This window comes from Lonchura striata, chromosome 8 (assembly GCF_046129695.1).
Source record: "Lonchura striata isolate bLonStr1 chromosome 8, bLonStr1.mat, whole genome shotgun sequence".
NCBI classification, from domain to species: Eukaryota; Metazoa; Chordata; class Aves; order Passeriformes; family Estrildidae; genus Lonchura; species Lonchura striata.
The window spans coordinates 26,037,629-26,155,962 of NC_134610.1; the positions used below are offsets into that span (position 1 = coordinate 26,037,629).

Consider the following 118,334-nt stretch of genomic DNA (forward strand, 5'->3'; position numbering starts at 1 on the left):
AATCTTTAAGACTATTTTCACCAAACAGCTTTGGGTGAGAATGTCTAGGCTCCCTGCATGGGGTCGTGGCTGCCAGGGGAGTGTCTGTGCTGTGACAGACACTCCCCTGAGTGTGACAGTGGCAGGGCTGGCACCCCTCCTTGGTGGCCCACTGGCACAGCCCAGGATCTGCCCTGAGGCAAGCGTGCTCAAACACCCTTTTCTCCCAAGAGCTGCAGGAAAGAAACACTCTCACAGAAAGAAAAGGTAGGAGGCTCCACATTGCAATCCTGCTCAGCTTCAGGAAAGAATGCACTGTGAAACTGCTTTTCTTCCCCAGAAGATTTGGCTGTAACTCCCTGGGAGAAACTGATCCTGTAACAGCCTTGCTTTCTTAGATGTTAGTGGCAGTTTTATGAAAACATGCTTCACTGAACTGCACTTCTAGCTGGGACATACCCAGGGTGACTCTCCTGTCTGCCTGGAGTGCTGAAGGTGAGAAGGATTTCTCCACTGTCTCTAGGAACATGAGGAGGGCTGAGTCAGGAAGAACCAATGATTTTATTCTGGAGCGTGTTGATATCAGCCCAGCACCCAAATGACAACAAATCCTTTAATTCAAAAACTAATCGTTGTCTGGCTATAAATACCCAGAATGCCATTAAAATTAATCAAAAGTTCTCTAACTGAATGGTCAATGTGAGACAGCTTGTCCAAAAGTCACAATTAACTTTTAATGTACTATACTATCAGTTTGGGGTTCTTTCTTATTTTCTTGGAATGTTTAAGTCTAGAGAGTGGTATGCAAATGACCTTTGTAAAGGACATGATAATTTGTAGTGTCACATATCACCAGATTATGTTTTCAAAAATATATATTAATTTTTTAACCAACATTACTTAGCTTGCACTTGTGAAAATACCCGCTCCACACATCTTTTCAAAGTTTGTGTTAAATACATTTGCCGGGAGAAGTGCTACCTCTTCCACAAATTGATTTAAATAAGAGGCTTCAACAATGGAGCCAGTTCACACTTGTGACATGTCACCTAAATCTACGCATGGGGAAACACTCCAAATATGGCCCTGGAGACAGAGCTGCTCACATGCAACAGCTGGTGGGCATAGAGAGAGACACATTATCACAGAGAGACAAATCCAGTCTGATGGGGAGCTGCAGTTCCTCAAACCTGGCAGAAGGCCACTCTCATCATAGGCCAGAGACATGCCAGGGCATCCACAGGGCTCCAGCTCCTGGCACAGAAATACCCTGGTCTCCTGTCTGTCCCATGTCTTGTCTGCCAGCTCCATGGAAAAGTTTCAGGCCATCAGCAATAGTGTACAGCATGGAAGAATGGCATGTTTAACTACATCTTTCCACTGCTTAGAACTGCTTAAGTATTGCATCACACCCATTGGCTTTCCTGCTGGCCATTTCATCAGAGAATAGACTTAGAGGGTTGTTTAGAGCAGTGTGGGGGTCATCAAACACTTCGGAAATAGAGATTCAATCCAAAAAAACAAAAACAAAACAAAAACCCCAAAAAACCAAAACAAACAAACAAAACCCCCCAGATTTAGATATTCAAAGTTATGTATAATTTTAAAAATTAATAAAATATAGCTGCAGACTTTGCATCAAGTCTTTAATTTCAATTTTAAGGACAGTTTAATCCTCTGCTTAAAAGAGAACTGGAGAAGTTATAAATGGGAGTAGGATTCCACACTCTGCCTTTATGGATTTTGAAGAAAAATCAAGCCTCTGCCAGCTACTATGAATTTAAAGCTAACATACCTTTGGGTATCCCCCCACTCTGAGAATCACAAGTTTTGCCTTTGGTGTCACTTAGCCAGGTTTCACACAAGGCTGGAATAATTTGGAACCCAATTCAACAAAATCCAAACTTTCAGCTAAGAATATGTCTGTAAAGCATTTTTTTTTTTTTTTTTAGTAAGCCTAAAACAGATATCTTTCATCATGTGGGACATTTTAAAAAGCTTAATACTGTGTTCAGGTGTGGCTGCTTGTGGAAGTAACAGGCAAGCTGTGCATCCCATCACACGTTACTGCCTCAGGCTCAGTGCTGAACCTCTTATCTGTAAATGGTTACTTCACTCAAGCGACCATAAACCACTGCCTATTAACTTAAATGTTAATTTTAAACCATCAGAAGTTTTGCTGGGAGCAAATGCAGGAAAAAAGCAACTCTGTATATAGTTATTTATACCTTTGCTCTATTCAAAATGCAAATACCAGTGAAATGGCCTCCTACTTTTCTTACTTATCCCTTATTCCTTTATCCTGATCATTTAACCTTTTGTTTTATTTTTTAATTTTTCTGGTAGAAATAGCATCCTTTCTGTAGTGCTACATGATCTGAAACCTCTGTCTTATCTAAGAGTAAATAATCTTTGTCTCATCTCTGAGTAAATAATCAATTTTTCTTGATAAAAATATCCTGCAAATGACTCTGGATATGATCTACAGCTCATGTGAATGATGTTCATAAGATATGGAGATCCACAGAAGATATGAACACTGGCTGCCAGGGGGATATCTCATGTCCTGCCATGAAAGATTGTTGATAGCTTAAGAAGGGCACAGAAAGCTTTACTGAGGGAGTGTGTGAAACTGAATGAAATGTCCAATCCTGCTATGTTTCTTCTCCACTAGGAGGCTGAGGTGATCAATCTAATTATCAAAAACCTCTTCCGCAGAAATAGAATGTAAGTGCTCTGGTTCAGAAGGAGCAGAATGTAGTAGGCTCAGGAAGTATTTGCAGAGCCAACTATTTTATCTGCAGCAGTATTTCCCTTGAGCAGCAACTCTCATTTCTGTGAGAGCCCCTGGTTTAATACCCTTGGGTCTGCCAGGATTCTGAGTGGAATGAAACCAATGTTGTTCTTGATCCAAAACCAGATAAAGTGCATCCCAGAAGGGGACTCAAACTCACTTCTTAACAATTAATCCACAAAGGCTGCAGGTTGACAGAAATTTATCAACTCACAAGAAACATTTTATCATTTCCGTTCCATTTGGCTCTACCCTTAACAACATGGAGGACAGTCCTTAGACTGACACACCACAGATAGAGATAAGCAGCAAAAACCACTTCTGTGGCATTTTAATCTTGCTCAGCTCTGGCCTCTGCAGCCAAGCCAACCATGAACACAAGCAGCCCCACAGCCTTTTCTACCCAGGAACTGCCTAGAGGTTCCATCACAACACTCAGATCTTACCTGCACACTTTCCTTCTCTCCTTTGCCTGGTTCAACCCCCAGATACAGAGGCAAGAAGTACACTGGCTACCCACTTGCCAAGGGGGCTCCAGATTGCACATGGGTCCAGAATCAGGTACAGAACAGACTTTAAAAGGAAACAAATCAAGCAAAAAGCTGATCCTTAAGGATCATTTCAGCCCTAGAACCTAGGAGAAGAAAGTCCACTGGAATAGCCTATATCTGATAGCACGGAGAAGTATTTGAGATCCTGCATAAGAGAGGTCCTCCACCACATTGCAAGGGTCCCTTGCAAGGTATTACACCCTTTATTTCATCCTGAAGTCTGTTTCAGCAGTTGGTGACCACTATTCCCAAACACAAACTTCTAGCCAAAAAAATGGAACATTTGCAAGTTGGCCAAAGCCCTACCATACAGTTTTTACAAGGGTTCTAGCCAGTGTTCTCTCATCCACAAAAAGTCCCTCGCACTTTTGTTAAACAGTAGCATTATTTAAACAAAATACAATTTGACAGGGATTGCTTATTGAGGAGATAAAGCATCAGAAGAAAAGCAGTGTTTATTGTCAGAAGCATGTAGCAAGACCAAGGGTTTGGAAAGGAAGTTGCTTCTCCATTTACATGGACTGGATGCACAGAAAGAATGCAAACTATGAAGGTATTGATGAACATCAGAGAAATCAGAGTCTCAAGCCAACTTTCCAGCTGATGTGAACCAGTGCAGCCCCACTGTCTTCAACTAAGATAAGCCTTATGCTACTGAAACACAGTTGTTTTCTGGAGGAGGGATTATGATTCCACATGCAGAGATAAAAGGGAGCTGCCAGGGAGAGCCTTGGAAAAGAAAATAATTTGCTGCCCAGCTGGTATGGACAGGTGCAGCTGCACTGGCTTCAGACATGCAGCAAGGTGCTACATGGTTTGGCCTAGAAACTACAGAGAGAGGAAAAAAAGAATGGTCTCACCTGCCTATTGCTTCAAATAGCTGGTGTTAAAGTTCTGCCCAACACTGGTTATCAGCATGGTCACAGAGCCCCAGCTCTTTGAGTAGTATGTTTTCTGTATGCAAGGGATCACAGCAGGCACAGTGAGCACAGGCAGAGTTGTCAGTTGTAGTTGTGCTCAGGCTTTTCTCTCCATACTGCACATAACAGGAGACAGCCTTTTCATCAGTGCTTTCCTTCCTTACTAGCTTAACTCATTTCTCCAACACATAGAGGTTTTCCAGCTGCTACACAGAAGTCATAATTCAGCTGAGAACCTCACAGAGAGAAAATGCAACAAGAGTAGACCACATTCTTATTCTTGGGAGGGAAAATGGAACCAGACCATCCTCCTCCACTGGAGAAAGTACAGCCCTCCAAGTTAGTTGTATAAATTGAGCTGCAGTGGGCAGCTCAGCCCAACTACTTCAACTAATGCCTTTAAGCAGAGCCCTTCGGTGGCTCTTCTCTGGGTCTCTGCTTCAAATTCCATGAGATGCAGCACGTGGGCTGAGCCGTAGCCAGCAAATAGCTCTAGTGCCACACAGATTCCTGCTCTGGGGTGGAGGGATCTGCAACAGCCAAGCACGTGAAGCAAGATTCCTGAGGTTTGAGCAAGCTCTGGACAACATGAGCTCCAAGGGCAGAGGGCCGCAGCTTTTCCAGTTCTGTCACTGTTCCACCGCTCTGTGCACCCCTTCCCCTCGGCCAGAGGCAGCGCGGCCACCGGGCTGCCCGGGAGGGCCGGGGTCCGCAGGCAGAGGAGGACAGGCGGGACGGAGAAGCGGAGCAGACTTGCAGCGAGGACAGCTCCGCACAGAGAAAGCGGGAGCTCCGGGTGCCCGGGAGCAGCGGCCAGGCCCAGGGGGTGGGGGCTGCTCTCGAGCCCTGACGTAAAAACTAAGCGGGGCTGCTCGCTCCGGCTTCTTAAGGAGCGCGGCGGCGGCAGCGGCTCGGAGAGCCCTGCCCTGGCCGGAGCGCCGAGGTAAGCGCCGAGAGCTGCGGGCGGCGCCGGGGCGGGAGCGGAGCGGGGCGGGCGGGAGCGGCGGCGCGGGACTGCCCGGGGATGCTGCACCGGCCCGGGACCGGCTGCGGCAGCCGCACGGCCGAGGGACTGCCGGAACGGGAGCTCCGAGTTAGGCGATAATAATAAGTTAACCGATTAACTTTTAAATTATTATTGTAAGGCATTATTCATGCCGGAGAGTGGAGCAGGAGACTACACCGCAAGGAGAAGCAGGGATAGGGGGGAGAGTGGGAAAAGTCAGAACCAGGAAGTGTAAATAGCATTCACACACACGCAAACTTCAGTGTAAGGACAGAAAGATCAACAGACTGAAGGGCGTAGGGGAAGAATTGCACGGAAGCATTCACCACATGCACAGGTAGGAGATTAACGAAATCTGGCGTTTCCCGGGCATCCCCTCCAGCTCTCAACTCTCTAAAAAAAAAATCAAACAATCTTGAACATTGTGGACGACTAACAGCACAGTGCTGCCTGAGTATGACCAAACCATAGGGACTAGTGGCCTTTGCAACTGGCCCTTACTAATCCCATGCACATCATACATTCAAGGGCACCGATTCTCATATTAATGCCCTACCAACTCCTTGCCAGGGCTGTCCCCTTGTTTTGAAAAATCCAGAACCCTTGTCTTACCCAGTTTTGTAACTTGTAAAGTCCAGAATAAGTGCTGGGGAGTAGAAAATGCAAAGAAACCAGTTCAGTTTTTAACCTGTACAAATGAGATGGGTTCTGTCAAAATCACAAAACCATCATTTAAAGGATTTTAGTATTTTTAGCTTCTTTTAGTATTATTCCTTTGTTTGAACAATCTGTTGTTGTTGGGGTGCCCCGCCCACTGTCCTGTGTCTGTCTCATCACCCTCATGATCACATTTGAGACTGCTAAATTGCTTTGAAAACCAGAAATTTGATAAAGTTAACTATGTCCCTTGAAAAAGTCTCAGTAAACAGACATATGTGCATAGTGCATGGCACACAGGTGTCTATGCCCAGTGGAAGGGCTCTGATGCACAAACAAGAATGAAGTAGTGACTCACAGCATGTTTTTGGCTTGCTTCTGAGAAAGCAATCAAAGCCTGCCTTGTGGAGTAGGGTACAGAAGAATGATGTTTCTTGGGGATCTTGGAAGCAGCAGGAGGACAGCCCTATTACTACCACCACTGTCATAAGTGACATCCACTAGGTAGAGCAGTGTGGGAAGAGCAAGCTGTCCCTCTTTTGTTGCTTAAATGCAATGTTCAGGTGCAGGGCTGCCAAGCCAGCTCTTCTCACAACACCCAAACTCAGATTAAAAAGTGACTGTAGGCAGCTGAGGAGTAAAGTCTGAATACCTCAAAAATATTCCCAGAACCTGACCAGGTAGCCAGACAGGGGTCTAGGTAAGAATAACATTGCTAGGACTGAAGTCTCTGAAGAGTCCTTTAGCTCTACAATGAAATATATTTCACAAAGCAGACTATTCTTCTCTAGTCTCACACACAGGCTGTGCCTGGGCTATTTTTCATGTACAGTCCCTCTGCACATCAATGTCCTGCCTTTGGCATTTTTTTTCACGTAGCAAAGGAACACTTCTTCAGGATCACTCACAGAAGAGACCCTCTACACAAAAAGCCAGTTGCTTATCTAGCTCATTAAGAGAAGTAGCTTCCCACCCCCAACAACCAAACTGAAAATGTACAAGCATGAATACTCAGCAGATCAGCACACACATTAAATAGAATTTTGTCCTAAATGCTGATCTCAGATGTAGCTGATTTCCACAAATGGGTTCTCCATATGCCATGACCTACACTAAAAACAGCCCCTCAAACTTGTTCAATATCAGAAATGCTAGAAATATGCTAGAAAATACAACAGAGAACTATGTACTAGAAATGAAATTTGATGGAGAAAACAGGGCCTTTCTGTCCACAAAAGGTAATCATTCTCAGAATTTCTACCTATCCATTACAGATACTACTTAGCAAACTTCACAGTTTTAACAGTCAATTCTCAGTGATTTGCAATACACATCTATACTTTTACATATACATAAATACATCTCAGCACAGGAAAGTGAGCAAGTCCAGAGAAGGGCCACAAAAACGATGAGGAAGGTGAAGCAGCTGTTCTGAAAAGACAGATTGAGAAAGTTGGGGCTGTTCCACCAGGAGAAGAGCAGGCTCCAAGGAGACCTCGCTGCAGCCTTCCAGTACTTACAGAGGGCCTATAAGAAAGATGAGGACAGGCTTTTTAGCAGGGCCTGTCTCAAGAGGACAAAGAGTGATGGTTTCAAACTGAAGGAGGATCAATTTAGATTAGATATAAAGAAAAAAAATCTTTTACAATGAGAGTGGGTGAGACACTGGAACAGGTTGTTCAGAGAAGTCGAAGATGCCCTATCCCTGAAAACAGTTCAAAGTCATGTTGGACAGGACTCTGGGCAATCTGATGTGGTTGAAGTCCCTGCCAAAGGCAGAAGGTTGGACTAGAGACCTTTAAAGGTCCCTTACACCTGAACTGTTCTAAGCTTCTGTATGCATGGGTACATGTTGTACAATACAGCTGCTATGGGATGGCTTTGCTATACCCTCTTTTCAGAACTCTTTTGCCCTTTAGCATCTAAGCCACTCCTGGTCAGTGGATTAATCTGAAACCTGCAATAATTAGAACCATTAAAACACATTTTCAACAAAATTTTTCCACCTGCTGTCCCCTAATCCTTGTGATTCTGAAGACTATTTTAAAGGGCTCATATAATTTTGAGAAAAGCAAGACTGCCAAAAAACTTAAATTATGTAAAAAGGAATGGATTTTTACTGAAATACATTTGGGATCTGTAAAGCAAAAATGGCAAAAAAACTGCCAATGTTAAGTATTTCCAGATAAGAAAGTTCATAATTCAGATCTGAGGATGATTAAAAATTTTTACATATGCTTCTACTGCACAGATCATTGTTACTCCTGTAGTATTTATATACATGCAAAAAGCATACACAAATCTTTAAGGAACAGAGAAACAATATTTAAGTGCCTTGCATATCATGTAAAGTAAAAGGATTTTATTCCTGCATCTAAGAGTGAGACTTTTTCAGCTTCTCTTGGTTTTCTTATATTTCAGTGACATAATGGATCTTGGAAGCAGAGGAAGAATCCACTGCACCATGAGACTCACCTGCTCTCTCTTACTCATGGCAGTGTTCTGTGTGACACCTTTCCTCTGCCATAGTCAAATTGATCCACTGGCCCTTGGGCGGGCAGATCCCCAGTGCTGGGAATCCTCCTCGGCTGTTTTACTGGAGATGAGGAAGCCTCACATTTCTGACTCTGTCAGTGGCTTTTGGGACTTCATGATCTTTCTGAAATCCTCAGAGAACCTGAAACACGGGGCTTTGTTCTGGGACCTGGCTCAGCTCTTCTGGGATATCTATGTGGACTGTGTGCTCTCCAGAACCCATGGGCTGGGGAGAAGGCAGCTGTCAGAAGCTGCCAGAAGCCAGAAGATGGCTACTCTACGTTCTCAGTTCACAGGGAGAAACCAAGGTCACTAGTCCTTTAATATGCATCTAATGGGCGATAATTAGAGTCTAGTGGGAAAGAAAAGAGATTGAAGCCTATTGTGCTATGTGGTAATAATACAGCAACAGAGGACAGTGCTGTGCAAAAACCCCATACTCCTCCCAGTCAAGTGTAGAGCTGTGTTTATGTTCAATGTGATCTCAGTAAAAATTTTACCTCTAAACAACTTGAACTAACAACAGCTTTTAAGTTTCAGTTTGATAGGGCAGGAAAAGCAACAGAAAGTGTAATACAGGAGGATTCAAAAAAGAAGGCAGCTCAGCAACTGAATATACCAATATATTCTTCCACACCAGCCTTTTTACCACAGTTGTGCTAGGAAGAGGCTAGTTCTGAATTCCCCATTCTGAGAGGAATGCATTGCACTGTGCTGTTGGGGAGAGTGGCATCCTTTTGGCAGAAGGGTAAAGGTGTGTGTGCTTGCCATCTAGCAGTCAGCCACTAGCTACTTTTCATTTCCATAATGGCAACTTTACCCAACACACAATGGAAACAGACCTCAGATTTAGATGCATACAGGCTTTCAGGCACACTACAGCTTCAGGAAGAACACCACTACCTGTGATACTAAATGCTGCAATTCCTAGTCTCCAGGTTCCCAGTACCCTCCCCTTCCCTCCTCCATATGCATATCAATTACCATCCTCATTCCCAAAAGGGAGACACAGTATAGCTTTTCCTAAATCTCAGTCCCTTCCAAGGATTCAGTTCTGATCCTGCTACCAACAGATATATCCTTGCCCAGAGAATATCCACTTTCAGATAGAGGCAGGTGCTATAATTTGATGGAGAGGTAGAAGTGCTGTTTCCATCACTGACAGCGTAGTGCATGAGCCCACAGTGAGAAGGCAGAACTGCCTTTACACTTCGATGGATTGAGACCCTTATCTCCACTTCCTAGAGCAGTGCCTCAGTTATTAAGATATTTGGGGGGAATGTTCATGGAATAACAAAGAGCCTCTCTGAGCAAGCACCCATTAGAGTGTCTCTAAAAAATGGGCTTGAACTCGGGGTTCTTGCACCCCAGGGACAACACCACACTGGACCACCCCACTCTTGCCCACAAACCTTAAACATTTTTGAGTATTGAAAGCTAGAATCTGGGACAGGAAGGACTGAGAGGTCCTTACCCTATTACCTACAGGCAGTATCCTGAACTTTGAGATAGGAGTTGAATTTGAATCAATCATCTCAGACTGAAAAACTCAAACACAAACAGGGTCAATTTCTAATCTATGAGCCAAACAACTACTACCTGCCATTTAAAAGCAAGGACTGGATCCTACTCTGCTCTGGGAAGAATCTGAGCTCTGACTGGATCTTTACTGTGTTGGCATGCAGCACAGAACTCACTTCTAGTTTCCAAGTGGTCTTAGACATCACACAGGCAACAAGTTGCTCAATCCTTACCAGACTGATACACTTTTGGATGCAAACAGAATCCAGCTTTAGACACACAAGGCAGTAGTATTGTCAAAAACAGATAACCCCCCGGGTTAAAGCATTCAATTATTTTTTGTTTGGGATTGCAGCTTTGAATATCACTGTCTAAACTTCCACTAAGCCTCTGCAGAGCTTACATCTGGCTCTACATATCTATATCACGCTGTGATTTTCCTATACAAAGAGTTTTTGTTCTAGTCAAGATTAAAGAATAACAGTCTGATGTATTTTGAAGAATCAAGTTAAAGGTTTTATGATAAATTCTGACTACTCTTCACTCTAATACAAAGAGATTTTAAGTACTACTAAGTATTCACACCCTCTTTGTTTTGTGACTTTTAATCAGTTAATCTGGTTTCTCTGTACAACTAATTAACATCAGTCTTTTGCAGGTAGCTTATAGCAGTGACAGCTTAATTTTTTTTTTAGAGGAACTATCTAACTTCTCATCCAAGTCTCCCAGTTTCTTAACAAAGCAAAATGTTTTAATCTTTGTAACCTGTGGTCCAACTGCCTTATTTCACCAGTGAAGGTAGAAATCAATTGGTAATAATCACAGATAGAAATAGCATAGCAAATGATGAGGAATAGATTTTGCATTTCTTATGCACAGAGGTACAAGCCTATTTTCTCAGCCCCATGACCTTGTATAGTTCACATCTGCATGGGCAGGTATAAATAGTAGGCTTGTTCCAGAAATCCAAAAATAAAGCAAATTTTCTTGTTTTATACTATTGCTTTTGCAACAGTTGATAACTTTATTGCTTCATACCCAAGTTTGTAATCTTACTCCTCTTAAATAGTTAAAATTTCAATATGTTTGGGGCTTGTTTTGTTGTTTTCATTGCAAACAGGATCATAAATCAGGAATGAGGAGCAATCTGCATTCCCTGTAGTTCCTTAAATATATCACTGAATTGAAAAAGCAAGACAGATAGTTGAACTTGGCACAGAAATACTGATGTTAAGGTATTAGTAGTATTACATTTCAGAACTAATGGATAGTCTTTCCGGTGAAGATTAAGAATCAGGAACTTTTCTAAGGAGAAAAAAAAAAGTCCTCCAAGCAAAAAACCCCAAACAAAACTACTTTGTCACATCTTAGAGGCACTTTCACAGTTACCCATACTTGGTCCTCCTGGGAAACAATTCTCTTCAAGTGTGCACTAAGCAGTGGGAGAAGTAGCCCAGTTCCAGACTTACAGATTCAAACACTGTTTTCTGGACAAGTCTAGTCCCTTCAGGCTTTTGACTGTATTCACAGTCTGAAGATACTCTTAAACTCCACACAATCCATGAAAAAGACTTCAATATCAGAACAGTTGAATACAAGTAATCTGACAAACTGTCTCAATCTACCTAAAATAACAACTCAGCAGCATTTCAACTTCCCTAGATACTCTTCAGAGAATTCTTAATCATCTCTAAGTAGAGACAAGTAGGGAGTGTTTTTCAGATACCTAGCCAAGCTATCTTTAGTAAGTCATCCCTTTTCCCTAAAAACACCCAAACACTATGAAAAAGCAGGTTTCATAAATGCATTACCAATCTATTACAACACTGTAGTTACATTACAGTTACAACAACTCTAACCAAAATAAGACTTTAGAACCATAAAGAAAACATAGCTTTTGTACTCACAGCAATCTTCCTGAAGAGCAGCTGTACAAGAAGATCCTCCTCAAGAAACCACATAGCACGTCCTCCCTACAAACATCTGAATACTACAGATATAAACCTTCTGTCTCTTTTCTCCTTGCCCAGCAGTCCCACTGCCCCTCACCACTCAGTGGCCTCAGCTGAGCACACCTCCCTCACAGGTGCAGGTGATTAAGCTCAAACCACCCTTTGCACCTGGCCCAAGAGAGACATAATATCCTGTCCCAGCTCTGCAGGGCGTCAGGATGGGTAGTGGAGCAAAGGCTATTGTACAATTGAGGTCTGGTAAATAAGCAGGTATTGTGTTAATAAGTGACTTTTTCAGAAGACAAATATATCTAAAAGAAAGAAAACCAACCAGCTGCCTTTTAGAGATCGTTGCATAGACAACACCCCAAAGTTCCTCAAGGAAATAGCAAATGTGCTACTAGACAGTGTGAGAGATCTCACCCACTGTGCAGAGAGGTTGATAACCTCTGGCCAGTGGGGTAGTCGGATTCTGAGTAGACTTAAGCACTTTGATTCTGCTAATTACAGGTAGAAGAGTTTTACAGGAAGACTAAAGAAAAAGGTTCATACTGGGAAAAGATCAAAGTGACTTGACACTGAAAGGCAACATGCAAATGGAGGGATATGGCTATCACCAGAGCAAGAGGCTTGGGGGCAATGCTGATAAAATAGGACTAGCAGCAGCTAAAGGCAGAGGAAACATGGATGTGGGAAACTGAGTATTCAGCTGCTCTTTGCTATTTGGAAATTATTTACTTATATGCATTTTTATGTCACTTTTCAGGAACATTTTCTCATATTCAGAGGTCACCAGTTCTGAAGAACAAAGAGTCATTTGAAGATTTAATAAATATCCATATACATAAGAGTAGATCTATATTACTTGGAAGAATCATTGGAGAGCTAGGAAAAAAGAGGAAATTACATGTTTAGTCTAAGTTTTTGATTTGTAGATAATTTTTAACTATTTCTCTTTATGTTTTGTATTTTAATTCCCATTGATGTCAATTTATGTGGTGGAAGAACGCATGAACCTCAAGCGCTACATCTCTGATTAACTTGGACTTATGGGTTTTCTTAATCACCTATTAATTAAGTCGCCTTACTAAACTGCATGATTTAAAAGCAGTTGTCTGCTTTAATCTATGTGTATATCAGGCTTTTTGTAATACATGTGATCTGTTCAAACTATTGTCTTTTGGGTGCCAAAACAGGAAATAACTGATCCTTCAATAAAACATAGATGAGCAGAGAAGGAAGTTGTCAAAAAACCTCCACTGGCTCCAAGACAGGATTAGAGGAGATGGTGATGTTTGCTTGTATGCAGAGCTGTACACTTGTACAGAGCAGCCTCTGCTCAGAGACATCATCCTACTAAAGAAAAATGGTACATATTTCTACATGAAAGGTACCTTCCAAGAGTGTTTCAGCTTTCCAATAAGAGGGTTAACAGATTTTACCAGCTCCTCTGCTTTCACACTTAAAATGTTTAATCACAAAAATTCTCATACATAACTTGAATTTACTTCTTTTTTAGTTTACAAGTTCTTTGTAGAAAGATCAGTTTCTTCTGACTCTTATTGATAACTGTAGTAGGCAATTTGACATTAAACTAATGCAAAACAACTTATGGCAGGTAACATTTGATTGCTTTTATGGGATAAATTATTTCTATTGCCTGACTGGTACATTTAGTTGTTCACTCAAAGTTTCTTTCCTTGAGCATGTAGCAATATTTGGTGGTTTTTTTTTTCTTTTTCCCAAATGCCTACAGAAAAATGGGCTTCCTCGTTGTTCATCAACTTGCAGAAATAGGTTCAAGTAACAAAACATGTAAAGAAATCTTGAAATGGTTACTGGCATGAACAAAATAAGGCTTAATCACAGTCCCATTGAGGGAAATCCTGACTTAAGGAAGCAAATAAAAAACTGTATGAGGGCTAGCAGCTTCATTGGTACTGAATTTGTGCTTCAAGTTAAGCATGCAGTAAATTATTTAAATGTTTAAGAGAGAATACTAAAGCAGGATAAACACAGGAACACACAGTTTGTTTTATTCAGCAACAGACCTCCAGTTGCAGCCACAGCCTATGAGAATGCTTTCCTGCCACATGGGAGGGCAGCAAGAGCATTGTTACAACAGATCTGCTCTCTCCTCTACTGATGTTGTTCATTAATTATATTATTGTAATATATCCAAAAGCCTTATTTTTGCAACTTTGTATCAATATAAGAGAGTCTTCACTCACAGTCCCTACAGCTAGCAAGACCAGCACCTGACAGAGTGTGAAGGGCTGGATGCCTCAGCCCAGGAGGATTGGTATTGGAATAGAGCAGATGTTCCCTGTTCCCATACACTCCCAAGCTCTAGCAAATGTGAAACCAGGCAGATTATCTGAACAGGTTCTCTTTAACTGATGTGCTTTTCCACAGGGCCTTTTGAGCAGTTGTTACTGCTTCCACTTTAGATAGGTCCCACCTGCAACAACAGGATCCCTTAGGAAATGGCTCATGGCAGCTTTCTTCAGACAGAAGTACCACTCTGGGCCAAGATGATATTTAGCTTAAATGAACTCAAAATGCTTCTCTGCTTCAGCAAGCTTCTTAATTAATAAGCTGTAGCAAAATTCAGCCTTTGAAGCAATGGGCAGGAAAGGGAGTGGAGCTGGAGCCAAGACTGATGAAACAGATCAGTCTCTAGGATAGATCACTCTATTGAAAATATTTGGAAATTGCTGATGTAAAGAGGCAATCTGTATTATTAATTGTACTGAAATAAGAAAGGGGATGCAACTAACTACATGTAAACCTGCAAGTGACAGAGTGCAAGTGATAAAAGAGTGTCTATATTAAAAAAAAAAAAAAAAAAAAGCAAGGGCTCTCAGTTTGAGATGAAATGTGATCTGCTATACAGGAACATTTACAAATGTCACTGTGTTTAAAGACAGGATATTGCCTACCACTCTTCCTTATCAAATTCATGACAGATTTTTGTGTGAATAGGATTGTTAGTCCTGGCTTACTGTCTCTCAGTCAGAGTGTGTCAGAAGAAGGATGGGATGAACATGTCTGACTGAAATTCCCTCACTGTCAGCTAAACTGAATAACAACAAAATAAAGACCTTGTGATTTAGTCCATTTCATCTTACAGGGATCAGTGAGCTAGACAACTGCTTCTTAGCATGAAAAACAAATCTTTAACCTTTACATAATGACATGAAAAAACAATCCATGGTAATTCAGGAATATCTATGTGTAAGAATTTGTGTTCCAGTTCTGTTGAATGTTGTTTTAGACCAAACTAGCATTTGTCAGTTATTACTGTTTCCAGACAAGTTTAATTCAGATGCCCACACTAGAAGGAGATTGAAAGTCTCATCAGAAGCTGATGGGTATCTTCCCATAATCAACAAGTAGGTTCCTTGGATTGTTGTGTGTGTCTCTTGGCACTGGCTTATTGCAAAAGCTTACTACTAAGCTTTTGTCTCACAGTGTATTTATTTATGTTGTGATATGGGTATATCCACCTTCTAATTACCTTTTTTACTATTTGTTCTCTGGGACTCTCCTTCCTCCCTCAATAAGTTTCTTTTTTTTTTAATTTTCACCCTCTTTACTCTTCCTTTGCTAGAGACAAACCACTTGTTAGCTTCCAGTAGCATACCATTATTTCTTGCTGTAAATTCTTGAGTGTTTGCAGTATGTGTAATTCGGGCCCCCTTTGACCAAAACTAGCAGAAAGAATGAGGAATGTTCATTAATCTCAATACTACAGTGAAAGGTCTTTCAAGAAGATGGCTGAGGTGCTACAAATGGAAAATAAGATTTCTAGCCTCTTTAATGAGTCAGGCAGTTCCCTTTATCTTAGTGACTATAACTCATTCTGAAAAATACAACACAAGGAAAATCTGTGTGGAAAATCTGTGTGGAGTTTTGCTAAGCAGCTTATCTTAAGCCGTATGCTTTTTATTAGCCTTTTCAATCACATCAGCCTAAACACTGTTTGATTAGATATGAAACAGAGCTTCAGAAAATTTAACTTTTCTCCCAGAACTTTCAAAAATATTTTGTTTTCATGCAAATGAATTTTCTTTGTAAGCACAGAAAAAAATCTTGTAAAAACTCAGACTATTTTTTTTCTTGGAAAGCTGATATTATTAGTGACATAACTGAAATCCTTAAAATTCTGCAAATTTTCTTGAACCATAACTGGTTTTGAGCACATACAAACAGTTATTTACTATTTTTATGCACTTCCTGCCAAAGAATGATAGTAAATAACTGCCTGTATGTTTTTTTTCTCTCTGAAGTGGTACTGAATAATTTCAATTTCTCAGGTCTTTAAAATCATTCTATACATTACAGGAAAAAGCATTTTCCTTGTTGCTGGCATCAACAAGAAATACAGCACCATTCCAAAGAAGCAACTTGGCCATGGGAAATTAACAGCTAAAGAGAGAGAAATGGGCAATCGTTTGCACTGCTGAGGAAGTCACAGCATGGGAGCTGGAAATCATGAACAGAAAAGGAATATAGCGCTCCAGAATGTTCCAGGTGAAGTCAGTAAATGCAGAAATCTGTCATGCTATGTTATTACAGGCAACCTCTGAGACACTTTAAAGAGTCTCTTTTAAGAGACATGGCATCAATTACCTTAAGTAGTTCAGTGAAGTTGTAAGGTGAATGATAGTTTCCATCATTTACAAGCTGGTGAAATTATTTCGTTGATGAGGTCAGAAAAGGACCTGCAAACTTGCTCAGCTGTAGAGAAGAACTCCTGGTGCAAAGTAGTTTGTTGGGCTGAAAAGTAGAATAAATTTTAAGTCTTTCCAAGCTTTTGGATGCTGCCAGAGCACTAGAAAACTCTTAATGAATCTCTAAGATAGCTCTGTAGAAGCACCAGCTTTTTCTGTCATATTCCATATTACATCCTCATTATCAAAAGTGAGGCATCCTGAATGTTGAACAAAGCTCTGCTTTGATCACAAAGGGATTTTGTACTGCTGGAAGTCTCTTAGGACTAGAGTTATAGTTACAGTGTCACAGAAGTGGCAAGAGCAAAAACCTCTCATACCCTCACCAGTTTAAATTTGTTCTTTAATTGACTGCCAAGACTCATTATCTCTTAGGAGCTTTGACTCATCCAGTTCCAAATCAGTCCAACATTAGGGGCTATCTTTGGAATATGCTCTACCTTACTATATAGAATAATACTACAAAAGCTAAAGCAAGATTCTGAGTTTCCTCTAAGGGTTACATGATTATGAACAATATTATGGAATAAACAGGATGAAGGTAAGAAGACAGTGACAAGATGACTGGAGAACTTATACCTGGTTGGGTTTGGAGAGACAATGTATCGTTCAGTTTCATCATTAGCAGTTCCAATTCCTCTCTCACTTCCTTCTCATCAGGTGGTACCTGCATTGCAGTGGGAATAAGAATTGTATTCCCCATTCCACCAAGAGAGTTTTCTGTCAGTTTAGGCCGATATGTTTGTTTCTCTTTTGCTTGTTTATGCTGTCCCATAAAGGGTTTGTCACTCTGCAGAGACACTGACTCCAGTGGGTCATCTGAAAACATGAATTCCACTGCAGTGGGAACCTCAGGTGTCTGTAAAAGCTGCATTCTATTTAAAGAGTTTGGGGGATTCAAAGATTTCCATTCTGCACATGTTTTGGAAGTAGGCCTTATTTGGGCAGGATTTAATTCACTCTGCATTCTCCTTTCCAGCAGAACATGTGAATTTCTTGGCATTGTATTATGACACTGTGCAAAAGGACACTCTGATGACTGCAACATGGTCTACAATAGACAAAACAAAGAAAATACATTGTAAAAATAAGGTTTCAGTTTGCCAGTAGTACTAAAACAGTATTGCAGAAAATGCTATTAAAAAGCTGTAGGGGGAAAATATGTAAACATTTTCTGTGAAACAAGGGCTTTTTAAGAATCTCAGAAATAATTGTAATGATAAGAATCACTATTATTGAAAACAAATAAAATATTTCCTATAAGATGTCTGTATTACATCCCAGTAAAAGGCAGCAATTAGGAATGACATTTATTCACTTTGACTCTTCTCTGAAGAAGAAACTGCAGTGAAGTATGTTGGAAACTCTTACTGGAATATTCATTATTTTCATTGCTGTAGTATTTAAATGTGCTGACGTGGATATCTGTGCTAGATGCCAGATATGCACAGAATGACAAGAAAATCCTTACTGCAAAGACCTTATCTGCTTTCTCTAAAGAGAAAAAATTAAGATGACTGAAAATACAAGTGGAAGTGCATGAAATTGTATTAAAAGTGCTGGTGTACAAGAAAAGCAATTGTTAGTGTTCCTAGTGAACCCTAATGGTTCATAGCTGTGACAATTCTTGATATATATATATCACTATACCTTTACTTCTTCCTTCATGTGCTGCAGCATCATTTGTAGGTTTTCATGGCTTACTCTCAGTCTTTGGAGTTTTGCCTCTATTTTGCAGCTTTTTTCTTCCTGGCAGTTATGAAGAAATTGCATTTTGTCCTTCCATTTGTTGAACTGCTTCTTCATGTACCTACCAGAGATACAGGAGGGTGGGATTTTTGCTAGACCAGACATACACAAATATATACATTCATGAAAATGAGCAAACACTTTAGCACAAACTTTATCCCCTTTACTAGTTCTGGAAATTTTTTTCAGCTTCGGGGTTAGAGGCCCATTTTCTGGAGCTGGGCTGTACCCATGGAATTAGCAAGAACATGAGTATTCCAGGCGAGGAAATACGAGAGCTAAATAGAACTGTGGCCAGGAGTGAACCTTGCATCATGGGGTTTTACCTTTCCCACAAATGTGGCTGCAACATAAGAGACAATAGCAGTCCCTCTGTATAAAAGCAAACTACTTATAGCAACCCCCTGACCTGCAAAAATTTCCCATTACATGCCTGGGCAACAATGAAGTAAAAGCAGGTTCTGCCTCCTTGATAGAATTTCTTCTTGCTCATGGTATTCTCTGCAGTTTCTTCAATGATACCAATAGCTTCTGCACTGACCAATTGTCCTTGAAAAAACACTCTGATTTCTGCAATCAGAAGTGCCACCCTCCCGTGTACAACAGAGATTTAGAAATTACCTACTCAGAGCACAGTATGCCAGAAATACCACCCATAATTCTATTCTAGTTGTGATTTCTCTAAGAAGTCAGGGTAGAAATAGTTTTGCTTTCCTCACAGCTGAGGTGCAGACAGGAGAGTTTATTAACACTACAGTAATAAACTGACTCCTTCATATCACGGATCTGAAATAGTTATCTACCATGCTTAGTTACATACAGAAGTACACTTGATCCACTTTCTTGTGGTAATGCTTTGGCTTAGAGACAACACCCCACTTGAACTATGCAAGATTTGTCTGAATAGGACAGCAAGTCAAACCATTTAAAATTAAAATTAATATTACAGTGATCCCTCCCTTATATTTAAGGGCTCCTTAAAATTCTGTCCTCCTTCAACTAACTCAGTGTCCAGTTCTGAGAATAGACGGTGAATGCTGGAAGTCAGTCCTAAACAAGAATAAAGAGCTTCCCATGAGTAATGTGATTCATTCACCCAGTTCTATGATAAGCTCTGGGTCAGAGCAGCATTATAGGAGCAGGCATCCCATATATCCTCTCAACGATTGCTAATCTAAAAGAAAGCTGAAGATCTTTGTCATATCTCTTTATTTTCCCAAGTGAGAACAGACCCACAATGAAACTGAAATTGTTTAGCTCTAATCTTGGAGTGCCCTTTTGTGAACTTGGAGCAGCAATTGCTCTTGGAATGAAACAGAACAGGAACAGAGGGAATTGAACATGCTGAAAGAAATAAAGGGAGTAGATTCAGGATCGAATTCTACACTTCACCGTAATTCCATCATTTTCAGTGGTCATAGGCATGGTTATATAGAGCACATTTATATACAACTATAAAAAAGGGGGGAAGGCAAAAATCCAAGTAAAAGGTAAGCATTGTAGCTCACACACCAACTTCCCTCCTGCCATGTCACCCAAGCAAACAAGCCTCCCAAGAGATTTTTAATTACAGAATTAATATTTTACAGTGTCAAATATTTGACTATCAGGAGGAACTTCTGTGATAAACTATTATACCAATAGTTACTGTATTCATCCTATTAATCTCTATTTGATGTACAGCAATTTTTTAGAAATAAATTGTACTTCGATTTAAAAGCTTCATGCAAATTATGAAATTTGTTTTGATTAGGCCTTATTGAGAGAAAAATTTGAAAAAGTGTGCTATTCTGACATTTTTATCTGGATGAACATCTTTTTTTTCTAAAAATTCATTTTAGAAATATGAACTAGCAATTGCAGAAATGCTGATGAAAGCAAACCACAGTGGTTTGCTTTGCCATTGTTTTTCCAGTGATCTTAATCTAAAATTTTTGTTGCTGAGTTTTTATTATTCATCCTCATTTGATAGGATTTTTTTAAAATCTAAAAATATCCAAAGTATGGAAAAATCATCTGTCTTCTAGCCCTCCAGCTGGAGGAGCACTGCCCACCAGTCTTCAGTGAGTTTACTACTGCATTTACCTACCTGCTGTCACTGTGAATGCTTTTAATGGATTCATGCATTTTCAATACATCTGCTTCAAAAGAGGCTATTGCCTACAAAAAAAAGAAGTATCTGTTCATAACTTTATCAGCAATAGCATTTCATTTTTATATGCAAGTTTTATTATAGGAGTGTATGAAAAGTTTTGGATCTGGTGAATCTACAGAATTACTGGTTAACCTTGTTAATTTAATATATTACAATGAACTGATGCATTAAAGTATTTCTAATGGCTAAGAAATTTATTCTATAAAACAAATTCTTTGTTCTATGACAAATTTAAGTGTATAAGAATTTGTTCAAAGTTAAAACAAAATCCATATTCCCAAGAATTTCTGCAAAATGGAATATTCTGATTTGGGAACAATCTCTCTCAAGTCCCACAACTGCTTTGAGACAAGGAGATGGAGAGAGAGACTGTATGTAGAAGAGAGAAGAGAAACTCCTGGTCTTTAAATTCTCTGGACCATGCAGAGAACAGTAGCCCAGAAGTCAAGTAGACAAACACCACCTAAGCTACTTTTGAGGCATGATATAAGTTGGGCAGAAATCAGAGCTGCCAGGAAATTATGAGACTAAGAGCTGGATCACTCAGGACCTCTGTATTCCCAGATTCTATTAAAAGCAATCATTGGACTTACTGTCCATGTCTCTTCAATCAAAGTGGAAATAATCTGCACTGTAAGATCTTAGAAATTAATATAAAACTGCTCAAAAGGAACTCTCAGCCCAGATATAAAATAAACAAGAGAGCAATGCACCTGACAGAATCCCAGCACAGGGATGCTAGTCCTGTCCTGCTGTTTTCTAAAATGACAAATGCCAACTGTCAAAATTCTATATTTAAGCAATGTCTGCCCACAACATCTCCTGCAGATATCTGCTGGCTGGCACTGAACCTTGAGCTGGGCAACAGAGTTCTAAAAGACAGGTCTTCCAAAGGGCAGCACAGGAGTAGCAGCCAAAGGATACCTGATACCTGATACACAGAGGCTAGTATTGTGTTACTGCACCCCTTGGCTCCTGGGAAGAACAAGATGAGTGGATGAGTGGATGACAGAAACTGGCTTGAACACAACCCAGTGTTCCCTGTATTCTAAGTAACTGCAGAGCTACTAATCTCTCAAAAAGTATAGAAACAGAAAACTGCTATGTACTTTTTTTTAGCTACACTGTCCTACCCACTCCTTTGTTTCTTTGGAGGCAAGTTAGGAATGGATTAATAGAGACCTTTTGTGCATTAGCTATTTTAGTTGGAGTGGACACTGCTCTGGGTTTATCCTAAGAGGGCCCACTCTGTCCTCTTGCTATTTCCATGGTAACAAAAATGGCCTGAGTCTAATAAGAACTCAGGCATTCTTCTTCGACATTTACTTGCAGTAGGAAGACATGATGGCTTTTTTTACTGTCAGAATAGCAAGAGGACTCCAGACTCATTTAGACTTTAGCATGCTACTCTATGACATCTCAAAAAACCCCAAAGCAAATATTCTTACAGGTGCTTCTGAAGGTCATGAAAGTTGAAGGAGTTAGTCACTAATCTTGGGAAGATAACAAATTCAAACTTCACTAAGTTTTCAGATTCCACAGTTTTCACCATAAGTGAGGAATTAACAGAAAGGTGAAGCTGCCCATTACATTTTCATTGTAATTAGAAGGCGAGCAGATAATTAACTTGCTAGATCTTCTTCACAGCTTTAGCACTATTACTGTTTTGTGTTTTGCTCACCTGAGCTATTGTCTTGCCTTGCTCTGGTGTCTTGTTGTTATTCGCACTCTTCTGCATTACAGTTCTGTTTTCAGGTATGAATCTGGATGATTCTGGGACACAATTGTCCACTTGGAAAGACACATTTTCAGGACCAGGTCGTGATGAAGCACTGAATTCCACAGGAGAACTATATACCAACAGAGAAGTAATGAGTAGGGAAAGGATCAGGACTCACATGTTTTTTCTACCCAGGAAGATCCAAATGCAAAAAAACTAATGCAGTATAAATAGACAGACAAACATTACCTCCAATGCTCATTATCAACTACTGTGATGAGTGGAAATACAGTAATGACTTTAAATATTAACCAAAGCACACAGAACAACTGGTCAGAAAGAAAAGGAATGGTGAGATCATCTACTTGCTATTGTGAGTGATTCCACAGATCTGCAATTTAGTGGGACTTGAGTAGAATCCCTGCCAGTGAATGTACTGTGGGTCACATGTGGAAAGTAGTCACAGTTAATTTCCAATAGATTTGTCACAGAGGAGGTGCTTAAGAACCCATTCAGTTGTAAAGGTAGTAAATATATGCAATGCTTAGCCCTAGACTGAGTATAAGAAATAGAACAGAGTGAAAAATACAACATAAGGAAGGAGGGAAGCAAAACACAATCCTGTTGTATTTTATAAGACAACTGATCATTAGGTTGTCAGCATGGTAACCATAGTTAAGCTACAGAACAATGTGCAGCAACTTCTCAGTTATTCTTTCCCTTTTTAATAGAAAAATCATGACATCTGTCATAACAAAATCCCTTACTCAAAGGACATAAGCAAATGATATTCCACAGCCTGACATTCAGAGATTATAAATTCATCTGACACTGAAACTCACAAAGTCTTTTTGTGAGCAGGGAAGTGCCTCTTCTCCACTGACTCCAGAGCTGTCCTTCTCTGAGCCTCTTTTCTTCTGCAGCGCTCTTGAAACAGGTTGTTCCTGATGGTGCGGAGAAAGTGCTTTGCGTTCGCCTTTGCTGACATCTATTGGAACAAGGGATAATAAAGAAGAGAGTGACTTTTCAAGCAGGTACTGCCCAGAAACAGACATATTCCAAAGCAAAGGTCCATCTGCTCATCATCTGATGAGGCTCATGGCTGCTATCTGAGCCCTAGAAGGGGAGCCCAAGTGGGTAATGCTGCAGGAACACAGGCAAGAGCAGCTTCAATTCTTTTTAGGCAAAATACTGACTGGATCAAAGTCAGGAAGCCTGGAAATGCCTAAACACAAGATTTTGGCAGTTCCAATGATTAAGCTCACAGTCACAACAATAATTCTGCTGACTAGTATCTAAGGAAGAAATACTTTTATATTTGTATAAAGCATTTGTAGATATAAGTCTTCCATGCCTCACATCCTCCTCTCACAGAATACAGTAAAATACACATCCATTATCACAGGAGTGTCAGGCTCATGTACAACAACTAAGCTCAGTAGCTGTATTATTGGAGGACACCAACCAATTCTGCCCTAGGTGACTGCTGCAGAACATGGGCAGACTGAACAGGAAAACAGGAAAACACAAGTCTCCTAGTGCTTCTCAACATGGTAGTAATGTTACCACAAGGTGTCAGCACGGTAAGAAAAAACTGCTGATATTTCAAACCCCCACTCAACAGCTCAATCCCTAATAAAGACAGTGTGAATACTTACCCAGACAAGGACAGCATCTGCTAAGAGTGGAAGGTATGGGGATAGCAACTTACTATTGATTATTTTATGTCCCACACAACAGATACAAAAATGGTATCTGTCATAGTGAGTAGCTTATCTTTTAAATTTTGGTATAGATTTTGGCCTGTATTGTAATATTTGGCCTATAAAGTAATATTTACAGAGTTTGTGTTAGAGTAAGGTTTCATAAAGGAAAGCTAAGTCAAATGATTCGGTTGCAATTCTGCAGCAACAATGTGGGTGCAATCCAGGCTGCAACATCTCTTGCCTTGGTTTTGCTGTTGTCCTTCCTTTTGGTGCTTCTACAAACACACATTCCCATTCACTCTCCATTCACACTAATTTTAAGGTCTCTACTTAGAAATCTCTTAATGAAGAGTTTAGTTAACATTTGATTTTCCTACTTTGTCACAGATGGAGTAGGAGAAAGAATATTTAGAGGACTGAACTGTTATTTTCAATGCAGATATTGAGCATCCAGATACAATTTCTCACAATGTTAGCAGTATGATTTTCTTTTCAGGAAGACAGCAATGAAATGGCAAGAGTTTAATGCTCTTAAAGGGTGACTACAAGAGCAGTCTAAGAGTCTTTAGTTTTAGTGCAGACACTGGCTGCCCAGGTATCTTTCACATTAAGTGCAGAGGATTGGGAAGGAGACCAGGAAGTACAGGTTTCTAAGGAAACTTTCCTAAGTGCTTTTCAGCAGATTTACTGGAACAGAAGGATACTGTTATACAGATCCACAAAAAGCCCATCTGCTGCTGTGTGCAAGATCTGGAATCTCCTGCTCAAAGGAGAAGCTGGTCTTCCAAATACCAATTCCCAGTGTTGTATTTTGCCACTAGTGTGATGATAGCACACGTTGGCCTGTAACAGAGTCCAGGTATGTGATCTTAGTTGGGCACATGTTGCCTCTTTGTGCTGTATCCCTAACTGACAGAGACAAATGAGTCAGAAAGGTTTACAATAAAGTGGAAAAACTGAAGACATTCAGAAAAGAGAGAAAGACATTTCATGCAGGAGTTTGTATAACTTTAGGATTAATGAATTTCTGGATGAGGCTGCATTCTGATTGAGATGAAGGAACATTGGGACATTGAGGGGACTTTTCGCAGGTTTAAGGATTGTCTGCCAACAGAAAATTTGCCATAAAACTCCTTAAGAAGACTTGCACTGGGATATTTCATAGCTCTATTCAGTTACTTCAAAACAAAACACTAATTCTAAAGTTAGAAGCCTGCTTTGGTCCTTTTCCTGTCTCCCTGTTCCCAGACTAATAATGCTGATATGTCATGGCCATTATGATTAATACACACATAACTTTATAATGCTTGTAGTTTAAGAATCTACTGCCTACTTGCCTCCATGAAGAGCCTCAACAGGGAAACGAATCAGTACAATAGGACTCTACCTGCACACAGTGTTCCACAACAGGATGTGATCTCTTATGTGGTTTGCAGAGACGACCAGTGAAAAAGCAGGCTTGGCAAAGGTCAAAATTGAGGCACTTTAAACAGCGATACCTGTGAGGGAAAACAAAAAGATTTCTTTACTTCCCCACAAGTAAGAACTTGGTGTAAGTCAGCTTAATTACTGGAAACCCAGATCCCTGGGCTCTGAAATTCAAAGAAACATCATCATTAGAACAATCACTTTTCTCAGCATTCTCTGAATTCAAGTTATTTTGCCCAATTGATTAAGGACTTTTCTCCAAACCCTTGATCTTATTTATTTGCTGCTTTGAAATGCAGTCCACGGAAGAAAACATTGTTCTAGCACCATTTCCCATTTTTCAGAATGCAGTTACAATTTCATGTGCTTCTTATACACCAGCTTACCTCTATTTGTTGCTTCCATGGAACTGTAATATTGACATAGGAAGCATAAACAAAAAAACTAAAAATGCAAGAAATTAAATCTATAAACTTACAAATAGTGAGAATATAGTAACAGTAAAATGCTTTTTTGAGCTTTCTGGTCCAATGGTAATGCATAGTGTTCTTTTTATACCACTATGCCATTTTATAACATTACTTAGATGACTAAGATGCTAAGATGGAAAATTAACAAGCCAGTAATACAACTGTTTACAGGAAAAATAACTAAGAAATGAGATACACGGGTTTAATTGACTTTGACTTTGAACTGCCACTTTACCTTTGGCAAGTTTTCATGTTTGTGCTAGTGAGCTAAAGAGAAGTAGGATGAAGGCTTGAGCAATGGACTGCAGTGGTTCTCTCTATCCCTCTTTTCCTGGTTAAATTAGATTACATCCAAAGCTTGTTACTTAGTACATCAGTTACAGCCTGTAAGGTATGCAAACAGTGGTAAGAACTAACTGGGTGGATGCTAAAGACCACTGACACACCTGATGCCTGTAATGGGGAAAACTTTGCAGACTCTGCATCTAGCTTGGTGAGAAACCATTTCCATGGCTGATAATCTGTAACATGTAGGGAGCCACAGGAGAACAGCAGGCTCTGATCTCAGCCAAGACAGGAATTTTTCTTCAACAATAGCTGCATTCAGAACCTAGAAAAAATACATGTCTCAAGCTCATACATTCACTTGAAAAAAACTGGTGGTTTATCTACAATCTCTAATAAAAGCTCTGATACTGGATTTTGCTAGCATAAGTTTTCCATCCATGTAAAATGTTACTGGGTTCCAAAGGTTTTGGAATAAACATGGGAATCCTCAGTAGTACCTTACTGAGCATTTTTTCTATAGATACAAATCCTCTCATACTGTGAGACTGATCATCAGCCCTGCTTCTTAAAAGTAGATACTTGGGGATGTTATGTGGTAATACACTTGAAGTTTTAATCAAACTGCAACATTCAGAATAATTTCCCAGGACATCAGAATTTCACTCACCCCATGGAAACAGTCATGAATCGCAATTTCCACACAAGACAGAGTGCAGCCTTCTCCCACAATGCCTGGGATCTACATCAAGAAGAAAGGCTCAGAAACACCTCAATAAAAAACAGATGTTCCCATCATGCTCTGCTGCAATGGTGACAGCACACAGATGGTGAAGTATCTATAGCAATGCCATTTTAAACACTATTCTGAAGAAAGCCCATTCATATTCATGCCATCAGTATGCAGTTTCACAGTTCAGGGTGAATGATTTGTTTCCTACTCACTTACTGTAATGGATAAACATACTATATTTCCACAATATACTACTGAAGAACACTGAGTTTAAGTCCCAGAGGTCATTTTCAAATCCCATTTTCAGCACCAGTTCAGCTGGAAATACCTGTGTGTTAAGGCAACATGCTCCAACTGCAACCTATTCTATTGAGTACAGACATCTGCTTTAGGAGCAGTTGTATCCAGCTGTTTCCAGGACCTATAAGCTCAGGCAACATGAATACACAGAGGCAGTCACTAATGAAAGTGGTTATTTTGAGTGAAAGGACAGAATTTGATTCTTTTACCTATTTTGCATGATAGCTCCCTATGTCCACAGCATCCTATTAACTTTAGTCCCATAAGGTAATCAAACATAAAAGGTATCAACCATGAAGGTTTTTCTTGTGCTAGGTTAGTACAATCCTACAAAATCTGTTGAGTAACAGCACTGCACTGACATTACCTGATTTAAATCTGTTAGAAGGCTTCTCAGGGCACTACAGGTGATTAATGTCTCCTTCCCATCATGGACAGCATAAAACTGGAAAAAAGCTGAAAACAAGGAAAAAAAATCTGGAATCTTAGCAGAGCCTGAACTGTCTTCAAGCTATCTTTAAACTGCTATGGTAATTGCAGTCTAACAAATAAATCCCTCCAGAAAGTTTCACTATATTATGTACCTAACAGCCTCTCAGTGACTGCTGTGACCATAGATCTCCCTATAGCGAGGGAAAGAGAAGGAAAGCAAGGAAGAAAGCAATGAACTCATTATTAGAACATTGGGAAAATATTTAAATATGTTTAGACAAGAAGTGCTCTATTTAAATTGTGAATTGCTAATTTAAAACTATGGGGTTTCTGTTCTTTTCTGCTAGGCAAATAGAAGCTCTACTTAAATGTCACTATAACCTATTCTGAAGGTCTCTATTGCAAAGATGGCTACAGATACTGGTTGGAAAGGATTATTCTGCATCAGCCTTTGTCTACAACTAAGCAGTCAACATAATTTATTTTTTTCATGGCAGAGCTGACTTTTATTTAAAAAAAAAAAAATTACAATGGAGATTTTCCCCAGTATTCAGTATTTCAGGTAGTGTATAAAAATCATACATTTCCCACCTCTGTATTTAGCCAGTAGAGTATCTCCTGAAAGGGAAATTAGGGCAGCTGCAGCAGATCTAGTTTTGACATACCCTGTTCCAGATCTAGGAAAATTAAATAAGTTACACTATATTCACTGAGAATACAAAGACTGAAACATCTAAAGAACAGAATACTACTATGTAGGAAGAAAACTTCAAAACAAATATTCTTTTATAAGTATAAATGCAACCAAAGTAATATTTCAGTGATATTTTATGTCTAGAACCCTTTGTCACTGAACATATCTGCAGAATTAACTGTTCCAAGATACCATGCAATCATAAAACAAAAAGAAAACATCTCCTTCAGAGACTTCACATTCCAAGTAAAATGTCATTTTACATTTACAATGTAAAAATGTCCTAAAAATTCTGCTCTTTTAATCATGGAAAGCCTTCCCAAATACATTAGTGAATAAAGGATACAATCTACATTTTGCATGACTCCACTGTGGCCCCAGATCTGCACTAAGCTTCTCTTGGGCTGATTACACTTAATTTCACTGAAACTCAATTTAAACAAAAGGATATATGCAGGAGCAGGACATTTAGTTTTGACCGTTAGATAATAAATAATATAGATTAATGTAGAACCCAATTTTGTGACATAGGCACCTAATGGAAAGCACCAATTTTTTTTTTTTTTGTGAAGACAATGCAGACATTAATCAGAAACCACAAATCAGGGAATCCCAGAATATTAATATTAATATATTAATATTTAAGATATTACTTTTGCAAAGCTTCAAAATATCATTACATAGAATTTTCTCCAAGAGTCTTTAGATAAACCCACACTGTGTAATACTGCAATATATTCTCTAAAGTATGAGCTGCATGGGAAAATGTCGCTTTTCCAGAAATTCAAAGAAAAAACTCCAAGACTAAAACTAAAGTGCACAGTCAAACACCCTTCAGATGTTTATGCAAATTTATTAAGTAAATACCACAGAACCATAGAAAATTCTTATGTGCTCCTAGTGTTAATAGTAGAGAATAGCCTTCTACAGAGAAAATACTATGAGAAAATTATACAAAGCTTTTTCTAGCTTATATACATGTCAAGAAACTTGTGAAATTCTTTTTAAAAAAGAAATAGCATCAAAAAGAAAATTACACTCCTAACTCAGTCCTAAGAAAAAAGACTAAAAGACTAAGATAGTACTGTTAAGAAGATTCTTCTAAATAATTTCCCTACAGCACACAAAAATTACAAGATACTCTTGATGTTGCTAGCTTTGTTTCTTAATACAGAATTTATTCTAAGCCTTAACTGATTTTTTACCAAAAACATATTATAAAGTGGGACCTTAAGCAGTAGTGATCATATGAGTAATGAATAATGATTCGAGAAAAAGTCCTGCAGACCACTTACATCTCATTGCTTTCAGTAAAAACTTTGCTATGATATAGAAGGGAAAAATTTCACCCGTGGCAAATAACTTGTACAATGAACTTAGTCTTTGTCTTTTAAATCTGATACAATCACAAACCAATCCTGCCTTTAGTGAATAAACTCATTATTTACAAATAATATATAAGAAAAATACACTCTGCAAGGTGTTTCCTTATTATTTTCAGAAACTTTGCTATTCACAAAGCTGCTCAGCTGCTCATCAATTTTGCTTCATAATTGGTAGATGAACTTTTTAAGCTTGAGGAAAATGAGTAACAAAAAGTGACTGGCAAATTCCTAACCTGTGCATGGGTACTATTCTCCAGAGGCAAATATGGATTCATTTTTAGAAGTGTATCAAAATATCTCAGAAGTTAGAAGAAGACCTACTCTGTAAAGCTTTTCAGAGAAAAAGTCAGCACGGACTGGCAAAAGTCTGGGTTTCCAAATAGTTTTGGGAACACTTGAGCACTGTGTTTCTGATGCAGTTTTGTGCCTTATATTCCCACAGCTGAACTACTCCTAGTTTTTATACAAAGCAAAACCAATCAAAATGGGAGAGTTTCACACAGAAATGGTGTTAGAGTGGTTGGGTGGGAGCTATATGATCTTTAAGGTCCTGTCCAAAAACAAATTCTTCGACTCTATGGTACTTCACAATGGATCAACATTTCTTCTTCTCACCTGTCATACATGGCAATCAGTAGGCCCAATGTGAATTCAGCAGCTCTTGGATCTACCTGGCCTGGTTTTTCTAATCTTGCCCTTTGGAACAGTTTCATCAGCATTCTAGAGATTTGCTGCATGTTCAGAGAAATCTGCTCTTGTCTCTGCCTTTGTTCACTTGATAGGATGTGCTGAATCAGAGAAACATCAATCAAATCCACTGTGAGAAAATTAAGGAAGAAATTAATAAGGATCTCTGCCTTTTCATGAATGGAAGCATGACTATTTTTTATCAGAAATGCTTAGCTAAGACATGTCTGTAAAAGGAAACCTAAAACAGTACACCACATAAAAAGAAAACTAGTACCTGTGGTACTTCCACATTGACACATAGCATCAGGCAGATAAACCATATCAGGGCTGAGACCAGACTAAATATATTCATAGAAGAGCATCCCCAAATGAAAGAAATATGTCCAAGGTCAACAAACTAGTCACTTTCTCTGTCCTACCCTGAAGACCTCACTGGCAATACTGTGCATTCTTAGCAACAGACCATTTCAAATAGAAAATTCAAGATTTCCATGAAATTTAGCTCAATATGGAATTTACATCCAGTAATTTCAAAGTGAGCTAGGTGACCAGGACTTTGTTGCATAACTCTCTGCTGGCACTGATTTCTCCCTCACTTCAAAGACAAGGAGAATGAATACTAACCAGGAGTTTTCTGGTTTATCATATTCTATTTTGCTCTCATTAATTCTTATAGTCCAGTCAATACATTTTCAATAAGCCGTGATTATTTCCAATAAATCAGCTCCTAAGAAACACATTAGAATTTGACTTTTCATGAGCATAATACATAGAAAAGTATCAATAATTGTCAGTGATGTCTACATAGCAGTGTTGCAGACTGTAAAAATAATTTGATTCTGTAATAATTTTAGAATTTCACTAATGTATTTCCATTGACATTCAAAAGGAAAAAAAATCAATTAGTATATGAAGCACTATCTAGATCTTAAGTGTTCGTAATCCATTCTGAAACTCCAAGGTGGAAAATGAGAGAGCAAAGTAGCATAATAACTCATGGTGACAGCAATGCAGACTTTATACAGACTCTCCTCCCTGTAAAAGTATAGGATTCTCTTTGGCTACTAACACTGGCAAAGCCTTTGTACTGAGCGTAGTTTTAGGGCTGTTCGGTATACGGAGCTCTCAACATCACTGAAGGCCTCTGTGAAAGAAAACAAACACACGTTACAATAGAGTGGTTCATTCAAAACTAACTAAAAATCAACCAAATTTGGAGTTTCGAGTTGATCAACACTCTGAAAGAAAATTTTGGGTAAAAAAAAAACAAACAAAAAGATAACATTTTCTTTTTTATCTAAATAACTTTGTGGGGTGAACAGTCTTCTTGTAAACAACAACATGATCTCTTGTAAAATCAGAATTTAACATAGAGAGCACATCTTTTTTTTGGGAATCAAGTTTATTCATATATTAGAACAAGGCCTATTAGGGTTATGCATTGTACAAACTTTTAGCCAAGATCATAATGAAATAATATTTCTTCATGCAAACAAGTTTTTTTATCAGAGATGCTCTTCTTCAAGGGACAGTTTGTCAGTTTGCACAGCAGGGTTATTATTTTGGATGCCATTTATTTCAAGCACCAAACAAATCTGTCAAGATCAACATGTGGGACTCTTGCAGAAGAAGACAAGCCCTTTACCAGAGCAAATTATTTTTGACATCTCTGTTTAGAAAACCCACTCAATCTGCTTTACTAAATCTCAAATCTCATACCCTTAAATGATTTCAGCTTATTTCTTTCACATCAATAAAGGATGTTTTTCTGAGTGGAAAGTAAGAGATGCTGACTGTGACCTATACCCAATACATTACATATACCTAGAACTTCAACACCAAAAACCAAGGCTTGTTCACTAAACTTCAGAAACTAGAAAGGGATTTATCAGTTATACTTCTGTCCTCAGAGACTATTTTCTCCCTGCACTTCAGAGACGGTTATACATAGTTGATTAAGTTTAAAGATAAGCAATAAATATGCATAAATTAGTAGAAATAACTCACAAAACAATTCACCTGTTCAGTCTGGAAAGAAGCCAATCTGTGTGCAATGGTTTCCAAGAAATACACCAGATTAATATTAATAGTCAGAAAATTATGGGCTCTTCTGGTTCCCAGATGCTGCCTAAGCTATAGAAAGATGCCAATAACTGCTATACCATCTGTTTAGTCCTGCTCTTGTCATACTATGTTTTGTGATATTATTTGGAGATGCAGTGTAGCATATCATACAATGTGAAAAATAAGTTTTGACTTCCACGCATCATCAGTTCTCTTTCCTCAATAAACTGATCCAAAGCCCTTTTGAAAGCAACAGAACAACTCCCACAGTTTTCATTAGGCTATGGCTTAAGTTCCAAATACTTATTCTCAAATACAAATGCTACAAATATACACATGATTCAACTCAAACACCTTCCATGCACAAGATGATTTTCATATTGAAGGGAATCTGTTTTAGTAGCCATCTGCTACTTAATTATAGTCCACCCTTACAAACAAAATGTGGCCCTCAAAGTAGGGCATTCTGTGCCTGTCAGGCACAGTTCCAGAATTAACTTGTGAGGACACATAAGTAAAATAGCAAATCATTTTAGAATTATTACTGATGAGAGGCTATTTAGGGACATTAAAATCTTTCATTTCTCATAGGAAGGGGGCTTCCCCTCTGGACAGAAAACCATCATGTAATCATTCTGCCGTGGGTCAAATTTCACCTCAAGAAATATAAATGCCCTTTGTTGAGAAGCTGACAAAGGAGTTCCTACACACTTAGAAGTGTGCTGATTCCTGACATCTTCAGTGGTTACCTGCTATTCTGCATTTTGAGGTATTTGCTCTGTGGCAGATGAGGTGTCTGCTGAGACTTTACACTCAAAATGGGAGTGTATGGCCATCTTCATGCCTATTCCAAAGTATGGAAAAAACCTTAGCATTTATTATAAATTAGGGATTATTGCACAGTGTGCCTGACCATTCCATAACCCACTGTGATAGTGACAAGGAAGATGCCTGGACAGATCCAACAATAAAGGTAGGTCATCACACCTGTGAGAATCTCTGTGCTGTAGCACGTAAATGGCAAATTACAAAGTGGCACGATTTCATTAAAATTCAGTAGTTTCTGATTGAAAAGACACATAAATACCTTCTGAGAAAAGTTGGGAAAAAATAAGAAAAATCCTTACCCTGCAAGTCTGGATCCATTTGAAATTAACAGATGGTATTACACATTCTATAACAAAACAAACCAAAGTGTAAAACCACATATTCTAGACAGAGACATATTGAACCATTCAAATTAAATCTTTTAATCTGAACAATTCACTGGATGCATTTCAGAAATTAATTTAAACAGAATTACATTAAACAAAATAGTTTTGGTGCCACGTACAGAGAAATGCCAGCAAATGGCAAGCTCTCTGCTCAGCATAAAATAGGAGTAATTCAAGTAACTGCAAAGCTGTAGCAGGGCAAAACCAATCCTCAAAACAGTTTTAAGTACAGGAAGTGAGATTTTCACTATTAAGAGCCCAGTGTTTACATGCGGTATTACTACATGGTCCATAGTTTACAATTTCAGGTTGCAAAGGGCATATCTACACCAGATTCTTCCTCAGATTCACTGATTGCAATTACTCAAAAGTATTACCTAAAATTTTCAAGCAAAACTAAAGTTTTAGGCTGAGCTGACATTGTTTCTTATTGAGCTGATATGGAAAGCGAAAAGGAAGCTTAACCATGAACCTACTTATATCAACAACTGTGAAAGCAAAAGTAGTTATGTCCCTGTAATAATGGAAACTGAATGCCTCCCCTCAGGATTTATTTCACTAATGCTCTAAAACTGCATTATATTTTCAATCACAGAAATAAAAATATTAATTACCTGTAGTAACTATCTTTCAGGTAACACAGCAGTTGCAAAACACTAGGTGTAATGGATCTAAGTCACACAAGGTTCCAAAGGCCACCTATATGGCTTATTGTGCAGAGCAAAGGGAAAGTTTGCTAAAATAAATAAAAATTAAATAGTTTTAAATTATTTAAAACTTAAATAATAAATATGGTGTTAAATCTGAATTTAAACAAATGGTCACTTCTTACATTTTTTGAGATAGAATCATTGATCATTTTTCATAAACATGACAGAATACTGGCCATTTATGAAGCATAGTCAATGATCTAAAATCATTGAGTCTACCATAAATATGCTCCTCACCATTTTAACTGGTGAAAGCTGCAACGTTGTGTTTCAGTCCCTAGATTTGTCATTACCTAAATTTAGATACTTAAAATACTGAGATACAGATTTGCTTTAATTTGCTTTAATAGTCTTTTTCATTTAAGACTATAATGCCACAGTTTTCACTGTAGTCCTTCTTTGAAAAAAATACCACTCTGTTTCTTTTCCACTATTTTATTTTCTTTCTTACTAAGAGTTACATACTGCAAAACTACAGCTCTGCCCAGAATTTATACAGGCACATAAGTTTGCCTACAGATATATATTCATATGCAATATATATGAAAATATTTCACAACTGTCCCTAAAATAGCTGCAGTAGTAGGAGCCTCTGCATAACTTGACAAAAAAGTTCATGTACAGAAATCAGCGGAAGAAGACACAGAGCAATGATTAAACATAAGTGTTTTGGTGAAAGCTACATGTAGCAGTCTAGAAGGTAGACTTAGAAATACACAGCTTGCCTCCTTTATTTTCTCTGTACCAGAGGTACATAAAATAAAGAAAGTGGATGGGATGAATGTAAAAATATCCAGGTTAAACTCACTTAAATTAGAACTCATTAGAATTTGCCCACTCAAATAAGAACACATCCACTGACTTAATGAGTTATATAGCATGCATAATCTATGAGTGCTTGATACTTACTGTAAGATGACCAGATCTCTGTCCATAAAACATAATGTCTAACATTTAAATTACCATATGGAAAAACACTCTATAGTCTTGTACTAGGGAATTCATAGTCTCAAAGTCAACCACGTGTTTCTGTGTTTTACAAACTGGCCATTATTGTACAACATCATATCTATAAACCCTCCTTCTAAAAAGCTACAGAAGACATTATTAATGTATGTACAGTCTACATTTGCATATACAAAACTCTGTGGACAGTCCAGATCTTGACTGTGTGGGTGAAACAAAGAGAATCTACTTTAGTGTTAGCACATGAACACAATGTGAAAGCGGAAGCAGTATCTGCTGCCCATATAATCTGAAGTAACTTTGCCCATTGATACACTATTTCAGCCTGTGTGTTATATTTCAGTCCCCTTTGTGCTTTAATAGTGAAAAACATTTAAGAAAACAAAAAAAAAATTAAAATTATGTACAAATATTCAGGAAATAAATTGTTGCAGTTAACAGTCCTGGCCCATTAAAATGAATACTCTTATGTGCAAAACAAGGACAGCTTTTTCCTTGACTCTTAAGTGGAATGTGAAAGAAAAGTAACACTTGATTACTTATATGTACTTTGTTTGATTTACAGGTTCTCAGAATATGTACTTTAGCAAATCAAATGCATTTTGAAGCATGCTACATAATTAAAGTACAGAGAAAGACGAGCCACATGAAATAAGGCAGAAACCTCCAAGCAGATCAATCATCTTGATCACAGAGACTTTTCTTTTGAAATCAGACAACATATGATCAACATCTTAAATATGCATAAAAGAACCTACAATTACTTTTGTTTCCTGTGAAGGGTGAAGACATTTTATGTTTTATTCAAATGCCAAAATTATTGTCTCCTCTTAAATACAGCAGCTGCGCTTACCTTCCTGTCATTACTTACTGAAGGTTCAGAAGTCAGATGATACTGCCAGAGAAGTCCAGTAGTTTTACAGCACTTAAAAGTTGACTTCAAGATACAGTTCTAAAGGTTTTGCTTTTAAATTAAAGCTGCTCACAACAAATGCCTAGCGAAGGCCTAGATCAAAGTATCAGGTAATTGTCTAAGCAGTCAAAACAGAGAACACTAATTAATTAGTAATAAATATCCTGAATTATTAAAGATAAAACTTCTTTGATCTTTGTTTCAAAGCTTTTTTTTTTTTTAGTTGGAGTGCAGTGTTTCTAAATTGAGAGGCCTTTACTAAGCATCTCCCAGTTGCTGAGAAACTGTTGCTATAGAGACTGAAAAAGAGGTAGAAACTGACACAGTAATATAGAAAGCACAGTGTGCTATAACAAAGAGCTGGGACAGCTATACAAAGAAGAAAAATAGTAAGCCCTAGTGGTAGTGTCCTAGAACAAGAATTGTTCAGACCAACCAAAAAGCTCTTCAGTACACCCAAAGGCTAGGGTTTATGAGGAATCTATATATAACATTTGTAAGACATATACAACTGAAAGCCCTTTTCCATAAATTTTTCAACAGTTACCATAACACCCTGGTAGTAGGAGTCATCAATACCATGAATATCCTGCATACATAACATAACTTAGAAACTTGTGAAAAAAATGTGTCCCAGATATTCCTTATAGCTTATACAAAACCCAAATTTACTGATGACTAAGTCAATTGCTGTTTTACAGCTGTAATCAGCTTTGAATATGTTACCATATTTTAAATTTTCTAATATTTTTTTCTTTCTTTTTCTCCTAAACAAAAGCTAGGAAAAAAAGCTTTTCTATTCATTTATGCTTTGATGAGGAAATACCTGAATTTCCCTGCACACCACAAGACAAATCCAGTTAGAATAATTTAGGCTACATGAGACATCCCAAGCAGCTTTTTCTTTCTGCTCCCAGCTTCTGAGAAGAGAGGTTTTCAGCTGGTGACTCAGAAGTCAGATAAGTCTACTTATATATTGCAGGAAGAGTTATTTTCCCTCTCATTAACAGCTGTGCAGTGTTGGTGCTTGAACTGCAGGTTGTTTGAACTATCTCCACAGGCAGAATAAAAGAATTCAAGGAATAAGATTGCTAAAGCCTATTCATATAGAAAAAGCCCAAATGTAAATACACATTAAAGAAGCTAACTTTTCTATCTTGGAAAAGGAACTATAGAAAAAACAGGTAGTTTGTAGAGACTACTGGTAGTGTCCCTCCCTGCTATTTTCTCCTGAGACATATGCCTCCAGATGCTCCTCAGAAACTCAGCCAATCTTCTGTGTATATACTACTGAAAACTAATTCCCTGGAGACCACTTCTCATGAAACAAATGGTTCCTGACCCCTCTCTTCAAGACTTTTTACAACCCCTACCTCTACAATTTCCATATGAACTCTTCCATGAATATACTTATAATAATATCTCAGTTCCTCTAAATGTTGCTTCTCTCATATACACTTTACATAGAACCCCACACTTCCAGATCCCTTGTGATACTCCAGCTTTCTGAGCTCCTCTTTCTAAGACCAGCGAGACACCCCTCCCAGTCCTGTCCTAATCAGCCAGTAACTGCTCTTGGTTTCCTCATATAAGAAGTCTACTGCTATTCAGAGCTTGAACCTCCATTTGAACAGAAATAATGAATTTATTGCAACTATATGTAACTGATTCAAAGAACAGAAAGCTTTCTATTTTGCTTTAAATATATCTGATAAAAAATTAGCAAATACAGGAATGTGTCATTAACACAATCTCCAGCATTTAAGACACCAAAGATGCAAGTAAAAGTGATTCCTCAACAATTCTGTCTAAGTCATAATTTAATTAGGTTTGACTTAAAACATGAGTATTCTCTTGAAACTCATTAAGTAAATAAGAAAAACCTAGAAATAAAGATGAACTTGTCACTAAGGAGATGTATAAACATCTTTATCTGTTAAAAATCAAATTTGCCTAGGAAGATATTTTATTACAAAAATACTGTGGTTCAGTACTTCTGAAAAAAACCCCTTGGATTTACAAACTTCTACTCTGTATGTGACAGTCCTCAAAATTTTCATATGAATATTTCAGGCATTAAATTATGTTTTTCCAATAGTTTATTGGTCTGAAGAAATAAGTGGTTACATGCAAATGAAATCGTAGACTCATTAAAATCAGTAGAAATTTTACTTTGGTCTACAGGTTAAAAATGTTACATTCACACTGGTTTTGAATTTTTTTTCCATCTAGAGATTTACCAGAATTTTTTTAATGAGGAAAATACTGCAAAAGCTACAGCAATGCTTAGACTTTCTTTCTAGTTTGCTCTTCTGGGCAATGGAAAGTTTATTTAATATGGGAATTTTCAGTATTTTCTCTTCCAGACAGCTCTAGCTAAATTGACCCAGTAGTCAAGGTTTTCATTTTGGTGAAAAGAAAGCAAAACATGAGCTATTTTTGCTAGCCTCCTAAAATGCTTCAACGTGCAAGGAGATAATGCAGGGCACTTTGGGAATACTTGGTAACCTGATACTGATGTCACAAGAGAAGGCCACAACTAAGCAGATTGCTGCCAGCAGTGGGATGGCCTCTGCTTACATTTAACGCTGACACAAGAGGAATGGAACAGCAGTGCCATACTGTAGAGAGCAGAAGGGAAGGACACTCTTATCTAATTGGGAATTCCCTGTCTGGGTTAAACAAGGTCATGGTTAGCTAAATAATTAAATTCTGCATCCATCAAGAATATCTTACAGTGTCTTTAGTCCTTTCTCAAAAAACAAGCAAGAATAACCAAAAGGCTTTGTGCTTAGTAAAGGCACTGGGCATCTAACTCTGAATAGTTTCCCCATTCTTCAGCCCATCCTTAATGGCAAACAACAGCTCATAGTAAAGAATAGGCTGATATAAAAGTACTGGAAAGAACTGAAGGAAAGGAGAAATAAAACAAATTAGGGAAAAGGTCTGTAGTAATGAAAATTAGAAAGAAATGGTGAGAACATTGGAAAAATGCAGGAATTTCACAACCTGAAAATAGAGAAAAGGTGAAAAAACAAAACTAAAATACGCTTTAGTGTTCCTCTGTTCTTATTTTGATGAATGAAGACAGAACTTGAAAAGCAAAATAACAGGAAAAGCAGCAGAGAAACACTTGGGAGAAGATGTGGAGTTTTTATTCTGCTTCATATGGATGCATTTCATTTATTTCCTTTAGTGCAACGAGCTTTTCCTAAATGGAAGAAAAAGCATATTTTAATACCACCCATTATTTTAATCTGCTCTAATTTCTAGCACAAACTTAAAAAATGTTAAAACAAAATAATTCTTATACATTACTAGTATGACTGAAGTTCACAAGACCTTATTAAAGCTGGGATGTAGAGTTTGGAACCAGTCTTTTTAAATATTTCAATAGTACAAATAAATTCTTTTTGTCTCACTAAGAGACAAAAATAACTAAGAGCTTCATTATGAAAATAGTGCTCAATGATTTTGTATTTTCTGAAAAGTCCCTAATTCTAGTAAGGCCTGACCTTCATTCATGCAAAGTCATAGTCATAAAAATGCCAAAAGATATGTCTTCTAGCCTAGAAATACTCTGAATACCATATAAACAAAATCAACATGGAATGTAGAACATTAAATGAAAGGCAGTATTTCTGTTTGCACAAAGTCTGCAGAACTTTGGTAAACTTATTTTATAGGTAAACTTATTTTATCATCTCCTTTTGGGCAGAACAGTTGTCTGTTCATTTCGATACACAAATACTACCTTACACTTATAAATACCTGGTCTTTACCATGCATAAGTGTATGTATGTAGTTTGTACATCTAACACTTAAAGGTCTGCGCTCAAAGCTGTATCACAACGTGCCCATAGGTGGCAGAATGGGCATACACGAGACTCAAGAAACCCTCACCTGAACCAGCTCGTGGGATAAACGTCCTAGAACTTTTTGGGTCGTTTCATTAATTTCTAATTCTGTCACGACTTCCCAGTTACCATTCCGGAACCTCACTGGCATAGAGAAGACAATTCCTTCAGGAATGCAAAACTGACCTGAAGAGGAGGGGGGAAAAAATGGCAAAACACATTACTTCTGATTACATCCTCACCATTGTCATTCTTCAGTCCTACAGACTTGCAAAAGTCTACAACTGTAAGATCTCATTATAAATGGACACTGTATTTTTCAATCTACAGTTCAAAAAAGAATGTTCCTTTTACTGTAACTTTTGCTTTAGTTAGATGTGAATGAATCATAACATCAGATGGGTTTGGGCTGGAAGGGACCTTTAAAGGTCTCTAGTTCAACCCTCTTGCTATGGGCAGACATCTTCAAATGTATCTGAGCCCCATCCAACTTGACCTTGAATGTTTCCAGGATTGAGGTGTCTCCCAACCCTCTGGGCAGCCTGTTCCAGTGTTTTACCACATTCATTAAAAAACTTAATTATATCTGATTTAAATTGACCCTCCTTCACTTTAGATCCACTGTCCCTTGTCCTATTGCAACAGGTCCTACTAAAACATTTGTGCCCATCTTCCTAATAAAAACTTTTAAGCACTGAAAGATGCTATAAGGTCTCTCCAGAGCCTTTTCTTCTCCAGGCTGAACAACCTCAACTTTCTCAGCCTGTTTTCATAAGAGAGGTGTTCATCCCTGTGATCATTTTGTGTGGCACTCCTTTGGACCATCTTCAACAGGTGTCTTTCCTGTGTTGTAGTAACACAATTGTGTATTGGTTGTACATCTTAAAAGGGGAGGGGGGAAATATTGATTTCATAAGGGTTAAATGGCTGCAGTGAAATATTCTACTCATTGGTTTACATAACCACACAAGAAGAACACACTTCCATAGCCCAGGCTCTAACTATAAAGAGTTATTGCACAAAACACATACATCAGAAAAGCATTTAACTAAAAGACTAAGATAATCATCCGCAGAAAGACAATATTAACCTAAGAGATGCCTGTAAAAAGTGAGCATTATTCCAAGCTTTGTTAGATCTGAAAGTTCTTATGATGAAACAAACTCTTAGTCTCGTATGATTTGTTTTACAAGATTTTATTAAATGAAAAATATTGATAAAAATAACATTATAGATGGGGGAAAGCTAGTATGTGCAGGGCAAATCTACAAGAGAACATGTGAAGCAAAACCAGCCTTACCTTCACTAAGTACTCCCAGAGAAATGATCTCCTCAGAAGGAGAGCTGTGGTACCAGTACCGCAGTAGCGTGGCGATCGCATGAGCAGGTAACATTCCTGTACAACGGGACACCCGGGAACTCAGCGTACTCTGTGCAGACAGGAGCTCTGAATGCATCCATTCACTGCCAACAAAAAACAGAGACAAAAGGCATGAAAAACTAAGATGACTGCAGGAAGAGTAGCTTCCTGGAGAAAAAAAGAACTAAACTCAAGGAAAGAAAATAGTCAAAATTTCCTCAAACTTCACTGCTAAAAGCAAGGCATTTTTACAGAGAAAAAAAAAGTCTAAAAAAAGTGACTTAAAAAGTAACAAGTCCTACTTTCTATGAAAGTTAGGTCATTTGCTCTATTATTACTGTAATTTAATATTTTATATGTAATTTATATATTACTGTTTTCTGTAAGAACCCAGCCATGAACCAGTCTGCCTGTGTGAGGCTCAGTACAAACCTAGAAATGTCTGCTCTCCAGTAAATTCTACGTCTAGACCAGAGTAGGAGATTCAGACAACCAGGCGTGGGTTTATGTAACATCTGCTGCCCTCTCACTGCTCCCACCCTTTCTCTGCTACTGTTCTTTCCACAGGAAGCTATCTAGCTGCTAGGTATCATCTTCACACATATATTACCAAATCATCTGTTTTGGGAAACTGACAATATTAGTATGCTCAGGCCTATTCCATGTAATTCAGGTTCAGATATCTGTTTAATACTATTTCAAAGCTCCTTCATGCAAACTAGACATCTAAATCACTATCCGGACTTCCATCAGTTCTTATAAACTGCTCATGATATAAGAGAAACCCATTTAAAATGTAGGAAAAATATAGTTCTAAACAGAGTTGGCATAATAGTGCAATAGCACAGCACTAGGAATTACCCAACTTCTTTTCAGATGGAGAACCTCAAATTGTGTTTTTCTTTATGTACAGTACCCATCAGTAAAGACAAATCTTGACAACAAAAACCTTTATTGATGCTTTATTACACAATTTAGATAAACGTGGATTAAAAGCAGTTATTTAATTTTACTTGAAAGAAATAAATCTGTACTGTACCTATCATAAATCATATTCAACAAAGGACGTTGAAAATTAGGAGGGCCCCGAATAGCACAGTCATATCCATAAAGTTTTGCATGTGACAAATCAATGTAGGTAGACCCAGTAATATTGCCCCAAACAATCACATCTTTAACTCCTGTAACAAAGGAAAGTGAAAAGACAAATACTTTCAGAAAAATGGGATTCATAAATTATTTTCAAAATAATTTAAATGTGTGCCCTGCCTTGCTAGCAGTAATTATTTGATCTGAAAAATGCATCCAAGTTCTCCCTAAGATATGAAACCTCATCACAAGCTGAAAAAGAAGCTTTCACTTATATCATGTTACTGTAAATAAGAGACAAAATCTAGTAAACATTTAACTCTTAAAACAATAATAAATTATATTGCAAACATACAGCTACATTCCTTTTAAAATCCTCTAAAAACAAATATATAACCAGTAAAAACAATCATTTAAATAAACCTACCTGCTTTGGTGCAAAAGGATTTTCTCAAATAACCTGCTGATAGACTATTCAGTCTATTAACTTGCTTTGCTATTTTATTAGGCTCCAAAATATCTAGACTTGTCATCAACGACCAGTTCTAGCTATGCAACACTTAGACAATCCTGATGCTGAGCAGATTGTCAGAGCACCCTTTTGCTATGCAGTGCAGAACTGTGCAAATATAACGAAGCTATAACAATTGACCTGAAAATTAAAGTTAATTAACCTCAAAATAATACTACAACACAGTTCTACTTTACTCTCATTATCTGCACAGCAGTATGTTGTAATGTTTATTCACAGCTCCAAAACAACAATACACTAAAGAGTGCAAATGCAATCTTGAAGTTCTAGTTCTCAATCTGCAAAACATTTGTCTTCCTTAGCATATTTCCAGTATGAAATACACACCAGAATGGCAGGGCTGCATCTCAGAGAAAGCAGACTCTGGCATTCTGTACAGCCAGGAAATTTAGTGGGTGCACTGCTGTGCATTTCTGCATGCACATCAACTATGTCCTGGAATGAAATATATACTCTCAAAGGTGCACTGAATTCCCCAAACTCTACATAAATATTCACCTGCTGTGTTCATATTCAGCTTCCTGGCCAGCATGGCTTTAGCTGCACTTTCCCAGGATGTCGAAATGGCAATGATATTTTCAGGCCGAATGGATGGGCCATATGTCCTTAACATTGTTGCCTTAAGGTTTGCAAAGGTTTTTCCTGATGAAATTACTTTGACCTCACTCTTGGCATTCTTCTCAATCAAGGGAGCATACACTTGGCAGATCTCACTCACTTCTCTGATGTAGTTCTCAAGGGATTGGACTTCCAGGTTTAAGAGGACATAATCAAGAACAATGATAATATCAGCATCAATAAAAGCCTGATCTGTTTCTGTGTGCTCTGAAATACTGCGAAGAAGTGGGAATGCCATGTCTTCAGCTTCCATTACAATACCACAAAGTATTTCCTTAAACTGCTCAGTGTCAAGCAAATGGATGCTGATTTCTGTGGTCATCCCAAACACTTCTCCATTTGCCAACAGCGGGATCAGATGATAACAGATTGGAACTGATGCACTGGTAAGAGAGGATGTAGAAAAGTTACAGTTAACAATGAACCACTGCTTGTTTGGAAGTATTATATAAGCACAAAGGTGTTTATTTTGTACTTGATTACATTTAAAGATACCATTCGCTTGTATCTTTTGCTGCTGTTTTTGTCATTTGAACAGGGTGAGAATGAAAAGAGTTAGGTCCTTTCATTTCAGAAGCCTTTCATCTGAAGGCTTCTCCATCCTATGCATTTCAGTCAATGCCACCCCTTAAAATGTATGTCTTTATAGAATCACAATTTTTTGAGGTGCTTTATTAGGACTACTAGAAATACAGGAATTTCTATAAGTAATGACCTACTCTTTACCTACTCTAATATTTCCAACAAAATTTAATGCAAGATAGTTGCACTACAAAATTTCTAGCTTATTTTGTAAATACTTGCTTTTCCCCAAACTGATCTGAGGTCTATATGATGCCTGTTCATACCCCTTATTTGAACTGGTGTAAAATGTAAAAAAACCATAAATTATTTCTAAGCTATATACTAATTGCTAAGCTAAATACTAATAGTGAGGGTGCAGAACCAAGTCAAATCATGAAATTACAGGGATTTGTGATTAACTTCAGATGCTTACACCTGTTATATGTGATAGGAAAAAGTGCATTCTTCTGAACAGAGTAGAATTCACAGATACTCTCTTCACTCTCACCTGGTAATCCAGATCTGTATAGGCTTGATAAGACTTTTAATCTCTTCATCCTCTTTTACAATTTCAAGGTGTGCCTGCAGGTTCTCCTCAGCAATGTCTAACATTTCCTCACTCAGCATCATTGAAGTGATGCCATAATATCGCTAAGAACAAAAAGGATGATCTCTAAGCAAATCCAGTCCAAATCCATCAAGGTAACATTAACAATAGCTTTATTTTACATTTGAAGGAGGAAAAAGGAACAACAATGTTGTAAAACATGGGCTTACAGTATTAAAGGCAGCTTATTACCTGAGCATATTCCAGAAAATCATTAAGTCCTCCCAGAAGCTGACCCTTCCCTCCACGGTCCAACAGTTCTCTCCAAATTATAGGACACTGCCTGTGTTCCCATCCATTTGTTTCACAAATGTCATGAAGCCACTGCTGATGCAAACATCCCCACCAGATGTTTTAATACACCACATACAGTAACATTTAAACATTACAACTACAAGTATTCTTACTATTTCCACTCAATATATAATTACAAGCTACTTCAGAATTTAAGTACCAGTGGGTACAAAATGCGGGAATAACACAAAGCAAGGTACGGTGATACACTGGAATAGCTCACCTCAAGGTCTTGATTTCACTTAGTTGTCTTAGTGGTACGGAAGACAGCAATGGGCAGAGAGCAATCTGAGGATTCTTACTTAGCCATGGAAGGTAAGTAAGGTGAAGAGGTTAATTGCTTTTCACTTAACTGTTGAAGTTACTTGGTGGAGGTGTAAAGCAAAATACATGAGGTAGTAAATACCATAGTACTGTCTATCTCATGGAGTAAGACTGCAGTATTTTCAGAGCCTTATAGGCAGCATGTCTACAGCATAAGTACTCAGACAGGCCCATCCACACTGTAAACAAATATGTGATATTTAACTACTTACTTCCACAGTAATTCAGAACTCTTGAATGCCACAAAGGCTCTTGACAACTAACAACCCTGAAGATATATGTAATCACAGTGAGCAAAAGATTTACAGGCTGAGCAGCCATTTATACTTTAGAAAATACCCCAGGAAACCAAGCAACCAAGCAAAACCACCTAAAACTTTTTATTGACATAATACAGCTTGAGCCTGGTCCACACTTCGTGCCCATCTTCTGTGATAAAACTCAGAGATGTCAGTTGCTCAAAACATTGCAACCTTTCTTCAGGCTGGCTGTCACAGCCAGAGCTGCTTCTGCAGCACCTCTATCTACACAGCAAACCACTAATACAAGAGAAGAAGAAACATTCTGCAGATAAGTACATTTCTTGGTTTGTAGAGCACTGGGGCACCTACCAGCAACTTGACTTACAATCTCTTACCTCCCACTTGTCAGGGTGCTGAGTAATCTTGTGAACCCTGAAGTTGGGCAAGTTAGTCTGGAGATAGTCAGCCAGGAGTTCAGCTTTGGCATAGTGAGGGCAGTTAGCCTTCCCTGTGAACAAAGCAACAGCAGCACAATTGGATGATTTTGACATTCACTGCTAAGGGCTTAAAAGACCAAACATTGTTTATTGTGAGCCAGCTAAGGAAGAGTAATTCTGCAGGTGAAAAAGAATCCCGAGCCAGCGTCCAAGGGGCCGAGGAGGCCACTCTTGTGGGTACAGCAGCAGAGATGCTGACGCCTCACCGGCGGCATGAGGGGGAACGCTGACCCGGGACCGCCCGAGGCTGCGCGCCGTGCGGACACGGCTCCCGGGGAGCCGCAAAGACGGGCACGGGGCTGAGCCCGCACACAGGGGCGACTGCTGCAAGCCCGGCGGGCTGCCCCGCCCGGCTCCCGGTACAAGTGCCGCCGCCGGGGCTGCCCCGCCGGCTCCCGGTACAAGTGCCGCCGCCGGGGCTGCCCCGCCGGCTCCCGGTACGAGGTGCCGCCGCCGGGGCTGCCCCGCCCGGCTCCCGGTACGAGGTGCCGCCGCCGGGGCTGCCCCGCCGGCTCCCGGTACAAGGTGCCGCCGCCGCCGGGGCTCCCTCACCCGCCACCACGAACTTGGCCATGCGCGCGCCGCCCTCCAACGGCCGCTCTGGCGTTGCCCAGCAACGCGCCGCGCGCCGCGGCGGTTTGTCCCTCGGCCCGCGCCGTCCGTCTCGCGCGGCGCGCCGGGAGCTCGCGGCGCGCCGGGCCCGGTGTGGCGGCGGCGCGCGTGCGAGGTAACGGCGGCCGCGGGACCCCGGCCCGGCCCGGCCCGGCCCGCGCCATCCGCGCCGTTCCGCCCGCGAGCTCCGAGCCGCTGCAGAGCCGCCGAAAGCCCTCTGTCCCCGTGTACTGTCCCGCCCTGCTGGGCAGCGCTCCCGGGGCCAGCGGGAAGTGATCCGGAAACCCAGCGGCTTCTCCCCGGCACCGGGAGCGCCCGCGGGTGTACCGGGAAGGGGGCTATCCCGTGGGATGGCAGGCAGGCTGGGACAGGCTGGCGGGTGGGATCCCGTTACCCGCAGCTGAAGGTCTGCAGGGACCCTCCAGAGCCCTGTCTGGACGCGTGTGCCTGGGGAAACGGCCCGTAGGAAAAGACTCTGCTTCCCGGCAGAGCCGGCAGCTAGAGCAGCAAGGAGGAAGCAAGAGCTGATGCCCGGGCTGTCCTTGTGCTGAGCTGTTTGACTGAAATGTAGGAGACCAAATAAAACCTCTCTGCAAACCGTTTTTCAGAGATCTTTTACCAAATCTTGTCCCTTCCTGTAAAAGTGTGCAGATTTGGCAATTAAAACTGTGGGAGAGTTTTGGAACTAATCTACAATTTTCAATTGTTTTTACAGATGGCTGATCTTGTGCAGTTTCTCCAGAACTGTTTCCATTGGTAGAATGTCATCGGATCCCTTACTTTGAGTTGGCATTTCAAATCTGTTCATGAGGCATTAGCAGAAATGAATAATAAAATAAGTTATTTGTTAAATACTGTCAGATGCGTGCACAGGTACAGTTCCGTGCTCACTCCCAAATCTTCAGCCACAAGAAGAAAACACATTTTATGGATTGGCAGATACAAGGATCCCTTAGGAAATGAGAACTTCAGGAAATTACTTTTAAATATTTTGCCTTCTCTTCATGGATCGTCTCTTCGATTTGTATCTCAAAAGGCAGATGTTTATAGCACAGGTGCAGAGGCTTTGGTGAGTGAGAAGGCTTCCCAGAGCTCCTTGGAAGTTGAAAAGGTGGATGATTCTGGGAGCTTCAAAGCGAAGCATGTAGTGGACTACAGTGACCCATTCTTTACCAGCCTCCAGAAATGTGCCTGTCCCTGCGATGCGCTGGACTTGGCTGCAGAGGCAGCTGTTTCCATGAAGCACTACACAAACTCTTTAACCACGGCCTGGAGGCTCGTCAAAAACCTGTCAGAAGAGCAGCAGCGCTACGAGAAGCGGCTGATCTTTGAGCACCCGGCTTTTGCGAAGCTGTGCCAGCAGCTGCTGCGCCACGCGCGCAGGATGATGCGCGGGGACCTGGTGTTCAGCCTGCACGCCCTGGTGAGCCTCGGCGTGCCGCAGAACACGCTCCTGGTACAGACCTTGGTGAGAGTGTGCCAAGTAAGTGAAAATCCTTCTCCTGAATTTGGGCTGAACTACCAGTGCGTAATTCTGGGAAGCTATGCAGTATCAGAGAGAGTTGGATTACATCCCTGGTTTAGTCTGATAATCCATGGAAACAGTTCCCATAATTCATTTGTATGTGCTTCTAATTTCCTTAACTTTTGGAATCACTGTCTGATTTCAGATTTAAAAGAGAGGAGAAATCTCAAAAATCATTACCCCTTCCAAATCAACTAAGTTTGACTGATGTGAAACTTTGTGGGCTCTGCAGAAATAAAGCTTGTAATTTGACTTTTGAGGGGGAAAATCAAAATGGCAGGTACAGGTTAAGAGTGGTAATTTTTTCTTTCCTGAGACTTTTACTGGTTTGAAGTAATCTGACATTGTCAAAACTTCTAACAGGAGAAGCTCAATCAACTTGATAACCGATGTATCTCAGTTTTGGCAACTACTTTAGCAGGGATGGATAAAGACAAGAATGTGAGAGCTCTTCAAGCTGGATTACAGTGAGAAAAATATATATTTCATGTGTCCTTCATATTGAAATGTTCTTTGATTGCATGTCTGTTAGAAATCATTAAGGGTATATCTGCACATAAAATACATTCTGTGGTTTTAAGATTTAAATGATCATATGAGATAACAGTTGTGTTAGACAGTGAATTTTGGGCAGTGTCTTTGCAGTTTCAAGGAGGAGGGCTCCCAGTGGTAAAGGGTGCTAGGCTGGTCCACAGGGAATTGTGTTCTAACTGCAGCTCCACCAGTGTCGTTTTTTTGTGACATTGATCAAGTCCCTTCACATATCTATTCCTTTGTCTTCCGTATGCATACAGGAAGTAATGAGACTATCTTACTTAGGGATCTGTCTGATTTTTTGTAATGAAAAGCATTGTTTAACAGCCTGGGAATATTTTCTTGCAGTTTAGTAAGTGAAAATTCAGATGAAGACTAGTTGTGTCCAGCAAATCCCTCTGCTTAGTGATTTATCAGAATAACTTCTTTGGCTTTTCTTCTGGGCCCAAGGGATTTGTGTGTAACCAATCTGCTCATTCCCATGAGATTGATTTTACTGAGACTATCACAAAACTTGCCATGGATTAGTACTTTTGACCCTGTATCATGTTCTGCTTTGAGAAAGTGGATATGATACCCAAAAACCAGGTTCTCCTGGAAGTGCAGGTACACAGTTCTTAAAAGTTGGTGGAAAGCAGGAGTCCCGTCTACATTTTTCTGTCCTGATGTCTGGAGCTCTGGCCCATTTGCGGGGATGAGTCTCAGACCAGTGCTTTGCTTTAGAAAGTGACACTTAATATTTTTGTGGGTATGTTTACCTGTGGCAGGTATATTTAAGGGTGGTTCACACATAACAATTACAATGCCACTCACGGAGCCAGAAGAGGAGGTGCTAGGAGTGCATCTTCATCTTGTGCAGATGATCTCCGTGTTACCTCCTGTTCAGCCCACAGCACTGTTTTGTTTTTTCCTCACTTGCATCTAGTTGTCTGTGTCCATTCCTGAGTTTCTTGTCTGTTTCAGAACTTGCCTGTGCATCAATGATTTAAAGATAAAAATGTGCAATTTTCTTTTTCTGCAGAAAGGTGTTAATTCATTGAGGCTTAACAGCACTCATATTTGCACTGTCACATGTGCAGTCTGCTCAGGTGTATCAGCAGATACTTAAGCAGTGTATCAGCAGCAACAATTCATCTATCAGGATTAACACTAAGAAAGCATTTATAATTGTTTCCATGTGTAAAATATCTGTGCTGCAGCTATGTCATGTAGACTTATGTCAGCATTTCAAAAAAAGGAAGATGGGAGAGGAGCAAGAAATTACAGCTTTCACTTGAGGGCTACATCAGTGAAGAAGAGTGGGGGTACTTACCTGTTTCTGCTGAAATGAGGAGAGTTCTTGTGTGTGTTTCTCCATCAGGTTACTAGTGGAGCAGCGTATTTCAAGTATCAGAGACATCTTTATTCTGCAGAACCTGATGAAATGCCTGGGAAAAGATGCTCCAGTTTTTCTGAAAAAGAAATTAGAGGTAAAGTTGGTTGGAGGCTCATTTTTACTCCCACAAAGCCTGTGCTCCTGCATTGTTTATAAATTGTGTATGGTTCTTTGCAGACACTGAAAGAGAAAATGTAATAGAAAAGTAACTGTATTTGCTATGTGCATCAGAGTCCAGCTGTATCTGTAAGAACTTCTTTTGGAGGCTGGTAACAAAACTAATTGAGGCAGTAAAACAGCAGTGCCCTCACCTGTTTGGGTTGGCCACATGGTGTTTCATAGAAGTGTTTACAGGCTGTTTCCTGATTCCTTTGCCCAGCCTGTGGCTGAAGATGAGGTGACAAAAAACTGGTCTGCGATGGGGCTGTGTCCAGTAACTACAGGGCAGGAGGATTGGTGGGACTGAGATGCCAAAGCTCCCCAAGGCCATGGTCTTGCTTTTCTATGTATATCATAGGTCTCCTGGGAAATACAGTGGCTGGGAGCAGCAAGTTTTATGGCAGGGTGTACTGGGTTTTGTCACCTGATTGAAAAACCCTTTTGGAAACCTTCTTTCAAACAGGGCTTACTGGTATTTTCATCACATGACTGTAGGGCTCTGATGTCGGATGTTTTAATAGCATTTATGAAACATCATAAAACTGAGAGGAAAATAACATTTGCACTTGCTAACGAAAGGGAGCACTTCTTTTTCTTAGCCCACAGGGTGCTATTTTTTTTTACAGGTCAATTTCTTATAGATGCATTTTGTATTTAACCTCTGATACACATACAGTAAAAATACTGTATTTTAACAGTCAATATAATTTGTAGTTTCATTTTTACTGTCATTTATATCAGTTAATGATGGCTTTGATGAATGAAATCTCCTTTCTGGCATCAGAGCTGACTCTCTGCCTCAGTCCACATTCATAGCTGGGTGTTTGTATAAAATACAGTCCACTCATATACTGTTGAATCACTTTGGAGGCTTATAGTTTTTATGCACATGCAAAACCATAATTGGACTACTGTGAACTTTTAAGTTAACTGTATCTGTTTTATTTCTGCTTCTTTGTTAAGAGCTGCTAGAAGATGTGTATTCACAGTATTTGGAAATGACCTTACTGAGGCTTTTTTCTTTTAATATAACCATATAAAGGCAAATTGCTGGAAACTTGTTTAGTGACACATTTCTAGAGCACTTGACCTGCTATAATTGTGTATTAAGAAATTGACAGTAGTTATTATATCCTTTTACTGTTTTTTGCTTCTTTTTCTTTCATATAATCTGAACTAAGGACTTTGGGAAAGTTTTGGTGATAATGTCTTCACCAGAAAGCAATGGTAAAATTGAAGAATGAAAAATTACCTGAAGAATGAAAGATTTAATAAACTCTGGTTCACTTTAGATGGCAGTTGTGAGAGAAATAGACGGTTTGACTTTCCTGCTTGCACTGCGTATGTTTTCGGCTCTTGCTGCAATGAATTATTGCTCCCTTCCAATCCTGAATCCCTGCAGTAAAAAGATCCAGGGTAAGAAAAAAATATGTTAATTAAATTTCCCTTCCTTATACCAAATTCTTCCTAATTATTGTCTCATCTCACTTTTCTGATTTCCTTTAAAACTCAGGAAACATCTTTGTTTTACAGGATATTATAGTTATGTGGAGCCATTTGACAAGCAGCAGGACAGAAAATTACTGATCAATAATAAAAACAAATAGCTGTTGTCATCTGTGCTCTTCTACATTTATCTGAATTACATATTTTTCTTTAAATTTTTCTGTACACAGGATTTAAGAAAAAGAATTTAATTTTAGCAAGGAAAAGAGATTTCAAATAAAATTTTATAACAAATCTGAATTGGAAATTGGCAACTTACAGGATGTATTGGTGACTTAGTGTGATTAGTTGGTGAACTAAAGGGAAAATAGTGTTTCCTTGATTACTTGATTTCCTTGATTTAATTGTTGACTACTGCTTAATAACCTCATGCTGTAGCCCGTAAAAATATTAAATGAAGGCTTGTGCTTTCACCTCTCTCTATACCTTTCCAATATATTACTTATGTATATGTGGTCAGTATGTGTTGATTCATGCTTAAAATACATAAGAATTTGTGTCTCAAAAAGCATGAAGGTAGCAAAATAGCATTCTTAATAGAAATTACCCAGAAGCGTTGAAGCTGCTTATACAGTTTTTATTTGTCCTGGTTGTTCATATATGTAAGGACACAATGTTTAATTGCACAGCCTGCCTTCTCCCATAGGACTCTCACCACACTCAGCACACAGGCCAGGTGGCATACAAAGAGGGAGCAGTGACTTTCTTCAGCATTTTTTTGGTGCATGCTGAAAATCAAAAATCCCGGAACAGAAGATGTCCTGGGAACACAATCTTCTTACTTATTTTGTTAATTTGTCCCCTTTTGCTGATTAATGTAGCTTGATTCTGGTTCAGTTTGGTTTCTTCTGTTTTGCAGTTTCTTTATGTGTTTTAGCTCAGTTGACCTGTGCCTAGCTAGTCATAGTCTTCCACAGTTTCTTCATATTTCTCCCCTCCTCCATCCTTTAACCAAATTGTTCCTATAATGTCTCCAACCTACAGCTTCTGTTGCTTTTTATCATTTGTCCTTCTTTGATCTGTTACAGAAAATGTCCATGATGTTCCATTTCGGCAGTTAATTCTCATTCTGGAAGCTTGTCACAGTCTCCAGTACCATAATGTGAAACTGTTTTCAGCATTAGCAGACTATGTTAGTTCTACTGCCTACCTCTGGGACAAAAGACAGGTAAATTTTTTGAGACCAAATAATTTATAGTGGTACTAATAGGTAAGATGGAAGCATCAAATACTCTTTCTTCATGATTGTGCTTGATCTTTGGAGACCAAATGTTTATGAATACCCATCTGATTAAGCTGTTACATTTTTAAAAAGCTGTTCTATTTATTGATAAGTAAAGAAACAAAAGTTTTGAAAAATCTACTTTCATTCAAAATGTCTTATATGAAATCAACAGGTAGGATCAACTTCACTGCTTTTTTTTTTTTTTTTTACTTATAAAACTATCTTTTCTTTTAGATTGTCCTTTTTCTCTCTGCCTGTGAGACACTTGGCTTTCAGCCTACTGAGTTGCTGGATATTTTTGCTGAGAAGGTGACAGAAGACCCTGATTTCCTTAACTTGAAAAACCTTTTGATTGTTCTTCGAGTGTATTCACGACTCAACCATGTTCCCAGAGTCCAAAAGCATCTGTAGGTTTTCATTTAGAGTGCCTGATAATATGTTACATAGTCATTACAGAGTAATGTATGGCAACTGGTATTTAATTTTATTTGTGAATGAGCTCATAATTCTATTTCATTCATCTGTAAGGTGAATTGCTGTGTCTTTTCATATTTTTTCTAAATATGATTTTTTTTCTCTAACTGAAAGATTAAACAGGTTCTAGACTGACCAGACTATTGAATCTGTTGATAGGTAGCTGTATCCTGAAAGTAAGAATCAAAAACTTCTGTGTTAGATAACACAAAGTACAAGATAATAAAGATTTCTAAGTTGTACTTTTGTTAGAAATATGTATTTTATGTAGGCTTATTTGTGTGCTTAGATATTTTTCTTCTCCTTTTGGAAAAGGTTTTTTGAGACTCTTCATAGCTGCTTGAATAAGTGCTTGCCTCAGATTTCCAACACAGAGCTGCTGAAGGCAGTGTATTCACTTGGCATCTTAGGATATCTTCCCCACCGTGCACTTGATGAGCTGCTGCAAAAGGACAGCAAGGATGAACTTACACTGCCAGGTGAGACCTTACTTTGTCATGTTCTTGTTTTAAACAGGATGTCTGGCTACGTATGTAATTTGTTGTAATTGTGTTAGCAGATCAGAAATTAAAGAACCCAAGTATGATTAATATTAAATTTGAAGTCCTCAAGACAAGGCTATGTAGTGATGGGTGATCTGAGTGATCTGGGTCTGCACTAGGGAATCAGGCTTATTGTCTTGGTCCCATGGTGGCAACAGTTTAACAATAGGTATGCACTTAAACACAGGCAGTCATAACCATTGCAGACTAACTTTATTACCTGGAGTCATGAGTAAAAGTGGGATTTAGAATGCTCTCAGTTACAATTAGGTCCTTGGAATGGTTTGTAGAAGGATTTAGTTTCCACATTACAATTTTGTACCGCTAGTAGAGTAGTCATATGGATTTTGCTCTGCTAGAACAGACTATAAATGATAATGAAATTAAAGATTCTGTGGGATAATATATTGGCTATGATATTTTTTGTATCCTTTTTCAGATGATCTTAAAGAACAAAACACAGTGATGCTTCGCTCTGTGAAAACATGTATGGAACTTGACAGCCCTTCTTTCACAAAGCCTGCTTTTGTGCTGACAGAGAATTTGTCCTCATTAGTATCTCTTAATCTCAGAAAGGCTCAGGAGGCACTGATTGAGCTTCTGGGAGATGAGAACATGTTTCGGCAAAATGTTCGGCTGCCATACAGATATCATATTGGTATGAAGTGATATTACTGTCATATTATTTTTAATACACATTTATAACCCCCCAAATGATAAGATGGAAATAAATTTGAATAGGGTGCAAGTGATTAAAAGTTAACACTTTAAAGATACAATAATTTAACAAATTATGTCATTGATTGGTGAATCTACTTTTAATGGTGCTTCTATTAAAGTTTTTAAGTCAATTTACTAAAATGTTTATGATTTCTTTTGTTTACAAAGCTGCTTTGGACTTTTTTTCAGGTATCAGCAAGCAGATGTTAATTATACATAAATCCAATGTGGCCAGCTTTGGCAGAGTTGACATGTTAGTACCAAATCATGTTAGAAACAAAACCAAACAGTAGCTGCTCTTTTTCCCCTCTTATTCTCTTTTGTTCTCTTGTCTTCTCTGGAGTTCTGGCTAAGATTTAGGCTCTACTTTCATTTATGAAATGGGATATGACTACTTTTGATTTCTACATTTTGATTTTTACATTTTGATAATGCTTTTTTTGTTGTTGTTGTTGTTATTTATTTGTTGTTGTTTTTTTTTTTTTTTTTTGCCAGCCACCCAGTTTACCAGTTTTTTCTGTACTAGTAATAATTTTATTCATAAATATTTCTAATGAGGAATTGGATTGCAGGAAAATCCTAGTAGGCATGACACACTGCGATCAAGAGTCTGTCAAGAGTTTCTTTAAATGATGATTTCACTCCATGAGCATAAATCTACAGTTTCCAGAAAAAAAAAAAAAAATTCCTGGAATGGGCAAGCTATAACTTTATATTCATTGCAGGGAGGGAAAGCTATTGGTAATAATTCAATTATTAGAGAACAGCAATTAGAAACAGACCATTGATGGTGTCTATTAACTTTTTTAAATGAGCTGTTCATTTGAAAACAATTTGAACAATTAATGGGTTCAAATGATAACATTAATTTTAACCTCTTACAGAGTTAAATGTTTTGTTGTTTTCTTTTCAGATTTTGAAATCAGAATGGATTCAGACAGAAAGAAGGTGCTCCCCATAGTTGCAACAGATGATCATCCTGACTCACGTGTTCAGAGGTGGGTTTTTTGACTGCATATGTTTTCTAGCATGCTAGTTTTATTTGCATGTATCCCATCCAGTTACTACTTTGGTTCACTGATTTGCAGAAGCAAAGTAGGTGACTCAGTTATGGAATATCTGTAAGTTCCAGCTTACTGGAATATCCAAAAGTTGCCATGCCAGTACAGAGCAACAATTCATCCAGCTCTATACCTTCTTCTAACAGAGGCTAACACTTAACATTTCAGAGAGAGACAGGATCTGATATCATCAGATCACATCACAGTGATCTGATACTCCTGTAATGAATGCAGATAGCAATTTTTTTAAAAGTATTTGTCTGATTAAACATTCAGTTATTCTCTCAAGTCTCAAAAATTTGCATGTCAGTGATATATTATGTCAGTTAATTCAGCTACTGAAATATAATATGAATAAAAAGGATCATGATATCCATATTTTAGGTGATTCATTTAATCTTGTGTAGATGACTGACCTCTCAGTAAGTGAAGCAGGACATACATCATTTAAGTAATGCTTAAGCAGAATTGGGTAACGCTTAACATTTATGTGCTGGATCACTGCACAGCAATGTATTTTGTACAGTTTGCTTTTCAATAAAAGGAGAGCTAGTGAATTGTGTAACAGAAACTCAGTGTTCCAAAGCATTCAGCTTTCTTCACCCTTCCAAATAGGTTATTATGGCAGGAAGTGACTGATCATGAATATCATTAGCAAAGGATCAAAGTAAATGAAGAATCTGTCAAATTAATGGAGAAGGTTGAATGATCTATTTCTTTCTCATTGTGGGAGAAGTGGAGATCTAAGTACCTAATTCTGCTGTAGGTATTTGGGTAGATGCTGGTACTTGTATGAAGCTCATGGAAGAAAAGAGTCTACATTACTTAAACCTGAAGAAGAGGATAATGAAATTTGTGCAGTCCTAATACTTTGCCTACCAGAATGACACATTCTGCAGTGCTAACAGACATCATTGAATCATAGTCTTATAAATTATTATTTTGCATTTGCACAGTGAAGTCTTCCCTACTTTCCTTGGTTGCAGGTTGGCTTTTCTGTTTGCTCCTGTGTCTGCCTTCTGTCTGGGTACAACACACCCCCAGGGGAAGCTGGCAATGAAGAAGCGGCATCTAAAGAAACTGGGCTATCATGTGATTCTGGTGAGAAGAGCCCGGCTCCTGTCTCTTTTCAGTCCTCTTAGCAGCAGGATGAGTATGTTTGGTAGATCAGGCCTTGTTCTACAAAGCATGAAGGTTTACCAGGAATGGTGGGCTTTCTCCAGAGTGGTAATTATGTATAATTTCTAGTCAGAGGGCAGTGGTGCTGTCACTAGGGAGAAAAAAGAGGAACTCTAAAAGACAAGCTACTACTTGCCATTAGTAAATTATTAATTGAGGGGAAGAAAAACCAAGCCACTATTTGCTTTGTACCTGAGAAACTTATGTGTCTCTGGTTTTTCTGGTTTTTCTTATTTGCCTGATTTTTATAGACACGATGATTGAAGTAAACTTTTTTTCAGAATACAACAACTTCCTGGGGCCTTCTCATTGCTGACACTTAGTTTGTAGGATAGGGTAATTTGGACAATAGAAATAATGTACCCTGTCCTTTTACTTTCTTACAGATCCAAAATAAGAAGTTTCAGGAAATGAAAAATGAAGATGCAGTTGAGTTTTTGAAAAGAAAAATTTATTCAGAAGATGCTTTCTCTTTTCCTGAAGCAACAGGATAATAATTAAAATAAACTAAGTTTTGGGTCTCCTGATTTCTCTTTTTCTTGTGTAATTTCTGTAAGGATTTTAAAAGAAATAAATAGTTTTATATACAACTACCTGCTCCACCATATTACTTACATATTACTAAGTATTAAATGTTCATTAAATGAACACTGCCTGCTGATAGTGGGGGCTTTCTTTTGTGAAGTGAGAGATTTTCTTTAATGGAAGGAAATAATTGATCCAGAAAGCACCCTGAGATCTATTGCTGTTACAATGTCCTGCATGCCCCTAGTTAAATTTCCCTCTTCTCTAGAGCTGGGTCTGGGAAAAGATGTAACTTTAACTGTTTCAAGTGCTGTTGGAACCCGGCTGCAATGGGGCACTAGGAGGATTTCCTTTCAACTATATAGTTCTTTATGCAGAACTATATATGGTAAATCAGTAAATAACTAAGCCTAAGTGGTTTATTAAAAGATCCAGTAATGTGGAAACTTTCTGAAAAAATCAATCTCACTCAATTTTTCAGAACTTTAGGCCAGTAATTGTCCTGTTTGCTGTGTGCTTTTTCTTTTGAACCCTTTGCTTCACTGCTACTGTAATAGATTTTGATGCTTCTCACTGCAAGAACATAGATTTGCTGTGTCTTTATAAGCTGACTCCTTCTCTTTGTTTCTGATATAAGTAGCTCCAGAATTATTCATAGAGGTGTTGCAATACTCAGATTTGTTCATTACACCCTGTGATGCATCTCCACTGACCTGTTATGTATTGGTGCAATTGATGATGTTGGCAGGTCCAGAACTGCAGAGCAGCTTTGGACCTTTGATAGGAAGGAGCAGGGAGAACTGATACAACTTTTCTGTTCTTGATAGCATGTAACTGATAAAACACATTTTGTTCTGCTGGAGTTGCTCAAGTTGCTAACAGCTTGCTTATTTCTGCCCTGTAATCAGACCTTCATTCAAAATTTTGCTGTAGCACAGCCACAGGCGCATGGGCATGAAGGGAAAGCAGGGAAATAGCAATACTTGCTACAGTGACTGTATGCTGCCTAACTGTGGTGCCCTTGCTTCACTTGCTAAGCTACAAGCACTGTTCTTTGTCTTTCTGAAGTAGCATGGATACATGGTTAAGGTACTACAATGATGATATAAAAAAGGTATTACAGTAATGAGATAATGTGGAAAGAAACACTATGTTAGAAAACTTTACTGCCCAACTTTTTGTGGAACATGTAGATAGAATATAGTGCGTATTTATACAGGAAGCAGTGTAATCAAAGCAGCATGGTTGCCTCTCTCTGGCATAAAAAAGCAGTGAGCTGTTCAGCATTTCAGTCTCTGAAATGCAGCACATGCAGAAAAACAGATTTGAGGCAATTGTAAAATTTAACAGCCAGAGCAGAGTTTATTTGCTTGACTCAATGCAAAGTTTGTTATGCTCCCTTTTCGGATCTTCTGCTTTAAGGAAGCACTGTCTGTGAAGCAGGCTGGTCAGTGCCATTCTGTTGTTCTGAGCTGGACTTATGGTCCCAGCCTGCACTGAACGATGTCTGAAACACTCTGTGCTGGGGGGCCAGGTAGCACAGAGCTGTGTTTGAGACAGTACTCAGTGCTGTTCAGGCTGGAAACCTGCAAACAATGCTGTGGTGTCAGCCGTGGCTCTTGGGTGGGCTGGGGAGCTGCTTCCTCCAGCTGCTCTGAGATTTCCAGTCAGATCCTCAGTCATGGGTGTGTAAATTCAGGGACAGAACACAGGCAGCGGTGCCAGAAGCCTGGGCAGAACTAACCACCAGTGGGCACAAAATGTTATTAAATTAGCTAATCACTATATATCCTTTCTTACATGCCCTGTGAATAGGTAGAAACTTATACAACAGTGTGGAAGTGTAGTAGTCTTCCATATGGATCGCCTTGCATACTGAAGGTTCTTGCTCTATGTTCTCTCAATAATTTATGTCATATACACTGATTCAGAGTTCCAAGCAATATGTAGCTGCTGCCAGAGACTTCAGAGCTGTGGGTTTCTTGGATCTTTACATATGCTAAAAAGCTAGTCTGCTGAAAATAAATCCAGATTTTTCAGGTGTCCAATTCATGTAGTAAGGAAAATCTAATCCCTTGTTCTGTGCACTACAATCTATATTTAGAATACCATTCACCTCTCATGAATCAGTCTTAAAATTAGTGGGAGACTCACAATGAAGATCAACAATAATTCTTTTGCTTCTGTAATTATGGGGTTTGTCACTGCATGGAGTGCTTGGTGTGAAAGGTGCAAAATCCCCTTTTAAAGCCAAACAGGTACAAAATGGATTATTTTAGCTGACCTGCCAGTGAGTCTAACTGGAGATGTAAGCTGCATCTTTTTCTACCATTTTACAGTCTGCCTGCAGATTCAGGAACATGTGTGTCTAACCTTTATTCACACTTGGAACACTTTGTAAGTGCAGTGGCTGGAAACTGTTTCTCAATGAGAAGTAAGAAAAAAGGAAGCTGTATACAGCTTTATTTTGTACAGCCCATGGGTGTATCTTATGAATGGATGGAACCCAAACATTTGCTGTGATATTTGACTGACTAAAGGTATTTCAAGGGTGTATTGAATCTGTAGCAAGCCAAGGTTCTCAAATTCATGTGAAATGAAAATAAGTAATTAATTAAGTAAACTAAATAGCTGAAGCAGGGGAGGGTTTTCAATGAATTGAAGACTTGTTAAAGAAAAGAGCTTAGAGTAATTACATCTCTATGACTTAAAGACAGAGGACTCAGCTGCACTAAGCAACCATCTATTTAACCAGACTCTCATAGGAAGGTACTATATTTTATTCCTGGGCTACAAAGTCAGAGAAGTAGAAGCATATCTTTCCTTCATTCTGAGCTATGAAATATTGGACTCCAGTGTTTGTCCTGCCAATCTCAAAAAAACAGATACTGCCTTTTATGATTCCTGGTTTTTACATGCTGCTTACTGTTAGACATGATTTCATTCATAAATCTTGTCTTATTACAAAACAGTAAAATGCCATGATAAATCTGGATTATCTGGTAATTTTTTCCTTGAGAATAATTCATACACTGTTCATTCTGTGAAATCTCCACATCATCAGAAGACTATATATACAAAAGGGTGACAAGGTTAGACCATTGTCATATATCACACAATCAAAAAGAAAACATTGAGAAAAGTATTTACAAATATAAGTTATATAGCAAATTTCACAGGGCCAAGGATCCATGTTAAGAATTGCAGGATGTGTGAACAGATCTAAGATGAAAGCAAGAAACAGGCAGAAGATGTGGGCTGCAAAGGTTAGGAAGGTTCTTGCATTAACAAAAAATAAACTGGTATCATCTGAGTAAAAATGAAACCAATTTTGTGAAGTAATGCAAAATGAGAACAGCGAGTGTTTGGAAAAACAAATTTTCTCCATAAACAGCTGGATTTGCATACCCTGATGATCTGTAGTTCTCTCCAATTTGGATTTCTTCATGTTTAAAACTACTTTTGAACCCTAACTCCAGTCTTCTCAGGGTATTAAGTATTCTGGCTACATATTTCACAAGAAACATACAGGAACTCTCTTTAAAATTTCCACCTTGGTTTCAAAATGATAAAGGTATTCGTAAGTGTCTGGGAAAGAGGGACTAAATGTTCATTGCAAGAGTGTGCTTTTTGTTAAGAAATCAGAATCAAAATAAACTGGATCTTAATTTAAAGACAGTTTCTCAGGTATTGCAACAGTTTCTGCATAGACCAGAGGTTAAATAATGCTTTGTAGGCAGAGACCTAGAGATGAAGTGGCTCTGGTTAATTGGTAAAGTGAAGAAAGTACTAAGACTTCCCTCTAATTGGTTCCTTCTCACCCCCTTTCTGGTCATTGCAGTAAGTATTATTGTACATTGCCATTTATTAATATTGAGCTATTCTCTTTGCACACAAATATCAGTGCATGTAAGCTTCCATGAACAAGGTTCCAGTTTTCAGTATCTCTTACTGACACTAGAATATTGGAATTAAAATAGAACTGCAGGTGTTTTGCAGAGCTCAAAAAAGGTGGAACATTCACTCCTAGGTGAAATGTGCTGAAATTAGTTATTTCAGAACTGATGGTTATGATGGTTATGACATGCATAATTTTAAAGGGACTATGGTGCATAGGTTTTACTGAACATGTAAATCTTGTGGTATTGGGTTTTTTGCTATAGTAGCCACAGTGGCTTTAGTAGTTCTTCATCTCTTTTAACTGATGCAAATATAATTGAATTCTGAACTATGTTTAAAATTAGTCCTTCTAGTTGTAGCAGGTTTTCCCCCTTTTTGCAGTATTTCTGGGCAACAATGGTATAAAGTGAAAATATAGGAATGTGGTGGCAATTGCAAATAGCCACCCAGAAATAACAAGAAGGAGAATTTGTATTTGTCTGCAGCAGGTCCTTATGTCCACAGATAACCAGTGAGGGTTTTTTTTGTTTCATCCTGTTTCCTCTCTCCAAAAATGTTTCTATGAGTATTCAGTAACACTGTTGCCATGGCATCTATTGAAACCTAGATAAACTCTTGCTTTATGAAGCAAGATGAATTTTTTCTTTATAAACAGAATTTATTTTCACTTTTCACTGCTATACATAAGGGACTCTATCCATGCTTACAGACAGGGGCATTTTTTACTGAACATTCCTGATTCTTGAGTGGGTGCCATAGTTTACTCTTACCAGTTCAATCCACAAAGGGCACTTCTGAAATCTTCTGTATTTCCCTGTTTGATTTTCATGGTACAGATTCTGCTGCACATAAGATGTCACCTGTACTCAATCAGGGTTTAGAAAGGTGGGGAAGTATGTGGGGATGGATTATGGGGAAAGGGAGAGTGGCTCCTGAGCTGGTTTAGATTAAAGTCAGGGCGCTACAGCAAATATACACCAGTTGAGGGAGTGGCTCTACAACTTCAAAAAAACTTCCAAGTGTTAAATGAGCACAGTTTTCTCCTTCTGCAGTAGGGAGCAGCTGGTGAATTGGTCTCTGGCTGCACAGATGCTGGTGTAAATAGCAACAATTTTCCCTAAAGTCTTGATTTGTGCTGACACAGATGAGATATGATTCAGGAAATATACAATGACCTGTTGTGGAGTATAACTCAGTATTTGAAGGGGAAAAAAGAGAACAATGAATGTATCAAAACCACTCTCTCTGAACAGAGATAAAATGATCTGACATAGTAGCCAGAGACCTAGGGAATCTGACTTCAGCTCCCTGCTTGCCACTGCTTATATGTCTTCTTACAGGAAAGGCACTGAGAAGGTCCTTGGGGGACACCCAGATTCCTGCAGTTCTGCACCCATCTCATTAGTGCATGATTCCAAGGAATGCCTTGTTTGGCAGCAGAGGCACAGTTCCAGCACAATCAGGTGTCTCTGTTCCATATCTGTATATTGGGGATGCCCCCATGTTGAGTTGCTTGGATTTATAAGCTCTCCCAGGCAGAGCTGGCTGATGTTTCAGATCCATTCCTCATACAAAGAGTAGGAGCAGTCCAGACATGAGAGTGGAGAAAGTCTTGGCTGCATTTGCTGAAGAACCCCAAAGCTTGTGACCCAATGCAAGCCATGTCAACAGCTTTACTGCAAACCCACCCAGTCATGTCACACAAGCACTTTAAAGCTACGCTACCCAGTCTCTTACTCAGATACTATTAGCAGCAACTATTTTTAACAATATCACTCATCAAAATACAAGCTGTTTCTACTACATGTCACACCAATACATATACACTTCAAACCTGTCTTACAAATTCTTTAATGCTCATTTGCAAAAATATGCTGGAAATTCTACTGACTGTAAGTTATGCAGAATGGACTTGTTTGACTCAGGCAAGATCCACGTTGAGATCATGTACCAGGTACTATTGACCTCAATAATGATCTCTGAGATTCCTCAAGAACATCATAAGCATTTTTTACAGTTTCTCACAGTGGTTGAGGGGTCTGGAGCATTAGTCCCCTTGCATGGCCACACATATGTGACTACATGCACTCAAAAAATACATTTACACTCAGTGGTGCTGGCATTGCATAGAAAGCACAGTGTGTCTGTCATTGTTGATAGAATGAAGGACAAAGGTTAATACGAACATGTTTTATAGCTGCAAAAGCTAATTACTTACTATATAGTGTGTGGTGTTTGAGTTTAAGAAATCATATGCAAGCATATTCACATCTAATCATAAAGTATTTTAGGGCTTGTAACAGAACTCATTAAAAATAATCTTGGCTATCCTAGGATACAGTGCAGTAAGCTCGTTGTTTCACCATTAAGCAATAATGGAGACTTATGTGCTGTCCTTTACAGTTATGTTAGTAGGAATAATATAATACTAATTTATTTACTTACAAAGGTAATTATTTTATTTAAAAATATAAGCCAGATTTTTAAAGTTACATGGTAACTTCTGTTAAAAGGCCTAATTAAAACAGATAATGCATTACTTTGACAGCTAAAGCTTTACAAGAAGTTTTGTTTCTTCACAAAATAGAGGCTTTTTGCCTTATTCTTGCCTACTCAGAACAACAACACAGGATCAAACACCTCTGCAAATTCTTTCCCCCTTGAGCAATACCTTTGAAATCATGAGTTCTAATCATGTCATCAGAAAGTATTCTTATAAAGGAAAATTTTTAGAACTGGAGAAGGTGAGTTAAAAAAAAAACAAACCAAACTTCTTTTCCTGACAGTTGATTCATGCACATTAAAATTGTTGAGCAAATTGAATCTTTGATCAAACTGCAAGAACAATATTCCGCAGCCAGCCTTGTATATGTGGACTTGGGGTTTAGTGATTTACCACTGCACCTGAAATACACTGTTAATACTTCTTAAAGTTTAATTGCACAGTCCTTATGTAAAATAATTTCCCATAGGAATTAAGTTTACATAAGGATTATAGGGTTTTGTGCACAACTCCTTGTAAACATGATCACCCTTAACCCCTAGAACAGAACCAAAAGAGTTTTTTCCCTTTGAGTAACACATGGTAAATATCATCTTGAATTCAGACTGTATGTTAGAGCTCAACATCCTTAAGCAGTGATATTTTGCTGTCTAAAGGATGAAGTACAAATAAACATTCAGACCACCTGTTGTTAAGGAAAGACAATTCAGTACTAACATTTTTCTTTCCTGGCTAAAGAAAATGGTGTCTGAGGAAGCTGGTCTGCCAGGCTAATTAGACCAGTACAGGTTTTGTCAGGCCGGTGTCATCCATTTCCTAAGGAGCTGCTTGCTGAATGGGTACTTGAAGCTCCTCTCTGATAGGAAAGCTGGCTGAAAGCTGCATCACAGGGCTTGTGGAGAAAAGGCATTGTGTAATTTCCCACACTGACACAACACGCTGGTTTTTATCATTGTGCTCAAATATGCGAGTAAGCATGTACACAAATGCTGTACAATCTATTGAGACAGACTTGAAAGTGTCTGTAAATGTGTATTTCTTGAAATTGCTAGATCATGTGCCAATAGTCAAATTAGTTCCGCTAAGATAAAGCTTATGCATCCTGTGTTGCCTGATGATCTGCAGGACATTTAAGGTTGGCTTAATGGAACTAATTTTAAGGTTTACTAGTAATGTCCTTCTAATCTAGTGTATGTTGGCTGAAATTCTTCCTGGTTTGTGATTATTTTAAAGTCCCAAATGTAAGGTTAATGGTGTGTTTTCACGATAATAGCAGAGACAGACAGAGAACAAGGAAATATCAGCAAGATGACTAGAACAAAATTGTTGTAACTCAGCATAGTTTCCAGTATATTCCCATTTATCCTAAGATTTTTGCTGGAACTAATGAGGTTGGAGAACACTTCACACTGTCAAAACACAGTGGAGTCCAGAGACTTTCAGAATTCTTTCTATAATACCTGTGGAAGCTGAAGGCTTGGAATACTGAGGGGAACAATGATTCAAACTGCAGACCACATGACATATTGCTGAATACATAAATGCCACAGAATTACATATATATATATATATATATATATATGTTATCTTGTAGAATTAATTAGAATGTTTTGAGCATTGCTCACATAAAACCAGAAATCTTTTGGTAATCATAGGAAAAAAAAATACCTATAGAACATTCTATCTCCTCTGAGAAGACAGTGGAAAACAGAACTGTCAATTCCTTGTGTGCTTACCCCAAGTAAAATTACAGTGATAACCAGAGGATATTTTAGTAAAACAGCTGAATTATCTACTCCCCTCTTCAGTGGAGTACAAACCTATGATTTAAGGCACACTAGTCTGCTACTGTTTTGACCCTGCTGAGTGCTGATTCTGTTTTGGCCATATACAGTGAGTTTTCTACAGCTATGAGAGAGAGAGAGAAGAAAATGTAATGGAGGATGATTTTCTCTGAATCCAAATTATGATTTAAAAAAACGTTGATCATCTTGAACTCCATCTAGTTTAGTTAGGCTTTTAGTTTCAGTGTGGGATTTAGCTGTGAAGTGAAAAAGCTTAGCATGCTGAACTGATGTCTGTGGAGACACACAAGTGTGTACATTTTGTTGTCTTTTTAACAAGCTCTTTGTCCTTGAAAGTAACATGTAGCTCAGTAGGAAATCTGGGTGCAGGAAGCTACCAGGATCAAACGCCCTGCTATATGATAGTTGATTAAAACATGTGGTATGCTTCAGTATGCAATCTTTAAACAAAGCAGTTCTAGCTTGTGGCTGTTGCTACACAGACTGTATGCAGATAAGTCACAAATAGCTGAGCATATGTGTGGTGCAAGGTTAAAACAATAACAAGCAGGTCGAATCGTTCAAACACTGGAAATCACTTTGACTCCAGGCCAAAAGCTTAGCTGGAGATGATATCAGTATGGGATAAAAAGAGGATAAACTAACAGGCTTAGCAGCCAGCTTGTTGGAGTCAGCATATAGTATCTATACTTCCAGCAGTAGAGCAGATGGTCATATATTTTTAAGGAAGCACCAGACAGGGAGTCAGGAGATCTGAATGCTATTCCTGGCTCTGCAGCAATGTTCCTATGTCACCTTGGGGAGTCACTTTCCTCCCGCTTTTTTCTTAATCTTTTAAGTAGTGGAAATAATATTTGCTTGTCTAACAGGGCAGCTGAGAGGCTAAGCTGATGCTTAAAAAAAATGCTCTGAAGCTCTGAGAAGAATGTATGGAAGATGTGCAAAGTAAACTTGTTTGGAAAAAAGGACACTATGTGGTTTCATGTGGCATGTTTTTGCCACATACTTATGACTCTTCCTCACCCCAGAAAGTCCTATGTCTTTTTGCCCACTATTTCCAAGGAGGGAATAAATGGATTAAGCTGCCTCCCACATCTACTAGAAAGATTAGCAGCTGCCAGTAAGAACCTGACCAAAGAACAGACTTCATTACTGAAAGACACATTATTTATGCCCAAGAGGGCAATAGGCTTATTGAAGTTTACTGTTCATCCCAAGATATTTTTTTGTATCGGTCATGGAATAATGTCTCTAATGGCTTTTATTCTGAATTCAGAAGTGCTGCTTGCCAGTGGAACACAAGTAAAAAATGAAGTATTGTCTTTTATGAACAAATCTTCTGCTGAATTCCCCAAAACAAGTCCATTTCTTAAACTGGAGAAATGTCCATAATTATTTGCACAGGACTTTCATCTAAAGCCCATTAAAATCAACTTGACATCAAAAGAATCTGAATGAAAGACGTAGCAAGCAACTGTAATTCCTTCTGAATCCTTTATTCATTAAGCAAATTTTATTTATTAAGCTCTATCTATCTATCTATCTATCTATCTACCTACCTACCTACCTACCTACCTAGGTCTGTCTATCTACCTTCCTAACTATTTGGCATTATAGGAGTGATGTTTTCACCACAGAATAAACAGCTTCTGTTTTCAACATGAAGGTGGAAAGTTTGGGTTGGAGTTGAATTTTAGCTGAATTTATCGTAATTTTCTCCATTTCTCTTTATGCCTCCATTTTAATTTCTTTGGTTTGGTTTGGTTTTTTGGTGGTGTTTTTGTTGTTGTTGTTGTTGTTTTTTTCCTAGATTCTGAGTCCCTTTCAAGGGACTGAACACCAGTTCAAAGCCAAGTCTGTTAAAAGGGCACAGACAACACTGCAGAAGTCTTAAAATCATTAGTCTGCCTCTTAACAAAAACACTCTTTATGACAGTGTAGAGTTGTAAGTCTGTGGCAAGAGACTGACCTGGACCAACTGAGAGTGGTTTAGATGAAGCTCTAATGTCCCAATACTTCCTTTTACAGAGCATTGGTTGCTCTTTCATGCCCTCTTTTAAGTTAGGTAACTGATAGAACTGCACTTAAGAGGTCACAGTAGTGTTCCATAAAGCACAAACACAAAAAGAAAGAGAGTAAGGATAGAGCTTGTTTTACTACCTGTTCTTCCCTATCTCTATGATTGTTATAAGCTAACCATCATGATTTGCTGCAGATCTTGCAGGTAACACTTTCTCTAAATACTACCAAGTTTTTTCACAAAACACTTTCAAAGATAGAAAGGTGACAGGAAGAAAAATGTTCTTAGAGAAAGTGTTTCAATAAGAATGTTGCTAATTGTGTTTGTGTTTTGGGGTGTGTAAGAAACTTTTAAGAATTAAGAAAAAGTAGAACTATCTACAAATGAAGTTAATGATTCATCTAGAACTATTTACAAGTTCTACAAGTGAAACTAATGATTTGTAAAGGGCAGGTTGCCTTCCAGGATAAGTCTAGTTGGATATTATAATTGTATAAATCATGTGTTCAGCCCAGATCTATCTTCCTCCTTTTTAGTGCTGCACTGTCAGTGCTGGGCTCCTTGCACAAAGATGACCCACTTGTGGCTTTCTCTTGGGATTATCTTTTCTCTGGGGATACTAATTCCTGGAAAATTCAGCTTGAAATTGCAATATGACAGGTGAGTGTGAAAAGGGTTTAATGAAGATTTGTGCATGCAGTGAAAGTCCCAGAAACTACATAAGCATAATAACAATTATGAGCTGGAAAACTGGACACAGGGTTACTAAACTGTAAGCTTTGTAAGATTGGGAAAGAAAACGTGAAGATGGGAAATGACAAGTGAGTGAATCTAATCCAAGCCAAAAAAGACATAGCTACAGCTCTAGGAGCCACAGAATGGCCCTCAAATGCATCTCAGAATGTCTTGTTTCCATTAGTTGAAATTCATTTGGGTTAGCCTCTTTCATAATGAACTTTAAAACCAGATGCTGGAGTAAAATGCCTTTTCTGAGTATAAAGCAAGGGGTATGACTGAGCAAAATTATATCTATTAATAAAAGACAGATTAGGTTATGTGAAAAAGATAGTGAAGACCTTCTTGTTGGAAATCTGTAACAATTACAAAAAAAAAAAAAAAAAGCTAAGGGAGTTATTCCAGACAACCTTCACTCCAAGGTGTTCAGAGAATGAGATTATCACATTTTTATTGCTGATTAATGTTTTGAAAAGTATGAAATCTCTAGTTATGCTTTATTTTCCTTTCACAGTTGCACTTCAGGAAATGAGTGATGTAAAGTTATTCTGTTTGCGTAGCTAAACTGTTTTTGTTTCATTCACACTCAACTTTTAAGGAGCTAGGTAGCTGCCATTGTGGCAGCTGGGATTTGCAGGGTGGGCATGAGCATAGTGTGGAGGCCACCTATTCACATACAAGTTTGCATATGGAATTTTCTAAAGCAAATGGAGAAAGTAGCCTGGTGCTGAATGCCTCTAGATGAATTATATCCCTAAAATATAGTAATGAAAAGTTCAGAAAACCAAACAATACTTACAACAGGTAAGTTCCCATTCAGCAGCTCTCCTGGAAAATCTCCTAGCAGAGCATACAGAGTCACTACTTCAAATGTATTGTTGCCTTGGATAATATTTAATCTTTTGATTTGTACCAGAGATGCAGTTAGAGCCTGATTTCAGTGAATAGAATTCAGCAGATCCCTGGTAATGTATTTTTCATTTTTGTTTCTAATTACTGTCCAGAATTGAACCTGTCTAATACTTGCATGGAATTTAGAAACAGGTACTGAATGGTCAGTGTGATTTTGGGTGGGCAGCACCTGCTCAAAGACCAAATTATAAGTAAAGCCCATTTTCATTGTCCTCTGCTCTGTTTAACAATGAAATGAAATATCCAATCTATGAGCATCCAAAGACACACAGCTTGTGCTGAGAACAGTCCTTTAATTTGTTAAGAAAGCTTAACTGTATAATTTTTAAAACTGTAGTTCGCATGGGGTCACTTGGGCTGACTTTGCACTTCTCCACTGAGAAACTTAGTCCATAATCATAAACAAATATATGCTTTCTAATCTTAATTTATTATTAAAAAGGGTTTGTCTCCACACTGGCTATTGTGAAAGGTTTATCAGTAAATAAGAGCTGGCCATCTGGCAGCAATCTGACTGTCTGGAATTTCTCTGATTTGGTGTAATTAAGACATAATGTCAGTGAGGATAGAAAGATATTACAGGATATTGTTTCCCTTCCTGATAGACAAAGAACATAGCAAGCCTAGGCATTTAGAGAGAATAAACTCTGAACTGCAGCTGAGATGTTTATTTTGCTAGCAAAGATGTTTATCCTGCATCTACAAGGTTCATTAAAGACATCATGACTGTTGTACCAATCTGTACAATATGACTGTTGTACCATTCCTGTGAGCAATACAAGTGTAATCATTTTCCCCCACAGATATGGGGCTATTGGCATCTCATAAAGCAGTAGTAAACTGCCTGTTCAAATATCAAGTTCTCACTCAGAAAAGGTGGTATTTTCAAGAGAGATGTAAGAAACCTCCATATCCTCCTATTTCTCTGGGGATAAAGTGAATGAATAGTGAATTCTATTTGTATGTATATTAAGCTGATAATTGTACATTCCTGCATGGAAGCACAAAAGATGGCAGTTGCAGTTCAGATGATGAGAACATATTATGTTGATGACTATAATGACCAAGGCATGCTTTTGCTACAAGAATTTCTGTTACAAAAGCTTTAAAATGTAAAATGTTAATTTTTTATACTTATCTGCTAAAGATTCCATTGAAATCACTAAAAGAGACTGTGAAGCAGTTTTTGGCTGTGAGCAAATAGGAAAGATTCTAGTGTTGCCCATTCTATTCTGTTCTCAGTAGTGGATAATTGGTCTCCCACCTTTGAGTAATGCAGTGTAGTCATCAACATCCACTCCTCACTCTGAAACCCTTTCACCAGAAACATCACACTTACTGTCAATCCTGGAAAGCTAAACTGAATGGACACTGAAAAAAAAATACAAAAAAATGTAAAAGGGTATTTTTAACAGAACATGCTGATTTTCTTTTTCTGCATTTCCACCCATTTTACTTTGTTCTTTGCAAACTTTAAATATTTTCATCAGATTAAGCCTGTAGTAGATGAAAGTTTCATGGGATCTCATGAAAACATACTAAGGCAGTGGATTCTGTGGGTCATTTATAGAAATATAAAATAGAAATTCTGTACTAGAAATGTTTTATTTCTTGTGAATTGAGTAAGAATATGCAGTTCTGGAGACCATAATAGTTGCTAATTTGGAATAAACTGGCTATTCTCATGAAAAGCAGTTTGTGGGCATCTCAAGTTCTTAGTAATGTTCATTTATCATGACTACCAAAAGTTTCTGCATGCTGAAATAGACCAGACAAACACAAAGTTAATCTGGAATAATTGAATAAATCCTAAATATCAGGGGGGAAAACTGACAACTTATCAAATAAACAGTTTATCATGTATTACCAATGCCCTCATTCTGGCCCTGGTCCTGCAATGGCAGGAATACACATCAGGTCTCATGCAAGCAGTTGGCTTCTGTGAAGCTGGTATGGTGAATAAAGCACTGCTACTGGCAAGGAAGCAGAGTGGCTAATGCTCTAGCAACAGAAAAGTCACAACACTTAGTCCTGTTTGCAGCCGAAACATTCCACAAATTCATAATTCAGAGGTGTTTTTGTTGGAACAGTGCTCTTACATGCTCTGTCTTCCTTCTACATAACAAAATAAGTCCTTTTGACTTCTGAAATCATGGACACTTTAACAGATCTTAAAACTGATCTTGTTTCTCTACTGAATTTCCAGGGATAAGGTTTTGCATATTGTGCCAGAAACATTTCAGCAAGTCCAGCATCTTCAACTTCTTTGCAGTACTTTCATGGTAAGTAAAAATAACCACACGTACCAAAAAAGAAGAGTGGGATCTTGGGCTGTAAAACAGATATGCATGTAGCTTATGATAGGAATGAAGGTTAAAGTAAACTTTTTTTTTTGTCTTAGTGTAGTGTGGAATTGCCCTTCTGAAGGAATTTAAGTGAAGATGTTAGTTTCTTTGCATGGCTCTGTGAAAATAGTTTGTGCTGTGTGCTCCATGAACAGATGACTGGAGCATTACCAGGACAATTTGAAGGAAAACTTCTTTCATTTGTTGATATGCAACTACTCTACTATAGTTCTCATTCTGAAAGCAGAAGTTCATTTGTGCATTTCTTTCTTCTCTGCATAGCTGGATTTGTGGAAACCCCTGCTGCCTGAAGACATCAGGGCTGGTGAAGACCTGCACATAAGGGTTCCAGCCTCTTTGGTGCAGGAGGTGAAAGACAGCTTAGATCAGCACATGATCTCTTACAGGTACAATCTAATACCTTGATGGGGAAGGCTGGCTGTGATAATCTTCCTTGCTATCAGAAAAGGACCAAACCCTATCTGATAAACAGTCAGCTAGTACTGGCAATAGGACCCAACCCTTGTTCCAAATGCCTCCAACTTACCTTGACCAGCCAAACACAGAGATGCTGTATGAACCTTTAAAAGCCCCTCTGCCCTCTGTATTTACCTTCCACCTAGCCTGGACTGTGCTTCTGGAGCCCAGTCTGTCTTGTTTCCTGCTGTGGCCTTCTCAGCAGTCACTGAGAGGGTGGCACTTGGATATATGACTCAATTTTTTAGTCTGAGCTCAAGAGGCCAAACTTGTGTAACCACTACTTATAAGAGCACACTTTGCCCTTGGAAAGCATGGATATCTGAATGGAGGGTCCTTCTACTTCTGGAGAGCCCAAAGGTTTAATTGGTGTCACTGGAGGGAAACAGCTCTCCTTTTCCCTTTCCTGTCTCTTGTTACTCCTCTGGTTTGGAGAAGAGGTCTTTCAAAGTGAATATCCAGCCACTTCCTTCAAAAGCTTCATTTTTCTACCCCTATCCCCTTCAGCAGGCTGATGAGAATTTCCTGGCACCATCCAGCCAAAGAGAAACATCCCAGCTTGGGACAAAGATCCCAGTGGCAGGTGGACACTGTGCACACAACTGGGAGTCACAACCTGCAAATGTCCCACAATGTTTTATCTCACCTATGCAGCCATGTTTTCCCTTACTTACAACCAGAAGATCTAATCCAGATACAAAGAGTGTTTATAAAGGAAAACGGGATTAAATAAGATCTATTCCTCACACAGTCTTGTTCCCATTTGGAACTGACTTTTTCAGGTAACCAGTAGCTAATTTAATTTAGTTGTATTTAATATAAATAACCTTGTAGTCATTCAGGGCTGATGATAAATGGCCTATGGACATACACTGACATTTATCAATCAAAGATGAGTTTAAGGAGGATTGGTGTCACTTCAAAGCTGTTTTGAGTTAAAGCTGATCTTGACATCCTGCACCTTGCCTGACAAGCTCCTTTAGTGAGTATGATGCCCTGACAACCAGAGATGAAGAGATACGAGGTCGGAGCCAGTACAAATTATCTCACATGAGGTTTAGATGTTCAGTACTTAGACAACATTCCAGAAGATATTTAACCACTATTTTTGTGTCAAGACTCTTCATTTTCTAATGGTTTCAACTGATTCTAGTTTAATACTAAACTGAAATTAGCATCTCAACTTTGTTTTCCCTTGGCCAGAACTGTATCTACTTTATATAGGGTTCTAAAGAAAGAGAGGAGTCATTATTAGTCATGATGAAAATTTTGGGTATGTATTGCAAAAAGGCTGAGATGAGTACAACAATAATAGAGTCAAAGTTCCTATAACAGATTCAAAGCAGGAACCACCCTTTAGAAGGCAGTTGGCATGCAGGAAGGTAACATGACAGTCAGGTATATAATGATAGAGACATAAATGACAAGCTATAATAAGGACATCAATATTCCAACTGTGTCAGACTCTGTGGTTTCGATTCTCCAGAGCACTGATAAGGTATTTTGTGTGTGTGGTTTCACTTCATGGAAATTTTCACTGCCTGAATTTTAGTTTGAAGTTTAGATGTGAATAAACATCAAAGCTCAGACTGAAAGTCAGCTGTAACTATTATTATAAGTTTCTTACATGCAGTTTCCAGAAATGCTTATAAGTGCCACTGTCAGCAGAAAAGCCTGTTAGCACTTCCAGCATTTGAGATCAACAGTGTTGGAGCTACCTTTGCAATTGTCTTATCGCAAACGTTTACAATGAGCACAGATTTGCAGCCGTTACAAGGGGCTGATTGCAGTGAGAAAGAACAGCCTCTCATCCAAAGTCCACTAAAGCCAAGGAAAAGGTTTTATTGACTCCCTGGGTCATGGAATCATGCCTGTGTTATACTAGTTTCTGAGCTATTTTTGTAGCTAAAAAGCAAAAAGAGATATTTGAAGTAAATAAAGGATTTATTCTGATTTTTGCAAATTGCAATGAACATTTCTGTGAAATCTTTGCAAATTCAAAATGTCTCAATAAAATACAATAAAACCTAATCTTAAATTTTTCTCTTTCACTTCTTTTTCCCAAAGGTGGTATTTTTGGATTTTGCTCAAAAACAGTGAAGAAAATAAAATCTTAAACTTTTTTCCTTGGTATAAAATTGACAACTTAAAAAAATTGGTAAAAATTATTATTGCTAAAACCCTGTGTACTTTGAACAGTACTTTGAACTTTGCTTTACATGAAAGTAACTGTAATGCTGATGGTGATGATCTTGCCAGGCAAATTGCAACAGAGGAGGTTAAATCTTTTTGTTTGCTGATGTAAACAATGAGCCCACCATTAAGAGCTCTGCAGCAACTGTTTGGGATTGTTTTCTATCTCCCCTTTCCCCATCCTTCAGAGTCCTAATACCTGATGTGCAGAAACTTGTGGATCAGAGCATGCCAAGGGAGAGGAGAAGCCACAGACAGGTCTCAGGAGGTTATGTCTACACCGAATACCATCCAATGGAAGAGGTAAAGAAGAAACTAAGTCTGCTTATGTACTTTGTTGTTTTCTCTTCTGTAAATGCCACAGCAGGCAGCTCTGTGTTTGCAGAAATCTCAGATGAAGTCAGTGGACCTCATTCTGACTTTCTTCTTTAAAGAATCAGTCTGTACTCCTTGTCTAGAATCCTAGCCTGGTTGAATTAAATATGGATTTGCCATTGATTTTGATTAAATCTGCAATTCTTCACTGAAAATAATATAAATGCTCTGTGCAAAGCAGCTGCACTGTTTTGCAGATAATATTCTGGTTCATTTGGCTGGTTTGCTACCTTTCTATCCTGTCATTCTTTATCTCTAGTATTTATTAATTTAAGTCCCAGTTTGTTTGGTGCTGAGCCAATTGTGAAGTGCAATTACTATTGTGGTGTCTGGAATCCCCGTGGGGAAGAAGAGGTGAACAGTGGGAGATCTGTAGAAAGAAGTAATTTAAGGGCAGGGTTTTGACACTTTAAGGGAAAACAATGTCTTAGGGGTGGGCATTGATGACTTCTTGGTGCCATATTTCAAACATCAGTTAGCAAACCTGGACAAAAGCAAGGTATGGTGGCAATTCTTTCTCCTAGCTGCATAATAAAAATGAGAGAACAAAGTCAACTCTCAACGTAGGTTGTGCTTGAGCTACCCATTGAGGATGACTGCTGCTGACTCAGATGTGAAAAATCAGTGCTGACAGGGAAGAGGCTGTAATACTGTTTTGAAGAGTTGACAGTGTGGCTTTATGTCTGGTGAGCTCAACAGGAAGATGCCCAATAGGATGGGCATGCTGAATGAGATCCTGAATGCAGTATCCATGTCACATTGCAGCAATGTTCTCTTTTAACACCCACTGAGATACAACCATGCCTTTGCACAGAAGCATGTGAAACACTTTTCATGCTTGTAAGGAACATCACAGACTGAAATAAACTCTGAGGAAATTGTTGCTTTTCTAAACAAAAGAAAATACTTTCATCTGGCAATAGAAGTGGGAAAGAGAAGGAAACTCCCACTTTGGACAAGAATTCTTTGCAACTATTTCAGATTTATCAATGGATGACTCAGATCCAGAAGAACAACAGTGAACTGGTGACTCAGCACATCCTGGGGAAGACATTTGAGAATCGAACAATGTATTACCTACAGGTAAGGGAGGAAATTTACCTTAATAGTAAAACATATCTTAACAAAAAAAAGAGAAAAGTACTCAGGAGAAGACAGGATTCAGATGTTTCCTAAGATAGAGTTCATCCCAATTCACTAAAATAACAGGAGACGGTTTTACTCCTCTGCATTATGGTAAGATTTGCCAACTTTCACAGACACTATCATTATGAGCTTGCTATTGCTATTATGTACTGAAAACAACAAATTTAACTGGAGCCTTGTTTAGAAATACAAATCAAGCTGAGACTAGCTTGGCAACAGCTGTGTGTGAGGATAAAGACTTTTAATTTGTTATTTTTATTGCTTTTTACAGCAGATAGCCTTTTTTGCTAGCAGTATTCCATGACTTTTTTATTGGACACACTAGCAAAAACCATAGTCTTAATATTTGGGTTAGTTATTGCCTAATCTGTTCCTATCACTCCTCTTCTAAAAACAAAAAATTAAAAAATCTTCAACTAAGAGCAACCACTCCCGTGAATGATGAATACAAATGAAAAAGGTAAAAAAGAAACTGTTCTATTAACTGTTCTATTGACACTTCTGCTTAATAGACACTTTAAAACTCATGCCTGGTAATGCTATAAAGATGGGCTTATAGGGAAAAGGAGCTTGTCCTAAAGATGTCTGTAATAATAATAATAATAATAATCTCAGATGGCTCAACAGCATATCATGGCACATCCTTTACTTTCTTGTATTACATTAAGCTATTTTATTGTAATATAACAGTTTTTAAATTATCACATTTACATTCTCTTAGATCAGCCAACCATCAAATAAAACCAAAAAGATAATTTGGATGGATTGTGGGATTCATGCCAGAGAATGGATCTCTCCAGCCTTCTGTCAGTGGTTTGTGAAAGAAGTGAGTCCTTACTCTTCCATTTAGATAATAAGTAAACCATATCACTTTGGATGCTTCAGTTATCTTTCCTATTGTGGTACCAAGTATTATGCTTTTCTGTTAAAATATTATTTGCAAAATTAGTGTATAGCACAGATATCTGTGGAGACCAAAGTCCAAATCATGGCTTGAGATATGGGATGATATTATTTAGTGTGCCAGTTCCTCTGCCTGAATATTTCCAAAGCCTTCCAAAACTTGGTATCAACCTCTCCTTTTCTCACAGTGGCTGTTGGATCAAGCCTCTCTCTATCAAAAGGTCACAGTCCTCCTGAAATAAAGAAACCCTAATCTATGATATAGCAATGTTCCATGTGTATAGAAAAAGTACCTGGCATGCTGGGGATCAAGTAGATGTTGGGTACCATGGTGATATCCGAGAGTGAGTAATCACCTGATGATAGTTCTAAACTTGCTCTTTGCAGTGATTAACACTAAATTCTCTGCTCAGGGCTCTGTATTTTTTCTTTTCAGATTCTTCAAAATTACAAAACTGACCCAAAGATAAGCAGATTTCTGCAGAATTTGGACCTTTATGTCTTGCCAGTCCTTAATATTGATGGCTACATCTATTCCTGGGAAGAAGTAAGTAGTGAAAATCCAAGAACTAGACTGAAAGTTAGATGTGCCCAGCATGTTTTGTTACTTGTAGACAGGGTCATAGCAATTATACTTAAACAGAAAGCAGTGATACTCACATAAATCCTCTCATGGCAGAGAGATTTTGTTTCTTCTGGCAAATCAGTGATCACTTGAGATTGCAGAGCTAAATATTACTAGCAATTGTCATGAGACTTGGGAAGACAAAACCACAATATCAATTGGTTTTGGGTTTCTGGGGATGGGATTACTTCTTTAATAATGGTTCAAGGCTTGGCTGATGGACTTAAGTATGTCTGGAAGAGTTATTTGCTCTTTATAAAAGATGTCAAGTAGCAGATGAGTCTTAGAAACTTTGCACAGCACAGGAAGAGGTGTGCCCTCACAAATAATCTTCCTTTTCTGACATGGAGAATAATGCAAAATGTTGATCTTCAGCCATTCTCACCATGCTTTTAAGCCCCTGTGCCCAGTTGAAGCACCTTTTAATGCAGGACCTTTAGATGGCCTGTGGCTACCACCATGTGGATCAGGCTGTCTCCCAGCTTGCTCCCTGGCAGGGCAGTTGTGGGTCATACCAAACACTGTACTTGGATGCACAGGTAATTCAGCTGGGAAGATCATACAGGCAGTGCAGTGATGTCTGCACAGAACCTGTATAGCCATGACTATAGCAGGGAACCAGGGAGCAGTAGCAAGATTAGCTGACAAAAAATAATTAATCTTCATGAATCTGAAACATACTATTGTCTCTTTTCTCTCACAATGCCAAGTCTTGCTTAGGAGTACCATACTGCACAGAAGCAGTTGAGTACTACAGAAAAAGCATACTCGGGGAAAAAAAAGGGTCAGGAGGCTTATTTCAGTTTGCTCACAGGTGTGTGGCTGATGACAGCCTGGCTAGTAGTAGATGAATTGTTCTGTCACTGAGCTTTATTACCCTTGCACATGGAGTTGTGCTCTTACAATACCAGGGTTAGTTAGAATGCAGAGGTCAAAAAAAAAAAAAGGGTGTTTACACCATATAATCACTGGTCCATATGGATCACTGAGTTTTTATTATGTAACAGAAGTTACTTTTCTTCAGGATCGTTTGTGGAGGAAAAGCCGTTCTCCATTTGAGAATGGCACCTGCTATGGCACAGATCTGAACCGAAACTTCAATTCATCCTGGGGCAGTAAGTTTGAAGTATTTCAGATCATGAACACAAAAGTCAAGCAAGAGTAATAACAAGTCTCTGAAATAAAATGTAGTCCTATAAGAAAGGAATATTCACCTTGTTGTCATCAAGGCATATGTAAAAATAAAATCCTGGTTTGTCAAAATATTAACTCGCTAACTTTCAACCAGCATTTATTTTTGTGAGCAGAAAATTTCTCTTATGCAACTATGCCTCTAACTCGCTGCAGGAGCAAGCATCAGCTCTAGGCAGGAATGCTAAGAGTTAGTCACTTAACAGCCAGTATTTACATTTGCCATGAATTTCAAGGAGCCTCCAAAGCTTCCCTGGTGTGTGGTACACTGTGGTGGTGTCAGAGTGTTTTCATTGCAGCCATCCTGTAAATGTCCAATAAATATTTCAGTCTCACAGCAAATTTTAGTTGCTACCTACTGAGTGTAATGCTAAAGTCCCACTGAGCTGTCTAGTCCCCTGCCCACATAAACACATGCCTTAATACTCCAAGGTAAATTTCCCAGCTCCCTCAGAACTGGTGTTCTACATTTCTCCATTGATTCAGTGTTTGTATTCCTCCCCAGGTGTTGGTGTATCCTTTAACTGCAGCAGTGATGTCTTCTGTGGATCTGGACCAGAATCAGAGCCTGAGACAAGAGCTGTGGCTCAGTTTATCCAAAGCAAGAAGAGTGACATTTTGTGCTATTTAACAATTCACTCCTATGGACAGCTCATCCTCACCCCATATGGTTCCACAACTAAACCTCCAAGTAACAATGAAGAACTGGTAGGGCAAAACATTTATCTTCTGCCTTTGTAGAGAGAAAGTACAGGCAGTAGCACATGGTGCAACTTTACTTGCACTTTTGCCTTTACTTCAGAGGAGCTGGGTTTGTTCAGGGACTTGGCTTGAACAGAGTTACTGCTTCTCTGTTCAGCATCAGTAGGGTTTATTTGCCTCAGAAATCCTAATTCTTCATCTTAAATCAGGAAAACTGAACTACTACAGATAGGGTTAATGCAAAGCAAGGTAAGTGGAGAAGAGCACCAACTTTCACTGCATACAAGAATGAATTTACATTTTAGGATGCCAGCATATAGTTATCATTATTGTATCCTGAAAGGGTATTGCAAACATGCTCAGAAAAATGGGAGTAAAGTAACTATATCTTGGTTACTTCTTTCCTCAGTTTCTGAGTGTTTTAAGTTCACTTTTGTGCGTATTTATGAAGAGTCCAGTAGATGAAACACTAGTCAAGAGCATGAGGGATTTGAGTTTGGACTTCATATGAGTCATTGGAGAAGTCATTTATTTTGTCTATGGATCAGTTTCTAAGGATGGTGGGATAAAGAGTCTATGGCAATAAAACAAGTAAGAGGTCAATCACTGCTGTAGTCAGTACCAGTGTGTTATATAGCATAGACTCTAAATTCTCCAAAATACAGGCTCTAGTTACAGTAAAGCAAATAGGATCTCTACCTAGTACCAGAGTAATCTTTAAAATTTAAACTCAAATCTTTAAAATTTAAACTCAATATGCATTAAAAAGTATCAAGAACATTTTGTTCAAATGTTTCTAATGGATTCCTTAAAGATCTTAAAGCTGATAATATGTAAATGTAAAGCTGAAAGAGACAAAAATTTTGGTCCACTCAAAATAATTACCAAAAGTACTTCTACTGATGCCAAGGCTGTTCCTATTTTGAATTTCCAGATGCAAGTTGCAAAGGAAGCAGCTGCTGCATTGACAGGAAAGTATGGGACCAGCTACAGAGTAGGATCAACTGCTTTAATTTTATGTAAGTTTTTTTATGTTTCCCTTTGACTGCTCTGTGTTTCAAATAATTGTGTCACATGCATCAGCAAGTACTGTTTTGCTGAGTTTCTACTGTGAGTAATATTTAAAGGGCCGGTTTGGTGCAACACGTCAGCAGCAGCCATTTGAATACAAGATAACTCTGTAAGTTATAAAGCTGACTGCAGGAACGGATGAAGCATTGATCAGAAGTTGGTTCCTACATGGATTCCTCACAGATCCATCACAGGGGACAGAAGGAGATTGGTGATAAATCATCCTGGCCCTGCTGAAGTCAGCAGCAAAACTCCTATTTGTCTTCACAGGAATGAAGCAAAAATTAAAATCCCAATCAGGTCTACAGTTACTTCATCAGACATTATCACATGGCAGCTGCTTGCAATTCTGTGTGAAATATATTGGTTTCAGGCCTGTTCCTAATAGACTGGATGGCCACATCATGAACATATCATAGCTAATATGAGTTGACAGCCTTTACAAAGAGGATTGAGGGCCCTAGAGACTGCCTAGTAAACCCAATATTTTCCCAGTAAGCAATAAGTCACGCTAGTCAGTGAGAACAGTAAGTAGTTGGCTCCAGAACCCATGTGGTTTGCATATTCCAGTGGCTGTCTCTACCAGTCCCCAAGTGCCAGTCCCAGAGGCACAGACTGAATGAGCAATACAGTATAAGTGTAATGCAACTTGCCTAGGGCTGCATTTTGCCAGGGTTTGTACTTACTCTGAATAGGTAAGAAAACAATCCACAAGGAAGATGAACAGAGATACAGGGAGAAGCCAGAAATGTTTTCAGATGTGACCAAAATTATGCTTTTTAATATATATATATATAAATTCTAGTCAGTATCCATGCAGGAAATAAAGTACAAGAACATGTAAATGTCCAATCCATCTTGTACCCCACACTAGTCACAGTAAAATGCTAAAAACACAGAATCCCTGAAACACATCTCTTGTTATTGTACAGTAACATCTTATGAAGAACTGTGTCACTTAGGAAACTCCATATACTTTTAGTATAGCTAAGAATTACAGCACCTAGAAACTCTTCTCTGTGTCACAGTGATATATGGTTACTGCTTAGTTCAGGGATTCTGGTATAAACTTGTATTAACTCTAACAAGAAGTATTTTTAAAGAACCATGCTTAATACAAATATCTCCTCTCTATTTTTAAATTCACAGACAGTAACTCAGGCTCCTCACGGGACTGGGCCCACACAATTGGCATTCCACTCTCCTACACATTTGAACTGCGAGACACGGGCACTCATGGATTCGTTCTCCCCGCTAACCAAATCCAGCCCACGTGTGAGGAGACTATGCTGGCTGTAACAACAATCATAGACTATGTTGATAAGAAGTACTTCCCAAATGGACATGTGGTGCTGACCTCCAGCAGCTTGGGCCTGAGCCTTTGTCTGAGTATTGTACTTACATGGCTTGTTTCTTAAAAACAGCTTAGAGAACGCAGCAAGAGACTCACATGAAAATATAATGCCCCCTCAAAAATAAAAAGTTACATCAGCAAAGAAATTTAATGTCAAGTATTTCAATAAAGGTTCATTCCATAAAATAAAAGCATTTGTGGTTTGATAGCTATGTTTTTGGGAAGAAGGAAAAGATAAAGAGCTGCGGCAATTTCCCAAGGTTCACTTGCTGGTTCTGCTTAGTCTTTAAGTGACCTTAAAACATCAACTCATGACAACTACCCATAGGGACAGAGCTCTATCACTCCCTGGCTCTTTGGAGCATGTTTTTAGGGGCTCACCTGGGCCTGTGTAGCCCTTCTGTCAGCCACAGTCCTGATCTGTCACAATTTTCTTCACTGCCTGAACCCACCGAATTCTGTGTGTTGCTGGCCTCAACAGGATACCTGTGACACTTAAAAGTCCTCAAATCCCACTACAAAAAATTGGATGGCTTTCTTGTCCTCCACTTTTCTTCCCTAATCTGCCACATTGGGATTCGCTAGAAAATACAGGGCCTCAAAAACTGATGAAATGTCATGACCAGGAAACCACCTACAACAGCCTGAAGCAAGTTGAAGAGTTGAATTGGTGCAAGCATGTAGCGACAGAGAAGAGGTGTGGCCCTGTCACTTAGATGTGGTCAGATTACTGAAAATATAAAGTGCCCAGATCCTCCAAAAATTTGAAAGTAAAAGGGAAAAGAAAGATAAGGATGGGCTGCTATTCCTACAGAGCAGACCAGAGAGTTATTTGTTTGCATTTTCAACTTCCAAAATTGACTGGTGGTGAAAATTATCTTCTTTAATTTAGACTCCTAAGGGATTTTATTAAAGATTTTACATAAAGGAAGTCTATTTACAAAGAGGTTTCTTTCTTACCAACCACCTTAATCCTTTGGAGCTGACTGTACAGAAGGGGGTCCCATTGTCAGCTCTCCATCATTTGGGAGAGCTTGCAACCTTCAGGGATTTGCCTGGGATCCTCATGCAAAACTGGAAGCTCAGTGGAGTGCCAGAGGAAAGGAAATATCTCAGCCCATTGAGTAGAGACTCTCCAATTGAGCCAGTCAAAAGGGAATACCAAGGTAAGAGTTCCTGTGTTGTTACAGCCTTACAGCCAACGCCAGAGGGTGCAGGGCATTCACTGAAATAGGGAAGGCCTATTTTAACCTGTACTCTACTTTTGAATCCAGGAGTTCCACATTCTAGAAATATGTCCACCAGGCCTGGCTACTACAGATAACAGATGGGGGGTTTTGTAGTGATAGAAAATGAAGAATCCAGGGAATAGGAAAGAAAAAAAACCCACAAATGTCTGATTTTCTTAGAAAATGTCAAGAGATTGTGCTTGAAAATTGAAAGTGTGCTAACCAGAGATTTTTCAACAAAATATTTCCAGCTTTGGGGAAGAGAATGCTGTCCAATTCTCTTCCAATGTTGCCAAGAGAAGAATGTGTATCACTTCACCATGGTACAATAAAAAAAAAAATACAACTTTTCAGTCATTTTTTCCAAAAGCACATCCTATTGTCATTTTGTGTGCATTATTACTTGACAAGTCAGCTCCTGTGTTCATCATCCACAGATTATTACCAATTGGTGTAACTAAATCTGCCTAACTCCTGCAGGTTCCCCAGAGCATTGTCCTTCCACACCCACCACTCATTCACAGTAAGACCCGTCTGTTGCTGGATGCTGGAGCAGGTGTCACTAATTAGCACCTCTCTCCACAGAAGCTGCATTTCCCAAACTTCTGTTTAGTTTAGGATGTGACTTGTAAGTCTTTATATTTGTATTTGTATGTTCTGTCTTTGGAACTGTAAGAAACCAAACAAGTCCATCTGGCCCATGACTGTGAGCTATCTTTAAGCAAGTGAGGTTTGACCACAGGTGTTCCGTAGCCATTTGCTGGTGAGCTGCAGTGAAGCTCCCCGGTGCCACCAGCAGCAGATGGCAGTGCCCTCTGGGAAACAATGCCCACGTGCTGGCCTTACCACAGCCAACCCAAGCCTGGGTTGCCACCAAATGCTTTCCAAACCTAACTCACAACCACACTGGTAAACAATGCCACCAATCAGGGCTTCTTTTCTGGATTCAGAGACATTGCACAGCTTCTATGCCTAGTGCCAGAGAGGAAGTGAGATAGTTTTGCTGATTGTGGGTGTCTTTTGATAGAAATATTTATCACTAGAAGATACAACCAGGTGTGTCCTAAAGTTAATTGGCAGGCTTTTGTGGAATGGCTCAGTCACTCTCTAGCTCTTCTTGTAGTAACATCCATTAGGCACGGGAAGATAACCCTTGAGCATGCACTGAGGCAAGAGGATATGAGGGGGATTTTACCTCCAGCAGCACCAGCATTCAAGAATTATAGAAGCAGAAGGGAAGCCTTTGCCAGAAAAAAAAAAAAGGCAATAATCATTACCTAAAAGAATGTCTGCTGATTATGCCTGGGTGTACATCTCCTTGGATCTGTTGGAAATGGTTCACCCCCTTTGCACAGGGAAACCACAAATTAATTGTGTTGTGTGGAAGCAGCACCTTGTCCCCAGTGCCACCGCAGAACAGATGTCCTGCAGGAGTGCTCACAGCCCCTCTTAGGAGCTATCATTGCACAAGCAAGGCACAATCACTAAAAGGCCAAAGCTGCAGCAAACAGAGCTTTAAAAATCTTACACAGGCTCTATATTTCACATAACCTCCCAATTTGCTGACTTCTCTATCTGTTGAGCTTGTACAAGAGTGACACATATGGCTGACAAAAATCACTGCAGAGATGGTGCATTTTAGCAACCATGTTTTTCAATTGAAAATTTTAAAGAAAAATGTAGTGTGAATGTCTCTGATGAAACTCCCCTTCCTTCACAAATCCTGGCTTTCTCTCTCCTGCGTTCCTTTGTTGCCTTCTCTGGCCCTTGAGAGTTTTGCTTTATGATGAAATATGGAAAGAGCTGCATTCTGGTTTCTTGTATATTAGCAGAAGCACAGCATTATTCTATTGAGACTATAGTGGGACTTTAGATTCACTCATGTAAACACACGTGAAACAAGAAGTTGTCATGAAAAACTAGAAAATTTGTCAATTCATTGTCATTTCTCCCCAGTGACTTTACCAAGATCCATGCTCCTCCTTCCCTTTCTTTCTCACAGTTAAACACCTGTGTTGTGCCTGATTTATTATATAATCGGTACTGTGCTGGTTTAATTACTTTTGGTCATTCAGGTTATTGTTAAAAAAACAAGGATATCCCAGTTATGAGTAATAGTGTTCTATATTATCCTTGTTAACATTTTGTCTGTAGTACAAAAATAAAGATTGACAAAAGGACCATCAGTGATCTCATTCAATTTCACACAAGGAGTTCCTCTCTCTGCTAATTTTTCCTCCATGCTATGTTAATTTGATACAGTCCTCAGGCTCTAACAAGTTTGCAACACTGCCCTCATTAAGGAAAGTGAACGTATCACAAGGGAACTATATTATTAAATGAATGTGTGTAGCCTCATTTCTTAGAGCATCACATGATAGAAGAGCAAAAACCTACAGTTTTGAGAGGATGGTAGAAAACACCTCTGGCAAATCACCTTCTGGGGAAGCATTTGCAATTCAAGTTGTTATTTCCTGATAAGCTTCTTATGTTCCAAATATCATTCTTTCGTGCAGATTCTATTCCAAGTGAAAAACCCTCAGACTCAAATATCTTACACTGCGTATGAAAACTGGGAAAAGTCTTAACCAGAACAAACCTGCTCAGAAACACAGGATGTTCTCAGTGTATTCCAGACAATTTTCCAAACATACTTTGGGGGCCTACTTCAGACAGAAAGGTCAGGTCTGAAAGGTCTGATTGAAAATCAAAATATACTGAGCTGGTTTAGGGTTTCCTTCAGCCATCAAGCTGTATGTACGTGTGGTCTTGAAAACCTTTATCTCATTGCCCATGTCTTCTTTTGGCTTCATCTAGAGCTGGGTTTCCTTGACTGGGAATGTCTGGGATGTCCAGTTTTATCATACACAAAAACAACAGCAGAGCCCATTGCTTTATTGAGATATGCTGTTCTATTTCCTTCCTCATAAATGGATGGCCAAGGCTGCTTTGTTTTCATTACCACTAAATTGAGAGAGGACAAATAATAAGAGAAAATTACCAGGGGTTATGATTGGGCATCAGGATTAGTAAATTTGGGTACTGTTGATGAAGATGTTGTCTAGAATATTTTTTGTATTTCCTGTATCTGTCTTCCAACAAATCCGTATGATCCTTGTTGGTATAAAATATAAAGGAATAATTTGATAACAACCTGTCATCACTTGTTCCTGCCTGCCAAATCTCACGGGGTCTGTTTATGTGCATGGTAGGCATTCATAAAACCCACTTACTTTCTGCAAGCTGACAAATAATATGAGTGCACTATTCAGAAGTGGCCAGCAGAAAGAGTAAGTGCAATGTCATCATCACACCTTTTCATTCACCTCAGTACTCTGACCTAAAGCACATCCCATCACAGCTGCACTCTGTTGTGTGGGAATGCCTCAAATGAAGGCAATGTAATTTAGGGAGAGGTGGTTAAGATTGCATAGTATCAACTGCAACAGAAAATCTCTAGAAGAGGGATAGTATTTGTGGAAATGTTGGTTTATTTATTGTCTTGACAAAGATGTAAATGGGAATGAGGAAATGGATAGGTCACAGATGGACTAATCATGCCATTTTCCTAGCTTTAACTTCTTCTGCATGAGGGTCTAGAAAAGACAGTCCTTGTTTTTGAAATGCAAACTCTTCCTGTTCTCAAATACCCATACAGCTTTACCTGGGAGAGTTCTGAGAAGGAAAAGGATTACTGATGAATGTTACTTATCTCTGATTAGGGAGGCACAGGACAGAAGAAGGATAAAATTAATGAGGGAGATACTGAGCACAAGCAATAACCAGACAGCAAGGAACACTCAAGTAGGTAACACACTCTGTGATAATTAGGTGTAAAAGTCTATTTGCCAGAGACAGATAACAGAAGTTCCCATCCTAAAACTGCAGTGCAGGTCTTCATGTAATTTACTTCTTGTGCCAGGGCAGGCCAATCAACTGACTGCAGCAAGTATTCCCCATCCACTGCCATTGCCTAACACACAAAAAATAAATGCTTGTGTTTTATGTCTGCGTTCCTAGTTTCTAAACACAAAAGATAAATGCATGAATCTATGAAAAGGCCACTTTACTCCAATTTTCATCTTCTCATTTCAGTCACTGTTTCTGCAAAGTCTTTAGATTTGCCTCTTGGGACTACTTTTTCCCCTGAACTACCCAGCTAAAAACAAATGAAAGAGATTTTTTTTTTTTTTTTTTCACTCAGGTTTTGTGGGGGCTTATATTTTAGCTTCCATTTGAAAAATGAATCTTCACTTGGATTAACAATATCCCTTGTGGCTGACCACTTGTGATACTGGAATTGTTTGTGAATTTGTTGGTGTTTTCTTCACCAGTTACTTGTGACATTTCTCTGAACCAATCACAGTGTGATTGTGAAAACACATCATTATCTAGATGTAAAATCTGGGAAAGCCAGGTGGTGCCAGACAGTTGGCTAGGAAATATTATTAAAGGGTCATACACAGGGAGAACAAACCATCCCACAGCAGAAGAATATAATTCTACTGGGGACATGATTGCATAAGACTGCACAGCCAAAATGCATTACTTGGCATTGCTCCCATCTCAGAGACAGGTATTAAGCTACTTGTGCATGGAAAAATCTATCCTGATGTATTTTGTCTGCTATCCAGAAAATCCCATTCATTTCAGAAACTTGTTAGTGTCTTAAACTCCCAAAATATTATCCAAGGATATTCTTAGCATCCAAGCAACTGACAATCAATACCAGTCTTGAAGAGCAAATGAAGAATAAAGTTTAATAGCAGTTATTCATGGAAAGCAATTGAAACCATTTCTTCATATAATTTAGAGTGTCAAATTTACAGGATTCTTGAACACTAAGGCCATCTCCATCATGATGATCCTGTGTCTTATTGAGTAGGACCAGAGTATTACTCACTTTCTGTGACTTTTTGAGTTATCAAGGACATGCTGGGCAAACAGCCAAGGTAATACAAGTTCCATAACAATAATCCATACTGAAAGTTAACATGATGGCTACTACATGACAGCTACGCCAGTTGGAGAAAGGCAAGACCTTCCAGCTCTGGTAACTGCTTGACTTAGTTTTTTTTTTTTAGTGCATAAAACTTTATTAAGTAAAACATATATCTTGCAAGTGGGAGAGAAGTCATGCAAGGCAATCAGCAAAGAAATGGGAAGAAGTAGCAAAATGATGAGGTGGAGAAGCAGTGAATCCAAAAGCAGTTTGGACACATTTTTTAAGAGGGAAAAAAGTCAGTAAAACCCTTATGGCTTCATCTGCACATAGGACTGTCATTATGTGTGCCAGCAGAACAGATCAAGAGATTGATAGGAGTCCTGTTCTATTTAAAGGACACAGAAATGTGTGCAATCAAAGAAGTTAGAAATAGAAAATGGAAGACTATCTCCTAGGATTGCTCTTTGGGGTGCATTCCTGGGCACAGTTGTCTACTTGAGTCAATAAAGTCTCAAGCTTTCCTCCTCTGTGTTCTCCTTCAAACTGTGGAGTTGTAGGTTTGCCCTTCAGTCTTCAACCTTTTCCAATGTGTCTGACTCCATTCAGCAGATACCATTTTCATATATATACTTGTTTTGTTCATTCTGCAAGGTTTACTTGTCTTAGTTGCTTCTGTGAATCTCATGGACTTCCAAAGATGCAGGACAGCCACTGGCTTCACCTATTGATTATCTTGTGACACAGTGTCCCATGGATTAAAAATGAGTAAGTTCAAGGAACTGTCACTTCCATTAGTCTGCATGGATAAGATGGATCATGAAGGTTTTTTTCAGTAGTAATACATAGGTTTTGTCCAGCCTACTAACAATCTGATATTTATCTACTGTATGCTTTCTTTATAATATCAGCAGAAGACTAAGCTCTTCAACTATCTGCCAAGGAAAATCGGGAACTCCATTTGAGTTCTCTAACTAAGCTAGCTTTTGAGACAATGCTTATTCTAACCCTACACCTACTGGTATAGGATCACTCAAATTGGGCAGTCTTGTCAGTCCCACTGATGTTATTCTTCACTCCAGGTGAAGGTTTTCTTAGAGGATCTATGTTGATGCAAAAGTGACCAGAAAATAACAAGTTAATTATTTTCTGAATCAGCTAACATGGCACTTCCCTGTGCTGTAAACTTTCAGGGATAGAACCATTTATTTTACCTCCCTGTGCATCAAATATAACAACACCTACTGCAGCACTATTTTTGGGTTCTATTTAAACAGTAAAATATTCTTTTTATGGGACTTCAGTATCTCCACCAGTGAGGCCAGCACAGTGAAGCCCACATGGCTACTGGAAGTGTTACTCTTAGTAGAAAGTGAGACTGCTCAACAAGTACACGTGAACTGAAGGGAAAAAGATCCCACTTACACAAGGTACCTGGCAAGATAGACCATGGAGCACAGAACAGGCCTGGCTCACAGCCCTGTATCAAACTGAGACACAAAGCTTTAAAATGAAAAAGGGTTTCAAAGGAAAAGAAATTGTTTTCAAACTCAGATCTACTCTGAAAATACATAGCATCCTAGAGCTAATCAATATTTTCTGCCTATCACAAGTATTTTCAGTAATGTAGTGCAAATTTCTCATTCTGCTTTCCTAGAGAAAAACATGAAAAGTATTTAATAGAATGTTTTACAGGTATTCCAGTGAAATACACTCTACTTAAAAATCACTTGTTTTTTGAGAGACCTTCAATTTCTATATGCAGTGCAGCAGGTTTTACTTAAAGGACTAAATCCAAATGTTGACATGGTACCATAGCATTCTTTGAAATTACTGACTCCATCTCTTTCTCAGTTTAAAACACACAAATACTTGAGAGAAAACCACTAGGAGCATTACTATGATGCTGTGTCAGGAGGAGGCTGCAGTGAGCTGGAGGAGTTTTGATCTCACAGAAAGCCAGAGTGTCTCAGAGGACTTTTCACTAAAGAACAAGAACATTTTCTATACCAGAAGTGGAAACAGAAGATGCTTAAGAAGAAATCATGAAATCATCTTCTTTGTTGAGTAGTCATTTTTCTAGATGCAAGGGGAGATAATTTGTAAAACCACAATGTACCCCCAAGGTGTAAATATTGTAAATAAGTATTGTATAATATGTTCAAGAAGAAAAGATAGCTGACTATAATTTAAAAGGCAATGTTAAATTTGCTGTACTGATTATTCCAAATTTAAGCTTGAAATTAGTCCAGCACGCCAACAGTGTCTAAGAAATTTCTAAGAATTCTGTCACCATGGTAGCTAAGTGACAATGGGCTTAATCCTGCACTCATTGAGTCCATAGTCAGACTTCTCCTGGCCTTAGCAATGCTGGATCTGACCCTGTAAATCCTAACATACTTGAGACCACATCTTGATTTCTAAAACCTTTTTTACCCACTTTCCCACGGCAAATTGGGTAGGGAATTCTGTGGAAGACATTCATTTGAAAGATGTCCGGGGGAGATTTCTTTCATTCAGCAACAAATCCCTGACTGATTAAAAGAACTATGTTGACAGCCCTACAGGAAGCCATGCCATCCACTCCTTGGGCAGCAGGCACTTTTGGCAACATGTGCCAATTTTGAGGACAGGGAACAGTAAGGGAGGGGAATCAGGAGTCAGACAAGGTCCCTGGAAACTTCCAAGCTGTTTTAGAAAGAAGGGAATTGTTGCCTTGGTTAGTTGCAATTCCCAGTCTCTCACAGCCAACTAGACAAATCAACCATTATACTAAAACCATTTATTGTCCTTAGTGGATGATGATAAAATGTAATTATTAGATAATATGCAGGAGTATACATAATAACTCCTCAACAAAATCACCAGGTCTATGGTATAAAGATGCCTCTAAAAGCCCAGGGCCATAGACATAAACACTTAGACTCTAATCACCTTCTGGTTTTATCCTCTTTTCCTCAAGAAATAAGGCCGGAGAGATCATGCTGTCTATTTCTCAGCCTCTCCTTAATAACTCCTGAACCAGCTGGCTGCTTTCAGCCAAACTGGCAATGTGAAAAAGGTCACAAGGGCAAGGAGTCCTTGCAAGCTCCATAAGAAAGATGGCTGCATGAAGCACAAACCCCATGTTTGTGCCTTTAAGAGGGGAAAGGGGTGCACGCTGAGGTCAGTAATTAGGATTTGTTTGAAAAGAGTTGGTGGGGGGGGGGGGGCACTCTTCAAGAGAAGAGCAGAGGAAATTGTGGGTGCCTTTTGGCACGCTTCTGATGGAGATTGAAGAGAAGTGGGTTACAGACTGTGTGTGGGCAGGGACACAATTTCTGAGAAAACTAGACTTAATTAATTCTGCTGCTTGGTTGTATTATTGTTTTCTATAAAAATGATGAGGATTATTAGACATAGCTGGTAATTGCATTACCAACATGAAAAGGCCTTTAACAAAGCCACAAGGGGATGATGAGAAAAGAAGTTCCAATACTGAGAAACTGTGCAAAATGTCATACAGAAGAAGAGCCAAGATCAACGTATGACTTACACTGCATGTTGACTAAAGTAATGTATATGCTGAAAGCCCTCAAAAATAGGAAAGAGCCTGCAGGGCATTTAGAGCAAGGGTGGCACCTTAATAAATAGGTATATGTTTTTGGACATACCTGAATTCGGCCAAAGGTTGTTCTGAGAGTTTTTAGATCCCTTGGGAAGTTGGCCAAACTGAAAGACCTTATGCATTGCACTGTGGCTTCCTGTGGAATTGTTAACTCAGCTGACCATTGCATGCTGTAGAAAAACACTGTAACAAGTTTAAGTTTTGCAAGAATATGCTTAGAGCATCAGGATAAATGCTAAGAGGTAAAGCAAGCATCAGCCCTAAGAAACCACATCCTTCAGACATATCTGAGATGAGGCCTGTGAGAAATGAGGAAGCTACAAGCTATGCAGGAGCTGCCCTTAAGGAAATGACTGAAGAGTCAGATTCTGCTCCCATTTGTGGTTTGAAAAGAAAGAGCAAGCCTGTAGAAATGATGGGCTTTTTTCCAATTTAAAGGCAATCTGGGATTAAAACCCAGTTTTTACAAGTTTAGCTCCTGCTGAAAAGACTGTCTCATTCTTCAATTGTTAAACTATGACATTTTAAAAAGCAAATAGAAAACAAGGTGAGGGAATAATACAATAAGGAATATCTGTTAAACATATATCCCATCTCTTCATCAGATGACAGGATGATAATTTGAACAACTTTTTCTGTTGTATAAGTGCCACAAGGCACAAGGGGACTACTGATTCTCTTTCCTACAATGACTCAGGCAAGGATTTCCCTTCTTGTTATTAGCCTAGTTGCTATTTTTCCTCCTACCCATTTTGTTGCTTAGGAGACTGCTAGTCATGAAAAAAGTCCACAAAGAAAACAAAACTTAAAAACAAACTACAAAAACCCAAAAACAAATAAACAAAACCCAAAACAAAACCCCAAAACAAACCAAAACACAACAAAACCCAAACAAACCAAAAACCAGCAAGGCTCAGTCCTGCCACTGCTACCCCAATTTATAGAATGCTGAATGCTCATGCCTCCTAGGATCTGCCTGCACAGAAGGGACATGCTGTATTAGTATAAATAGTTACCAAGGAAGTAATTTTTCAGGCACAGATAGAGTTTGCTCTCCAAAATTCAGGCACAGATTTCTTTTTTGTGTCTTTGGAGCAGTAACAGAAGTTTCTCCAGCTGAATCATGTAACTGGGCAGTGACTTCTGTGATAGAGGGTTGGTTGGAAGACAGAATCATAAAACAGAGCAGCAATTTCCCTGTCAATACATTAGAACTGTGAAGTTCTATAATAATTATACTTGCTTCACTACATAAATATAAGAACAAATTATTTTCCCAGGGAGGTTGTTTAGTACACATTCTAGTTCAGTATGATTATGAATCCCCACAATAACTTTTCTGCCATGTTTTCACCAGGAGATTTCAACTTGGTTTCTAAGACTGGTCATAATAATTTCCTTCTGAAACTACAGCCATGAACTCTGGTCAACAATAAGAGATGCTGAAAATTCCTGGATTCTGGTCCAGACTTCTAATGACTAGAGTCATGACTATCACTCTAAAGAGAGATCAGTGTAAAATGCTGTATAACACTTCACATATGGTAGAATATGAATCCTGCATTACAAGCCCTGTCTTTTGTTATTTTCTCATTTTTTAAAAGGACCAAATACATAATATCTTGATAATGGGTTGAAGCTCTTTAGATTTCAAATCTCTTGAAAACTCTGGCTCAAATTTTAGGTTTAAGAAATCAATGTCAGGCTCCTGTTCTTGACATGCTAAAAGTGTGGGTTTCTGGCACATGCATTTAAAAAAGGATGTATTATAAATTGGCTTCCTAGGGCCTGAGGACTTTGGAAAAAGACTTATTAAAAGTTATGCAGTATTAGGAAGCAGAACACGTTCAAAAACTTCTGCTGTACAAGATGACTCATAAGGTTATACCACCGATTTCACTAGTAACACCAGAGGAAAATTATGTCCTAGATCAAAAACACTCAGATGTTGTGAACTTGTTCCTGGGGAAGGCATATGACACATTTTACCATGATTATTTCCTTAGCTGAATGAAGTGACTGAGAAAGTAGATAATATCAGCATATCCAATACAAGCAGCAGGCAATGAGGGGATAAGTTCTTATGTCTTGATCTTGCTCTTATTTGTAGATGCTGACACATCTCCCTTGGACTTCAGGAAAGCAGGACTGACACCAATATATCTGTTCTTAATTTCCTGCTTTCTTTTCCAAAGCATTCTTCCTATCTGTAACTCCCTGTGACTTGTCTTTTTAGATTCCCTCTCCAGGAAGCTTGTTCATGCCTTCCTATCTGTTTGACTAAGCCAGTGTAGCTCTTCTCCTTTATATAGCATTTGCTTATAATTCAGGGGTATCTTTGGAAGAGCTGACACTTTCAGTGATCTATCTGAAGCATGGACAAAATCATAAGACTGTTAATGCCCTTTCAAAATTACTGTCCTCCCATTGGCAGGGGAAAGGACATAGATGGGTTGTATGTGAACCAAAATATATGATCAAGAAAAAAAGCAAAGAGACAAAAGCACTTTCCCAAAAGAAAGCAGATGAGGTTACATTCAAAATGGGTGGAGTGACAACCTATGGCTGGAGCACACAGGGTCACCAGCCCTCCCTTTATTGTTAAGTGGAAGAATTGATGTATTAATTTCTATTTCTGTAGCTTTTAAGACCAATACCAAGAGGTCAGGGCTATGCTATAAAAGGTATAGTGACATTTAAAACAAAGACAGTTCCTCTTCCCTATAGGTAGCACATACCTTGCAATCTAGACAGGATGCAGCACAAGGAGAGTGACACATTTCAAGTGGGAGACATATGGGGGGCAAAGCAAGAGCCAAGCCAGGGACACTAGAGCAGGTTTATTGCTCAGTCACAGGCAGTGGCAAACATCCTGATTGATGTCTGCTGCAAGCTAACTGGGTCATGCTGGTGGAGGGTGTGAAGATTTCATTTTCATTGCCATCCTGCTTTGCTACAGGCAGCAGGAATAGCACAATGTAAATTCAGGAGCCCACAGATAGTTCCAGTCCATACTGCCTGGAACTGACAGTACAACTTCCTTGCCCTCATCACAGGGAGGGAACTTTCCTCAAGTATGGTTGCCTTAATTTCCCCCTCATTTTAATGTAAATAAGAATAGCTGAGTCAGATTTGAAAGTCAAGTCTTCTGGCTCCAGCTCCTGGACTTTGAGCTCTCATCTCTCAGTTACCTCCCTCAGCTGGGAGCTGCTCAGCTCCGCTGGGAACACTTCACATCCATTTCCTTAGCTGATTTCCTTTGTAAACCTGTTGTGCCTCAGTTCTTTAGATAATAAGTTCTTTGGTATCCTCACTGTAGTCTGTGTGTACAGCAGTAAGCATGACCACTTCTTGGGGTGTCCATAATCTGGTAAAATCCAAACAGAGCTATAGGAAGTGTAGAGGAAAGAAAAACAACTCCAAGAGGCTATGGGGAGCATAAAAAGGAAAACAAATTATCAGTGTTCCATTACCTTCTGCCATGAGGAAAGGGGCAACACAGCTGTGGCAGCAGCTACCAGGAATGTCCCTAGTGAGGGTGGGGGAGACAGTAGTTGTGGTTGGTGGTAAACAACAGGAATCTGTGTATCCCACAACACCATTCCTTTTTAAATTCATTTAACCATCTATTTTGACAGCCTCTACCTTTTCCCCCATTATTTTAATCAAATAGAAGTGGTTGGAAGTATGGCTGCTCCTGAGTGCCCAATGCTTTGTTTTGGGAAGCTGGAGAAATATAGTGCCACTTCCACCTTGTCTGAAAGGGACAGAAAACATCTCAGACCTTACACAGACTACTGCTTCCTTGTGGATTGTTATTGTGAGGTTAAGCCCTGTTTTTTAAAATGGAGGAAAACTTGTATGAAAAGTGCCTGGAGGTTTTCAAACTATTTTATAAAAGTAGCTGCCTGAAGGAAAAAACAAAAAAAGGAGAAAAATAGACATGAAAAACAAACTCAACACCAGATAGTTTCTAGTGTATCCATCTATTGCAACTAGTCTGATATTAATAGAACACACACCAGCAGGGAGTGGGAAAATAAACATATTTTTACTCACATAAAGGGACTGCCTAAATGACTCACATATGCAAAAATAAATAAATGGATCCCCATGATAATCTGAAACTATATTTTATCCACATAAACAACTCAGCTTCTTAACTGTAACCTAACTTGTTAAACTCACTTGGTTTTATTTGAGGGCATGGACAGATTGAGTGATCAATCTCTATTACACTGAGCTTTTTTTTTTTTATCCCTTCCTTACAGTGCCATTTTTCTTCCTACTAGACATTTTAGTTCATTTCCCTGAGCCTTCTTCAGCTTAATAGCTGCATTTCAGACTTAGAGAAAAAAAGCTATCAAACTTCCAGAGGGGAATGAATGTAAGTGAATGTTGTGCATGAGAGGGAGAAATACAGCAAATAAAAATGGAGTAAAAGGACAATTGTTAGCATTGCATGTGCTGTACTTAGAGGATAACAGTTATATATATTCCAGTTTCATAATGGCAATGTTCAGGGTCAACCAGGTGCTGGCTTCAGATGCCGTTAAATCAAGAGGCAGAGGGTTTTTTGCCTTGGAGAACTGGCAAACAGGTATTCCCCTAGAGAAATGGAATGAGGACACAGCAATTAACTCTCCCATTCCTGCAATCGGAGTGCTAATCACATCCTTAGCAACTGCATGGTCACTATGGTACCGACCATATCTTTTGCTCAAATCCTTTCTGACTCATTCTCCCGGTAACTTTGGCCATGGTCAGAGCAGTTGCTGACACTGTGCTGAATGGCTCCATCAGTCTCCACTCTGCAGTACTGGACGCTATTGCCAGTGAGGATGAGCTCCAAGGATAGAAAGGAAGCCACTAAGTGTCCAGAGAATCGGTGCTGTTTCCTTTTCAGAATCATTGTGCAAATGACAAACACAGCCTCTCTGCTCTAATGGTCTTAAATGTGAGGCTAATGAACTTTAGCTTTAAATACCATTGAACCTCATTATACTGTAAATACCCTTCTTTTTGTGACTCGGATACCAAAACCAATAATGACTCTATCAGAAAACAAGGAAAGAAAAAGACTACAACCTTAAAAAAAAAAGAAAAGCCAGTCAGATTAGTCTTTCCACAGCAGGTATTTGTCCTGGGGGAAGCAGTGAAATATTATAAAGGTTGTGCTGGGAAAATACTGGATATTGAGACATTTATGGATGCTAACAGAATCAGAAAATAGCATACAGGAAATAGACTGTCCTTGATGGAGTTGCTTTAGAGCGGTTGCTGAATCTCTCCTGTAGGAGGCTCTAAACCCCATGCACTGCAGAACAAACTGGAACCAGCTTTCATTCACTGAGCAGGAGGGCTCACAGCCCTAGTCTGTAACTGCTCCGAGTTCTCCAGTGACACAAAAGAACTGGAAGCCCAGCCCTCACTGTCTGGAGAGTGCTGCTGACTCCCTGCTCTCCCCGGCAGTATAAAGCGGAGAAGGAGAATTTACACAAGACTGTAGCCCTTTATTTTCAAATCTCAACATTTTGGTACACAGGAAGACAAATCTTACTATCAGTCAAGCACAGAGAAGAAAACAAGTGTTTTCAGGAAGAAAATGGATGTAATGTAATCAAAGTATTTTAAGTCTATATCAGGATACCATGCAATTAAAAGGAATGGGAGGAAACATTCCATGGCAGCATATTTTCAATATCTCCCCAGATGCAGGACTATGTCCTGTGATAAGACTCATACTGGTCATTTTTGGAGGCAGAAGCAGCACATGATTTGTGGACCTAGGGTGACAAACATCTATTTTCACATGTGGGAGATAACATTAAAATTGAAGGTATGGATACTACAAATCAACTGGAGTAGGAGTAGTACTGACTGAGAATAAGATTAATGCATAACTTAAGAAGGATTCACAAAGTAGACATTTTCTAAGTCATTTATTATATACTCCTAATTGGAGAACCTCAGTTCTCCATTTTCCTAATAGATACCTGGAACAAAGATGTCCTGAATGATGTATATACCACTCACTGATTGCTGGGCAAACATTATTGGAGTGTCAATATTTGCTTTTTTTCTAGAGCTGCCATTGTTTGAGAGGGTAAAAGTAATTTTGGTTAATGCTCTACTTGAGATGTATTAACTAACTCACAGACAAAAATCATCTTGTATGCCTACTTTGTGCTATTTTCATTGCATTTTACTTTGCAGTGAAAACAACTTCTAGTCATGTGATAAATCCAGAACCTGAGCAATAATTAGTGGTAGTGGAGCTGGAGATAAACCCGTAATTGCAAGTTTGGTCAGCTTAACCAAAGCCTTCACCACAAACTTCATGAAAAACCCTGTTCACTATTTGCATGAAGTTGCAGTACCCAGAGTTTGGTAATTTGACAGGGTGACTGAGCTGCAGAGCTGTGCAATGATACTTTGGTTCCTCCTATATATATATATATATATATATATATATATATATATATATATGTAACTGTATTTCATATAACAGTCCCCCAAGGCAGATGGAAGTTCACTATGATTTTGGTAATAAAATGCCTGGGGAGTCTCCTGCTGCTCTTGGAAAGAAGACAGAGGAAAAGTGGATTGCAAAATCAAAATACTATGATACTGGCTCCCTGACATAGGTCAAGAATATGCTGTTTTGAAGTTGAACCCATATCTCAGATCTAGAAATCCACAGCACAGCACCAGAAGTTTTGAAAGGACAGCATTGTTACCCATGGTTGTTTTGCTCACTTCAATGTTTTTCCTCTACCCTGCTCGATAATCAGGATACAGTTTGACCTTGCATACTAAAAATTGTGCCTTTCAGTAGATGTTTAAATTAATGATTATTCCTATGAAAGTCAGTTGGGAAGGTGTTTAAGTCCACAATATGTCTTTTTACATGTGCAGAAATTTGGTTTCATGAACAGGAACTTCAAGCATCTGAAGCAGACAAAAATCTGTTAAGGCCCTGACAAGAAACTTTTGTGTGTTTTATTCTACAGCTTACACTTCTGTGAAACATTACCAAGATCCTGCCATACAGGAATTTGTCTTGTCATTAAACTGTTTGGTAGCTGCATGTCAGTGTAAGTCATGTTTTTCTTTGCGAGTAGTCTGAAGAGAACAAGAACCTCTCACTGCTCCAGTTACACAGGATAGCTCAAATGTTAAAGCCTCCATGTTCAGCTCTCTGTACATTCTTGGGACATTTCCCAAAGGATCAGATAATTCAGTAACACCACAAAGTTCCTTTCATCCTCATTTTTCACTTCTGATGAAACTTCCTCTATCAAAGACCAGAGCTAATGATCCAGATTTAATCAACAAAAGTATTTACATTTCAAAATAATGAGACCCTCTCAGCTGGTAACTTGTTAATTAGTTCCCAAGCATTCTCTTTTTATCCTCTTGTGCTGCAGTGGTGCAACTGACAGTCCTTCCAATATTAGGGGAAGTTATTTGAGAAGTGTTATCTCAGAGTCCTATCTTGCTCCAGGATCAATTTGCACCAATGTGTTGATTACAGGAGAACTACTGATTTACCTACAGGTAAATGTCTTCATGTATCAGACTGTCTTAGCCTTCCTAACGAGTTTTTGCCTTGTATTTTTGCATGCTTAATGTCAGCAAAGCAATTAGGTATATGAATTTAAGCCTCTCTGTCCTGTTATCTTTTAACAATGCTATTCTTTCACTCTGGACCTCCTAATACTTGAGGTCAGATTCACATTTATGGAAAAGCTATTTATATCACTTTTTAATACCGTGCCTTTTTTTCCCCCTTAATTCTACATAAGGCTCTACTACCCAGCTATACAAAGGTACTAGAATGTAAATAAGAATCTGTCCATTCTGTCCATAAATACTTTTTCTACCACTCTTATTTTTGCAAGTATGGGTGGACATAAAGAATAAAGATCTGTTCCCAATTTCTGTCCCAGTACTAGCATGGTCTAAAATATATGTGCTGGGTTTCAGTCTTCTCCAGCAGCTCCCTCAGCAATTGGAAAACTCCATCAATTAGTCCTCAGTGCAGGATATGCTTCAGCTGACTTGCTGGTAATCAGTTGCTCCAGAGCCTAGATTGATTTTGCCCTATGATTATCAATTCTCCCATCAGACAGAACAGTCGATCTCAAAAACAAGAAGACATTTCAAGAAATAAGATCAGGATGTTTACTCAGTGCACAATTTCTTCCTATAACCCAACTTTGCAAGGCACATGTATGCTTATCTTCAAAAACAATTAATCACCTCTTTAGCAACTTTAGAAAGTTTTTTTTCTTTGGAACTGGAGATTACTTCTTCTCTTCTGCAGTTCCATACTTGTGTGGTTGTGTGTTCTTTTTCCTTTTCATTTTATTTCTTTTTATATTTTTTTTAATTAACATTTCCTCTATTCTTTTTTACCTGTCATATGTAATGCAACTGTGCAAAGTTTTCTTTCCAAAGTTCTCTCTTTGGCAAGGAGAAAATTATTTAAATTATATGGTGGGAGAATAAGCTATAAAAATAGCAGCATATTCCTAACTTTTTAACAAGAATTTTTATTTGTGAGACATTAACAATTCTCTGGAGGCCTGAGGACTAAGTACACATAAAATTGAACCCAGCTTTTTAATTAATTGTTTATCTTCTATAAATGAATTACATAGCTTTCTGAAAACCACAAATTAGCACCAAGAACCTGCAAAAAGTGAGAGTAAAAATAAAAAAAAAGAAATAAAAATGCCATGAAAAACTTTATCCTTCCCAAGTCTCTGGGACATCTTTTGAATAGCCATCTAATTTTAAATGTTTGTGATCATGGCAAAAATGCTGCCACATGTTGCAAATGTGGAAAATATTACTAATATTTTTAAAATATTTGAATAGAAAACCCTCATCTCTTAATCAGACATTTAGAGCCTGCATGTGTTGCCTGTAAACCAATGCAATTATTCTGATCTCCACAAAAACTGTGATTCAGCCCTAGCATTGGCTGTAGTGGTGCTTTTTGGATCTGAGTTCTAGGAAACAAAATTCTAGAAATATAATTCATGAACTGGAGGATTCAGTTTGGGTGTATTTCACTTGCAATACTTGAAAGGAATCTAGTCACTTCCATAAAGATAATCTCATGTTTTTTGTAAGGGTTACTCATGAAGATTCATTTTATCACAAGGCTTCCAGCTTGTTTGTCCATAGGAAGAATAAATCTTGAAGACTATCAAGATTTGATAGCTAAATTTCTGACAAGCAGTGAACTAAGTGCCTATGTATGCAAAAATCACTCATCTGATGAACACACCCTGACTAAATAGATGGTTCACTAGAACAAAGAAGAAGTAAGAACTGGGAAGGGGGATTAATGAATCAAGTGTTTTTTCAAGCTACTACTTTTCTTCCCAAGTCCTTCTCCTGCACTTTAAAAAAACTTCATCCTAGAAGAGTCTATCAATAGCATGAGCATTCACAACAGAGTGGACTTGATCCACTTTCACTGTTAAGATAAATCTTCCATTGACATCAGTGAGTTTGACCCTGAAATACACTTTTCTCATTGACTGGTCAGAGACCAGCTTTGCTGTCCACTTCACGTGATGCACACCATCTGGGTCCTATTTATTTAGGATCCAGAATGAGAAGTGAGAGTTGCAGAAAATCTGTTCTGAACTACTGTAGTTTAATTTGGATATTTGTGGATTCAGTGGAGAGCCAGCAAGAGTAATCTAGTTATGGAATAAGAATGTTAGCCATTGTCCATTAGGCCCTGGCCACATAATTTTCCAAATACAAATAATCTGTTGTGACTACGAAAAAATAGGGATGGGCTTTGGTTTGCCATTTTTTTAAAAAAAAAACCCCTTTTACATGTCATTTGGACATCCGTTCCTACAAAGAACTTGTCCAATATTTGACCTTAAACTTTGTGGAGTAGCCTTCTACAACTCCCAGATTTAATTCCTTCCTTTCAGTATGTGCAAGGTATGAGATTAAGCAGCTCAAGGATGTTTAATCATGGCATTCTGGTCTATCACCCACAGAGTGGTGTGGGATTCTTCTGCAGATATCCACAGCAGCAAGAAAACAGCTGGATTACTGTCATAATAGTTTGTGTGAGGAAGATAAAAAGAGCACTAGCAGAAAGAAGACTAGATGGCAGAGAAGCCGTCATTAGAGTTTAAAACCTACTGTATTTGTGACCACTATAAGTTACTCAGAAAAAACTTCCTTACTCAGCCTATGGCTCTGAATATTTTCATTTGCAGTTCTATAGCTTGTTCACTAGCTTCTCCATTTGATTTTGTACTTTTCATTAGAAAATTCTTCCTTTATGAATTTGAATATTTGCAAGTTATTCTTTGGCATGCTGCTTACACAGAGGAGGTTGCTCAGTAATGCTGTGGTCCCTTTTATTTACTCCTAAATTCAATTGTTTCTGGTCAGCTATTAATAGATAAATATTTTACTATCTGGTTTTCTTCATCTACTACATAGAAGGGTCTGGCAGCTGCAGAGTCCTCGTCCTACCCTTCACTCCATGACCTAATGTGCCCTCACCCCAGAGATTATAGTGTTACAATATTCCCTTGTATTTTAACACTCCCTCATTCTAAAGGAACACCTATTACATCAAGTTCTCCTTTCATGGTCATACACTCTGCCCTCACCTGTTATTTTAAGTTTGTGGTATGCAGACATTGATATTACTTATTTTTGGCCATCTACCTATTTTTAAACAACTCCTCTGCTTAGTTCCCTTCTTTGGAATATACCACTATGATTTCAGTTTAGTTATCCTCAGTGTCATCCATCATCCCTGTTCCCACCTTGTAGAACTGGATACAGAGTTAAGATGCTAATGGGGGGGAAGATGTGTGGAAATGGAGGCACTCTTTTACCCAAAGACATGACTACCCACATCCTACCCAGTGCAGACAATTCATTGCCTGATCCTGAATGCTGCAATGAGATCAGAGCTCTGCGGCCACAAACTCCTTTCCATAATTAGATAAGGGCAGCATTTTCCCTTGGAAATGTCCCTATTTATCACCAAGACATTTCAAAGCTCAAAAGCTCCCTTTTCTTTCTTTCTCCCCGCCCCCCCACCTTTTGTTTAAGCAACGGGACAGCTGATTTTTCTTAGCAATTCTTTCCCTGTCAGGAAAATGATAATGAAAAACAATTTCTACTTTGATTTTTTTTCAGCTATTCCATTACTGAACCTTCCATTGGCTCACTGGAAACTGCAAGAGAGGGTTTGATTCTTTTCTGTGGAAAGAACATGGAAAAAGCCTTACTAGGCTTTTTGTAGCACAAGAACAATTTTTCTTTCATCCAGGATTTTGCTTCAGTTTTGTATAACATTTCTTTGAAAATACATGTCCCAATTTCCTTTTAAACTTCTTGATTCTGTTCTGCTACTGAAAAGGCTGCAGATGGAAGGGGAGAACCAGGAACCCCCCATGTCAATCAGCTCTATTCATTCAGTGGCTGTATTTATTAGTTTCATTAAAAACATATTGAGCAGGCCCGGTTCCTCACTTCTGCACGCCTACACAATCCTGACTCCCTTGCCATCCCCCTGTCAGTAAGGGCTCTATCCTGAGGCCTCTCTCAGCTTGAGATTCCACATGAAACATGAATTCAAGAGGATATCACATGCTTTAAAGGTCTTGTTGGAAAGACTTCACACAGCTTAATGGGTGCAGAGGGGGAGTGGGACAGTTAGATGAGGAAAAAATAAGTACTTGAAATGAACAGATAATTCATTTTTTTAAAGAGAAATGGAAAGAAAAACTCTGTATAAAGCTTGGAAAGTGTCTCCATTGCTACTGCCATCACTGAAATGAATGAACATGTAACATCTCACCAACACATTGCTCATAAACTATGGTTTTGTAGGAAATAAAGCACTTTGGGCTGCCATCAGACAAGGAAGCTGTTCTTGGACAAGGCTGTTAATTTGCTACATTTGTAACGCTGAGGCATGGACTGGTCCCCTGCAGAAAATACTACGTTCTCTATATACCGCCTCCTGTTATTAAAATCAGAACTATGTGGAAGAGCAGAACCACAACAGGAGACTGCTACTTATGGGGCAAAAAGAATGGGTGCCAACACAAGTACTAAAACTATACTGGTTGTCTTTTAGTGCTTTTGTTGGTGTCCTTTAAAAAAAAAAAATTGTTGTATGGCAAAATACAAAACGTTTTGTAGGAATCAAAATATATCCATACCCACAACTGAGAATTAAGGTTGCAGTTTAAGTGCTACTTAAGTTGAAAACTTCCTTAGTAACTTTAGTGGTCTTTAGTTCAGACATCAGGCTAGAGATGACTTTTCAGAAAACAAAATTTCTTTCTGTATTCAGCCCTGAAGAGTGAGCTATAAAATCTATCTGCTCAGCCACATTGGAACTTAACATCTTCATCTCGTTGGAAATGATCTCTCTTTCCATAACCATCAGGTTAGATAACTGCTACCTAAAAACCCTAGTGTCACTTTTGTTAAATACATATGGACCACAAAAATCAACACCTGCACCCTTACAAATCTTTAACAAAGGAAGAGACTGGAGGTTACACTAATGCCCTTAAAGCACCCCAAAGACATAACACATACAATCTCTTTCATACATACCTTTTTTTCTTAAGTGGGTCATAGTGTATTAATCCACAGTGTGTTACATAACCATGGTACTTTTTTGTCTTTTAAAGCAATAGAGATTCAAAGATATAGCAAAAAAATATATACTTTCTACCAAACAAACAAAAAAAAAATCTTAGTATTACTTGCCCTGTCCTCAAAATGTTTGATCTGCACATCCACTGTTGACAGAGAATCCTTAGCACTGCTTCCTTTCCAGATGATTGAGCAGAGGTGTAATGGCATCACAAAATACATATCAGTATCACATCAGCATGGCCTCAGCCAAGATTGAATATACATGCATCCTGATATTTACATGCCTTTGTGTGACAAAAAGTTAGCCCTATTGAGACAGGGAGCTCATCCCAGTTCACAAGCACATGCTTGGCCCTTCCCAGGTTACACACAGCCCCTGAGTGATGCATCACACAATTCCAATGAAGAACACAGCAGAGGATGGGGGGGGGGGGGGGGGGGGGGGGGGAGGTGGGCAGAGGGAAAGAACCACAGCAAGCTATGCTTTCACCTGCAGTATTGGTAGTCCACCATAGCACATGCCACGTTCAAGAATGCAGAGGGCATCACCATAACATTTCAGAAGGCTTCAGGCATCTGCCCAAAGTAGCATCAATTCAGGAGGCTGCAAGCATCTGCCCTTCTTGTTCCTTAGCCCAGCCCTTTATCCCCTCATGTTCATGCATTGCACCTGTGTGCTCTCTGTTCCTGTGGTGATTGGTCAGTGCACCTGGGCACTCCATGGCTCATTGCTGTCAGTGCTGCTCACCTGACCTACACAGCTGTAGCCTGTTAGGGATGAGGCTCAGTTCAGCCCTATTCCCAATAACCACAAACTGTGTACCTACACAGTTCACTTACCTGGTGCTGCTACTGAAGGTATCACTTCGGCACTTCAGCAGTCAACTAAGGAGAACTTGATGTTTAACAGGATATAACTTGATTGAAGGCAATACAAACCAGGAATCACATGGTGTTGTAAACAGGTTAGCAGACAGGTCAGACCAGGGAAATCAGTCTGTAGCCGCTGTGTCTTTGGAATCTGAAAATTTCTTTAATGCAGGTACCTCTGTCTGGTAGAAGAATGCTCATCCCTGGTTTAGGAAATTAATGGGAGGCTAAAGACTCCAAATACCAATAATTGGTATATAATAGGTATTGAGTTCTACAATGAATTTGGACTAAAGTGACAGGTTTACAGAGGCACAGGAGTATCTGGCTTGACACACAAGGTTTCTTAGCACCACACTTGTATTACACTCAGAAGAGCTTTGTTGCTCTCCTCTCTGATATTGCTTACCTATAGGAGTGGGGTAGGAGAATGTTAGGGATTGTACTACCATCATAAAGGTAAGGAGGGAACATAAAAATTCTCATATCCCTAAGTACCTGTGTCTGTACACATGTATAAATACATATGCACATATGTGGGTTCACACAGAAAGCAGTGATGATGCTGATGGGGACTAGCTGCTCACTCTGACAGTTGCCAGCACACAGAATACATATCAGTCTGGTTCCTAATAGGTTTGTATCCCCTTGCACAGCTGGAGATGCTTGGCATAGCTAAGAGCAGCTACAATCAATAAGCCTTAAATTTAAGTGGTACAGAAAGTGGTTCAAATAGTTCAAGTAGTTCTTCTGGGTCAGCTGTGGGGCATAAGGCATGTAAAGGAAGAAACATAAACATCCTTGACCTATCAAGTGTTTTCACCAGCCATAGTTTTTCACCAAGCAAAGCAAAACAAAAAACTTCATAAGTATAAAGTGATTTTGGCATCTGACTCTCCTTGTTTGCAGTCCGATCACACTCTAAGACAATTGGCATCATAATCAATTGAATAAAAATTATGGTACAGTCTGAGGGTGACATCCTTTTACTGGATTTTTCTGAAACCAGTTACAAGTTCTTTTCAGAAAAATCAACACAAAGAAAAAGTAAATTTCTCTGGGCCTTACTGAAAAATTAGTTGCTGTACTTATAACAAAGTGTATTGTACCTATGGCCAGAGTTACATGAAATTGGTTTTGGTCAAGGAGAGATGCTGTTCCCAACTTGGTGTCAAAGTCAACTCAAGTCCCCTGCAGACTAGGCTGTAAATGCCTAGAAACTGAATTTAGCATTCAATTCAGCAATTAACAAATGACAGTTCAAACCATCCCCTTAAGCTTGGCTACTGTCAGTAGAAACGCTTTCCCCACTGCTTATTGTTAATGCCTGAACTTCTGTTAAGTGTCTCTTAGACTCATCTCTAGTCTCCCCATGGAAACCAGCATTAGGCTTTCACAGCAAAATCACCCAGGCAAAATGTCTACACAGATATTAACACCTTTTTGTGTGTCTGCTAGAGCCATGGAGCAAGTGAATTCCACGGGCATTCTGTATTTATGCTATTTATATTTACCTAAAATGGCTGCAGTGGCATGGGTACAATCTGGCTCTTCCACATCCTCCTACAGTTCCTGACCATACAGCTCCTCATAACATCTTGCTCTAATCAGTATCAAACTTGAGCAGAGATTTTCTTTGAATGTTTTGTCTTCATTGTCCTCTTCCTCCCTTTCTCTTCTGTTAAAAAAATATTTTAAAAGCAATAAGGCGCTTAAATCTGAGTGGATATTTATCTATTAAATTGACACAAACATACAAGCAATTTTCTCAGAGCTGTTGACTACTTTTCATCTGTTTAAGCAACTTCCAAGAAAGTCTTTCCCTGTGTGGGATGTAGGGCACATCTGAAAAGTGAAAATCAAAAATCAAAACCCTTTTGACACAGTGACTCACTGAGAGTGATTTCTAATTAGGGGCACATTCTCCTCTTGATCCCTACCTATATAATGTAACTCCACTAACGTCAAAGAGAAAGCTGCCCTCCCGAAGTTTGTCAGGCAGCACCAGGGGCTGGTCTTTTGCTCAGGGGCTGAACAGAATTTCTCAGCCTCTGGATGTTTCTTTCACTGCTGTGGGTCAGCTTCCTTCCGGAGCATGTGAGTAGCTCTTGCTGCCAGCAGCAGCCAGTGCAGGAGGTGGCAGGGGAAGGAGGAGGCCTGCCTGGGCTGGCAGCCATCCCGGCCGCTGCTGGCACAGCTGGCATCTGGAAGCACTGTGTTGGACATCTGACACACCAAGCTCAGGTGGCCCAGCTGTGGAGGGCTGCATTCAGAAAGCAGGGCAGCTACTTCTCACACTGCAGATCAGTAAATTTTGGTCAATACCTGGTCACAGTGACACAGTTCCTGTGATCTCCTGGCGCTCCCCTCAGACAGCTGCGGTCATCAGGAGAGCCTGAGAGCAGCTGCTGGAGGGAATGGCACCGTGTGGCAGAGCTGGCAGTGCTCATGTGGACACGGAAACACACCTGGAGCCTCCTGGGGCTGCCTGCTCAGCACAGCTTACAAACGACACCACTGAAATCTCTTATCTTTGCCCACACAATCTCCTAAAACAGCACCCACGTCTCTGCCTTTGAGCACCCACTGGCCCTCAGTCCCACAAAGGCAGGGCTGCAACAGGCGTCTGACAGGGCCATACCAACAATTTAACAGTAGGGACAACCAGACTATGGCTCTGTGTTGAGTTTACTAATGAAAACATGACCTGTGGATGCCTAGATGGCTGAGTTCAATCCATACCACAGCTCAGGAAAGCAGGCACCCAGCATCAGGAATGCTGATAAAAAACAGGCAAGGAGGTAATAGCAATGCCCACCACGAAGAACATGGCAGCATGTTATAATTCTTTGACTATATTTTATACTTCTTTGGTGCAAATAAACCCCCTCCTGGCTCTACAGAAAGCCTGGACAGCTTTGCAATGAGCGACCCCAAAAGAGTGAGGCGGGGGTGGCAGAAGAGGTGTGACAGGACCACCGCGCCGGGGTCGTCCTGCGCCTCCCTTCCGCCTCAGGGCTCCTGCTGCTGCGGGCACCACTGCCAGCTGCCGAGGCCGGAGCAGGGCTGGCTCCGCGCTGCCGAAAGGGGCCGGCCGGACAGGGCAGTGCCGGGACTCCTGAGGGAGCCACCTGAGGGAGCAAGGCGCCGCCGCAGCCCCCGGCTCCGCAGGGCTCGCTGTGAGGCGCCGGAGGGGCCCCGCCGGCCCTGCTCCCCGCCGCGCAGCAGGGGCAGCTGTCATCCGGCAGCACGGAAATATGGAAAAGGAGGGAAACGAGGGCTGGGCCGAGACGATTTGGGGAAATGTTTGCAAAATAAGCATCAGGAAATAAAAGCAGATTGGAAACAATTACGGTTTATTAATTACCATCACTTGGGGTTGCAGGGTGTTTGAGGTGATGCCTGCGTGCTCCTTATGTGACTTTCCATGGAGGCAAAGATCTGTAGCTGAGTCCTTCTGCTCTGTGCCACAGCCCATGAACCGTATTTAGGTTACACACTGGCAGCTTTCACTGTTTCCCAGAGCATCAGGTGTTGTTCTTGATCATGAGGGCTGTGCCCTGCTTCCTATTCCAAATTACCTTCTTTCTAGTAGCTCCTTCTGCACCTAAGCCAGCCACACTATTTCAGGGTCACATAAAAGAGGTGGAAAGTAATATTTATTTTTGGGACCAAATTATTCACCTAAGAAGGCCAAGGTTCTCATTGCTGATTTTTAGGTACTTGTATTTTTTTTTGCAAGGGTAAGAAGCTATTGTTGAAGGGCAGGAAAATTCCCATTTCTCAAAGATACTTCCTGAATATTCCAATACACTTTAAAAATGGTATTGTCATTCAACTACGCTTCACTTTATTTTTGGGCTTAGGACTAGGTTTCATGACATCAGCTAGACCGAATCCTGAGAGGAGAAGGGCCTCCTGATTACTTCAGTAAATTAAAAACACTAGATAAGATCTCCAAACCAGAAGGCAAACATTTGCTTGGCGTGGGACTCTATTTCCCAGTTCCCATACTCTATGTTACTTTGGAATCCCAAGTTGAATTCTTGTTCTACCTTTTTGAGATACTTTTGTTGAGTCTGCACCTCCAAAAAGCTCAGCAGAAATTCAGCAGATAAAGGTAAATTTGACTGAGTTTGGAAGAGTATTCAAAGCCCTGAAGAATTTTAACCTCAAGATTAATTAGCTGCAGCATCTTTGTCTTGTTCATTTTTATTGCCTCTCATCAGTGAACATTAACCTGACAGAACAGAAGCAGACAATTAATCTGAAACCATGCACAGGGGTACATGAGGAAGGCTCTGTGAAAATAGGATGTGGCTGTTATGATTTCAGACAAGAGATTTCCAGAAAATGAAGTCCATGGACAAGCCATGGACACAGAAGGCCCCTGGAAGTAATTGTTCCAATGACCTTCGTTAGCTCTCAGTACCACAGAGGCACATGATGAGGCACTGGAGCTCTTAGTCAGTGGATATGGCTTGTGACTAGGCCTTTGGAAAGACTTCCAGCCAGCTGGTCACTAACTGTTAATGAAAAACTGCTTTTCATATCAAACCCAGCATCTTAAAAAACCAATTAAACTCAGAAGTGTTACAAATATTTGTAAAAAGTAAAATAACATCATTTTGGTGGCAAACTTTTGCTTTCATTCACATTTAATATTTCTCGCCTTGTTTACTCTCGTTAGAAAAAGGTGAGTAAAGCCAAAAATAAAAATCACAATTTAAAAAAAAAGAAAAAAAAAAAAAAACCAAAAAAAAAAACCTGAGAGAGCTGGGGTTGTTCAGCATATAAAAGAAAAGGCTTTGGGAGAGACCTCACTGCAGCCTTTTAGTACCTTAACAGGCCTCATAAAAAGCATGGTGGAGCTTTTCATACGGGCAGATAGTGACAGGTCAAGGAGTAATGGTTTTAAACTAAAATTGAGCAGGCTTAGATTAGGTACTAGCAAGAAATTCTTTGCTCAGAGGGTGGTGAAGCACTGGAACAGGTTGCCCTGGGAGGTGTGGATGCTCCATCTCTGGCAGTGTTCAAGACAGGCTGGATGGGGCTCTGCGTAACTTGACCTAGTGGGTGACATCCTTTCCCATGGCAGGGGGATTGGAACCAGATGAACTTTAAGATCCCTTTCAACCCAACTTATTCTATGATTCTATGTCTTAAAAGTTGTACTAACTTTGCACATGGTGAGTTTGTATCGGATAAGCTCAACAGAAGGCTCATATACAGTTTAACCCTAGAAGTAAATAAATTATCCTTTCTTCAGCAAACTCTGTATCCAATAGCAGGAGTTTCCCAAGGTGTGTGACTGTGTACTACTGAAAAATTTCAAAGAGGAGGAGTTAATTAATTTTCTGTCCTTTCCCTGGCCTCCAGCCCAGGGAAGTGTCTGACAGCTACTCTTGCAGACTAATAACCTACTTGCTCCTAAGAGGACGTGTTTGATAGCAAAGCATTGTATTTTCTGAAACTTCCTGGAAAACAACCAGGTTAAATGCTTACCTGTAATTGCTAATCATCTCTCCAGTTGGGTTTCACACTGTGCTGCTCTTCAAAAGGTCCTTGGCTGTCCCTTTCACAGGTGGAGAGCACAGGACTAAATTACACAAGAAGTACCTTTGTCTAGATGTACAGACATATGCAACTGTCAGACACATCAAGGTAGGTGAGATGCTAAAAGCTTCCAGAAATTTTCAAGGCAAAGAGAAAGTAAAGGAACCTAGACCTTTTCTTTACAAGGAAAAAAGCTACAATGTGAAAATTCTATTTGCAGAAATCATTCTGTCAAACATAACTCCATTCATACCTACATACTAATTAATCCACAACAAAGAGACCATTTTTTTCAGCTATGACAACTGTCTCAATCACTCAAACTCTGTGACACCAGGATACTACTGTCACACTGAAGCAGACAGAACATGATCCAATTCTGACCATTTGTATCACAAGCTCAAAATCTGGAGCTGTGCTGAGCCTTTTTCCAGTGCTCAAGAGCTGTTTCTTAACATACACCCAAACACTACAAATTACATCCATCATTAAATACCTGGGTACAACCCGAGCAACCAAAGCAGCCATGAGCATAATTTCTTCACTGTCTTCCAACTTGACCATATGGTTTTTCAGAAATGCTTAACAACATCCCAGTTCCTTTTGCCTTCAACTCATCCCCTGGAGTGAGTTACCTCTGGGTACGTCTCTCTTCATTAGCTACAGAGGGAGTATAAATGGGCAGACTAGAGTGATCATCTGACTTCTAGATGCCGACGTCAGGAGGGGAATCCTACCCTCTGTCTGACATAATCCTAGCAGGTTCTCCAATAGCACAAGTGAGGCATGTTGTTCCAGAAATGAAACTCAGCCAGCTGGCATCAGATGGGCCCTATAGAATGTCCTGCTGCAATGCCCACTGTGGTTGCTGCAGTGTATGAGCACAAGGCAGCATAAACCTAAAGGGATATTGGCCTGTCTTGAAAAAGTAATTTCATTTTATGTCATGACACTGCAAAGTAATTGTGCTCAAAATAACTGGTTTAACTGCCTAAATACGTTTTTAGTACTTGAGCATCCAGGTGGATTCAATTGTGCTTGCAATTTTGCAGACATTAACGAGGGAGACTAAATGACTGAGGCGGGGAAAGAGAACAATGCTGCACTCCTGTGAGACAGCCTGACACACGGACTAGAGCACAGCACAAGCTCTCAGGAGCCTCCAAGTCTAGACCCATTTTGACCACTGACTGACATATGTTGTAAAGCTAAGCATGGAAAATAAAACACAACTGTTCTCTGTGTCTTTTACAAAAATAATACTGGCTGAAATCTTCAACAAGTGTAAACTATCAAATAACAGAAATAACTGACTCCAAAAGAAGCAGGATTACAAGCCAAATTCAGTCAGCTTTTAAGAATAAGAATTTCCTTCCTGAGCATCTTTTCCAAAAGCAACATGTGACACAGCATGAATATAAGCAACACTTGAACTGTTACAAAATACATTAAAAATAAATTACTTAAATCCAGAAATATTATTCTGATGGGCTAAAGCAGACTTATAAGTTGTATTTTTATGTCAATAACTGTTTACAGAACACTAGCCTTAACTCCAAAAGCCATTTAACTCTTCACAGTTTTCATAAGGAAATAATGTACAAGGCACACTAAACACTGTTGGGCCAAACACATTCTACAGTTTATTACACATATTACATTCTTAAATAAAAATGCGTCACATAACATTTTTGCATAGATATCTTACAATATACCAATTTAAAAAAGAATTATGAAACAGACCAGTAACAAAAATAAATTTTTTCTTCATTAATAATTTTGTAACATTAACATACCACCATCATATAATACAAATAATATTTTTAAATCTTAAGACTTTTTGTACAGCAAAAAAACTGACAAAGTAATATATTTTTATATATATATATATATATATATAAAAAGCTTAAAAAAAATAAAATGTCAAAAAAAGGCAGAACTGAGGGCTACAAGATTGGGTACTTCTGTGATATATTAGAAATACCAGAGTAGGCCTGAGAGAACGTGACCGAGGGCATCTCCGAAATGCACTTGTCAGACACATCTGGTAAAAGAAAAATTATAGTGCAAAATGAAAGTCCTTCAAGCAATGTTGTTTGTTTTTTTTTTTTTTTTGTTGATTTTTTGTTTTTTTTTTTTTATTAGGGAGCATTCATACATTTTGTTGATGTTATTGTTTTTGTTGTTAAACAAAAATTCCCCAAACAAAAATCTCATGTGTTGTAGAGAGCAAGTTTCAAAGAACAAAAGGGAAAACAGGTCATTTTGAAAAGAAAAAAAAAAAAAAAACAAAACCAAAAAACTCAGCCTGCATTATTATTTTTTCAACTAGATGAGCAGACATGCCAAACTAAGGCCTTGTTTCTAAGAGAAAAGCTCTTATGGTTTATATGCAGTGATTTCAAAACCAGATACTTAAATGGTGCAAAAACCTTCCTGTAGAGGTATCTGAATTAGTTGAAGCATTTCTTACACTTCAGCTTAACTGCATAGGATGCCAATGCAAACTTGATCCTGGCAATCACATAACAGGTGCAGCTACAAAGTGATTTAGCTAGACTGATTTTAACGTAGGACAGCTTCCCTGGTAGAGACATGGCCTTGGTAACAAAGTAGTGTTTAAACCAGTGTTTTGATCTACTTCCAGAATCTGACAGGTCTGGAGATTTAAATACAGAGTGATGGGTAAAACATACGTTGCAAAACATAAAGATCAGCCCTTCAGCCATCAGGCCTTCCAGGGACTACATGTTAGCTTTTAATTTCCCCGAGAGCCCAACAATAAAGGCTAAAATTCCCATGTTTCTGTCCATTCTAGTTCCCTTTAGTGTGTACATGCGAAGCCCTCATCCCTCTCCCTTCCCACCTCCCCTCCCAATCCCCAAATTTGCAGCCTACTCATTCACAGTACACAGCAACATGTATTTCCCAGCACTGTTGAAAACTTTCCTACAGAAGCTGACATGATACCTAAAATGCAGTGGCAACAGCAAGTGCCCTCCTTAAATGAAAGCAATAGGCACAGTTGGCTACTACAAACTGTAAGTCAGTAGCTCAGTTTGCTCTTCTGTGTAGATATATACAGTATACTGTTGTACATCCAGACCCACACAGAGACAGGGTGGAGAACCTGTTTTCTGGCAGTATATAGAAGTTAGGACCAAAGCACTTTAAAAAAAGGTCATCAAAGCTTTCATTTTGAAAATCGTAGATTCCAACTTCAATTATTACACCAAAAATGCCATCAACAAGCATTAAGGAAAACTATAAAACCCTGTTTCTAAAATGACGCCTGCATTTGAAAGTTTTCAGGTAGGGAAACTCATTCTTGAGGTGATAAAGGCAGTCTACTCCCCATCTCAACATTTCTAGGTATATAATTTATATATACAACTGTATCATTATATATATAACTTATATAGCACAAGTATTCTCAAGACTTCTTCCTCTAAGGGAGGAGGAAATTCTCAGCTTTACAACACAGATCTTAGTACCTGGTAGGCCAGATCCTACAGTCCTTACAATGCTAAATCTTGCCACTGAAGCCTGTGCAGAGCTGTGGAGGAGAAAGACTGCAGTAGTCATCCCTCAACAATTAATAAAAAGAGACACAAGTGTGAGAAAAGGAAGAAAAGTATCCAAGCTTGATCTGGAAAAGATCATTCATGAAGGTGTAGTTTAAAAGCTAATGAAAGACAGGAAAGACTTGCCAATGTTGTAGTATCTTGTGAGAAAAATATTTCTGTCTTTTCAAGACAAAGTTAAATAGTTATTGTCAAGCATTGTTTTGTTTTTTATTTTTTTCTTGGTATGTAGATATCTTTACAAGTGCAATTCTATCTGAAATCAGCAAAAAGTAGTTTAGAAGTTCTAGGTTAGAGCATCGCCCAGGATATGAAAGCTCAAAAACAATCTTACTGGATGGAATGACAGAATGTGCCAAGTCCTGAATGAAATCAAGAGTAAAAGCCCTTGATCCACTGTGTGCTGGCCTTATAACTTTAAATTATTTACAAAATTTTCCTCTTTTTTTTTCTAATTTAAAGATTTTGACATACATTAAGAGAAGAGGAAGGGAAACACTTTAGGAAGTTGGACTTCATCAGCTTTGCCAAAAGTACCAATTACCACCTCTTTTCTATACAGACAAATAAAGTGTGTTAAATAGGAGGAGCAACCTTTATATTAGATACAAACCCCAAATTGTCTAGGGTCAGATAAAAATGATGGGAAAAGCCTGATTCTGTAGATATCAGAAAGGTCACAGCTGAGATTTACTCAGTCATGCAACAATCATATTGATCAACTCCATTTTAGCTAAACACCCTAGTGATTAGTTAATTTTTTATGCCTGAAGTTAAAACAATTCTGAAAGCAAGGATTGAGGGATCCTCTTTCATTGAGATTCTTCTTCCCATCTGTGTTTGGTGAGTGTTTCTCATGCATTAAGTGAAAATGTGCTACCCCAAGAAAAATAGTAGTTTCAAAAAGTCTGAGGAAAATAAGAATGAATGAAAAAAATGTTCACCTTTGTAGAAATATGTTGGCTTAGATTTCAGGTCCTGGAAACCATTTCTGAGACATCACATGGGTCTTCCAGTCTAGCAAACTTGTTTCCATAATATCTGGCTAGTCCCTGCCGCTGTGACACATATCAAGGTATGATATTGCTTCAAACTGGTTTGCTAAGGGTTTGGGTTCTTTTAAGATTTCTTCCTCTCTAAGTCTCCCTCATGAAGAAACCTTATAAAGTTTAACAAGGATGAAACTCTCAGAATTCAAGAAAAAACCTACAGATCTGCCCTACAGTCTGTTTCATCAGCACAAGACTATGAAGAAATAGAACCAGTACACATTTAATAAGTAAGAGCTGTGAAATTAATCATAGAAACACAGAAAATTAGTACTGGAAGGTTCTTCTGGAGGTCACCTAATCCAACATTCAACCCTTTGTTTAGTGAGATCAGACAGCTCAGGGCCTCATCCAAGATATTGAAAGAATCTAGAATTTCACTTCAGTTGCTAGTTTAGCCAGGTAATACAATTGTCTAGACTGAGTACTAGCTACTGAAAAAGAACTCAGAGATAATGAAAAATACTCTGGATTCTGCCATCCACTTTTAGACCAATCTCTATAAAATATGTCTGATATTTTATGTTGCTCTTTATCTCCTAAGGGGAAAACGAAACAGAATAAAGAGGCATCAAAGTGCTGTTTTAGTGTAAGAAGTGACTAAAATACAGTATAATGTGTCTTCATGTTTGATACGGTACAAATGAAACAATATATCCTTTAGTTCAAAGTGAACCATCAATGATCAAGTCGAGAAAAACCGAATTTTGCTAGCCAGGCCTCAAGCTGGTAGTAGTACAGGATATTTTTATAAGCATATTTTTATGCACAGATTTGGCAAATTTGATTAGAAAACTATTTATAACAGTGCTTCCGAAATTATTTTTTTATTAGTTTTCAAAATAGAATCTTGACTTTAAGTTGCCTCAGATAATGGAAAAATCCAGAAAAAAAAATGTTTTATCAACACTGTCACATACAAAGCACATCTCAACCTGGAATATTCTGTCTCCCCAATCATGAAAATGATTGACATATGGGAGCAAGTCTAGCAGAGATTCATGACAAAGGTAGTGGAACACATGATGGATTAAAAGAGGCTGAGAGACATGATTCAGCCTTAGGAAAAGAAGAGTAAGTGTAGGTCTTATTGCTATTTCCAAATACCTAACCAAGACTGTAGAGAAGAAGCCAGACTCTTCTTGGAGGTGCACGGTGGAAGAGGCCTGAAAACAGGTTTGAACATGAAAAATTCCTACTTGACACACAAATTTTTGGAATTTTTTTTTTTTTTACCATGGAAGTGGTTAAATATTGGACCAGCCTTGACAGAGAGGTTGCAGAATTTCCATTTGTGAGGATATTTAAAACTCAGCTGGCTACAGCCATGAGCAACCAGCTCTAGTTGGAGGTTGGCTAAGATGGCCTCTGGAGGCCCCTTTCCACATGCATGATTCTATGATTGACTGTTCTGATCCAAAATATTATTTAGCTAATCACAAAAACTCACATTTATTTTAGTTGCTTCCTCTGTGTACACTATTTTGTGAGACTCTTAGCTCAATCTGTTTTCATCCTATAGTTCCATGACCTTGGAAATCACAATCTGACTTTCTTATAATGGCTTCTCTTTTGCAAATAGGCATAAATCTCATATTGAAGGAAACAAGGTAAAGCTGCTCCTTTCTACAGCTGGATAACTCAGTCCTCAACTGTCACCAAATTTATGGGTTTGCTTTCAAGAAGCTTTACACAGAGCCTTTCCTCTTTAGTTTGATTCTACTCATAATTTACAGAGAGAGAACAACTGTACAACTTTAGCAAGGAGACACAGGCCCAAAAATGAACTAACTGTAACAGACTACACAAGTTTGAAGTGTACAGCTTAAAATATCCGCAAAGAAACAAACCTGTCATTGTAAAAAAAACAATCCTGGAATGTGTCACTAATTATGCCTTTCCAAAACGGAGGCTTGTTCTATAAAATACCAAAGTTACAGTTCAAAATTTTAGTAATGACTAAGACACTTGCATATGGGCACCCAAAAACGGAAATCAAGAGATTGACTGGGTACACCATATATACAGCCAAAAAATACCTTGCTTTTCAAACATAAGAGGTGGTTCCAAAGCTCAGATTTGGCTTCAGAGTTCAAGACCTGCTACAAAGCCTGAGAAATTTGAAATCTGCCTTTTACATCATTTTTTCTATGTTTTTTAGGCTATTTGTATCCAGGATTTAGATGTAGGCTTCCTTTTGAACAAAGTAAAGACATATTTCAGCATTTTTTCCCCCTGGGGCCCTTGTTCTGGTATATTTAAATAAGATGCCAACAAGACCACAAATGACAACTGGAACTAAAAGACAGTCTTGCTTGACTCTTTTTAATTTAAATAGGGTCTGGTGTTTAAACCATCACTTAATAATTAAGGTTTGTATACTACTGATAGCACATCTAAAGGCAGGTGTGTTCAGAGGGCAAAGGAGGATATTTTTGCAGGTTCACAGCCAATGAATATTGTAGTGGAGAATTTGAGCGCATAAATTTTAGGACACTACAGTAATGAAATTACAGGATTCTCATACTTTTCTTAATCTAATGCACTCACTGGATGCTCTACAGTTTCACACAGCTGAGGTTTCAGTTCCCATTAGATATCTTCCTGAGGGGCAGCAGAGAGGCAGCACCAATCTCTGCTGTCTGGTGACCAGTGACAGGATCCAAAGGAATGGGATGGAGCTGTGTCAGGGGAGGTTCAGGCTGGACATTAGGAAAAAATTCTTCACCCAGCAGGTGGTCAGACACCAGAGAAAGGCTCCCCAGGGAAGTGGTCACAGCCCCAAGCCAGCCAGAGCTCAAGGAGCATTTGGACAACACTCTCAGGCACATGGTGGGATTCTTGGGATGTCCTGCGCAGGGCCAGGAGTTGGA

At 38.9% G+C, this 118,334-nt stretch overlaps 5 protein-coding genes and 1 long non-coding RNA gene across 8 annotated transcripts; 3 read left to right on the forward strand and 3 right to left on the reverse strand.

The window, feature by feature from the left end:
- The first annotated feature begins 8,335 nt into the window (after positions 1-8,335).
- On the forward strand, positions 8,336-12,830 carry FAM237A (family with sequence similarity 237 member A). Its single transcript, XM_021538850.1, has 2 exons — positions 8,336-8,750; positions 12,682-12,830. The coding sequence occupies exons 1-2, from the start codon at positions 8,336-8,338 to the stop codon at positions 12,828-12,830; spliced, it is 564 nt and encodes a 187-aa protein (XP_021394525.1).
- Positions 12,831-16,593: 3,763 nt separating this feature from the next.
- Positions 16,594-33,641, reverse strand: DYTN (dystrotelin). Its single transcript, XM_031505362.2, has 14 exons — positions 33,590-33,641; positions 31,468-31,542; positions 30,324-30,525; positions 28,221-28,306; positions 27,565-27,653; positions 26,835-26,906; positions 26,326-26,489; positions 25,369-25,480; positions 23,118-23,263; positions 22,237-22,405; positions 20,490-20,560; positions 18,302-18,461; positions 17,231-17,702; positions 16,594-16,697 (listed from the first exon to the last, which is right to left on the reverse strand). Exons 1-14 carry the CDS (start codon positions 33,606-33,608, stop codon positions 16,594-16,596), a joined length of 1,941 nt encoding a protein of 646 aa, XP_031361222.2. The 5' UTR covers positions 33,609-33,641.
- A 4,705-nt stretch (positions 33,642-38,346) lies between these two features.
- Positions 38,347-46,845, reverse strand: MDH1B (malate dehydrogenase 1B). Its single transcript, XM_021538854.2, has 9 exons — positions 46,802-46,845; positions 46,148-46,260; positions 45,085-45,219; positions 44,794-44,936; positions 43,602-44,104; positions 42,522-42,663; positions 41,423-41,586; positions 40,169-40,308; positions 38,347-39,476 (listed from the first exon to the last, which is right to left on the reverse strand). Exons 1-9 carry the CDS (start codon positions 46,821-46,823, stop codon positions 39,420-39,422), a joined length of 1,419 nt encoding a protein of 472 aa, XP_021394529.2. The 5' UTR covers positions 46,824-46,845; the 3' UTR covers positions 38,347-39,419.
- Positions 46,846-46,925: 80 nt separating this feature from the next.
- FASTKD2 (FAST kinase domains 2) lies at positions 46,926-57,751 on the forward strand. Of its 3 annotated transcripts, none has more exons than XM_021538847.2 (12): positions 46,926-46,976; positions 47,577-48,344; positions 48,750-48,853; positions 50,281-50,389; positions 51,747-51,870; positions 52,989-53,128; positions 53,420-53,592; positions 53,975-54,138; positions 54,641-54,859; positions 55,835-55,919; positions 56,969-57,083; positions 57,548-57,751. In XM_021538847.2, the coding sequence occupies exons 2-12, from the start codon at positions 47,685-47,687 to the stop codon at positions 57,653-57,655; spliced, it is 2,001 nt and encodes a 666-aa protein (XP_021394522.2). In that variant the 5' UTR covers positions 46,926-46,976; positions 47,577-47,684; the 3' UTR covers positions 57,656-57,751. The 3 variants fall into 3 exon arrangements, with proteins under 3 accessions (XP_021394522.2, XP_077641242.1, XP_031361241.2); XM_077785116.1 differs by lacking the exon at positions 46,926-46,976 and adding an exon at positions 47,058-47,218; XM_031505381.2 differs by lacking the exon at positions 46,926-46,976 and adding an exon at positions 47,228-47,428.
- A 16,896-nt stretch (positions 57,752-74,647) lies between these two features.
- On the forward strand, positions 74,648-82,134 carry CPO (carboxypeptidase O). Its single transcript, XM_021538853.2, has 8 exons — positions 74,648-74,879; positions 75,933-76,034; positions 76,819-76,923; positions 77,437-77,547; positions 78,650-78,740; positions 79,322-79,524; positions 80,453-80,537; positions 81,739-82,134. Exons 1-8 carry the CDS (start codon positions 74,805-74,807, stop codon positions 82,005-82,007), a joined length of 1,041 nt encoding a protein of 346 aa, XP_021394528.2. The 5' UTR covers positions 74,648-74,804; the 3' UTR covers positions 82,008-82,134.
- Positions 82,135-108,611: 26,477 nt separating this feature from the next.
- On the reverse strand, positions 108,612-110,873 carry LOC110475020 (uncharacterized). Its single transcript, XR_002466200.2, has 2 exons — positions 110,778-110,873; positions 108,612-108,893 (listed from the first exon to the last, which is right to left on the reverse strand). It is a non-coding gene; the product is annotated as an uncharacterized LOC110475020 (long non-coding RNA).
- Between the last annotated feature and the right edge of the window lie 7,461 nt (positions 110,874-118,334).

What these genes read in the sequence shown, in the direction of transcription:
- FAM237A (XM_021538850.1), top strand. Translation starts at nt 8,336, where the DNA reads ATGGATCTTGGAAGCAGAGGAAGAATCCACTGCACCATGAGACTCACC. An exon ending in GTTCACAGGGAGAAACCAAG is followed by an intron (nt 8,751 to 12,681) that starts GTCACTAGTCCT and finishes GTCACTTTTCAG; the next exon opens with GAACATTTTCTCATATTCAG.
- CPO (XM_021538853.2), top strand. Translation starts at nt 74,805, where the DNA reads ATGCCAAGGGAGAGGAGAAGCCACAGACAGGTCTCAGGAGGTTATGTC. An exon ending in ACATCTATTCCTGGGAAGAA is followed by an intron (nt 77,548 to 78,649) that starts GTAAGTAGTGAA and finishes ACTTTTCTTCAG; the next exon opens with GATCGTTTGTGGAGGAAAAG. An exon ending in CTTCAATTCATCCTGGGGCA is followed by an intron (nt 78,741 to 79,321) that starts GTAAGTTTGAAG and finishes ATTCCTCCCCAG; the next exon opens with GTGTTGGTGTATCCTTTAAC.
- DYTN (XM_031505362.2), bottom strand. An exon ending in TTCATGACTGTTTCCATGGG is followed by an intron (nt 26,490 to 26,834) that starts GTGAGTGAAATT and finishes TATTTTTTCTAG; the next exon opens with GTTCTGAATGCAGCTATTGT. An exon ending in AGCATTCACAGTGACAGCAG is followed by an intron (nt 18,462 to 20,489) that starts GTAGGTAAATGC and finishes TATCTCTGGTAG; the next exon opens with GTACATGAAGAAGCAGTTCA.
- FASTKD2 (XM_021538847.2), top strand. Translation starts at nt 47,685, where the DNA reads ATGAATAATAAAATAAGTTATTTGTTAAATACTGTCAGATGCGTGCAC. An exon ending in CCTTGGTGAGAGTGTGCCAA is followed by an intron (nt 48,345 to 48,749) that starts GTAAGTGAAAAT and finishes AACTTCTAACAG; the next exon opens with GAGAAGCTCAATCAACTTGA. An exon ending in TGGGCTATCATGTGATTCTG is followed by an intron (nt 57,084 to 57,547) that starts GTGAGAAGAGCC and finishes ACTTTCTTACAG; the next exon opens with ATCCAAAATAAGAAGTTTCA.
- MDH1B (XM_021538854.2), bottom strand. Translation starts at nt 46,823, where the DNA reads ATGGCCAAGTTCGTGGTGGCGG. An exon ending in AGCACCCTGACAAGTGGGAG is followed by an intron (nt 45,220 to 46,147) that starts GTAAGAGATTGT and finishes TGTTTGCATCAG; the next exon opens with CAGTGGCTTCATGACATTTG. An exon ending in GCTGAATATGAACACAGCAG is followed by an intron (nt 42,664 to 43,601) that starts GTGAATATTTAT and finishes CCTTTGTTACAG; the next exon opens with GAGTTAAAGATGTGATTGTT.